The following is a 111,186-nucleotide window of genomic DNA, read 5'->3' on the forward strand; positions in this document are numbered from 1 at the left end:
CTGATTCACTCCCCAAATGGCTGCAACGGCCAGAGCTGGGCTGATCCAAAGCCAGGAGCTTCTTCCGCAAACTTCTTCCTGTTTTCCCAGGCCACAAGGAGAGAGCTGGATTGGAAGAGGAGCAGCTGGGATGCAAACTGGTGCCCATATGGAATGCCGGTGCCACAGGTGGAGGCTTGGCCCCCGTAAAACAAATCTTCAAAAAAAAATCAATAAGTAAAGTCTGTGGGAGTGTGGGTGTAGGTTCTGTACAAATACTATGCTGTTGTATAGAAGGGACATGATCACCGTGGATTCTGGTATCCCCGCGGGTTCCCAGAACAGGACGAAGGGAAGGAGGTTGAGTTCTGGGCAGAGGCCACTGCTTTGTGCTGGCCTGGGGTCGGTTGCTCTGCGCACCCCACAGAGGACCCCTGCCCCCACCGTGGGCAGTGTCCTGTACTGCCTTCCCAGAATTCCCTCCAGAACCCACAACCAGGACACCCCCCCCCCTTCTCCCATCCCGTCACTCATTAACTGGCTGCTAACCTTGACCTGGATGCATCGATCAATCTTCCCTTCCCAGTGACAAGGGCTCCTTCCCTGCACCCACCTCCCGGCCACTCAGGAGGGGCCTGGACCTGGGACAGCCTAGAGGGTTGGATTCCAGCTCTCTCACAGCCCCCCGAGGCCATGCCCCTCATCCAGAGCTCTGCCCCAAAGCAGTACCTGGGAGACCCACACTAGCAGAACTGCTGTTCTCGTTTTGGGTAAAAGTGGGGTGCCAACCAGAGAATGTACACACAGCACGCTAGCGCCCCTGAGCTCATCAGGCCTCCAAGCCAGACTTCTCCCCGCCACCCTCTCTCCCTCCCTCCTCCTTGTTCCCCGGATCCAGCTGCTGGCCCTGCTCCAGCCCAGACCCTCTCTCCAAGCCCACCCTTCTCCTCCGTTGTGGTCCCCACTCTTGCCTAGGACTTGGCTTCCTCCCTCCCTGTCTGGCAGCTAAAGACTTTCTTTTTTTTTTTTTTTTTGGCAGAGTGGACAGTGAGACCTTTTGCCGTTGGTTCACCCTCCAATGGCCGCCGCGGCTGGCGCGCTGCGACCGGCGCACCGCGCTGATCCGATGGCAGGAGCCAGGAGCCAGGTGCTTTTTCCTGGTCTCCCATGGGGTGCAGGGCCCAAGCACCTGGGCCATCCTCCACTGCACTCCCTGGCCACAGCAGAGAGCTGGCCTGGAAGAGGGGCAACCGGGACAGACTCCGGCGCCCCGACCGGGACTAGAACCCGGTGTGCCGGCGCCGCTAGGCGGAGGATTAGCCTAGTGAGCCGCGGCGCCGGCCAGCTAAAGACTTTCTAAAACCCACCTTTGGGAACGTAGTGGTTGAGAGCCAGTTAGGGTGCCCACCTCCCACCCTGCAGGGGCTGGGTTCAATCCCCAGCTCTGGCTCCTGCCTCTGGCTCTCTGCTAATGCAGACCCTGGGAGGCAGCTGTGAAGGCTGAAGTCCTTGGGTCCCTGCCACCCACGTGGAAGACCCGGCTGGAGTTGCCAGCTCATCCTTTGCTATTGCAAACGTTTGGGGAATGAGGCAGCGGAGAGCTCTCCAGGCCTGTGTCTCTGTGTCTTAGATAAGTAAGGAAAATAAAACTCATGCTGGATTGCTTTCACAAAATGATGACATCAGACAGGAATTCCCCACTTAGCTGTGATTCTGCTCGCCTTGGTTTCACTTACCCGTGGAAAACTGAAGTTGGTAGCTATGCAGTGGGAAGTTCCAGAAGTAATTCTGGGAATGTGCGCTGGGCAGTGGGATGTGCAGCCCTCTCCTGCCTGGAGGGGAGGCAGCCCTTTGCCTGGTGCATCTGTGCTGTAAGCGCTCTCCATCCGGTCGGCGCTCAGCAGCTGTCTTGGCAGAGAGAGCCACTGTCACGGTGTTGCAGGCAGTGTCCAAGTAGCTCCCATTTGACTTAATAACAGCTCCGAAGAGTGGAGATGCAGGCTGCTGGGCAATTTCAGCCAGAGAGAAGAGGCAAAGTGCTTCCTCTGAGTGGAAAGGTGAGAGCACTATATATATTGTACAGATTTATTTATTTATTTGAAAGGCAGACTTAGAGAGAGACAGAGAGAGGATAGAGGGAGAGAGGGAGAGAGGGAGAGAAAGATATCTTCTATCTGCTGGTTCACTCCCCAAATGGCCACAACAACTGGAGCTGCGCTGATCCAAAGCCAGGAGCCAGGAGCTTCTTCCTGGTCTCCCACGTGGGTGCAGGGGCCCAAGCACTTGGACCATCTTCTACTGCTTTCCCAGGCCACAGCAGGGAGCTGGATTGGAAATGGAGCACCCAGGACTGGAACCAGCACCCATATGGGATGCCAGTGCTGCAGGTGGTGGCGGCTTTACCCGCTATGCCATAGTGCCAGCCCCGAGCACTATATTTTGAGAAGGAGATCTAAAAATAATTATGTATTAATTTGGAATGCAGAGTTATGAGGGGGAATGAGGGAGAGAGAGAGAGAGAGAGAGAGAGAGAGAGAGAGAGAGATATCTTCTATCTGCTGGTCCACTCCCCAAATGGTCACAATGCCCAGGGCAGGGCCAGGCTGAAGCCAGGAGCCTGGAACTCCATCTGGGTCTCCCATGTGGGTGGCAGGGACCCAAGCACTTGAGCCATCATTGCTGCCTTCCCAGGTGCATTAGCAGGGAGCTGGATGGGAAGTTGAGCAGCCGGGACTTGAACCTGGAGCTCACATAAGATGCCAGTGTCGCAAGTGGTGGCTGACCCCCTGGGCCACAATGCCAGCCTTGCATTTACATAACCATTGTAGTAATTGTTCTATTATTGATCATTGTTGTTTACCTCTCACTGTGCAAAATTAGAAGTTAAACTTTATTACAGGGGCAAGCATTTGGCTTAGGAGTTAACAAATCCGTATCTGGGAGCTGGCGCTGTGGCGTAGAAGGTTAAACCTCTGCTTGCAGTGCCAGCATCCCATATAGGTACCAGTTCAAGTCCCAGCGGCTCCACTTCCAATCCAGTCCCCTGCTAATGCACCTGAGAAAGCAGCCCAAGTGCTCAGGCCCCTGCATGTGGGAGACCCGGATAGAGCTCCTGGCTCCTGGCTTCAGCCTGGGCCAGCCCCAGCTATTGTGGCCACTTGGGGAGTGACCCAGCTGATAGAAGCTCTCTCTTTGTCTCTCTGCCTTTTAGATACATAAATACATCTTTAAAAGAGAGAGAGAGAGAGAGAGAGAGAGAGAGAGAGAGAGAGAGAGAGAGAGAGAGACATCTGTAGCTCACATCAGAGTACTTGACTTTGATTCTCAGCTCTGGTCCCTGACTCTGGCTTCCTGCTAACACAGACCCTGGGAGGCAGCAGCGATGGCTCGTGAGTGAAACTGGGTTCCCACTCCCCTGTGTGGGAGACCCGGATGGAGCTCCTGGCTCCCAGCTTCGGCTCAGGCTCAGCCCCGGCTGTTGCAGGCGTTTGGAAAGTGAACACAGTGGATACGCCCTAGTGACAGCTCAGCGTCACTTTCAGCTTGTTAATACTGTTGGCGGCAGGTGCTATTATTCCCCCATTCTACAGATGAAGGGACAGAGGCTTGGGCCACTTGCCCAAGCCTCTGCAGCTGCTGGGAGCCGGGATCAGAACCCGGGCTCTAGAGTTCATGCTCCTACCCTGAGAGAGTTTCCTGTAGGCACTGTCACAGCTTACACTGCACTTAGGGGTTCGACAGCTGCATTTCTCCTCTCACAGTTTGGGAGGCCTGAAGGTCTGACGCGACGGCTTCGTGGGGCTGTGTCCCCTTCTGGGCGTTCCAAGGCTCCAAGGCAGAAGCGATTTCTGCTTGTTTTTCAGCTTCTAGACGCTGCCTGCATTCCTTGGCTCCTGGCCCCCTCCTCAGATCACTGCCAGCGTCTTTCATCACTGCATTTCCTTCTTTATGAAATTTTATGGATTTTTTTTAATCTGAGAGCCAGAGAGGCCGTTCCCATCCACGGATTCACTCCCCAGATGCCCTCAATGGCTGGGGCTGCATGGGCTGGGCAACTCCATCCGGGTCTCCCTTGTGGGTGTCACGGGTTCAAGAATGCAAGAGCCCACCCCCAGGAGCCAGGGGTGGAGCTGGGTATGGAACCCAGGCACTCGGATGAGGGGTGCTGGAGTCCCAACAGGCATCTTAACCGCCAGGCCCAACACTCACCCCTGCGCTTCCCTCCTGCCCCTTCTCTAAGCACACTGCCCCCAATGCGCTAACCCAGAACGACCTCCCGCCTCCAGATCCTTAACCTGACGCCAGGTCCCCGTGGACTTTCCCAAGCACAGGCCTTGGGGACCCTGGTGCTGCCCTCCATAGCACACACACAGGAGAGACCACCAGCACCATGTGGCCATGTCCCTCCTGGCTGTAAGCTGTCCCCTGGCTCCCGGGGTGGGGGCCCAGCATGTGCACACCCAGCTTTAGGCTCCTGCCCGCAGTCTCCCCACCCCCCCGCCCCCCGCAGTGGGGCTTGCTGGCCTTGCTCCCCTACAATGTCTCACCACTTCCTCCTCTGGCTGCCGGAGCTGTTTATCCATCTGGCCTCGGTTGCCCTGGATTCCACCTACAGAAAGCCCTTGCCCTCTAGTCCTGCCCCGTGTCTGGTCCTCGCCCCGAGAAGCAGTTTTCAGAGCTGTAAAAGGGGTTCTGGGTGCTCCCCTAAAGGGGGTCCCCCAAGACACAGGGCAGGTCCCCGGAGGCCACACTTGGGCCGTGTCCCTGCTGAACATTGGTTATTGAATGTGATGCCTTAACTTAGGAGGCCCCGTTTGACAGGCAAGGAAAGAGGTTAAGTCGGAGTTCCAGGGCCACACAGCCAGTGGCAGCAGCACCAAGGTCTTGTCTGAGCTTAGTGGCCGATGCGTCGGGCTCTGAGCCCTGAGTCTCCACAAACTCTTTGGCTGGTGACCTACTTTGCCTCTCTGCGCCTCACTTTTTTTTTTTTTTATTTTTATTTATTTGAAAGACAGTTACAGAGAGGAGGAGAGAAAGGTCTTCCGCCCATTGGTTCATTCCCCAAATGGCCGCAATGGCCAGAGCTGCGCTGATCCAAAGCCGGGAGCCAGGAGCTTCCTCCAGGTCTCCAATGCAGGTGCAGGGGCCCAAGCATTTGGGCCATCTTCTACTGCTTTCCCAGGCCATAGCAGGGAGCTGGATCGGAAGTGGAGCAGCCAGGACTCGAACCAGTGCCCATATGGGATGCTGGCACTGCAGGTGACGGCTTTACCCGCTACACCATAGTGCCAGCCCCTCATGCACTTTTTAGTAAGGTCCAGGGAAGCGTTGGTGCGGGGTGTGTCATGTTGCAATCACAATGTATTAGCTACCAAGAGGGGCCTCCAGGGTCCGTGGAGGAGCCGGCATTGTGGTGCAGTGGGTTGAGTCCCTGCTTGCAATGATCCGAATCCCAGCACTGGCTCGAGTCCCAGACGCTCAGCTTCTGAGTCAGCTTCCTGCTATGGCACCCTCGGGGCAGCAGCCCAGGTATGCAGGCCCCTGCTCCTCAGATGGGAGACCTGGAGGGAGCGCTTAGCTTCTCCCTGGTCCAGACCCAGCTGTTGTGGCCATCAGGGAGTGAACCAGTGGATGACAGAGCTCTCTCTCTCTCTGTTGGCTCTTTTTGAAAAGTTAGTGGGAAAACTCTGTAGAGATCTGTGGTTTTATTGCACCATGATAATGCATCTTTCCATTCCATTTCCCACTGGTTTTCTGAAGTCTCCTGCAATGACTCCCAGTTTGACTCTGGAGACACTGGTGCCACCTCCTCCCTCACCTGCCCCAAGTCTCTGTCACCCGCCCCGACACCGCTGGCTGGCTCAGGGCCCCGTGTGGCCCCTGTACCAGGTCTGCTGCCCCAGTGATGGAGTTGCTGGGCCACACATCCTGCTCCCTGAGTCCCTTGAGGGCTGGGGCTCTTGGCCACCGCTCTGTCCCCAGCGCCCAGCACGGGACCCGGGACCAGCACTCGCAGCTGCTCCATGAATGTTTATTGAATGTGTAAAGCAGTGGGCGTGGTGCCCCCACCAGCCCCTGGGGAGTACAGGCTTCCGAATGATAAACACAGCCCCCCTGCAACGGGGCGGTCCTCGCTGTCCGTGAACACACGGTGGTCCGCAGCCAGGCCCCGGCTGCCCAATGTCCGCCTTCCCCCAAAGTGGCCCCCTCTGGGGGCCTGGGTCCAGGGAGCCGGGACCTTCCCTGCTGCGCCCCCGCACCTCCGCGCACTCGCTCCGGGGCAGGGGCAGGAGTGGCGAGCGGGAGGCGGAGGAAGCGGAGGGCAGTCTGGTCCGAGACGTGGAGGCTATCACAACAGTTCCCGTCCGCTCGTTGTCTTGTTGACTTTGGAGAGGCCTTCCCGGAACCCAGAGTCCGTCATTCTGGAGCACACAGCGAGGCGGCTGTCCTGAGCCTGAGCGCAGCTGGCCGTGGCCACCCAGCTCCGCCCCACAGACGCTTTGGCCCCGCCCACTCCAGCCCAGGGCCTCCACCCCCCAGCAGCCTGGCCTCCCTCCCTTCCCCAAGGGGGTCTGGCTGAGTCCCCCCCAGAACAGCCTGTCCTCCCCTAGTTGCCCTAATCTGGACTCTCCCACCCCAGTTGCTCAAGACACGCCCACCTTGAGCTGTCAATCACTGTCCCTCTGACGTCACAGCCTACACAAACCTATCCCACAGCTGCCCCTTCCCTCCCCACTTGCCTGCTCAGCTCCACCTCCAACCGGGAGCTATCCGGCCCCGCCCCCAGAGCTGTCCCGCCCCATGCCCCGCCCCTAGGGCGCACATTTGTTCTATCTGCAGGTCCTCCCCACCTGCCTGCTCAGCTCTACCTCCAACCTGAAGCTGTCCGGCCCCACCCAGGTCCCGCCCCCTCTCCAGGCCCCGCCCCCAGGCCCGGGACTCACACTTGCTCCATCTGCATGCCATCCTCCCCCTATGCTTGCTCAGCTCCACCTGCATCCGGAGCTGTCCGGCCCCGCCCCAGGCCCCGCCCCCTCTCCAGGCCCCGCCCCCAGGCCCGGGACTCACACTTGCTCCATCTGCACGCCATCCTCCCCCCCTGCCTGCTCAGCTCCACCTGCATCCGGAGCTGTCCGGCCCCGCCCCAGGCCCCGCCCCCTCTCCAGGCCCCGCCCCCAGGCCTGGGACTCACACTTGCTCCATCTGCACGTCCTCCTCATCCTCCTGGGGCAGCTGCAGGTACGGGTTGTTCCCTGCAGGCTGGAACTTGTAGCCGGTGAGCACAAAGAAGGCCAGTGTGGAGCCCTCCACCAGGAGCTGGGGACAGGGGCGGAGAGAGAGTGGGCGGTGGGCGGTGGGCAGACCGTGACCCACCGCCCTGGGGCTGTGTGGCCCGGCCCGCCGCCCGCGGTCACTACCCCGGCGCTGTGTGGCCCGGCCCGCCGCCCGTGGTCACCACCCCGGCGCTGTGTGGCTCGGCCCGCCACCCGCGGTCACTGCCCCGGCGCTGTGTGGCCCGGCTCGCCGCCCGCGGCCTCCCGCTGGGGCCCACCTGGTACAGCCACTGCCACTGGAAGGGCACGGCCACGCGCAGCAGGATGGCAATGATCCGTGTGAAGTAGATGTAGCAGATGACCTGCGGGGGCACAGGCGGGCGTGGGCGGGTGCTGCGCAGGCTGGGCCCTCCCCCTGCCCACGGCCCCTCCTGGGCGACAGTGGACTCCTACCATGACGTAGTAATGCCGGAACAGCTTAAGCTTGGCCAGGTTCACTGCCACTGCGGGGGAGGGCACGCACAGAGGTCAGGCGTGGCGCTTCAGAAGGGAAGGGGAGGCCAGAGGGAGGCGTCCAGAGGCAGAGGCGCCAGGGGGCGCAAACGGGGGTTCCCCCCAAGAAGGGCCCGGCGGGTCCTCACCTTTCCCGTCCGTGCCGGAAGCGTCCTGGAGGTGCCGGATGGACCTGGGGCCGGGTGGGGGACACAGGGGGCAGGGTCAGCACTGACGCGGCGCACAGGGGTGGGGGCGGGGCTCAGCCCTCGGAGCAGGGGCGGGGTCCTCACCAGACCACCGGGAAGAGGATGGCGCCGCAGCACACCAGGTCCACCAGGAACAGGATCTCCTTCCAGAGCCCGTAGTCGCCGGCGCCTTCCTCCCGCGACTCCACCACGATGTAGGCCACGTTGGCCAGCACCTGCGCGCAACCGGCAGGGTGCATGCGTGGGTGGGCGCCCCTGCCCCGCCCCCCACCTCCGCCCTGGTGGGGGGGGGATGCGCTCCGCGCCGCACCTGCAGGGGAATCACGATCCCGAAGATCTTCTTCTCCTTGTCCGACAGCACGTACTTGACGAAGGCCCAGCCGGAACCAATCAAGGCGATGGTGATGAAGAGCAGCGCGCCCTTCAGCCTGGGAGGCGGTGGGGATGAGGGGAAGCCCGCCTCCCTGCCCCCCCCACCCCGCACGGGAGAGACCCCGCACTCACAGGTGGGTGATGTAGTGCATGACGGCTAGCCCCTCGATGGGGTGGCCCTGGCTGTTGATGAAGTAGTAATTGATCTGCAGGAGGGGAGGGGGACAGGGCGGGGGGCAGGTTAGGGACGGGGGTGTGGCCAGGAGGCAATGGGGTGGCAGGTTAGGGACGGGCGCGGCATCACTGGGGGGTGTGGCCAGGAGGCGAGGGGAACAGGAGGGGGGCAGGTTGGGGTGGGGGTGTGGCCAGGAGGCGAGGGGAACAGGAGGGGGGCAGGTTGGGGTGGGGGTGTGGCCAGGAGGTGAGGGGGGGCAGGTTAGGGGCGGGGGTGTGGCCAGGAGGCGAGGGGGAACAGGAGGGGGGCAGGTTAGGGGCGGGGGTGTGGCCAGGAGGTGAGGGGGAACAGGAGGGGGGCAGGTTAGGGATGGGGGTGTGGCCAGGAGGCGAGGGGGAACAGGAGGGGTGCAGGTTAGGGATGGGGGTGTGGCCATGAGGCAATGAGGGGGGCAGGTTGGGGAAGGGGCCAGCACCGCCGAGGGCGTGGCCAGGAGGCAATGGGGGGGCACGTTGGGGACAGGGCCAGCACTGCTGAGGGTGTGGCCAGGAGGTGATGGGGGGCTGGGGGGTGGCCAGAGAGGTGAATTAACTGCGGGTTCCAGTCAGGCATGGTGGGGGGGTCGCAGAGGGATAGATAGGCCCGGAGGTGGACAGCTCCACCGGCTGGGCCGAACAGTGGAAGGGGACACACAGGTGACACGGATGGACTGCTGGCTGCAAGGATGCAGAGGAGGGACACGGGGACAGGGATAGTGGACTTCCCAAGCTTGGGGTCTGCAGAGGTTTGGGCGTGGCCTGGCTGGGCTCCACCCCCACCCCCGCCTCAGGTGCTTACGCTGTGGAAGAGGAGGGAGACGCTCTTGGTAAACGCCAGGGCCGCCATGAGCCAGTGGATCTTGAAGACGTTGTACCTGGCAGGGCGGCGAGAGGGAGAAGGGGCGGTGGGCATCAGGCCAGGGGCGCGCAGGGGAGGGGTGAGGGGTGAGGGGCACCGGCATTACGTGTTCCTGCAGAGGACGCACACCCAGAAGATGCCTGCGGCCAGGAAGCAGGCGGACATGACCAAGTAGAGCTTGAAGAGGGGGATTTCCGCCGCTGACAGGAAGCCCTCCGGGTTCTTCTCCCGGATCATCACCTGGGGCAGGGGGAGGTGGCAGAGGGTCGCAGGGCCCCAGCTGCAGACAGGGAGGGCCACAGGTCTCCAGCTCCCGCACTGCCCAGCAGGGGAACTCACCCCATCTGAGCCTCAGTGTACCCCACCTCCCACACGGGCTGCTTCCAGGACCCCCGCACACACCGAGGCCACTGATGCCCAAGTCCCTTCTGTAAAGCACGGAGTCTGCACACACCCTCCTGGCTACCCAAGTCACCCCTGGCTGTCTGGGTACCTGCTAAAGTGTCGTGTCAATAGCCCTACACTCTATGCGGCTCAGGGGACGACGACAGGGGAAAAACACCCATGTGTTCAGTACAGATGTAACCCCCACCAAGTATTTTCAATCCACGGTTGGCAGAACCCAGATACGCAGTGGAGCTGGCTGTGACGTCCCAACTCCCGTTTCCTACAAATGCTACCAGGAGGATTTTATGAAGCTAAACTTGGCATGGGGCTTCTGCTCTCAGCCCAGCTGGTCCCCAGCATGCCCCTCCCCCATCCGCCTGCCCCTCCACATGAGCCCACCCCACCCTCCCTCCATGTGTGCACCCCCATCAGCCTGCCCCTACACATCAGCTCACCCTGCCCTCCCCCAGCCTGCCCCGCCCCCATCAGCCCACCCCACCCTTCCCCAGCCTGCCCTGCCCCCATGGGCCCACCCTGCCCTCTCCCAGCCCGCCCCCTCACATGCCCCCATCGGCCTGCCCCACCCCCATCAGCCCACCCCACCCTTCCCCAGCCTGCCCTGCCCCCATGGGCCCACCCTGCCCTCTCCCAGCCCGCCCCCTCACATGCCCCCATCGGCCTGCTCCACCCCCATCAGCCCACCCCACCCTTCCCCAGCCTGCCCCGCCCCCATCAGCTCACCCTGCTCTCCCCCAGCCGGCCCCCTCACACGCCCCCCATCGGCCTGCCCCACCCCCATCAGCCCACCCTGCCCTCTCCTAGCCTGCCCCACCCCCATCAGCCCACCCCACCCTTCCCCAGCCTGCCCCGCCCCCATCAGCCCACCCAACCCTCTCCCAGCCCGCCCCCTCACACGCCCCCCATCGGCCTGCCCCGCCCCCATCAGCCCACCCAACCCTTCCCCAGCCTGCCCTTACACATCAGCTCACCCTGTCCTCCCCCAGCCCGCCCCCTCACGTGCCCCCCATCGGCCTGCCTCAGCCCACCCTACCCTTCCCCAGCCTGCCCCACCCCCGTCAGCCCACCCTGCCCTCCCCCAGCCTGCTGTGCCCCAGCCTGCCCCGCCCCCACCCTGTCCGCCCTCCCCCAGCTGGCCGGGCCCTCCCCTCCGGCTCACTGTGAGGTCGAATGGATGCTCCTGCCCGGGCTTGGAGTTGTGGCAGTTGTGGAAGTTGAGACTGTACTGGCCTTCCTCGTCCCGGGAGCCGATCACCACGTGGAACTGGTGGTGGCAGGGGAGGTGTCAGCTTGGGGGGAGGGGAAGGGCAGGTGGGGTTTGGGGGGCTGCGGACACTCACGCTGAAGTTGTACGTGTTGTTGAGGTGGCCCAGGCCCAGCACCAGCTCCTTGTCTTTCGCACCGGGACCCTGGGGGAGAGAGTCCTCCATGAGCGGGCCTTTCCAGCTGGCCCCTGGGGGCGGGGCAGGCCTGCCTCCCTCCCGCCTGGCTCCCCCGAACCTGAGACACTGCAGGTGTATTGCTGGCAGCTGTGGTCGCTGTGGGAAACAGGTGGATGGTTTTAAGCAGTGGACTGCGCCGGGGACAGTGGGAGAACAGCCAGGACACCCCACCCTGCCTGCATGGCCAGCCTGACTCACCGCTGTCCACCCTGGCGCTGGCCGTGGCCTCTGGCTTTGGGAGCTCCGATCTGGGCGGCACTTCGGGCAGAAGCCCAGGAGAGATGAACAGCTTCTTCTGCTCCCCATACTTCTGTACCTGGACCCTGGGGTAGGGGGGCGAGGGGCGGGGAGACTGAACTCGGCAGGTGCCCAGTGCATCTCCAGAAAGTTCCAGCACCTGCCCACTGCCCATCCAAGCTGGTGGTGCATTCCTCTGCTGCCTGCACCACCTTTTAGTTGTCATTTCTTCTCCTGCTCCTCCTAATTCACTAAGGCATTTGGGAAAAAGTAGTGTCAACAGATAGCAAGAAGCAAGGATTGTATCTGTAGAGAAACAATAGGAAGGCCGCCTTTTGTCTAGGAGGCGGCACCAAGGACACATTGTATCTAAAGAAAGGTGACATATTGTATCTAAAGAAAGGCGACACATTGTATCTAAAGAAAGGCAACACAGTATCTCCAGTCTGCCTGCCCCAGTGTGATCCCAGTCTTTGGATCTGCGCGTGGTTGTAGGACAACAGCAGCCAAGCATCTAGGATGCCACGGGGGTGCCAGGATTCATTTCCTGGCTCCTGGCTCCAGCTTCCTGTCAGTGCCAACCCTGGGAGCCAGCAGGTGCTGGGTGAAGCAGCCGGGTCCCTGCCGCCTTGCCCAGGGGCCAGCTGTCCTGGGCACTGATGGAGCCCCCCAGTGCCAGGGCCTGGGATCTGCCAGGTACCATGCGTTTGAGCTATTTGGCAAGTGTGGGCGCCGCTCACTGATTCTCCCAGCAACCCCCCGTCTTCCCGGTTTCTGTCCCGAGACCCCTCCCTCTCTCCTGACCCCCACACTCCCCCATCAGAAGGCTTGAAGGTGAAGTGGAAACCGACTGGCTTCCTCCCAGTGGGCATCAGTGCCTCTCGTTTGAGCCGGCCAGCTCAGCTCCGCGTGGCTGTCACGGCCGGGAAGCTCCGCCCCTTGCCCCCCCCCCCCCCGACTCACTTCAGGTCCTTGGTGTTGATGAGGAACAGGACCAGGAAGCTGCTACTGCTACTGTTTCGCTGGAGAAGGCAGTCTTGGGAGTCCCGGGCCTGAGGAGTGGGCGACAGGGCGGCCCTGGTTACCCCCACGCTGCTTCCCTCCTCATCCTCCCGCCTCTGGGACAGACCAGGGGAGACAGATGACCCCTCCCCTCTCCCAGTCCCCCACCCTGCACTCACGGAGTAGGAGCGGAGGCTGCCAGACCGGACTCGGCTCAGACTGAAGCCCACCTGGGAGGCAGGAGAAGGGGCAGGATGCAGAGGCCCCCACCATCCCTCAGCGGCAGGGAGAGGGGACCTCACATGTGTTAGCGCCTGCGCGGTCCCCAGATCCCACTTGCCCCAGTTTCCCAAAGCCCAGCCCCCGCAGCCTGGAGGTCGGTCCCTCGGGGAGGTGGCCTCACCCGTCCACCCTCCACGGAGATGACAGAAGCTTGGATCAGAGTCTGGGCCCTCCACTTGCAGGGGGTGTGGCTCTGAGCTCGACCCCTGCCCCTGCCCGCGGCCGGTCCTATCCTCTCGGAACTGGGTGCAGGGGCATCTCACAGCCTCCCTGAGGGGACCTGTGGCGATGGCCTTGCAGTGGGGACCTCTCTCCAGCAGGCATCCATAAATGACGTCAGAAACTGGGGCTGTCTTGTCTGTCAGTGTCACCCTGTTCTTACAGTCTAGCAGCCAGTGCAGTCTCAAAGAGGCCAAGGGACTCGCTCAAGATCGGAACTCTGTGTGTGTGCACATGTGTGTGGCTGTGTTGATGTGTGTGCGTGCATGTGCATATGTGCATTGGACTGTGTATGCTAGCGTGTTTGTTGGTGTGTGCGGGTGTTGGGGTGTGTGTGTTGGTGTTGGGGTGTGTGTGTTGATATATGTATCTCTATGTTGAGTGTGTGTGTTGGTGTGTGTGTGCATGTTGGGCTGTGTATGTGAGCTGGGGGGGTGCTGGTATTGTGTGCTGGTTTTGTGTGTGCATATGTATGTTGAGTGTGTGTTGGCATGTGTGAGTTGGAGGGCTGTGTTGTGTGTGCGTGTTGGCATGTGTACATGAATTAGGGGTGTGTGTTGGTGTGTGTGCATGGTGGGCTGTGTATGTGAGTTGGGTGTGTGTGTGTTGGCGTGTGTGCGTGTTGGTCTGGGGGGTGTGCATGTTGGCATGTGTGTATGTATTGGGCTGTATATGTGACTTGGGGACTGTGTTGGCGTGTGTTGGCATGTGTGTGTGTTAGCGTGTGTATTGGCATGTATATGTGAGTTGGGTGTGTGTGTGCTGGTGTGTATGTGGTTAGGCAGGCTATGTGTTGGTGTGTGTGCGCATGGTAGGCTATGTGAGCTGGGTGTGTGTGCATGTTGGTGTGTGTGTGCGTGTTGGCATGTATATGTGACTTGAGGGCTGTGTTGGTGTGTGTGTTGGCATGTGTGTGCGTGTTGGCATGTGTATATGACTTGGAGGCTGTGTTGGCGTATATGTGTGTGTTGGCGTATGTACATGACTTGGGGCTGTTAGCGTGTGTGTGCATGTTGGTGTGTGTATGTGACTTGGGCTGTGCTGGTGTGTGTTGGCATGTGTGCGTGACTTGGGGGCTGTGTTTGTGTATATGTGTGTGTTGGCGTGTGTATATGACTTGGGGGCTGTGTTGGTGAGTGTGTGTGTTGGCGTGTGTGCGTGACTTGGGGGCTGTGTTAGCGTGTGTGTGCATATTGGTGTGTGTATGTGGCTTGGTGGTCTGTGCTGGTGCGTGTTGGCATGTGTGCATGACTTGGGGGCTGTGTTGGCGTGTGTGTGCATATTGGCGTGTGTATGTGACTTGGGGGCTGTGCTGGTGTGCGTGTGTGTTGGCGTGTGTGTGTGTGACTTGGGGGCTGTGTTGGCGTATATGTGTGTGTTGGCGTGTGTGCGTGACTTGGGGGCTGTGTTGGCGTATATGTGTGTGTTGGCGTGTGTGCATGCCTTGGGGGCTGTGTTGGCGTATATGTGCATATTGGCGTGTGTATGTGGCTTGGTGGGCTGTGCTGGTGCGTGTTGGTGTGTGTGCGTGTCTTGGGGGCTGTATTGGCGTGTGTGTGCATGTTGGTGTGTGTATGTGGCTTGGTGGGCTGTGCTGGTGCGTGTTGGCGTGTGTGCGTGACTTGGGGGCTGTGTTGGCGTGTGTGTGCATGTTGGTGTGTGTATGTGGCTTGGTGGGCTGTGCTGGTGCGTGTTGGCGTGTGTGCGTGCCTTGGGGGCTGTGTTGGCGTGTGTGCGTGCCTTGGGGGCTGTGTTGGCGTGTGTGCATGCCTTGGGGGCTGGTTGGCGTGTGTGTGCGTGTTGGCGTGTGTGCGTGACTTGGGGGCTGTGTTGGCGTGTGTATGTGGCTTGGTGGGCTGTGCTGGTGCGTGTTGGCGTGTGTGCATGCCTTGGGGGCTGTGTTGGCGTGTGTGCGTGCCTTGGGGGCTGTGTTGGCGTGTGTGCATGCCTTGGGGGCTGTGTTGGCGTGTGTGTGCGTGTTGGTGTGTGTGCGTGACTTGGGGGCTGTGTTGGCGTGTGTATGTGGCTTGGTGGGCTGTGCTGGTGCGTGTTGGCGTGTGTGCATGCCTTGGGGGCTGTGTTGGCGTGTGTGCGTGCCTTGGGGGCTGTGTTGGCGTGTGTGTGCGTGTTGGTGTGTGTGCGTGACTTGGGGGCTGTGTTGGCGTGTGTATGTGGCTTGGTGGGCTGTGCTGGTGCGTGTTGGCGTGTGTGCGTGTCTTGGGGGCTGTGTTGGCGTGTGTGCGTGCCTTGGGGGCTGTGTTGGCGTGTGTGCATGCCTTGGGGGCTGTGTTGGCATGTGTGTGCGTGTTGGCGTGTGTGCGTGACTTGGGGGCTGTGTTGGTGTGTGTATGTGGCTTGGTGGGCTGTGCTGGTGCGTGTTGGCATGTGTGCGTGTCTTGGGGGCTGTGTTGGCGTGTGTGCATGACTTGGGGGCTGTGTTGGCGTGTGTGCGTGACTTGGGGGCTGTGTTGGCGTATGTGCATGACTTGGGGGCTGTGTTGGCGTGTGTGCGTGCCTTGGGGGCTGTGTTGGCGTGTGTGTGTGTGTGTTGGCGTGTGTGCGTGACTTGGGGGCTGTGTTGGCGTGTGTATGTGGCTTGGTGGGCTGTGCTGGTGTGTTGGCGTGTGTATGTGACTTGGGGGCTGTGTTGGCGTATATGTGCGTGTTGGTGTGTGTATGTGGCTTGGTGTGCTGTGCTGGTGCGTGTTGGCGTGTGTGCGTGACCTGGGGGCTGTGTTGGCGTATATGTGCGTGTTGGCGTGTGTATGGGCTTGGTGGGCTGTGCTGGTGCGTGTTGGCGTGTGTGCATGACTTGGGGGCTGTGTTGGCGTGTGTGTGCATATTGGCGTGTGTGCGTGACTTGGTGGGCTGTGCTGGTGCGTGTTGGCGTGTGTGCGTGTCTTGGGGGCTGTGTTGGCGTGTGTGTGCGTGTTGGCGTGTGTATGTGGCTTGGTGGGCTGTGCTGGTGCGTGTTGGCGTGTGTGCGTGCCTTGGGGGCTGTGTTGGCGTGTGTGTGCGTGTTGGCGTGTGTATGTGGCTTGGTGGGCTGTGTTGGCGTGTGTGTGCGTGTTGGCGTGTGTGCGTGCCTTGGGGGCTGTGTTGGCGTGTGTGCATGCCAGGCGTGCTCTGGAGCGTGGCACCTGCTTCCTCCTCGGGCAAGCTCCTCACCAGCGGGGACCTCTCTCCCGTCTCCTCCAGGCCCAGCCGCAGCAGGCTCAGCTCCACCTCCAGGGAGCCGTTGGTGTAGAAGCCGAAGCTGTTCAGCTGGATGTCCGCTCGCTTCTCCCCCTGCCGGAGACCAGGGAGGCAGCTCAGACTTCCGCTTCCCGCCTGCCACGGGGCTCGGGGCCCCAGTGCTTAGACAGCCCGGGAGCGAGTCAGGAGTGGCCGTGCCGGGGGACCGAGGACAGCGTGGCCCTGGATGCCCTGAGCGCGGACCTGAGCGTCCAGGAGGACAATCGGGGGGCGCCTGGACGCCCCCCGCTGCGGAACGAGCCCGGGACCCCTGGCAGCGTCCAGGGACCCCCACCCCCTCGGTCCTCCAGCGGCGGCAGGGCTCCCCAGCGTCTCCAAAGCGGCCACAGGAATTTAAAGGGCTAAGAGCCGGGGGAGGGGGGGGTCCCAGGAGATGGCGCCCCCCGCCCCCCACCATCCCGGCGGGGCCGGCCAGGCAGCTCCATCCGCAGGGAGAGAGGGGGATCTCGGGACGGGACCACTCGCCCGGCAGTGGGGGGCGCCGGGCCGCTCCATCCCGCGGAAGGTGCGGGGGAGGTCGGACGAGACCACTTAAGCCGGGGGCTTCTCTGGGACAGCCTCGCGCCCCCCGCCCCCGACCGTCCCGCGGCGGGCCTCACCGTCAGCGCCAGCCGGTGGATGCGCCCGGAGCAGCTGCCCCACAGCAGCAGCAGCAGGAGCCCCTGCCCCCACTCCGCGGGGCTCCCGCGGCCGAGCCCCCTCCTCTCGCTCCCTGCCATCTCTGGAGCTGCCGCCTCCCCTGACACCGCCTCTGACGCCCCCAGGCCCGCCTCCGGGGGAGCCAATCGCCGCACGGTGGGGCCAGGCTCTCCGGACTTTCCAGCCCGTTGAACCAATCATCGATGGCCTCTTCTCAAACCCGCGCCTACGTGACACCAGACGGACAGCACCAGTTCCGAATGGAAGACGTGATACCACGTAGCCCCGCCCCCACGCTCACCAATCACCAGAAAGATCGTCCCGGATATAGCATGATAAGCAGTCCGCCTAACCAATTAGAGCGCAGCTGGCATCCTGCTCTTGAAGCGGAATTCCTCCACCTAACTCTTAACGGTCTAGGACTACACTACCCAGAATGCAGCCAGGAACAGACGAGGGCCACCGAGCACCCAGAAACTACATTTCCCAGCACGCCCCAAGGTCGGACTTCCGCTTCTCACCCTGTGGGACGTGGCTCCCGGCCAGAGCTCTGGCTCTTGGTAAACACACGCAGTCTGTTGAGGCCTGTCCCGTTCTCCTGATCTTCCTGGTCCACGGAGGTTACATCGCGACCCGAGGATGACCTGTGACCTATGACCTCCGCCTCCGCCTCAGCACGAGAACACTGGAGGCTCACTCCGGATCCCCGACGGTTTCCCCTAGCTGCAGCCGGACCCCGAGTTCAGCCTAAAACCTTGGCTCTTCCCCCGCCCCGCCCCGCCCCGCCCAGCCTTTGGGGCTGAGACCCCTGCCCCAACCGTGGTGCTGACCTGGGCTGGGTGTCCCACCAGAGCCGAGCCCCGGTCTCACACGGAGCCGCGAAACCAACCCACCGGGCGCAGCCGCCGGCAGGTGTCCCTGCGCCCTCCGGTCCCTCGGGGGCCCAGACCCCACCCCTGCAGCTCCAGAGAAGGCAGGAGCTGGGGGCCGGGGGCCCGCAGGGCCGCTCCCTTTTATCCTGGCGCCTCGAGGGGACTTACGAGATGCGGACCCTTCTAGGGGGGGGAGGGCGCGGGCGTCCGGGACTCTCGGGGGCTTCAGTGGGCGAAGCTGGACAGTGGGCAGGTGCAGGCAGACTCGGGCAGGAGGGAAAAGCCTGGGCCCCGCGTCCCAAGGACAGCCCGTCCTCGGGTTCCCCTGGGGAGGGAAGGCAGGATGCGGTGGGGGCGCTAATGGACCTGGCAGGATCGAAGTCCTCCATCCGCCCTGCGGCCGGAGGGACCTGACCATTAGTGGGACGAACGTCCACGCCTGGAGCCGGGCCGGGGTGACCTCGGGTTCTGCCTGCAGCACCGTGCAGGGACGACTTCTCGGGCTTGGGGCTTTTCCTGTCCGGGTCCTTTAAGGAACGATCGAAAGGAAAGGCCCGTCTGGGGCGGGGGAGGGGCGTGGTGGGTGAAGAGGGGCCCTCGGGGATTTGAAAATGGGCGGGGGTCCTTTTAAGAGGGGGCGTGGCGCCCCTTTGGGCCCCGCCTCCCCGGGCCCCGCCCGCGGTCTCCTCGCAGGGCAGGGGGCGGGGCAAAGCGCGCGGGGGCGTGTCCCGGCCGGGTGGGCGTGTCCGGGGCGGGCGGGGCGGGGTCGGCGCGCCGCCCCGGGCCGAGTCTCGGGGCGGAGGGTGGCGGGCGGCGGCGCCGGCGGCGGCGGGAGCAGCATGGATTGGGGCACCGAGTTGTGGGTGAGTCCGATCGGCGCCTCTCCAAGTTCCGTCTGCTCGGGTTCGGACTCCCCCTCCCCTTTTGTCCCCAGCGGACCCCAGCGGGGGCTGCGGGGGGGCCTCCGCGCTTCCCCTCGCACCGAGCCGAGGGTCTCTGGGCGCCACCGACGCAACGAGTTTCTGGGGGGCTTCCCGGAACCCCCGCGGCGGGGGGCGAAAACCCACCTCGCAGGGCGGCCCGGGGAAACTGAGGCACGGGGCCGCGAGCGCGACGGGCCGGAGTCCCCAGGCCAGGCCGGGGCGGCCGGGCGAGGTCACCTATTTTGGGCGTCCCGGCGCGGCCCGCGGCTTATCTTACGGCCCCTGGGTCCCTGCCCGCCGCCCGCCTGTCCGGCTGGCCGTCCCGTGTCCCACGTGGGCCCCGCCAGGGCCGCCCACCTCCCAGGAGCGCCCGGGAGGCTGGGGGCGCCCTCGGAGGGGGAGGGGGCTGCGAGCCCGGGCCCCAGTGATCTTCCAACCCTGCCCTCCCCGGGCCCGGGAAGCCCCAGGGTCGCTCCAGGTCCGGGCCGGACCTAAGACCCCTCCCCTCTCCGGGAGCGGCGAGTGCCTGCGTCTCCGCCCGCACCCTGGTCCCGCACCGTCGGCTCTTCTCCGGGAGCCCGGGGGAGATGGAGGCGCGCGTGGGGTGCGGCGGGGGGCGCTCGGGGCCTGCCCCCGGGCCCTGCGGGCCCCCAGCTAGCGGCCAGGGATCCCTGCCCTGACTCACGCCTGGCAGGCCGGATTTTCCGGAATCTGGGGGGGATTAGGGGAGCCGGGCGCGCGCGGGGCGGGGGGGTGGACGGTTGTGCAGGGGAGTGGCCTCGCCCCGCTCCACGCCCCTCTCGGCCGCTCGGAGACGGAGACCCCGTCGTCCGGCTGGGGCCCTTTCCCGGGAAGGGGAGGGGGTTCCCGCCAGTTTCCTGCCGGCCCCCGCGCCACTCCGGGGCGGTGCCTGGAAGCCCCTCCTCCGCAGAGCGCGGGGGCCCTGGAGCCGGGCGCGCCGCGAAGTCCCTAGGTCGCGACCCGGGCCCTGCGGTCCCCTCCCCCCCGCCAGGATCAGTTCGAGGTCCTGGAACGCCACACGCAGTGGGGGCTGGACTTGCTGGACCGATACGTAAAGTTCGTCAAGGAGCGCGCCGAGGTGGAGCAGGCGTACGCCAAGCAGCTGCGGTGAGACCCGGAGGGCTGGAGACCCCGTGGCCCGGCCGGGCCGGGTAGGGGGCGGCCGCGGCTCAGGGCGCTCAGTCATCCCGCCTCTGTCTCCCCTTAGGAACCTGGTGAAAAAGTACCTGCCCAAGAGGCTTCCCAAGGATGACCCCGAATCCAAGTGAGGCTGGGGCCGGGGCACGGGGCTAGGCTGCCGGTGGGGGGGCCGCGCGGGGTTCCCTGGCTCGGCTTCTGTCTTTCCTACCTGTTACACGGGGAGGCCCGAGCACTTGTAGAGTGAGTGACCTTGGGCCTGCGGCTTTGGGGCCTCAGTTTTCCTCATCTGAGAAGTGGGCGTGGGAACGGAGCCACTTGTCCTGTTCTGCTCAGGTGAGGCTGAGGGGAGTTTGCCCAGGACTCAGGACCGCGGTCCCCTGCCTGTCCTAACTGTCCCGGGAGCGCTTGACTTTATTCTGAGTTCCTCACTGCAAAATCCAAAAAGTTCTGGGCATCAGCAGTGTGTTTGGTGAGCTGCTAGCCACCTCCAACGTAGGTGAGGCGAGATTATGGTGGCTTTATCTCGCTGGGTGTAAATGCAGCCTTCCCTGGGCACTGTGTCTCAAAATACTTGAATTTTCAAAATCACCTGTGCACTGAACATGCGCAGTCCCACCCCTGTGCTGCTAGTCCCTAAATGATACAGTGTAGCACTCACCTTGTCTAGGAGGCTATGTCAGCTACAGGTGATTTAAGGTGTACAGGAGGGGGCGAGGTAGCCGAGAACACTATGCAGCTTACTTTTTAGAATGCATGGGAGACCAGGAGGAAGCACCTGGCTCCTGGCTTTGGATCGGTGCAGTGCCAGCCGTAGTGGCCACTTGAGGGGGTGAACCAACAGTAGGAAGACCTTTCTCTCTGTCTCTCTCTCTCACTTTCTAACTCTGCCTGTCAAAAAAAAAAAAAAAAATACATTGATTATTTACAGGAAAGCAAGCATGAGATCTCTATCTGCTGGGTTTATACTGCACATGTCTACAACAGCCAGGACTTTGGAGGGGGGCAGCTAGAGAGAGAGATCTCTTCCATCTGCTGGGGACAGCCAGGCTGGGTCTCCCACGTGGCCGGCAGGGCCATCACTGCTGTCTCCCAGGGTGCGCATTCCCAGGAAGCTGGAATCAAAAGTGGACCTGGGATTTGAGCTCATGCACTCTGATGTGGAATGCCAGCGGCCCAAGGAGCGCCTTAGCCTGTTGCTAGTGAGGATTTTGGATCCTCCCGGGGTCCTGGAGGCATTGCCCTCCCCTCTACCCCGGGGATTCTGATACTGTCACCATTAATACCTCCACAAAGGGCGATTAGTCAGGGTGCAGCCCCAGCCCCACTGGGGCAATGCACACAAGTTCCAAAACCTGTGCCTCTCCTTTCGAAGACTCGAAAATCTCCCAGTTCCGCAGTGCACCTCACTCCCCGGTAGCGCGTGAGGGATGTGGACCAGAACTTGCCACTGCTTCGGGATGGGTGTCTTGGGGGCTTTATCCCACCTGGAGGTGGTGGTGGGGAGTCCGGGGGTGGGGCTCTGACTCCCTGTCCCCGCCTCCCCCACGTCTCCCAGGTTCAGCCAGCAACAGTCCTTTGTGCAGATTCTGCAGGAGGTGAATGACTTTGCGGGCCAGCGGGAGCTGGTGGCCGAGAACCTCGGGTTGCGCGTGTGTCTCGAACTGGCCAAGTACTCGCAGGAGATGAGGCAGGAGAGGAAGATGGTGAGGGCTCCGCGCCCTGGGTCTGGCCGGGGCCGGGGGCCGGGGGGCCGGGGTGGGGCTTCGGGAGGACCCTGGTAAAAGTTTCTCGCGGCTCCTCTCCCCCTAGCACTTCCAGGAGGGCCGGCGGGCCCAGCAGCAGCTGGAAACCGGCTTCAAGCAGCTGGAGAATGTGAGTGTGCCGGCTGGCGGGGGCCGCGGCTCCCCGAGGCAGTGGCCCGAGCTGCCCTCCCTGCCTGGCCGCGACTGCCTGTCTCCCCCGCCCCCCGCCCCAGGCGTGTCCCCCACTGTGCTCAGTGACCCCCATCTTGGGGACAGGCAGCTCCTTCACTCCGCTTCCGTCCCTTGTGCAGAGCAAGCGCAAATTCGAGCGAGACTGCCGCGAGGCGGAGAAGGCGGCTCAGACCGCGGAGCGCCTGGACCAAGACATCAACGCTACCAAGGCGGACGTGGAGAAGGTGCGTGCGCATGCGCGGAGCCCGGCCCCGGACTCCGGGCATCTGGATGGGGCGGAGGCCCCTGACGCCTGCCCGCCCCGCCCTTCAGGCCAAGCAGCAAGCGCACCTGCGCAGTCACATGGCCGAGGAGAGCAAGAACGAGTACGCGGCCCAGCTGCAGCGGTTCAACCGCGACCAGGCCCACTTCTATTTCTCACAGATGCCCCAGATATTCGACGTGAGTGCCCCAGGCTCCCACGCCTTCCTTAAAAAAAAAAAAACGAACAAAACAACAAAAATCCCAACTCTTACTCGTACGTCAAAACCCCAGCTGCCCGGTTCCCCAACCCCGGGATTGCAAGGGAGCCAGACATGCAGGAAGGACCGGTGTGCTTTCTGCTCCAGTGACTCCTGTGTGCCACAGATGTTTCTCTGTCCTTTGGGAACTCCTGCTCATCCTTTCGAAGCCCCAGCTCTTCCGATCCCTCCGAGAAGGCTCGAGTTTAACCCTGTCTTCTCGAAGGCTACTCCTGGCCCTGGGAGGGTCTTTGCTGGGTCTAGCTCTGCTCCGTTTCCCACTGCCACTCCTTGCCTGGCTGGGGTGGAGAGGCTTTCCCGGCTCCCTAGGCAAGGGGCATCCTCTGAGATGCCCCCCCTCCCCACCCTGTGCCCCCAACGGCCTTGTGTCTCTCCCTGAACTGCGTCGGGCGGGAATCTGGTTGCATCTGGGTCTTTTCCACCAGACCGGGCTTGGGGCTGGGGCCAGTGCGAGGAGCATCCCCGTGTTTGCTGAGTGAGTCACCCAGGCCACCTCTGCCCCTTCTAGAAGCTGCAGGACATGGATGAACGCCGCGCCTCCCGCCTGGGCGCCGGGTACGGGCTCCTGTCTGAGGCTGAGCTGCAGGTGGTACCCATCATTGCCAAGTGCTTGGAAGGCATGAAGGTGGCTGCCGAAGCCGTGGACGCCAAGAATGTGGGTGCCTCATCCGGGTCCCATGGGCCGAGAGCCGGGCACAGGGGAGGAGAAGAGGCGCGTCCTCCGGCCCCTCCCCTGACTGCCTCCCCCCCCCCCCCCGTCCCTTCCCCCAGGACTCACAGGTCCTCATAGAGCTGCACAAGTCTGGCTTCGCCCGCCCTGGTGATGTAGAATTCGAAGACTTCAGCCAGCCCATGAACCGCGCGCCCTCGGACAGCAGCCTGGGCACCCCCGCGGACGGGCGGCCGGAGCTCCGCGGCCCCGGCCGCAGCCGGGCCAAGCGCTGGCCCTTCGGCAAGAAGAGCAAGGTGGGGGCCGGGGCCCGTGAGTGGGGACAACGGGGGCCCCCACTGACTCAGCCCCAGCTGCCTGAACGCCGAGTCCCGGGCAGGAATTTTCCTCTTGGCTGCTGGCCCGGGCTGGAGGGAAGGAAGGCGAGCGGGCGGGCCCATCAGCCTGGGAGTCCCCAGAGGCTGGGGGGACCAGTGTGTGTGTGTGTGTGTGTGTGTGTGTGTGTGTGTGTAGCAGGGGGAGCCTGTGGCGTCTGCCTGCTGTTCTCAGAATGGGAGGAGAAGACCTGCTTGTGGAGTTCAGGGCTGGCCCGAGGGCTTGAGACACCACCTCCTAGAAGCCCCCCAGGGTTTCCTCCAATGCCCTGGTGGCTCCCTGGGCCACCACATCTGATGCTCTTTTTCCCCCTTGGGTGTTTTGGTTTTCGGTGTTGGGCATACACCCGGACACTCCTAGTCGGTGCCTTTGACAATGCTTCCTCTCGGCCGACCTGGGGTCCGTTCATCCGATACTGCTTTTGATTTCTCCTTGGGGACCACCCCCACTCCACGGACACCTGCGGGCCCCTGGCTGCCCGCCCCCCTCCACCCCCCATGATGCCTCCACCTTGGAGCCCTCTCTCAGCTCGCCCGCCCTCTGGCTTCTGTGTCTGAGACCTCATTGGCCGCCTGCATGTTGCTCCCGCCCTCTAGACTGTGAGCCCAGAAAGCCTGGTGGAGACCAGCTGCAGCCCCAGGGGGCCTCCTTCCAGGAGAGGTGGGGGCAGGGTCTGGCCTTTGGGCTCACAGCCTCACACCCTCCCCACCACCCCTGGCATTTCTGTGTTCACTCTTGCACGCATTTTCTGTGTGTGATCATACATCTTAAGTTGTGTTTTCCTTACCGTGTTTTTTCTTCTTTTTTTTTTTATCTTTCTCCATTTTTTCTTTCTGGCCTCTTTCCATCCTCTTCTACCTCCTCCCATGTCCCGGACCCACCTCTCCCCCTGGCCCCCGCCGGTAGCTGCGTTCCCCTCCCCTCTCCCCACTGGGGGGTTCCCTGCCCCCGGCATTGCCTAACGGGCCCCCATCCCCCCGCTCCGGCCTCGACCCCCTGGCCCTATTGAGCGAGATCAGTAAGTCAGTCAAACCGCGGCTAGCGTCCCTCCGCAGCCTCCGAGGTGGCCGTGCGGTAAGTGAGGCCTCGTGGGGGAGGCCGTCCCAGCCTGCCCGGTGGCCGGGTGGGGGGACCCTGGGCTCGCTTCCTGCGGCCGGCTGGGCCCCCCTTTCCTGCTTGGCTCCGTGCATGGCCGTGCCCCGCCCCCCGCAGAACCTCAGCCGGGGCGGGGGGAGTGGACTCAAGAGTGTGCAGATTGGCCTGGACGCTGAGAGTCCAGGGTCCCAGCCATTGTCCTCTCCCCCCTCCCCCACACTCCGCAGACTGTGGTGACTGAGGATTTCAGCCACCTGCCCCCAGAGCAGCAGAGAAAGCGGCTCCAACAGCAGCTGGAAGAACGCAGCCGAGAGCTACAGAAGGAGGTGGACCAGAGGTAGGGTGGGAGGCTGGCTGGCAGGAAAGCCCAGCAGCCAATGGCGCTGCTCAGGGGGTCTTCAGACACCTCCCCCGCACTGGGACCAGAGTTCCTTCCCGTTCTGTATGCATTTATTTGAAAGGCAGAGTTACAGAGAGAGGGAGAGGAGAGAGAGAGAGAGAGAATCTCCCATCTGTTGGGTCACTCCCCGAATGGCTGCTATGATCGGGGCTGGACCAGGCTGAAGCCAGGAGCTCCATCCTGGTCTCCCACGTGCCTGCAGGGGCACAGGGACCTGGGCCGTCCTCTGCTGCCTTCCTAGGTGCATTAGCAGGGAGCTGGGCTGGAAGCCAAGCAGTGGGGACTTAGTGGGTCTTAGACCCCAAATCCTAGCTGGGCGAATCTCCTGGCACATTAGAAAAGTTTCCCACGATGCATAGCCATGTGAATGCTTAAAAATGGCCACAACAAATGTCATGGGATAACCATGTAGCCATCATTAAAAAAAAAAAATCAACGTTTTTTTTTTAAGGGGAGAAAACACGCATGCATACCCTCAGTCCTGTTGTTCCAACAATGCAAAGATGGTTCAATACCGCAAAAATCGATCCATCTAATCACCACATTCATTGGCTAAAAGAAAAAAAAATGAAGCAAATGGGTATCCATCAGATGGCTCAGACACTTAAAATATTAACAATAAAAACCTCGGCCAGTGTGGAAAAGAAGAAAAACTTTACTCACTGTTTCCAAGCAAGAAGACTCTCTTCCCAGTCTTGTTATGTAACAGGAAGCAGGCAGCCAAATTATATTTTGCCGTTTGCTTATGACCTCTTGGACAAAACAATTCGTGCTGCTGTCGGGTTTCGCTGGAGCCCTGGGGCTCCTGGTGTTCGGCGTGGAGAGGCCGAAGAGGCCGTGGCCGGGCAGCTTTTAAGTTCCAGCTCTGTCCCCATCAGCTGCCACCCACCCACCTCGGATGCCTCAGTTTCTTCTGTACCATGGTCGGATCAGGGAGGCCGCTGAGCCCGGAGCTGCCTGTTCCTGTACGCACTTCAAAAACTGGTGGAAAAATGGGATTGACAGCCACGTTTGTTTTTGGTGCATGATCATTTTTTTTTAAATCCAGTTTTTTCAAAATACACACTTTCCGTAAGCATTTTGGAGACGGCTAAACATGTGTTTCACCAAAGTTGATGTATCTTTTAATTCCATCTTCCACGAAGCTTTTTTTTTCTTTTTAAAGATTTATTTATTTGAAAGGCAGACAGACAGAGAGCGGGCAAGCCTCTGTTCTCTGGCTCACTCCCCAAATGGCTGCAACAGCCAGGGCTAGCCCAGGTGGAAGCCAGGAGCTGGGAGCTCCATTAGGGTCTCCCACGTGGGTGCAGGGCCCAGGCACTTGAGCCATGGCTGCTGCCTCCCAGGGTCTGCACTAGCAGGGAGCTGGAGTCAGGAGCTGGAAGCAGGTGTCAAACCCCAGGCCCTCTGATGTGGGATGTGGGTGTCTTGACCGCCCAAGCTTGTCTTTTCGTTCCTCTTTTCTCGAACTTTTTGGACATATTCCCTATCTCCATTTTCAGGATGAGCACACTGAGGCCAGGGTTTGATAACATAACCCGAGATCACTGCTCCCGGAACCTGGGCAGACGAACCTTAACATTTGAGTTCTTGAATCTGTCCTAGCTTGACAACAACAAAACCCTGAATTTTTGCCCTTTAAGTTTGCAGAAAAGATTTTATCAATTTGAAAGGCCGAGTGATAGAGAGCTCTTCTAATCTGAGATTTACTCCCTAAATAGCCACAAAGACCAGGGCTGGTCCAGGCTGAAGCCAGGAACCAGGAGCTCCATCCAGGTCTCCCATGAGGGCGGCAGGAACTTCTCCACTGCCTTCCCAGGTGCATTATTCCAGAGGTGGACCAGAAGCAGAGCAGCTAGGGCTCGAACCCATGCTCATATGGGATGCTGGCATTACGGGTGGCGGCTTCACCCACTGTGCCACAGCGCCGGCCCCCGATTCTTTCTTTTTCTCGCGGAATAATTGTACGGAACACAGCGTATTGTACAGAACAGCATCCGTGCTTTGCCTGTGCAGTCACCGGGGACCCCGCTCTCTCACCTGTCCATCTTGTCCTAGGGAAGCCCTAAAGAAGATGAAGGACGTGTACGAGAAGACCCCCCAGATGGGGGATCCCGCCAGCTTGGAGCCCCAGATCGCAGAAACCCTGAGCAATATTGAAAGACTGAAGCTGGAAGTGCAGAAGTATGAGGTAAGCCGAGATCTGGGGAGAGGCCCAGCTGAGTCACCGCCTGGGGGACCGGGGAGGGGGGTAGGCCCCAGCTGTTTCTCATCACCGGCTTGGGTGTGCAAGGGTGAGCTCAGGGCTGACCCCGGAGCCCTGCCCTGGGCCTGACGGATGCTGGGACCCCCTCCTTCCAGGCCTGGCTGGCGGAAGCTGAAAGCAGAGTTATAAGCAACCGAGGGGACAGCCTGGGCCGGCACACGCAGCCCCCGGATCCCCCCAGCAGTGCCCCACCGGCGGACAGCGACAGTAACAAGAGCGGATCCCAGGAAAACAAGGGGAGGTGAGTGAAGCGGCGGTGGCGGGGTGGGGGTGGGGGATGGGAGTGGCCCCGGGGAGGGCGGGCTCCCCTTGACCTGCCGCACCCCTCCCCAAGCAGTGTGCCAGAGGCGCCCTCGGAAGAGGCTCAGGACGGCCCCATCTACACGGAGTTCGATGAGGATTTTGAAGAGGAGCCCGCGTCCCCCATAGGCCACTGCGTAGCCATCTACCACTTCGAAGGTGGGGCTGGCCTGTGCGGGCTAGGGATGGGAGCATCCCTGGCCGCGTCCTGACCCCCCCCCCCCACCTGCTCCATAGGGTCCAGCGAGGGCACCATCTCCATGGCCGAGGGGGAGGACCTCAGCCTCATAGAAGAAGACAAAGGAGACGGCTGGACGCGAGTCAGAAGGAAACAGGGGGGCGAGGGCTACGTGCCCACTTCTTATCTCCGGGTCACACTCAACTGAACCTTGCCAGAGGCGGGAAGAAGTGGGGGGTGGCAGCTGCTGCTTCTGGGCCACAGAGGGGGGCCCCAGGACCTATGCACTTTATTTTTCTGCCCCTGTGGCTTCAGCTGAGACCTGTGTAACCCGCGCCCCCCCACACCCCAACCTCCCCAGTGCCACCTGTCACCCAGACAGACCCGCTGTGCCTTCTACCGTCGGATGTACATACTCATGTTCCAAGTCTTCCTGCCTCTCGGCGTGGGCCGTTGTTTTATATTATATAAAAAATATTATATAAAATTCTGGGCATCCGCCTTATTTTAGGGGATATAGGTCCTGGGGCTGGGGGCCTCAAAATCCCCCTTCTTCTGCAAGCCACACAGCGGGGAGGAAGAGGGGGAGGTGAGCTCGGAGGCCACCTTGGGCAGGCCCCACCCTTTCCAGGGCTGTGGCTTGATCCCTGGGTGCTGGGATGGAGAGAGAAACACCACACCCCACACAGCTAACAGTTGGTACTAATTATGGAGTGCCTACTGTGTACCAGGCATGTCCACTCATCAGGATCTCCTTGAAACCTTGAGACTTTAATCCCCTACAAGCCCTGAAAAGCACACTGTGTTGGAGGCACAGAGAGGTTAGCTGATCTGCTAGAAGTCACACAGCTTTTTTTTTTTTTTTTTTTTTTAGTTTATTTGAAAGGCAGAGTTAGAGAGAGGTAAAGGCAGAAAAAGAGTGTTCTTCCATCTGTTGGTTCACTCCCCAAATGGCCGCAATGGCTGATCAGATCAGATCTGAAGCCAGGAGCCAGGAGCTTCCTCTGGGTCTCCCATGCGGATGCAAGTGCCTAAGCACTTGGGCCATCCTCCACTGCGTTCCCACGCCATAGCAGAGAGCTGGATCAGAAGTGGAGCAGCTGGGACTCAAACCAGTGCCCATACGAGATGCTGGCACTGCGGGTGGCAGCTTTACGTGCTAGGCCACAGCGCCCGCCCCAGTCACACAGCTTTTAAAGGGCAGAGTAGAATCTGAATGCTGGTGTCTGAAGCCAGACCTGCGAGGCCTCGTGCCGGTGAGAATCCGCAAGTGCACGCGGCCGGGCCCCAAGGGTTTGTGGGCTCGGCCAACCTGGGAGGCAGAAGGCGGGTCCCCGGTGCGAGGGAGGGGCCTGCGCCCTCAGCGGTCCGGTTCCAGGCGCTGCGACAGGACGGTGAGGACCCGCTGGAATTTCTCCAGGCGCTCGGCTCTCGGCGCCTCTGCGCCCCGGCTCCCCCACAGCAGCCGCCGCACGAAGCCGGTGGTCAAGGCCTCCCTGAGCGCCGGGTGTGGCCGGAATCCTGGCAGACAGGGTCAGGTGGGCTGGGGGCGGGGCTGCAGCACCTGCCGAGGCTCTGGGGACTTTGATCCGACCGGGGCCGAGAGGAACTCTGCCCCAGCACCTGGGATAGCCGGGCGGGGACAGCGCGAAGGGGCTCCTGGGTCCTTGCAGCGAGGGCGCGGCGCTCCGGTGGCCCAGGGGGCACGGCGGGGGGTTGGGGGTGGGGAGGAGCGGCTATTCCAGGGCGGGATCTGGGGCCGGGCAAGGAGGGTGGGGCTTCGGGTCCGGGCAGCCCCGCAAGCCTCCTAGGGGAGAGGTCGCCAGGGACCGCAGGAACGGCCCAGGGGAGGGGGCCTGGGGGCCAGGCTGCCCCGGGAGAGGAAGCAGGGTGGCTCTAAGCGCCCGGGGGCGCTGGGCGCTCTTGGGGACGAAGACCCGCTGCAGGCGGGGCGGGGGGGAGTCTCTGTGGCTGCGGCCGGGGGCCGCCACCCAGGACTGGGGGCGCAGGGGCGTCGCGGCAGGGCTGGTCCCGCGCACAGGGCGAGCTCACCTCGCAGGCGCCGGGCCGCTGCCTGGCGGAACCTGGGCGCGTCCCGTGCGGCCCGCCGCGCTCCGTGCAAGGTGCGGAGCAGCCGCTCGCAGCTCTCCTCCAGCGGCCCCGCGGGCTCCTCGCCTTCCAGCGCGCGCACCGCGGGCGCCACGTGCGGCAGCGCCACGTCGCCGGGGTCGCAGGGGCCTGCGGAGGGGGAGCCGAGGGTGGGAAACGAGTCGGAGGCGGGATTTGAGGCGGACGCAAGGGGGCGCCGCGGGGAGGGACCGGGGCGGGACCTAGGGAAGGGGCGTGGTTTAGAGGGCGGGGCTAAGGGAAGGTCCCGGTGCGACCCCAGTGAAGACGGATCCAGCAAAGGAGGCGGGGCTAGGGTGAACCGGGTGCCTGAGACTGGAGCAAGAGTCGGTGCATGGGGATGGGCGGAGACTCAGGGAAGGGGCGGAGCCCAGGATGTAGATAGGAAGAGAGGAGGCGTGGCCTATGGAAGAGGGCAGGTCTAAGGGCCCAAGGCAGGGGCGTGGCCTAGGTCGGGCACAGGGCTTAGGGACTGGGTAAGGACGAAGCCTAGAGCGGGGGGGTGGAGCCTAGCTCTAGATGCGATTCGCGTCAAAACTGGGACCCTCGCTCACCCGCGCCCTCATCCAGAGCCCGCATTAGTGGCTTCAGCTCCTGCTCGAAGGCCAGCGCGGCGTCCGTGTGGCTCCGTCGGAGCTGGCGCCACGTGCGCTCCAACCGTGACACCTGGGGGCGGAGAGCCGAGCGTGCGTCCTCTCCCTTTTCCCAGTCTCTCGCCCTCCGGTTTCCTCCCCATCCCTGCTCCCCGCGCACCTGGGGCATGAGCAGGGCGCCCATGACCGCCGCCAGCCCGGGCAGGTCTCCCGCCGCCCCCGGCCGCAGCGCCAGCGCCAGCTCCACCAGGCCCCGCAGGGCGGCCGCGCGCTCCTCCAGCGGCCCCGCGCAGCCCAGCACGGCCAGCGCCCCGGCTAGGGCCAGCACCTCGTGCCTGCAGGGGCGAAGCGCAAGGATGCGGGGCTAGGACGGGCGTGAAGGGGCATTGCTCACCCCCCACCCCTGCCTCGGAGGCTGTGAATATCTGGAGACCCTGGGGGAGGCGATCAGCCCCCGAAGCAGGGGTCCGAGGCTCACCTCTCCAGCAGTTCCAGTCTCAGGCGATGCCCATGGGGAAGTGTGAGCAGCTCCAGGCCAGAGGCCACCCCCATGGCGCTCCGCTGATCTTTGGTAACTCCCAGGAGGCCTGTGGCCTGCGGGCGGGGATGCGGCTGGTCAGGTGTGGCTGTGCTTTGCCTGGTAGCGACCTACCTGGCAGGCGACCTACCTGGCAGTCCACCAAGAGCAGGTGGAGGGCAGTACTCCCAGAATGATGCTCCAGGAACAGGCCACGTAGAGTGTGCAAGGCTTTGGGCTCCAGGGGCCGATTCTGGGGGCCCAGCAGGCAGGAGGGGTGGGCAGGGGGGCAGAAAGAGACCTCTGCTTGTGGTCTTATAAAACATCCATCCTCTTCCTCCTCCTCCTCCGCCTCCCACCATGGGGACTCTGGCTCTGGGCACCTTTGGCTGGGGGGCGATTTGTGGGCACTGGGCACTCGGGGCACCAGCTCGCAGTAGGTTGGGGTGCACGCCAGGGCTTCAGGCAGGGCCAGGGATGGGGTCCGGAGGGGCTTGGTCGGTGCCTTGGTGTGGAGCTGCCCGTCAGAGGCCCTGAGACTGTCGGCAACGGTCCCCAGGGGAGTCGGGCCCTTCAGCAGCGTGGGGTCACTGCCCATCCTGGGCAGGGTGCACACTGGCATCGCTGCGGCTCCTGGGTATCATCGGGGTAGGGGGCAGTGGGAGGAGACAGAGAAGAGAGGTGGCGCTGGGGAGGTTTCTGGCCTCCCTCCGCCCCCATCCTGATTGATCTGCTCATTCAACCAAGGAGCAGATGTCGCAGCCCACCTTGGCACAGGTGGGAGCGCCAGCAGCTTCATCATGCGTGCCGTGCGCTGACAGAGGAAGGCTCCCTTCTCTGTGCCTGTGTAGCTTGTGAATTCTGAATCCACATTTTAACTCTAAATTCTTTCCTCTTGTCCCTTAGATGGACGGTGGCAAGGACAGATTGAAAGTCAATCTCTCTCTTCTCTCTCTCTCTCTCAAAGGTGGTAAGCACAGACCAAAAATCAATGCGACTCTCATCTGTCATCTGTATCTCTCCATCGTGCGTCTCCATCATCTATCAATCATTTCTGTCATCTGTCTTTTTCTATCATCTATCTTTAGCTACCTAACATGGATATCTGTCATTTAGCGACCCTCTACCTAAATCTGTGGACCTGTCATCTGTCTTTGTCATGCAGCGTTAATCATCTTTTTCCGTCACCTGTCACTCATCTGCCTTTATCTGTCCATCTACACGTTATGCACTCAAGTTGCAGAAGTGTGAAGGAAACAGAGCGTACTAAACCCACAGATGACATCGTTTCTGGGTGTGGCGCATTTAGCTCCGGATTTATTAGAACTTACACCTGTACCAAGGCTTTGGGGACACTCTACATGCATTTAATGGGGTCTGTTTAAAGCATTTAAATCGGGGCTGTTGTAGGAACTCAAAAGCTCCCCAAGTAGTCCTCACTGTAGACAAAAGTGCCCCACTGAGCCCCAGGGCTCCCTCTGCTGTTCTCACTTCTGCTCCTGGTCCATACACCTCCTTTTGCCTGAATGTAGCAGTGTGGGCTCTCAACCCAACCCCAGGGCCTTTGCATGGGCCACTCTCGCTGCCTGAGTCACTCTCCACCTCCCTCATCTGCATTCCCTCTCCCTCGTCTTCTTCAAACCTTTCCCCACAAGATCCCAAGTCTCCCTGACTTGGTTCTCCCATAAATTTTTACCTCAAAGCACAGACAATTCACTAATTGTTTTTCTGTTCGTGGTACATTGGTTTCTAAGAAATGGGACAGTGGCACCCCTCGGACGGGGCTTTTCATCTGTCATGTTCATGGCTGTGTCCTAGGACTTAGTCCAGTGCCCACCATGAGGTGAGGCCTCGTGTTGAGTGGGTGGGGGGCCAGGGAAACCGGGCCTGCCAGTGAGTCTTCCTCCCAGGTGGGACCACCACGGTCGCCCACTTTGAAGAACTCACATTGGATGAGGAGGAGCCAATCAGAAAACACTTGTGGGAATGGGAATGTTTCCATCAGTGGTGGAAACCTCAGGTGCAAAGGTCCTGGGGCAGGAACCCACGGGAAGGAGTGAAGAGGGCACAGGGCAGGAGTTGCTACACAGGTCAGCCGTGGCCAGAGCAAGTAGGGCTTCCGGGAATAATTGCAGCCATGCATTTTCTGGGGTGTTTTTTTAAACCACTCTGACAACTCTGAGGACATTCTTGTCCCAACTTTCCACAGCAGGAAATTGAGGCTTCGAGAGGGTGAGTGACCGTGTGCTGTCCAGGTGGGCCCTCACCTGCTCCAGGGTCATCTTGTCCTGTTTGACCTGTGTGTTCCAGATCTGCAGGCTGACTGCTGCTCCACTTCCTGGCCCTGGGAGGGGGGCAGAGGTGGGACAGACCAGTAGTCCCAGCCAAGGCAGGGCAGGCCCCACGCCACGGTGCCTGGGAAATCCTGCATCTAGGCAGGTGTTCTGAGCTCTCCCAGACCAGGGGATCTACCCCCAGGGGACCCATGGCAACGAGTGTGTGGGGGGCACATGTCTCCTGGCATCAACATCTATAGTGCACAGTTCAGCCTCCCACCCCCAAGAATGATGGGGCTTCAATTCTCAACAGGAAACCCAGGGGGAGAGTGTGGGGTGCAGCCAAAGAGGCCCAGAGATGGTGGGTACCTGAGCGGCTCCTCCTGAGCAGGGCTGTCCATCAGGGCGTCCTCGCTGAAGCTGCGTCGTAGAGGCCCCTGCCGCACCACAGGCCTGGAAGCCACAGCCCCCGTGGCCTGCGACAGTGGGCGCCGGCCGGCCACGTAGCTATGCACCAGGGCGGGCATGCTGGGGAATTGTTCGTCCTCCAGCTGAAAGAGGGCTGCGGGCCGGCCCGGGCGGGGGCGCAGGGCCACGCGGAACACCTGGAAGTGCAGGGCGAGGCCCCGCCAGCGGCACGAGATCACAGGGGGGCCCCCGCGGGACCCAGGGGCCCGGACCAGGAAGTCGCCATCTTGCAAGAGAAGAGCTTCAGCCTTCTGAGGATGGAAGAGGGCATGAGCCTGGACCTGCAGGTAAGGAGGCCTCCTTCCCCAATGCACCCCACCCCAGGGAAACCTCTGTGGCTTGCAGGCATAGTTTTGTATCAGACTACACAGCTGGACTACATTTCCCAGAATCCCTTGCAGTTAGGTTGTCATGTGATAAGATCTGACCAATGGGAGAGGAGCAGAAGTGCTGTGGGAAATGTGTCCAGAGCTGGCTCATAAAACCTTCTGGTACATTCCTGCCGGTTCTTTCCTCCGTCAGCTGCACACCCCCAAAGCCTCGTGGGATGACACAGATGCAGAACAGACTCGGGCCTCGGCTGGATTGTGGATCTCTGACGGGCACATGGCCAAGTCCATAGATGCTGATTATTTCACTGGCGATGGCTTGGGAAGGCTTGTTGCAGCCGCTGCCCGTGGTTGACCAATGCAACTTCCGGCATAAGAAAAGGGCCCTGGGCATCCATCAGACTGGGGTACCGTCAACCTTTCCTTTATAAAAATCTTCAAGCAGCCTTAGGCCAGCAGCTCTGGGAGGGCCGGGACCCCTGGGAGAGGCAGTGTGGAGCTGGGGCTGGGGGCTGGGTAGTGACCCTAACCTCAGTGGACACAGGTGCGGCCTCTCCTGCCCCCAAGACACTGCTCGCGATGCAAAGGGGATTAACTCATTCAGTGCTGGCAACAAGGGGAGAGGGTAGATGTTAGTCCCATTTCACAGGTGTGACAAACTGAGGCCTGAAGGCCTGGAATGTGTGCTGTAGGGCAGGGATTGGAGCCCAGGAGGGCTGGCCCCAGACTGTGGGGTCTAAACCACCCTGCCGTACTGTCCAAACTGACTTCATTGCAGGTTCAGGGCCTCGGGTCTCCTGAGTGGGAGGTATGCGTGGTGGGGGTTGGGGGAGGGGTCTTTGGATTGAGAAGGAGAAGGGGCCCTGCAGGTGGGATGGGAAGGGCTGGGAGGGGGGTGGTTCTGAGAGCATCTGGATCCTTTATAATCTCCACAACCATTCTCAACACCATCACAGCACAATATACGTGACTCCTGGTCAGTCCCCAGTCCCCTCTCCCAACAGCCCTCTGCCCCAAGCACCTCATCCACAACACAGGGGTCCCAGGCAGGTCCAAGGTGGGAAGCACCCCCTACCCCAACGATGCTGAGGCCATGCAGGGGCCGTACCTGGCGGGACAGGGGGCCGTGGTACCAGGGTTGGCCGGCGAGGTCCTCTCCATCCTGAGGCACCTGCATGGAGCTATTGCAGTAGGGGGTGCCAGGGTGGAGCTCGGCACTTTCAACAGACCTCAGTCTGCCACATCTGTAAAATGGGAACAATTAGCCCTGCTTCCTGAGGGCCAGGGATAGCTTCTTCCACATCTGGGGAGACAGCAGCTACACTCCACCAAACCTTAACATGCAACTAGCTGATGATATATATACATAATGTAAAGATGTTACATATTACATAAATATGTATCTAATCATTTCGCATAGCCAGAGTCTCTGTATTTTTACATACAGATGAGCAGTATAGATTTGTTTGTAAATAACTATATTTTATACAATTTCATGTAGGGCTAGGACAGGACGGAGCTGGGGCGTCAGGGAGCAGGAGAACATTCTGGAAGTGGCCCCGGGCTGGGGAGGGGGGTTGGTTGCCCTGCTGACAGCTGGAAGGGTCCAGGAGACAGCCGGTGGCCCTGGGTGAGGACACCTTGTAGGCAGAGGGACATAACTCCCTGGCTCCAGCTCCTGAGAGCCATCCCTGTGCCAGTGCCCAGAAGGGGAGAAAAGTGGAGCCCTCCACTCTGGCGAATGGCGGAGAAAATGACCCTGGAGGCAAAGGAAGAAGGGCGCCTGCCCCTCACTCCTCCCACCTGGCAGGCCCACCTGCCTGCCAGGGTTCCCCCCAGGGCCTGGGGAGGGCTGGGGTTCTGCAGAGGACCGGCAGGAGGAGTCCTGCTGTCTCCGGAGGCGGCCAGCTGTGGGCCTGGAAGGGCCAGGAAGTTCTCAGAGCAGCCCGGGCTTTATGGGCGTGGAGCTGGCTCCCGGCGCTGCATACCTGGGACCAGGTGTGTCTTCGGAATACCTGTGCACTTCCTGTTCGCCAGCTGTGCCAGGCCCTGCGGCCTCAGAATTCCGGTCTCCCAATGCCAAGTTCAAGGGCTTCCCCCCACCCCCTTAGTGAGAGAGGATGAGGGTCAGCCCGAGGCCAACTAAGTCATCCCCCTGCCTCTGAGTCCTCCGGGATAAAATTTACTTGGGAAGGGGGAGGGGACAGTCCTGTTCCTGCTGGACGTGCCATGAGCATGCATGCGCAGGGACAGTGACCAGCACACGGAGTCTTCCGCGATGAGGAGAGAGGTGCACACCCAGGGGCGCCCAGGGGCGCGGCCACGCGGGACGCCGCCCGGCGTCTCCCTCCCTCGGGGACCTCGTCCGCGGATGGACGCTGGCCTCACCTGGCACCCCAATAATCCCTCCAGGGGAGACCCCCGCGCTCACCTGGGGTACACCTGCGGGGCTCTCCCGAGGCAGAAACCGAGGATCTGCGGCTCCCGGCCCCTCCCTGCCTGCCCCGCCAGGCCCCGCCCACGCCCTCCGATGACCACGCCTCCAACCCCGCCTCCCAGGCTCTGGCCCCACCCCGTCTCTTGTCGGTCACAGCTTTCCCCATAGTCCCCGCCCCATCGGGGAACGCCAGGCACCTCTCTCCCGCGGCCCCGCCCCCGGCTCGCTGCCCCGCCCACCAGCTGGGCGAACCTCAGGGTGGCCGCTCGGCGCCGGGGTGGGGTGGGCGAGGTTTCCCTCCGCGCCCTTCGTGGTTCCGGTGGGGGAGGGGCGGCCCACGGAGCCAGAGGTGGCCGCAGCTGTGTCGTGACGGAGGGGCGCTTCCTCCAGACCGCCCGCCTGGGTTTCGCTTTTGGGCTGCGGGTTTCGCGGTGTGGGGCTGCAGCTCTCGTCGGCAGAGCGCCCGTTGTCCAGGTCGCGTCGGGGTATCACGTTGGCGCACACACTGAAGCCCGAGCCGGGATTCGAACCCGGGGCCCTGGAGCGCCCTCCCTGCCTCCGAACCCCACGCGGGAGTTCTGTGCGCGGCGGAACGCGGGTTGCTGCCCATTTCACAGGCAGGACACTGAGGGCGGCAAAGCTGTTGATGCCTGGAGGGCCGCAAAGCCGAGGAATCCCGGGCTGGGGCCCGCTGCTGCGCCCCCTGCCGGTGCGGGAGCCTCCCCCGCACCCAGGCTGGGGCAGCCGGTGCAGGGTGGGCATCTTGCGCCCCCTAGCGGTCGCCAGCGTCAGAGCAGAAACTCCAAGGGCCCAGGCTAGTCTGATGGCGGCGGAGGGGGCCCTCCCAGCCTAGCAGGGGAGATGTAGGAAGTGAGGGCAGCAGGCGCCTGTTAGCAAACTGGCAGTCCAAGGAGCTGGACCGTGGGGCCCTTGACCGTGGATTTGGGATAAACATTTATTTAATCATTGGCCAGCTGTGTGCAGAGTGCCCCTGTGTGCCCGTGCTGGGTGGAGGAGGGGTCTTCAGCAAAGGAGACACAAGCTCCCGGGTGGACAGTAAGAAAACGAGTATACAGAAGTTCAGGTCTGTCGAGACAGTGCCCAGAGCTCAAGCCGCCATGGAGGTGGATGGGTGGTGAGGGGGGGAGGTTTGGAGAGATGGCATGAGAAGGCGACAGTTGAGCAGAGAACCGTAGGAAGTGAGGGCCTAATATGGTGGGCTTGGCACGTGCAAAGGCCCTGGGGCACACGGTGGGGGGGCCTGATGTGTGTGTGTGGGAGGAACAGTGAGGAGTCGCCTGAGCGAGGGGGGACAGAGCGGGGCAGGTGCGCAGGTCTGGGCTTCTACCTTGAAGCAGGGCTGTGGGCAGTGGAGGGGCAGGTGGGGGGGGGGGGCTCAGGTGCTCACAGGCCCTCCCTGGTCGCTGCAGCAGGGACAGACCAGAGAGGAGGGCGGGAGCTGAGGTCAGGAGGCCGGGCAGGGCTGACCTCACTGGTCCAGCCCAGCGAGGATGGGGCTGGACTTCAGGGGGAGGCTGGCAGATGGGCGGGTTCTGAGGATATCCCTGAGGTGTCCCCTAAACTGCACGTGGAGGAAGTGCCTCCCAACCTAGCTCCCCCGGCCCCCCAGGACCCAGGCCTGCATCCCCGGGGTGGGGCAGGGGTAGCAGGTGCTCCTCCACCCCACAGCTCCTCCTCCTCCACCCCCTCCCTCCCAGGCCGACAGTTACAGGCCCAGAAGAGGAAGTGGTAGCGTGAGCCGTGGAGCCGTCGCTCTTCAGGCCGCTGGGTTGGGTGGGCGGCGGAGGCCTCGAGCGAGGGTGCGCAGGCCGCGCCGGGCCTGGCGGAGGAGCCGCCAGCGGCCATGGAGCTGTGGCGCCAATGCACGCACTGGCTGATCCAGTGCCGGGTGCTGCCGCCCAGCCATCGCGTGACCTGGGACGGGGCACAGGTGTGCGAGCTGGCGCAGGCCCTGCGGGATGGCGTCCTCCTCTGTCAGCTGCTTAACAACCTCCTGCCCCACGCCATCAACCTCCGCGACGTCAACCTGCGTCCCCAGATGTCCCAGGTGAGCCCGCGGTGGCAGGCGGGGGCGCCGGGGGAGGGCTGCGGGGCGGCGAAACAGGGGCGGGAATGTGCTTCCGGGTTGGGGGGAACGAGGTGACACTGTGAGATTTGGGGGTGGCCCCCCCAGACATAACAGGCTCCACGGATGGGCGCGTGGGTCGTGGGTGGGCTGTCTGGGAGCTGTGCTGATATTCCTGGGGTTCGAGCCCCCCCCAGACGGGGCCATCTAGGGGCAGGGTCGTGGGTACCTGAGATTTTGACTCCTTCGGCACCTCCCCGTCCCGACACCCCCACATTCCGGCTGTGGGGGAGGGGCCGCCACCAAGCTCCTTCCCCTACATGTCTCCTCCTGGGCCCTTGGGCCCCTTCCTTCCCCCCACATCTTCCTTCCCTTCGGCTTCCTGCCCCGGGGCCTGGGGCACTGTGGGGTGCAGGGGGCGGTGTGGGGTGGGCTGCAGCCCAGGGGCTCTGGGTCTTGGAGAGGGCTCAGGTGCTGGGATTTCAGCTGCATTCTTTCGGCAGGGAGGGATATGGGGGTCGGGCTGCAGGGAGAGGTAAGATTTGACTGCCCCCAAAGTGCAGAAATGTATTCAAATCCCTATTTGAATGCGGTTGGGGCGGGCAGGTAACGTGACTGGCTCCCGTCCCTCTGTGCTGCTGGGGGCTGGAGGGGGAGGGGGGCCAGGGCTGGGCTGATGGTGCAGGGCCTACCCTGGGGTCTTAGGAGATGGGACCCTCCTGCAGGGTCTCCTGGGTCCCTGTCTCCCCCTCCCGGAAGACGGCTTTACCCCAGGAGCCACGAACTGGGGCCCCTCTCTGGGGATGGAGGGCAGGGCCAGCTGGACACAGTGTGACCTCCTCCTGGGCCGGAGGGGCCCCCTGTGGCTGGGAGAAGAGGAAGTAACAGCTCCAGGAGTGGGGGGTCTCTGGGAGGGGAGTTTCCTGGGGGCGAGGCCGTGGGGGGAGAAGTGAGCGCTTCTGTCTTCCTCTTCTGTTTCCTTCGGTTCCAGGGGCTCCCCCCCCCACCGCCTTTTGCTGACAGCCCATCCGGAATTTGCCTACATTTGTGTGATACCCTGGCTTCCAGGGCAGGGGGAAGTAGCTGAGGGATCTGTCAGATCTGGCAGGGAGTGGCAGTGCCTTGTGATGCTACCGCAGCAGCTGGCGCGAAAGCGGATAGACTTGAGGATGAACTTTCCTTCCTGTGTGTGTCTTAGCTGAAACTGGTCAGGGAGAGAGAGTGCTCGGTGCTAATCCCCAGGGGAGCAGCTGTGCTCTGAGACAGCTCTAATCCTGGGTACCAGGCAGTGCTGAGAACTGAGCCTGGGCCCCACGGGGTAGACAGAAGAAGAATGCTCCGCCCCCAGCCCTGTGTGCTCGTGCCTGGAGGCCCTGGGGTGAGGGCAGGACACTGCCTGGTACAGCAACAGGGGACATTTGCACTGGGTTTTGAAGACTCAGTAGGAGTTTTCTCATTGTTCTGTGCCCAGTTATGTCAGGCCCCTGGCTGGGCAGGGGTGCACGCTCCCCACGTGGGAGCCCCGTGACTTCCTTCCTCTGCCTGTCTTGTCTCCCTTTGAAACACCACCCGTGCTTGGTATGTGGCTGGGATGTGTGTGGGAGGCTAGAGGGTACTCACCATAAATGAGAGTGAGGTGCCCCAGGAGCAGCCCTGGGTGCCTGCGGAGTATGGGATGTGGAGGGGCGGGGAGAGGCAAGGCAGAGGTGACTGCTGGAGGGGGATGACTAAATAAAGGCATGGAGGTTGGAATTAGAACACTTCCCAGGCTCTCTCATTTTCTCTTCATAGCATCTCTCCTTTTGTGTGATGTTTGCAGAGAACAGGAGGAATAACATACTCATCCATCCACCCAACTACTCACTGTCTGTTCATCCTTCTGTCCAACCAGCCGTCAGCCAGCTATCCATGTATCCATGCATCCATCCAGTCTGTCTGCCCATCCATCCATCCATCTGTCCATCCATCCCTCCAGTCTGCCCATGCATCCGTCCATCTGTCCATCCATCCATCTAGTAACGTGACTGTCTGCCCATCCACCCAGCCATCCATCATCCATCCATCCATCCACCCATTCAGTCATCCATCCAAGTATTCATCCATCCATCCATCCATCCATCCATTCAACTATTCACCATCTGTTCATTCTATCCAGCCAGTCATCAGCCAACTATTCATCCATCAGTCCATCCATCCAGTCTGTCTGCCCATCCATCCATCCATCCACCCATTCAGTCATCCATCCAACTACCCATCCATCCACCCATTCACTCATCCATCCAACTATCCATCCATCCACCCATTCAGTCATCCATCCATCCATCCATCCACCCACCCATTCAGTCATCCATCCAACTATCCCTCCATCCACCCATTCACTCATCCATCCAACTATCCATCCATCCACCCATTCATCCATCCACCAACTACTGTGCATGCCAAGCCCTGTTCTTGGCTGGGGCAGTGAGGGTAGCACACACACACAAAGCCCTGTTGGTGAGGAGCGGGGACTGCAGTGGGGGAAGCTGGCAGAGGGCAAATAAGGAGATGTGTGCATTTCAGGGGTGGTAAGTGGTGCTCTGAAGAAAACAGCATGACAGGAGGCTTGGGAGTGTCTGTGGAACTATTTTTTCTACTTTAACTGCTACATCAAAATGGTTCATATGTATGGGGCAGCGTGTGCTGTCTTGATGTAGGTATACATGTGTGATGTCTAAATAGGGTGAGCATATCTGTCTTCTCAAACATATGGTGCAAACACTCGAAACCCTCTCTTAGCTTAAAAAAATTAAAGACACACACACACACACGCACACACACACACCAGTAACCATTCTGTGCAGTACAGCATTGGAACTTCTAACCCCTCCCTGACTATCTTAGTCGGCAATCACCAACCCTCCCTTCCCACTCTGTGCCCTGCTCTCCCCAGCTTCTGGTAACCGCCACTCTCCTACAAACTCAGCTGTTTGGATTCCACACGTGAGATAGATCATGCAGTATTTGCCTGGCTTATTTTCCTTAACATAATGACCTCCAGTCCCATGCATATTGCCACATATGGTGGGATGACATCCTTTTTAGTGGCAGAGTAGTGTGACATGATGCATGTACTATCACTCATTGTACTACTATATGACATCACACATGGTACTATATGACATCACACATGGCCCTGCATGACATCATACACACTACTAGCACATAACATCACACATGATATTATATGATGTCACACATGGCATGGTTATAGAACATGTATGGTACTATATGACATCACACATGGCACTGCTGCATGACATACACACTACTAGTATCTTTTTTTTTTTTTTTTTGACAGGCAGAGTGGACAGTGAGAGAGAGAGAGACAGAGAGAAAGGTCTTCCTTTGCCGTTGGTTCACCCTCCAATGGCCGCCGTGGCCGGCGTGCTGCGGCCGGCGCACCGCGCTGATCCGATGGCAGGAGCCAGGAGCCAGGTGCTTTTCCTGGTCTCCCATGGGGTGCAGGGCCCAAGCACCTGGGCCATCCTCCACTGCACTCCCTGGCCACAGCAGAGGGCTGGCCTGGAAGAGGGGCAACCGGGACAGAATCCGGCGCCCCGACCGGGACTAGAACCCGGTGTGCCGGCGCCGCTAGGCGGAGGATTAGCCTATTGAGCCGCGGCGCCGGCCAACATACACACTACTAGTATCTAACATCACACGTGATATATGATGTTATGCGTGACATGATTATATAACATGCATGATACTACATGACATCACACATGACATTTCATGACATCACACACTACTAGTATATAATAGCACACGTGATATTATATGATGTCATACATGGCATGAGCATATAACATGTATTGCACTATATGACATCACACATGGCACTGCTGTATGATATCACATGTGGCACTATTATATGACATCATGTATAGCACTATATATGACATCACATGTGTCACTTATATGATGTCATACATGGTACTGATGTAACATCACACATGGTACTGCTGTGTGACATCATGCATGACACTGATATGACACCACAATGCTACTGCTGTATGACATCACACATAGTACTGATAAGACATCACACATGGTACTATCATATGACATCCCATGCATTATTATATGACATCACACATGGTGCTGTCATATGACATCACATGTGACACTATTCTATGATGTCATGCATGATGCTTTTGAATAGGGTAATCTGGGCGGCCTCACTGATATAGCGACATTGGAGGAGAGAGTCGGGGAGAGTGGAGGGTAAGGATCTGTGTGGGTCCCGGGAAGCGGTGTTCTGGGTGGGGTGTCCTACCCGTGCACAGGCCCTCAGGTCAGATGGTTCGGAGCTGGGGGTGGGCGTGGCTTGGAGGAGCCCCCACTCCCCGACGTCACCTCTCTGAGCCTTGGCTCCCCATGTGGGGGTGTGGTTAAGGATGACACCTATTTTGGGGGGACTGTCATGATGATGAAGACTACTTAGCACCCACAGAACTCTCACTGGGAGGTCTTTCGGGGGAGGCTGTGGGGTGGGAGAAGCTGCCCGGCATGGTGCAGCAGTCTGCAGTCGGAGTTCGGGGAGCTATCCCCAGCTGGGCAGATTTTGCTCTCTCCACACCCCTACAGATTCTGGTAGACATTTAGACCATTTGTTTTCCAGTTCCTCAAGATGTTTTTTCTTACTTTTTTTTTTTTAATTTATTGGAAAGGCAGATAGACAAAGAGAGAGGTCTTCCACCTGCTGGTCCACTCTGCAAGCAGCCACAGAGCCAAGGTCGCACCAGGTGAAATCTGGGAGCCGGGAGTTCAGTCTGAGTCTCCCACGTGGGCGGCAGGGACCCAAGTACCTGAGTCATGGCTGCTGCCGCCCAGGGTGCACATTGGCAGGAAGCTGGAGTTAGAAGCAGAGCCAGGATTTGAACCCAGGCCCTCGGATATGGGATGCAAGAGAGAGGCAGAGGGAGATGTTTCACCTGCTGGTTCACTCCCCAAGTGGTTGCAGTGGCCAGAACTGGACCAGGCTGAACCCCGGAACCTAGATCCAGGTCTCCCACATGGGTGCAGGGCCCCAAACACTTGGGCCATCATGGCTGCTTTCCCAGGTGCATTAGGTGGGAGCAGAGCAGGGCAGCCGGGACTTGAACTAGCAATCATGTGGGATGCTGGTGTTGCAGATGGCAGCTTAGCCCACTGCACCACCTTCAGCTTAACCTGAAGACACTTTCCCCAAGGGGCAGTTGCCCACCGCAGTCACCCCTGGTGCTGAGGCGTCCTCTCCAGCTGTGTTTCGGCACCTGTTATCCCGCCAACCTTTGGCCTCCACTCCTTCCCTGCCTGTGGTCATCGCCGGTCTGTGCTTGCCTTTTGCTCAGCCTGAATTAGGATAACTTACTGCTTGGCTTCACAAGGTTTCTTTCTTTTTTAAAAGATTTTTTTATTTATTTATTTGAAAGTTGGAGTTACACAGAGAGAGCAGGAGAGGCAGAGAGAGAGAGAGAGAGAGAGAGAGGTCTTCCATCCATTGGTTCACTGCTGTAATGGCAGCAATGGCAGGGGCTGGGGTCTGGAGCCAGGAGCTCTATCCGGGTCTCCCATGTGTGTGCAGGGACTCAAGCACTTGGGGTCCTCACTGCTGCCCCTCAGGTGCATTAGGAGGGAGCTGGATCGGAAGTGGAACAGCCGGGACTTGAACCGGCACCCGTACGGGATGTCATCAGCACAAACAGTGGCTTCACCCACTGCACCCAGGCAGGATCTTATCCTAAAGCCTTGTGATGAGGGAGGAAGCATTATGGTGACTATGATATTGGCTACCACTCCACCCGTGGGCACTGCCCCAGACGTGGGGTGGCCCCGTGGCAGCGCATGGGCCTCTGTGAGACAGACAGAGGCTGCGTCATGGCTCCGTGTCCACGCCGACGAGTGGGTGGTGGGTGAGCGGCGCTGGCTCCGGCTCCCTTTCTACCGTCCTGGGTTTCAGAGCCGTTACATTTTCTTTCTGTGAAATGTAACTCTCTGCTCCTCTCTTTTGCCCACTATTTTCTTTTTTTCTTTGCAGGATGGCTGGTTGGTTGTTTCTGTTATTGATTTTTTTTTCTTGGCAGTTTATATAGATGGCCGGCTTGCATTTCAAGTCAGGAACCTAACGCTTTGCTGCCCGAGCCAGTCTGAGTCCCTCTGAGTTTGTGGGGATGACGGAGGTGCTGACTGCTGAGTCCTGGGAGTCCTGTGCGAGTTGCTGTCCATCCCTCCCCTGCCTCAGACTCTTGAGAGTTTAAACCCCAAAGTCATATGCTAATGGAGTTAAGGGGTGGGATCTTTTTTTGTTATTTATTTATTTGAAAGGCAGAACAAGAGAGAGAGAGAGAGAGAGATTTTTTTAAAAGATTTATTTATTTTACTTGAACGTCAGAGTTACACAGAGAGAGGAGAGGCAGAGAGAGAGAGAGAGAGAGGGAGAGAGAGAGAGAGAGAGAGAGGTCTTCCATCCGCTGGTTCACTTCCCAGTTGGCTGCAACGGCCAGAGCTGCACTGACCCGAAGCCAGGAGCCAGGAGCTTCTTCCGGGTCTCCCACTCGGGTGCAGGGGCCTGAGGACTTGGACCATCTTCTACTGCTTTCCCAGGCCATAGCAGAGAGCTGGATCGGAAGTGGAGCATCTGGGACTTGAACCTGCGCCAAGATGGGATGCCGCCATTGCAGGCAGGGGCTTAACCTACTGGGAAACCCCACTGAAATTAGCTGAGTCAAAAAGTATTGAGGTGGCTGTCATGGCGCACCCAGCTGAGCTACCACTTGGGGCACCTGCGGGCAGTAGCAGCACAGTGCCTGGGATTGAGTCCCGGCTGCTGCACTCCCACTACAGCTCCCTGCTAACGCATCCGGAAGGCGGCAGGTGACGGCTCAAGTTGGCTGGGCCCCTGCACCCCCGTGGGGGACCCAGGTGGAGCTCCTGGCTCCTGGCTTCAGCCTGCCCCAGTCCCAACTGTTGCGGGCATTTGAAGAGTGAACCAGTGGATGGAAGATCTCTCTCCCTCTGTCACTCTGCTTTCCAAATAAATATTTAAAACTTTGATTCATTGTGTCATGTAACTGAAGGGTTTGGGCCAAAATGCCCTCAGCTGTGGCTGGATCCAGGCGCTCAGGCGATCTCTCAGGCTCTCCCGTGCCTCTGCTCTCTCCATTCTCCAGTATCAGCCATTCTTTCTCCTCGTAGAGGCAGACAAGGGGGACTCGCTGCTCCAAACTTGTATTCCCACAGCTCCAAGCTCAGCAGAAAATGGGACACTTGGTTCTCGTGCCACTCAGACTGGAGTCCTGGGATGGCCGTTCACCTGGTCTGATTTTTGTGGGGGTGGCAGTCACATGTCCATTCCTGAGCCAGTGGCTGTGGCCAGGGGAAAATGTGGATCCCACTGACCAGGCCAGGGTCAAGCCCAGGGCAAGTGGCACAGACTGATAATGATGGGTGGGTGGTTCCAAGGGGGAACCTGAGGGATGGTCACCAGGAGGGGTGTAAGCTTTCAAGAGGCGGGGCTGGCACTGTGGCGTAGCGGATAAAGCCAACTGCAGTGACAGCATCCCATATGGGCGCTGGTTCGAGTCCTCGCTGCTCCACTTCCAATCCAGCTCTCTGCTGTGGCCTGGGAAAGCAGTAGAAGATGGCCCAAGTTCTTGGGCCCCTGCACCCACCTGGGAGACCTGGAGGAAGCTCCTGGCTCCTGGCTTCAGATTGGTACAGTTCTGGCCATTGCGGCCAGTTGGGGAGTGAACCAGCAGATGGAAGACCTCTCTCTCTCTCTCTCTCTCGGTCTCTCTTTCTCTAACTCTGACTTTCAAATAAAATAATTCTTTAAAAAAAGATTTCAAGAGGCAAGTAGTGTGCATATTGCCAACAGATGCTACGTGTGGAGCAGTTTTTAAGCCTCAGTTCTCTTTGTTTAAGGTGTATTTTTTATTTATTTGAGAGGCAGAATTGAGAGACAGGGCTGGGCCAGTCCAAAGCCTGGAGTCTGGAGCTCCATCTGGGTCTCCCACGTGGGTGGCAGAGGCTGAGTAGCTGGGCCTTCATCTACTGCGTTCCCAGGTGCATCAGCAGGGAGCTGGGTTTGAGGGAAGCGGCCGGGACTTGAACTTGACCTGCTGTATTCACAGCTGGACCCGATCCTGGGAACCGCCCTGTGCCTTGTGGTGCTGAGCAGCACCCTTGGGCTCCTCTCCCCGGACCTGTGACCACAACGTGTCCCCAGGCACCGCCAAATGTCCGCTGGGTTAGAACCACTGATGTGCAGGGAGTGAGCTTCCCATCCCAGGGAGGAACCAAAGAGAACCGAACGGTTACCGGACGAGGATGGGGGAGAAGAGAGTAAGAGCGTCTTCAGTGAAACGATTCATTGATTTTAGGGTTGTTGGTGACAGCCGCCATGCTGACTGCTGGGGGCCGTGAGGCACACAAGTCTGTCCTCCACCGAGTCCGTGGCCTCGTGGGGGACAGGGCTGGCGTGTTTGCTTCCTGCGGCTTCTGTAAGAACGTTCTACAAATGCAAACCCCGGACACTGCTTCTGACACAGGGCCGGGGTCCCGGGGTTCATAGTCAAGTTGTTGCCTCTGGGGCTGGGCGGGTTGATGTCTAAGCTGTTGGTTTTGAGCCCTGTGTGCCGGGGGCATGGTGGTGGCACTTGTGGTGATGGGAAGACTGGGGGAGGAATAGGTCTTGGGAAATTCTGCTGAGGCCGCATCAAGCTGGAGATGGGAGGCAGGCTGGGGCAGGGCTAGGAGGAGTGACTGTGTCTTTTAGAGGGGACGTTTGGCTGTGCCCGGAGACGTGTTTGGCTGTCACTGCTGGGGGTAGGGGTGTGCGACTGGCATCCAGCGGGCAGAGGCCCAGGTAGCTGCTGAGAGCGCCTCGATGCCCAGGCAGCCCCGTCGCCCTCCTGATGTGCCGAGCCCCCGGCACTGCCAGGGTGGGCGTGGACACCCCTGTCTGGGAGTCTGGGTTCAGTGCCACCTCAGATGAGTTTTTCAATGTCTCCATGAATCAGTTTCCTCATAGTTCAAGTGGGGAAAAGGATCGTCTCTGCCTTGTAAGGTTTGTTGTAAGAATGAAAAATGAGGCCGGCGCCGCGGCTCACTAGGCTAATCCTCCGCCTAGCGGCGCCGGCACACCGGGTTCTAGTCCCGGTCGGGGCGCCGGATTCTGTCCCGGTTGCCCCTCTTCCAGGCCAGCCCTCTGCTGTGGCCAGGGAGTGCAGTGGAGGATGGCCCAGGTGCTTGGGCCCTGCACCCCATGGGAGACCAGGAAAAGCACCTGGCTCCTGGCTCCTGCCATCGGATCAGCGCGGTGCGCCGGCCGCAGCGCGCCGGTCGCGGCGGCCATTGGAGGGTGAACCAACGGCAAAGGAAGACCTTTCTCTCTGTCTCTCTCTCACTGTCCACTCTGCCTGTCAAAAAAAAAAAAAAAAAAAAAGAGGTGATGGGGGCAGACATTTAGTGGATGTCCCACTCCTGAGCGCTTGGGATCGAGTCCCAGCTCAGGCTCCTGACCCCAGCTCCCTGCTCACGAGCACCCTGGGAGGGCAGCAGTGAGGGCTCAAGGACTTGGGTCCCTGCTGCCCACGTAGGAGCCCCGGATGGAGCTCCAGGGACCTGGCTTCAGCCCTGGCTGTTGTGGGCATCTGGGGATGGGAGCTTTCTGTCTGTGTCTCTCTGCTTCTTAAATCACTATTTTGAAAACGAAGTCGTTTTAGTTGTATAGCTGGCAAGTGCTTCAAGTGTTTCCCTGTGATGAGTCGATGAGTCCCCAAAACCGGGTGAGATCCTTTGGGAGACAGCAGAGAAAGGGACTAGACGTGGTCTGAGGGTTGAATCTCAGATAGAACAGCACAGGGAGGCTGGGGAGAGGGTGAAGAAGTAGTAGCCAAGAAGTCAGAGTGGCTTGGCAGGAATCCCAGAGGCCAAAGAGCACAGTGTGTGAGCCGTGGGTCTCGGTCCTCGTGAAAGGAATCCTTTCCAGGAGGCACCGGGGAGCCTGAGTACAGGCTTCCCCTCGCATTCGCTCCACGATGACTCCAGCTTTTGCCCCATCGCCCAGTTGCAAGTCTGCGTCCACATTTTGGGGCAACATTATAGCCACACCCCATTTCTCCGTGACAGTTCTCCATCGCGGTCAGCTTTCTGGAGGTGCTGTCACACGATACCCCAAGCCTGTGGAATGTGAAGACATCGTTTTGGCCCATAGTGCTGGGAGCTGCATCTGGTGAGGGCCTCATGACGCTTCAACTCATGGCAGAGAGCAGAAAGGCTCGCGGATGCACGTGGAAGGGAAGAGCAGGGCTGGACTCCCGCCAGAGTTAACCCAGTCCCACGAGAAGGGAATTCATCCACGGCTGAGGACTCTACACATTCTTCTAGAGCCCACCCCCATCATCACCACCATGGCAATCAAATTCCAGAGCGAGGGAAAAACCATAGGCAAACCTCAATGGCAGCCAATTCAGAAAGCGGGGCTGGTGCCGTGGCACACTAGGTTAATTCTCCGCCTGCGGCGCCAGCATCCCATATGGGTGCCATTTTTTTTTTTGACAGGCAGAGTGGACAGTGAGAGAGAGAGACAGAGAGAAAGGTCTTCCTTTGCCGTTGGTTCACCCTCCAATGGCCACCACGGCCGGCGCACTGCGGCCAGCGCACTGCACTGATCCGATGGCAGGAGCCAGGTGCTTCTCCTGGTCTCCCATGGGGTGCAGGGCCCAAGCACTTGGGCCATCCTCCACTGCACTCCCGGGCTATAGAAGAGAGCTGGCCTGGAAGAGGGGCAACCAGGACAGAATCCGGCACCCTGACCGGGACTAGAACCCGGTGTGCCGGCGCCACAAGGCGGAGGATTAGCCTATTGAGCCACGGCGCTGGCCGGGTGCCAGTTTAAGTCCAGGTTGCTCCTCTTCCGATCCAGCTCTCTGCTGTGGCCTGGGATATCAGTAGAAGATGGCCCAAGTCCTTGGGCCCCTGTACCCACATGGGAGACCCGAAGGAAGCTCCTGGCTCCTGGCTTTGGATCAGCGCAGCTCCAGCCATTGCGGCCATTTGGAGAGTGAACCAATGGAAGGAAGACCTTTCTCTCTGTCTCTCTCTCACACTGTCTGTAACGCTACCTGTCAAATAAATAAATAAAATATTTTAAAAAATACAGCAGCAAGAACCGTGCAGACATGGTTCTCAGCACCTCACGCTTACTCATTCTGGGTTTTCACAGCAAGCCTGTGGTGTAGGGTGACCACTGCCGTGATACAAACCACCCTGAACTGAGTGCCAACAACAACCGTGTAACTCTCACCCATTCTGTGACTCAGGAAATCAGACAGGACACAGGTGATGATGGCTTCTTGGCTCCATGGTGAGAAACTTTGAATGTCAGAGGGGAGTTGTCTGGAAGGTTCTCCACTCACCTGTTGGGTGCCAGGGCTGTGTTTAGCTTGACCTGTTGACTGCAGTCTCCCATGTGGCTTGGGCTTCCCTACAACATGGCAGCCGCATTTCAAGGAGAAGACGTGGAGATCCAGAGAGCCCCTTCTGTCCTATTTAGAAATGGTGTGTTGTCACTTTGCTCCCTTCTTAGTGACAAGCAAGTCAGTGAGACCAGCTAGGATCAAGGGGAGGGGACAAGACTTCACACTACAGAAGAGCTGGGAGATGTGTGGCATATTTTGTGGCCATCTTTATTTTTTTTAAAGATTTATTTATTTATTTGAAAGACAGAGTTGCAGAGAGAGAGGAGTGGCAGAGAGAGAGAGAGAGAGAGAGAGAGAGAGAGAGGTCTTCCATCCAATGGTTCACTCTCCAATTGGCTGCAATGGCTGGAGCTGTGCTAATCCGAAGCCAGGAGCCAGGAGCTTCTTCCGGATCTCCCAAGTGGGTGCAGGAGCCCAAGGACTTGGGCCATCATCCACTGCTTCCCCAGGCCACAGCAGAGAGCTGGAACAGAAGTAGAGCAGCTGGGACTAGAACCGGTGCCCATATGGGATGCTGGCGCTTCAGGCCAGAGTGCTAACCTGCTGCGCCACAATGCCAGCCCTGATTATTTTTTTTTTTTAAGAATTATTTTATTTATTTTGAAAGACAGAACAGTTACAGAGAGAAGTAGAGCCAGAGAGAGAGAGAGAGAGAGAGAGAGAGGTCTTCCATTTCGCTGGTTCCTCCCCAGGTAGCTGCAACAGCCAGAGCTGAGCTGATTCATAGCCAGGAGCCAGGAGCTTCTTCCAGGTCTCCCACGTAGGTGCAGGGGCCCAAGGACTTGGGCCATCGTCCACTGCTTTCCCAGGCCACAGCAGAGAGCTGGATCGGAAGAGGAGCAGCCAGGACTCGAACCGGTACCCATATGGGATGTCTGCGCTGCAGGCTGGGGCTTTAACTCGCTGTGCCACAGCACCGGCCCTGTGGCCATCTTTGGAAAGTACCACCTGCCAGCCATTATTTTCCTCTCTCACGAACGAGAAATGGAAACGAAAGTGTAGGTAACTTGTCCAAGGTTCTGTAATGAACAAGTAGCAACGCTTGGACTTGAACCTCAGCCTTGGGGTCGCCAAGCCTACGACCATAACTACTCTGGTCACGTGGCCAGCAGCGGCCCCTCTCAGTCCATGGTGTTTGCGGCACAGTCACAGTGACGACACATTTCTAAGAAAGCGCCCCGTTGCGAAGTGGTGCCTGCCTGTCCCTAAACACCACTTCCCGGGGGCGGTGCAAATGGACCTATCAAGGTTTTGGTTATGGAGAGGATGGTGGCGTCAGGGTTCTGGTTCTCCCACCCAGCGTTCAGCTGGGAAGCCAGAAATCATCTTAGGTCTTTCGAGCAGAGCGGATTTAACTCAGGGGACTGCCCAACACAATGAGGGAGCTCACACTGATGGGACAGTGGAGCAACCCCGGGAAGCGGCCACCACTCCCAGGCTGAAGGACCAATTGGAAGAAGAGGCGGGGAGGAAGGAGGACCCGGGTTTCCTCTTCTCCTCCCGCCCCCCCTGTCCCCTGCCTGGCCTCCCATTGGCTGAGTCCACCGTGATGTCAGGGCGCAAAGGGTTCTGGGAAATGTAGTTCCCTGTAATACAGCGTGAAGCTTGCCAAGCAGGTTAACAACTCCAAAATACGCATTTTCTTGAGATATTTGAAGCCTCTGGGGTGCATGAATTTCGAAGTTTTTTGCAACAAGATAAACATCTTTTATTAAAAATCTGCTTGTTGGAGAGACAGACGCATAGAGAGAGGAAGTGTGTGTTAAGTTAGTTCCCATCCACCGATTACTCCCCAAATGTCGGCAAGGCTCGGACTGGGCCTAGGCTGAAGCCAGGAGCCTGGAATGCCACCCAGTAGGGGGACAGGAGCCCAGTCACCTGAGCCGGGGTCCGCACGGGCAGGAAGCTGGCGTCAGGAGCTGGGGGTTAAACCCCAGGTGCTCCGGGGTGGGCCACACACCTGCCCCAGTTAAGGTCGTAATATGCGAGGGTACATACACTTATGGAGCACGGAATTAAAAAATAAGCGTACTTTTGCTGCAAAAAAAAGGAGTTGGGACCCTCCCATCGTTTCCCGAAACATCCGTTCTCGTGGACTTTTTGGAGATCCCCCCATAGGCATGAATTTTGAAACGGTTTGCCTCCAAATACACTTCTCTTTCACTCCATTTCCCCACGCATCGTTCGCAGGGCCCTTTGCATCTCCACTTTGCAGAGGATGCAAGGTTTGTGGGCCCCCCACTCCCACCCCGCCCCGGGCAGCCTGAGCCTGGGACGGTCGCCACCCGGGCTCCAGGTCCCCAAGCCGGCTCGGCGCGGCCATGACGGCTTCCGGGCCGACGTCGGCTTCGCCTCGGGCCGGGCTACAGCCGCCGGGGCGCTCGCGGGCCACCCGGCCAGAAGGCGCCCGTGCGGGGGTTACCGCGGGACACCCGCGCCCGCGGCTCTGAGAAACCCGGGGGAGGGGCGCGTCTCGGGGACTTCCGGTCTCTCGCCGCCACCCGGAAGTGCTTCCGGTGGCCGCGCCGCTGGCTCGGGGAGGCCGTTTCTGTGGCGGCCCTCACCCCGGCCAGGAAGGGGTGACGACACGTTCTCCCCTCAGCCCCTTCCCGCTCTGGGCCGTCACATGACTGGGGGGAAGCAGTCTCGGGGCTCAGCTGATCTGAGGTCAGGAAGGGACTTCCTTCTGTGGGGCCCGTGATGACCCCGCCGGCTCGCAGAGGCTGCTGGGTACCTGCGGTTCCTGTGGTTGTGTCACGTGCCGCCCCTGCCCCCCAACACCTCCTGTAAGGGGGGGGGGCTCTGTCACGTGCCGCCCCTGCCCCCCAACGCCTGTAAGGAGGGGGGGCTCTGTCACGTGCCACCCCTGTCCCCCAACACCTGTAAGGAGGGGGGGCTCTGTCACGTGCCGCCCCTGCCCCCCAACACCTGTAAGGGGGGGCTCTGTCACGTGCCACCCCCCCCGTCCCCCAACACCTCCTGTAAGGAGGGGGGGGCTCTGTCACGTGCCGCCCCCGTCCCCCAACACCTGTAAGGAGGGGGGCTCTGTCACGTGCCACCCCTGCCCCCCAACACCTCCTGTAAGGAGGGGGGGGCTCTGTCACGTGCCGCCCCCGTCCCCCAACACCTGTAAGGAGGGGGGCTCTGTCACGTGCCACCCCTCCCCCCAACACCTGTAAGGAGGGGGGCTCTGTCACGTGCTGCCCCTGCCCCCCAACACCTCCTGTGGGGGGGCTCTGTCACGTGCCGCCCCTGCCCCCCAACACCTCCTGTAAGGAGGGGGGCTCTGTCAGGTGCCACCCCCCCGTCCCCCAACACCTGTAAGGAGGGGGGCTCTGTCACGTGCCGCCCCTGCCCCCCAACACCTGTAAGGAAGGGGGCTCTATCACGTGCCGCCCCTGTCCCCCAACACCTGTAAGGAAGGGGGCTCTATCACGTGCTGTCCCCTGCCCCCAACACCTGTAAGGAGGGGGGCTCTGTCACGTGCTGCCCCTCCCCCCAACACCTGTAAGGAGGGGGGGCTCTGTCACGTGCCACCCCTGCCCCCCCATACCTGTAAGGGGGGAGCTCTGTCACATGCCACCCCCTGTCCCCCAACACCTGTAAGGAGGGGGGCTCTGTCACGTGCCGCCCCTGCCCCCCAGCGCCACCTGGGAGAGGCCCCCCGGGAGCTTAGGCTCGGAGCTCGGGGTGGCCGCCCAGGAAGCGGCCCTGGTCTGGGGCACTGGGCTCTGTGTGCAGCCCCCGCCCCAGGCAGGTGACACCTGCTCCCAGGGTGGGAGGGGATTCCTTCCTTCAACACCTCCGATTACCTAGTATGCCCCGTCCGGGGCTCCTTCAAAGCGTTTGTGGAGAGAGGAATGAAAAGATAATTGTGGTGCAGTTTTGAAACCCGTGTTACTGAGGGGCCTTCAAAAATCAACGGGGAAAGTGGAAGATGAAAAAACTACGCATGGATTAAAAAATAATTCCTTTGCACCCAAGTAAACTTAGTTTCATTCCACTTTTCTACACACTTTTTTGGGGGTTTTTAAACGTTCACGTGAAAGGCAGATGACACAGGGAGGGAGAGAGCTTCCATCTGCTGGTTCACTCCCCGGATGGGCTTGGACCCGGAGCCAGGAACTCCACCTGGGCCTCCCACGTGGGTGGCAGGGGCCTAGGAACCTGAGTGAGGAGCCGGATTGGAAGTGGAGCAGCCAAGACTCGAACCCGTGCCAGCGTCGCAAGGTGGTGGCTCAGCCCACGGGGCCACCAGCCTGGCCCCTTTCCACGAACTTTTTGACACGCAGGATTTGCTGATGAAGTTGGAAGTGGAGTGAGAGAGAAGTAGACAAGGTGACGCCTACATTGTAAATTTGTTATTACAAATATTATTTTATTATGCTGTTTAATGAAGTCCTGCATCTCTGAAAGGTGGTGTTGGGAGAATTAAACAAACGATGGGTGTCAAATTCTTGGTACAGAGCGAGGCCTGGCCAAGGGTAGGTCTTTAAGTACCAAGAATGGCTGGCTCACAGGGTTGTTGATTGACAGAGTGACCTAAATTTATTTATTTATTTGAGAGAAAGACAGAGATCTTCCATTTCAGCGGTTCACTTCCCAAATGCCCACAACAGGCTGGCACCGTGGCTCACTAGGCTAATCCTCCGCCTAGCGGCGCCGGCACACCGGGTTCTAGTCCCGGTTGCCCCTCTTCCAGGCCAGCTCTCTGCTGTGGCCAGGGAGTGCAGTGGAGGATGGCCCAAGTGCTTGGGCCCTGCACCCCATGGGAGACCAGGAGAAGCACCTGGCTCCTGCCATCGGATCAGCGCGGTGCGCCGGCCGCAGCGTGCCAGCCGAGGCAGCCATTGGAGGGTGATCCAACGGCAAAGGAAGACCTTTCTCTCTGTCTCTCTCTCTCACTGTCCACTCTGCCTGTCAAAAAAAATATATATATATATTATATATGCCAAATGCCCACAACAGCTGGGGCTGGGCCAGGCAAAAGCCAGGAGTCTGGAACTCCATCCCAGTGTTTGCACGTGGGCGGCCGTCACTGCTGCCTCTTGGGTCCCACGTTAGCAGGAAGCCGGGGTCAAGAGCCAGAGCAAGGACTGGCTGTGGGGTGGAGGCGTCCCCATCAGTGTCTTAACCCCAGTGATGGACGGTTTGATGGGCACAGCTGCTTTGGGAAAACATGGCTGCTGTGAGGCAGGGAAGTGAGACGTGGGGATGAAGGAGAGCACACACATGTGGATCGTGGATGGCTAACACGCATGTGCAGTGAGAGAGTGAAACCTGCAGGTGGGATAGCGTGCGCCCATCTGTGGGGCGGGGGAGGGCCTGAGATGGGAGAAGGCTGGGCGAGCGCTTCCAGTGTAAGGCTCAGGTTTAATGAACGAGAAAACACCCCCCCCCCCAAAGGAGCTGGGCCTTTGTGTCCACACGGGGACCCGCACAGCCACTGATGGCATTTTTTTTTTTTGACAGGCAGAGTGGACAGTGAGAGAGAGAGACAGAGAGAAAGGTCTTCCTTTTGCCGTTGGTTCACCCTCCAATGGCTGCCGTGGCCGGCACGCTGCGGCCGGCGCACCGCGCTGATCCGATGGCAGGAGCCAGGTACTTATCCTGGTCTCCCATGGGGTGCAGGGCCCAAGCACTTGGGCCATCCTCCACTGCACTCCCTGGCCACAGCAGAGAGCTGGCCTGGAAGAGGGGCAACCAGGACAGAATCCGGCGCCCCGACCGGGACTAGAACCCGGTGTGCCGGCGCCACAAGGTGGAGGATTAGCCTAGTGAGCCACGGCGCCGGCTGATGGCATCTTAATTTAAAGTTGCCTACACTTAGGAGTCGGTCAGCTGTCCTTGAGTTCGTGAATGGATTAACATAAGCTATGGTGCATCTGGACAATGGAGCAGTGGCCGTGCCTGCACAGAATGAACCGTCAGGTCACAGACAGACAGAGGGGCCATAGAGGCACCTAAGTGAGAGGAGCCAGTGTGTGATCCAATTCTAGAACATTCCGGACATGGCAGAATCATGCTAACAGTAAGAGATCAGCGGTCTTCAGGGGTGGGGGGTGGGGGAGGGATCCCCTGGTGGGGCACAGAGGATGTGGGGAGCAGTGAAACTATTCTGGGGGTACTGCGGGGATGGACACATATCACTGGGCATGAGTAGAACCCTGCAGAGCAGGGGTGGGGAACGTCCCGCCCAGGGGTCGTACAAGGACCTCAGAACCTCTTGGTCTGCCCTCCCCCTGCCCCCCGCAAGGCAGCTGCAGTTGGGACTCAAAGTTCAGGAGATGTACAGCAGGCTGGTTTTAGGCTGATCATTTTGTGTGGCCTGCAGATGATGCTATCTGTATCCAAGTGGCCTTTGGCAGAGAGAAGTTTCCCCACCTCTGCAGCCCAGCACCAGGGGGACCCTGCTCTGAAGCCTGGACTTTGGGGGTGACGGTGCGTCGCCATCCTGGGGGACGTCCATCCGACGAGACTCATGGCACCACTCTGGGACCAGATGGGGGCCGCAGGAGAGGCCGCGTGTCCCAGGCGTGCGGGAAGTCTCTGTGCCTGCTGCTCAGTCTTGTGGTGAACCCTGAAATACTCTAAAGGGGGTAAAGTCTGAAAAGGAGGGGGAAGAAAAAAGAGGCAGAGAAGACTGGAGCCCCCGGGCTGCAGTGATGGAGACGCCATGACTGCTGAGGGGGCTCATGGGGGTCTCCTGTCTCCCTCCAGCCCGGCAGACTCTGGTGTTTCATGGAAGCGCTGGATCCACCCCCAAGGAGGTTGCAAATGGCCAAAAACCTAACTCAGAGGTCACCCAACAAACTGTGGCCCGTGGGCTGACTCTGGCCACTCAGCTGTCTTTTATAATTAGAGGAATATTTGCTTGAGGGGTGAAAACACAGACAGGGAGAGTGAGCTCCCTTTCGCTGGTTCACTCCCCAAAAGCCTGCAGCGGCTGGAGCTGGGCCAGGCTGAAGCCAGGAGCCTGGAGGAGCTCCATCCAGGGCTCCCATGTGGGTGGCAGGGGACCAACCACTGGAGCCCACACTGCTGCCTCCCAGGGTCTGCGTCAGCAGGGAGGTTGGACTCAGGAGCCGAGGCTGGGACTCGAACCCAGGCACTCGGATGCGAGATGTGGGTGTCTCAGCTGCTAGGCCAAGTGCCCTTATGTGTGTCTACCTATGTGGGTAAAAAAAGTCGTCTTGGAGCCGAGTCAGGGCTGTCCATGTCGGTGTCTCTGGTTGTTTTTGTTCTACAGTGGCAGAACTGAGAAGTTGCAGTAGAACCTGCCTGTCCTTTGTTCTTTGACCCTTTTCAGCACAAGGGTGGTAGGAGGCTGGCGTTGTGGCACACAGCAGGTAAAGCTGCCACTTGCGATGCCGACTTCTCATATGAGTCCCAGCTGTTCTGCTTCTGATCCAGCTCCCTGCTGATGTACCTGGGAAAGCAGCAGAAGGTGGCCCTGGCTGTTGTGGCCATTTGGGGAATGAACCAGTGGATGGAAGCTCTCTCTCTCTTTCTGTGTCTCTCTCTTGTGTCTGTCTCTTTGAGACAGAGATATATCTTAAAATAAAAAAAAAAAAAACCCAGCTACCACACAGGACATTCAGGCAGAGGGAATCTCAAATACAAGGCTTGGAGACAAGTGAAAATAAAATGCATTGCATTGAGGGAGGGACAATTCTTTCTACTGCAGCAGAGGAGAGCAGAGGTAGGAGATGGAGCGAGGAGGAGTCTTGGGGGCAGTCAGTAGGGGGCGCCGTCTTGCAGGCCACAGTGAGGAAGGCCATTGTGGTGAGGAGGGGGATGCAAACGCCACCAAGTTTCAAGCGGTGAGTGACACCGTCAGATTTCCCCCACGGTAGCGGGGACCTGGGAGGAGGAAGAGAATCCGGGAAACCCCCGAGGCTGTGGGCCACCACGAAACGTGGTGCTGGGGATGGTGAGCAGGGCTTGGCTTTGGGGGGATGTGTGGATGTGGAATGTGAAGGACCTGTGGGTTGGCTGCCAGCAGAGGAGGAAGTGAGTACCTCAGACTTGGCCTCCCAGCTGGACACAGGCGTCCTTGAGTACTGTGGGGGAGGGGGCTGGCTCTCCGACGCTGCCCGTCCCCCTGGCGTCCCTCGAGTCCCTTCTGTAGAATGGCTTAGCATCTTCTGTAGACGTCGGTCATCTCCAGAAGGCTGGTGGCACCTGGTACGCTGAGAATGTCATGCACGTTGCTTAGCAAAGAGTGACAAGAAAATAAAGTCGGCACAGACACACGTCTCCCCCGAGTGTCTCCCACACGTGGTGGGTTGGTTCCGTGGACGTGGCGTTCACGGATACTCACACTTGTGAAGGATGGGGAGTGTGGTGTGTGGCGGTGACGGAGGCTGGCTGAGAACCTGCGGCGCGGTCAACCTTGCACCTCTCTGTTGGGTTCCAAGTCCCCAATACTGGATGAATGAGCTTCGCAGCTGTGAATGAGGACGGTGATGACCGTGCCAGGATCCCTCATGGCTGTGGCTCTGAGAACTTGGCCCTGGGCTGGAAACGTGGACCTGACCACTTTCACGTCACCCTCGTGTCGTTCGTGCAGATTTATGAGAAGTCTTGGTGTCGGGTGGCACTGGCCCCCTCACTTCCATTGGTTCATTTCACATCTTTTAGGCTATGGTAAAAAGTCTGCTTTTCCTCTAGCGATGTGTTCAGCTCCTTGGTTTACTGTTCGGTCAGTGCTGGCAAGCGCACGCCCGTAAGGCACGGAGCGTTTCCTGTCAGTCTCTACTTTTCCCCCGCCCCCGAAATTACCACTGATCTGATTTCTGTCGCCACAGGTGAGTTTTGCTGACTGTGGGATTTCACAGACGTTATCTCCTGAAAGCAACACTGTTTCCTATTGATAGCTGCAGAACCTCTCACACACAGAGGAGTTGGCGTATTTGTGTTGGGCGCGCGTTCGGCACCATGGCAAGCGCTACCATGAACTCCGTTGGTTTCTCCGTGTGTCTCCAGGGTGTCCTTGTTGACAACGGGGTCTTCTGTAAAGATTCCCGTGGCGTTTGCCTCTGTCCTCTCTTTGTCAGGCTGAGGTCTGAAGCAAATGGTGGAAGGAGCTGTCTCTGCCCTGGTTTACATTTCTTGAGGAGCCCTCCCAGCATTCCTCATCCGACTTTGCCAAATTTTTTTCCTCCTTTTTTTTTTTTTTAAATCACAGATGGATGTTGAATTGTTTCTGTGTCTTTCTTGCATCTTGAGCTGCACGCGTTTCTGTGTCTGACAGAGAGAGCCCCAGCAGGCCACTGGACTCCACAGCGTGTGGTCGCACTGTTTCACATCCTGGATGTTTCACAAGCGTGTCTGCTTCTCACTCACCTTTCTGGTTTTCCTTCTAGGTGTCAGGTTGTCTCTCAGATAAGTGTGAAGCAGCCCACGTAGTAGAGGTAGTGGATTAGGTAGCTGGTGGACGTGGCAGCAATGGAGAGGCATGGATGCGGTTGGCTTCTTGTATCCATGGGTGCTGACAAGTGCAGCCAGTCACACATGGAAAACATCTGGGGGAGAACAGGCGTTTGTACTGAACACATGCAGACTTCTTTCGCTTGTCATTCCCTGAAGAACTATCTTGCAGCATTCATGGTGTGTTAGGTGCCGAGCCATCCACAGGTGCTGAAACAGCACGGGAGGCTGTGCACAGGTGCCATGCAAACCTTCCATCATGTGATGGGAGGCACTGGAGCACCCACGACTTCCACACCCACAGGGGGCCCTGGGACCCCTCCTCTTAGGTCACCCAGGGACGAGGGCACCATCAGTACCCTGTATTGCGCTGGTCCACAGCGGTGGCATCATCAAACGTCAGCCTTGACGTCACACTGCCTGACTTTGCGTGTTGGCTGCGTGGCCCTACCTCGGTTTCCTTTTCTGTAAAGTGGGGGCGATAGTAGTTTTGCCTAGCGGCGGCGTTGCGAGATGTGAGGCTCCCCTCCGCATCAGCTGTGTGGCGGGCTGGGGAGTGAACTCGCACCAGGTGCTTCTGTGGCCCCCACCGTGCACAAGCAGAGAGATGATGTTGTGGTCAAGGTCGAGGGTTCTGGATCCACCCCATCTTGGGGTTCCAATGGCAACCCCTCCTGGACTTACTCTTGCTGTTAATAATCGTGGGCCACTTTCCCTCCCATTCTGAGCCCGCTTCCTTATAGGAAAAATGGGTATAAAAATCGCAGTGTGGAGCCCAGGTGGCCTCACAGGAGTTGGGGTGTAGGCTCACACACAGGGAGGAGCAGGAGCAGACTCAAGAAGACACGGGGTCTCAAGCCAACAAGAGGACATCAGACAGAATGAATGTGAGCGTGGACTTCAGTCCCCAGAACTTTTCTGAACATGTCACGTCGATGGAACGATATAATCAGAGTTCTGTTGTGTCTGGCTTCTCGCTCTGGGGATTTTCCAAGGTTCGTCCATGTGGGAGCGTGAAACAGGACTTTGCTCCCCCTTTTCGTGGCAGGGTAATATTCCATTGTGTGGATCGACCTATTCTGGACATTTTGTGTGAAGATAGTCATAAGCTATGTGGCTTTGCAAGGTGGATTCTAGTTTTTATTTATTTATTCATTTTTATTTTATTTTATTTTTTGACAGGCAGAGTGGACAGTGAGAGAGAGAGACAGAGAGAAAGGTCTTCCTTTGCCGTTGGTTCACCCTCCAATGGCCGCCACGGCCAGCGCGCTGTGGCCGGCGCACTGCGCCTATCCGAAGGCAGGAGCCAGGTGCTTCTCCTGGTCTCCCATGGGGTGCAGGGCCCAAGCACCTGGGCCATCCTCCACTGCACTCCCTGGCCACAGCAGAGAGCTAGCCTGGAAGAGGGGCAACCGGGACAGAATCCGGCGCCCCGACCGGGACTAGAACCCGGTGTGCCGGCGCCGCAAGGCAGAGGATTAGCCTAATGAGCCGCGGCGCCGGCCAAGGTGGATTCTAATTGTTCTCCTAGGGAAGCTGTGTTGGACTCTTGGCCTCCAGTGACTCACAGAGTGTGAGGCCCATGGAAGACATGAAGTGCACGTGCTGGGGGTGGGAGTGCTGGCGTGTGGGAAGTTGACAGAAATTCTGTAGAATCTGAGGGGCCTCAGAGAAACCTGGGCCCGCTGGGATACTGGATGAACCAAATACAGGGCTGATTCATGGGCACAAGAATTTGTTTTGATCAGAGCCATCTGTCCAAATTTTTTAAAAAATATTTATTTATTTTTATTTGAAAGGCAGAGTTACAGAAGGGCAGAGGCCGAGAAAGAGAGAGAGAGAGAGAGAGAGAGAGAGAGGGAGTCAGTCTTCCATCCACTGGTTCACTCCCCAGATAGCCCCAATAGCCAGAGCTGGGCCAATCTGAAGCCAGGAGCCAGGAGCTTCTTCTAGGTCTCCCACGTGGGTGCAGGGGCCCAAGCACTTGGGCTATCCTCTACTGCTTTCTCAGGCCATAGCAGAGAGCTGGATCAGAAGTGGAGCAGCCGGGACTCGAGCTGGTGCCCATATGGGATGCCGGCACTGCAGGCAGTGGCTTTACCTGCTATGCCACAGCGCTGGCCTGGGAGCTGTTTTGAGGACGGGAGCCCGCACCTCCGTCTGTGTGGGCCCCTAGGGAGGCCGCCCTGCGGTCAGCGTGTCCTCTGGTCTTCACCTCCCACCTCTCTGGTCACCCCCTCCCCCCACAGTTCTTGTGTCTCAAGAATATCCGCACCTTTCTCTCCACCTGCTGCGAGAAGTTCGGCCTCAAGCGGAGTGACCTCTTCGAGGCCTTTGACCTCTTCGATGTGCAGGATTTTGGGAAGGTGAGCTGGGCTCCTTGAGCCCAACAACTGGCTTTCAATGCGTTTCCATTAACATCCACACTGGGTAAGCAGAGACCCACCAGAGGCTCTGCAGAGGAGCCAGACAAGTGCTGACAGCACTGGCGTGGGGCCCGGCTGGGCCTGGGTTCAAGCCCCGGCTTCACCGCTCGCTGAGGGACCCCAGATAGGAGTCAGTGCCTCTCTGAGCCCGGGGTTCCTTATATGCAACTGAGAACCACATCATCCTGCCCTGTGCCAGTATCTGTGAGCATTAAAGATGGAAGCAAGTGGTGGGAGTGGTGACATGGGATAGAAAATTCCAGAGCCATGGGGTCTGACCTGAAGGTCTAGCCTCCGGTACTTGGGATCCAAGGCCATGCTGGGGGTGGGGGTGGGGGTGGGCAAGGGGCTCCTTGAACAGCCAGGGTCCTTGCTGCAGGTCATCTACACCCTGTCTGCTCTGTCCTGGACGGAGATTGCCCAGAACAAGGGGATTATGTGAGTAACCGCCTGGGCCACGGGACCCCGTCTTCCCCCTCCGTGGAGCCCCCTCCCACCTGGCCCCACCCTCCTGCCTCACACCTTCTGGGTCCCCCAGGCCCTTCCCAATCGACGAAGACAGCATGGGCGATGAAGACATCTACAGTGGCCTGTCCGACCAGATCGAGTGAGTGTGGGGCTGGTGGGTGTGGGGCCCGCGGGCTCCCGCGGCCCCAGCTGACTCTGTGTCCCGCAGCGACACCGTGGAGGAGGACGAGGACCTGTACGACTGCGTGGAGAACGAGGAGGCAGAGGGCGACGAGATCTATGAGGACCTCATGCGCACGGATCCGGTGCCCACGCCGGTGCGCAGCGCAGCTCCAGGCCCGGGTGGGCGGTGGGCGGTGGGCGGGTGGGCGGCAGCCGCAGGCCCTCTCAGCATTGGCCTCCCCTCTTCACCCGCAGCACAAGATGACGGAGTATGACAAGCGGTGCTGCTGCCTGCGAGAGATCCAGCAGACGGAGGAGAAGTACACGGACACGCTGGCCTCCATCCAGCAGGTGCGCGCGCCCGCGGGAGCCGGCGGCAGGGCACGCCCCAGCCTGGCGCTCCCGGGGCCTTGCGCGGGCCCTGCCGGGTCTCCTTTGCTCTACGTTTCTTAGTTCTCTTTGGCTCCGGGTGTCTCTGTCTTTCCCTTGTCTCTCTCGCCTCTGTGTCTCTCTCCATCCGATTCTCCCCGTCCCTGTGTGCCTCCCTGGTCCTGTCTCTGTCTTTTCCTGTATTCTCATCTCTATCTCTATTCTCTGTATTTATTTTTATTATTTATTTGCGACACACACACACACACACACACGCACGTGGAGAGGAGGAGAGAGGTCTTCCATCTGCTGATTCATTCCCCAAATACTTGCGACAGCCAGGCTGGGCCAGACCAAAGCCAGGAGCAGGAGCTCCAGTCGGGTCTCCCACGTGGGAGCAGGGGCCCCAGCACTTGAGCCCTCCCAGAATCTGCACTGGCAGGAAGCTGGAGTCAGGAGTCACGGCCGGGAATGAAACCCAGGCATTCCAGTGTGGTACTTGGGCGTCTTAACCACAGTCATATTTTTTTTAAAGATTTATTTTTTATTTATTTGAAGGACAGAGTGACAGAGAGAGGGAGAGAAAGAGACAGACAGACTTCCATTTGAAGCCAGGGTCCTGGCACCCCGTCCCTGTCTTGCACATGGATAGCAGGGCCCACGTCCTTGGCGGTCTGCCCAGGCGCGTCAGGGGGGAGCTGGCTTGGGAGCAGAGTAGCCAGCGGCTCCAGTGCGGGAGGCACCCAGCTGCCACGCCTCTCTCCTTCCAGCTTTCCATTGTCTCTTCCCTTCATCTCCTTTAACAAAAGCTTTATTGAGATTCAGTTAATGTACTGTATGGCTCATCTGTAAGGTGGTGCAGCCCTCGCCACTGTCTAATTTTTCATCCACCTCTAAAAAATCCCCGTACCAGGCCTCCCTGCTCCCCTGGCCCCGGGAAACCACAGTGGTCCATGCCCTGTCTCTGTTTATTTGCCAGTTCTGGGTGTTTCCTGTTGATGAAGCCACACACGATGTGGCCCTTTGTGCCTGGCTTCTTTTCATGGAGTGTGTTTCCACGGTTCATCCATGTTGCAGCGAATGTCAGTGTTCCTTTTCATGGCTGAGTAATATTCCATTGTATGGATATACCAGAATTGTTTCTCCATTAATCCATTGATGCTTCCACTTTGGGGCTATAATGAACAATCATGCACAAGATTATTATTTATTTGAAAGGCAGAGTGACAGAGACAGAGAGACAGAGAGCGAGCTGTCAGTCTTCCATCCACTGGTTCATTCTCCAAATCCCCACAATGGCGGGAGCTGGGCCAGGCTGAAGCCAGGAGCCTGGAACTCCATCCGGGTCTCCCGTATAGGGGCAGGAGTGCAAGCACTTGGGCCATCTTTTGCTTTCCCAGGTGCATTAGCAGGGAGCCGGGTCAGAAGCAGAGCAGCCAGGACTTGAACTGGTGCCCCGGTATGGGATGCCGGCCATGTCCCAAGCAGCAGATGAACCTGCTGCACCACAACACCAGTCCCCATGTGCGAGTCTTGGAGTGAGCCTCTCTTTTTGTGTTTCTGTCTGTCTCCCTGCCTCAGCTTCTTTTTCCCCGACTCCTCCCCCTCCTCTGTTTCTTTTTTTCTTTTTTCTTTTTTGACAGGCAGAGTGGTCAGTGAGAGAGAGAGAGAGAGAGAGAGAGGTCTTCCTTTTGCCATTGGTTCACCCTCCAATGGCTGCCGCCGCCGGCGCACCGCGCTGATCCGAAGCCAGGAGCCAGGTGCTTCTGGTCTCCCGTGGGGTGCAGGGCCCAAGTACTTGGGCCATCCTCCACTGCACTCCCTGGCCACAGCAGAGAGCTGGCCTGGAAGAGGGGCAGCTGGGACAGAGTCCGGCGCCCCGACCGGCACTAGAACCCGGTGTGCCGGTGCAGCAAGGCGGAGGATTAGCCAAGTGAGCTGCGGTGCCGGCCTGTCTCCTCTGTTTCTGTCGGACTCTTCCCACCTCTGTTTCCCTGCCCCTGTCTCTCTGGCCCTGGGCTGGAGGGCAGGGTCTCACGGCATCCCTCTCCCCCCTGCCCCCCAGCACTTCATGAAGCCCCTGCAGAGGTTCCTCAAACCTCAGGACATCGAGATCATCTTTGTCAACATCGAGGTGAGCCAGCCGGAACCCGGCCCTTGGCCTCTGTCCCCTCGGCTGGCCCTGGGACGGGGCTGGGAGTCACAGACACAGGGCAGGCTGCCGACCCCTCAGCCCCAGACTCTGGTCCCAGCCCACCCCTCCCCCTGCCCCCAGGACTTGCTTCGGGTGCACACCCACTTTCTGAAGGAGATGAAGGAAGCTTTGTCTACACCCGCAGCCTCCACCCTGTACCAGGTCTTCATCAAATACAAGGAGAGGTGAGAGCCCTGCCTGGGCATTCAGGAGCCCCCTCCCCCCCCAACCCCAGCCCCCAGAGGCCACTGGATGGGGAGGCTCAGCATCACCCAGCTGGCAAGCTGGGAGGCCAAGACTGACCCCAGTGCCTGCCACCCTCCCCTGCCGACCTGTCCTCTTCCTGTAGGTTCCTTGTCTACGGCCGCTACTGCAGTCAGGTGGAGTCCGCCAGCAAGCACCTGGACCAGGTGGCTACAGCGCGGGAGGACGTGCAGATGAAGCTGGAGGTGGGGGATGGGCCCTCCGAGGCCCCCGGGGCCCCGTGGGGAACGGCTCAGCCAGTGCCTGCAAGGGAGGCAGCCAAGGGGAGGACAAGGCAGAGCTCAGAGCGGGCTGGAGCACTGAGCCCTGGTCCTGGGGCTGACCCCACATTATCAGGTCAACCCTGACCCCCAACGATGCACCAGCCCTGGGCTACACCCCAGCATTGACTGTGCCCCAAGTCTGGGCTGAAGTCTCTGACTTTGTGCTGAGCCCCAGTCCCCGCCTGGGCTGGAGCCTGGACTGAACCCCAACTGGGTCTGTGTGTAGTGGAGACACAGCAGGGATGGGGCCCCTGGGCCTGCCCCTCCGCCCCCAGGCCAGCAGCACTGGCCCTGGGTGTCCTTCTTTATGTCCTCGGGGTGGGGGTGGGGAGGGAAACGACGCCTGTGCACCTGCGCCGTCTGGCCTCGACACCCCGCTGTCCTCCGACTCCCGCAGGAATGTTCTCAGCGAGCAAACAACGGCAGGTTCACCTTGCGGGACCTGCTCATGGTGCCCATGCAGCGGGTGCTCAAGTACCATCTGCTGCTCCAGGTGCGCCTGAGGGTGGGCGGGGCTGCAGCGCACACTGGGATGGGCCCTGGGGCCCAGCTGAGCAGGATGCACCTGAGGGTGGGCGGGGCTGCAGCACCCACTGGGATGGGCCCTGGTGCCCAGCTGAGCAGGATGCACCTGAGGGTGGGCGGGGCTGCAGCACCCACTGGGATGGGCCCTGGGACCCAGCTGAGCAGGATGCACTACGAGGGTGGGCGGGGCTGCAGCACCCACTGGGATGGCCCCTGGTGCCCAGCTGAGCAGGATGTGCCTGAGGGTGGGTGGGGCTGCAGCACCCACTGGGATGGGCCCTGGGGCCCAGCTGAGCAGGATGCACCTGGGGGTGGGCGGGCTGCAGCACCCACTGGGATGGGCCCTGGGGCCCAGCTGAGCAGGATGTGCCTGAGGGTGGGTGGGGCTGCAGCACCCACTGGGATGGGCCCTGGGGCCCAGCTGAGCAGGATGCCCCTGAGGGTGGGCGGGGCTGCAGCGCACACTGGGATGGCCCCTGGGGCCCAGCTGAGCAGGATGCACCTGGGGGTGGGCGGGCTGCAGCACCCATTGGGATGGGCCCTGGGGCCCAGCTGAGCAGGATGAGGGAGGAGCGGCTGGGCTGGTGTGCGGGGACGCTGTTGGGGGTCCGGGGGGGCTGGCCCGGGTGACGGCCCTTCCGTGTCCACGCAGGAGCTGGTGAAGCACACGCAGGACGCGATGGAGAAGGAGAACTTGCGGCTGGCCCTGGACGCCATGAGGGTGAGGGGGACCCTGGTGTCTCGGGTCTTGGGCCTCCCAGCCAGGGCAGGGGCTGGGCCGGACGTGGGGGCGGGGCTCACCCCTGCTCTGCCCCCAGGACTTGGCACAGTGTGTGAATGAGGTCAAGCGCGACAACGAGACCCTACGGCAGATCACCAACTTCCAGCTGTCCATCGAGAACCTGGTGAGGAGCGGGGCTGGCGGGCGGGGGGGTGTGGCCGCTGGGGATGGCAGCCCTGCTGCTCCTGGGTGGGCCTTGGCAGACCCCCTGCTTGCTGCGCAGGACCAGTCTCTGGCCCACTATGGCCGGCCCAAGATGGATGGGGAGCTGAAGATCACCTCAGTGGAACGGCGCTCCAAGATGGACAGGTGGGCGGAGCCAAAATGGCCCTGGGGTGGAGCCTGGGCGGGGAAAGAACCAGGTTCCTAATAGGTGAGCAGAGCCATTCAGGGTCTGGGAAGGAGGCACGGCAGGGGTGGGGCCAGGCATAGATAGGCTGTGGGCGGAGCCAACAGGATTGAGGGAGGAGCCTGAGTGGGGATGGAAATGGAGTCAGATTTCTAGACAGGTGGTTAGGGTCCCAGGAAGCAAACAGTGGAGCCTAGACTGACAGGTGTTGGGGCCACACAGACCAGCTGCATGAGGTCAGGATGGGCGGGGGGCGTGGCCAAGAGGACCAAAGAGAGGGCTGAAGGGAGAGTGGGGCCAGGCAAGTGGAGGGAGTGGGGCAGAGAGGCCGAGGGGCCAGCTGGAGGACGCAGACCTGCTGTTCCAGGTACGCCTTCCTGCTGGACAAGGCCCTGCTCATCTGTAAGCGCCGTGGGGACTCCTACGACCTCAAGGACTTTGTGAACCTGCACAGCTTCCAGGTTCGCGATGACTCCTCCGGAGACAGAGACAACAAGAAGGTGGGGCAAGGCGGCGGCACTGGGGGTCCTGGGGCAGGGCAGGCTCGGCCTCTAAACTTCCCGTGTGTGCATGTGTGTGTTTGTGCGCATGCATGTATGTGTGTGTACGTATGCATGTTGTGTACTTGTGTGTGTTTATATATGTGTGCATGTGCATGCACATGTGTGCGAATGTGTGCACATGTATCTGCGTGCAGTGCACGTATGTGTGCATATCTATATGTTGTGTATGTGTGTGTATGTGCGCATGCATATAAGTGCACATGTGTGAATATATGTGCACACGTACATGTGTATATGGCATGCATGTGCAGGCATGTGTGCATATATGTGCACATGCATGTACGTGCCTGGTGTGAATGCGTGCGTGCATGCACACATGCATGCACGTGCAGCGCACACATGAGCATACATGTTCTGTATGCGCACATACATATATCATATATGTGAATAAATGTATATGTAAATGTGTGCACATGTGTGCATATATGTTGTGTATGTGAATGTGCATACATGCATGTACATACATGTGCATATATGTGTCTCTGTGTATGTATGCATATGTATATGTGTGTGCATGTGCATGAGTACATGTCGTCTATATATCATACTTGTATGTGCATGTGTGCATGTATGTGTTCATGTATATATGCATGTCTATGCATGTGCATATGTACACGTATGTGTTTTGTGTGTACATGTATATATCATGTGCACATGCATGTAAATGTATGTGCATATATGTGGTCATGTGTGCGTGTGCATGTGTGTGCATGTGTGTATTTATGTGTGTGTATTTGTGTGTGTGTTACTGAGAGGACGTGGAAGTGTGTGTTCACTAGTCCACTCAGCCATTTTCTTAGTTAAGCGTCTGTCACGTGAGGAACCTGCACAAAATCCATGGAAAAGGTGCATTCTCTTTTCATCTCGTTTTTGGTGGGGCTTGGTGAAGTCCCTCCTCCATCCGGGGCCTAGCACCAGGACTAAAATGTCCCAGGGCGTTGGCATTCTTGGAGGAACGTGTTCTACGAAGATAGTGACCGGGCGGGTGGGCGGGGGCGGGAGCTGTTGTGGGAGACTGCAGTGGCCGAGGTGGTGCTCTGTGCTCTGTGAGGTGACCTCTCCCTGTTGGCTTTTCCTGGCTGCCCTCTGCTTTTTCTCCCCTCCCTCTTCCTCCCCGTTCAGACCTCGGAGAACCCCTGTTCCCTCGGCTCCTGCTTCTCCGGGTCCTCAGTCCCCGTCCAGGCACTGATCCCTGCCTTGTCGTTGCCCCTCAGTGGTCTGTCTGTCCTCCAGGATGGAGGCCTGGGGCCAGCACCCTGCTCACCGCTCGGTCCTCAGCTGCTGACGTCGGGTCTGTCACCCGGCAGGCGCTCGGCAGATGCTTGTGGGATACACGGATGAACGGATGGGTGGATGGTGAATGACAGGCTGTGTCTGGTGCGGGTCCCTGCAGAGGGTGTGTGTGCGCGTGGGTTGTGGGTTAGTGGCCCTGTGCTGCCTGCTCCCTCCTGGGGGGGGGCGACCCCCTGCAGGGAGGGGCCTCAGGCTGGACTCTGCCTCCCCGCAGTGGAGCCACATGTTTCTCCTGATCGAGGACCAAGGCGCCCAGGGCTACGAGCTGTTCTTCAAGACCCGGGAGATGAAGAAGAAGTGGATGGAGCAGTTTGAGATGGCCATGTGAGTGCCTGCCCACGGGGGACTTGGTGTCCTGGCCCCCTCCCCTCCACCCTACACTGAACCTCAGTTTCCAAGTCTGGAAAATGGGCAGGGCAGGCTCAAGGCTGTCTCAGGACACAGAGGTTCTGCGGACTTCACACGCCTGCCTGCCACTGACTGATTTTTTCTCCTCCTTCCTCCTCCTCTTCTCCTGCTCCTCCCCCCAACCCCTCCGCTTGTTCTTTTCTTGTCATTCCCCACTGTCCCTCTCTCCTCTTCACTTCCCTCCTCTTCCTCTCCTCCTCCTCCCGAGGAGGTGCAGGACCACTCCAGAATGCACAATCCCGTGTCGTTCCATGGTGCAGCCATCACCCCAATTTCTTACAACCATGTCCTCGCCCCCAGGGGAGACCCTGCACCCAGGAAGCGACCACTCCCTGTTGCCTGATTCCCCAGCCCCTGGCCAGTGTGCACCCGATTTCTGCATCCACCCTCAGTCCCAGCAGCTGGCCATTGGTGGATGGACAGACGTTCATGCCGGGAACAGTGCCCAGCCGTAATGAGCATGAAATACCACTCCTTGTCCATTCTCCCCTGCAGTTCCAACATCTACCCTGAGAACGCCACGGCCAACGGCCACGACTTCCAGATGTTCTCCTTCGAGGAGACCACTTCCTGCAAGGCTTGTCAGATGCTGCTGAGGTGGGCGCCTGGGTCGGGGGCTTGGCGGGCCCTTCCTCGCTAGAGGGGCTGGCTTGGGGGTGGGAGGCGCCGCTCAGCTTCTCCAGGGACCTCCTCCCGCGGCTGGTGGGGTGGCCGGCTGTGCCGATAGACGACGGAGCTGCTTCCATTTCCCCGTGCATTGCAGGGGCACCTTTTACCAGGGCTACCGCTGTCACCGCTGCCGGGCGCCCGCACACAAGGAGTGCCTGGGCAGAGTCCCTCCCTGTGGCCGGCACGGACAAGGTACAGGGGTGGGGTGGGGGAGGAGGGCGTGGCTCCTCCTGGGGAATTCCCTGTCCTAACCAGTTCCTTGTTCCTTCCGTAGATTTTTCAGGAACTTTGAAGAAGGTGAGACCTGGCGTGTTCCTGTGTGTGCAGGAAAGCCCAGGGCACGGCTTACCCTGGGGAGGGAGTGCATTGACAGAGATGGGGCTGAGGGGCCCCCGGGCTGGGCGCAGATGGCCCTGGTGACACTCTTGGTCTCTCCTTCCAGGACAAGCTGCACCGCAGGGCGCAGGACAAAAAGAGGAGTGAGCTAGGTGAGTCAGCAGGGGGCGCCGTGTGGGGCAGGAGGCCTGCAGGCCTGTGCTGCAGCCGTCCTGAACCAGGGACGGATGCGGGTCATAGTGCTGGCTTCAGGAGGCCCCGCTTGTTCCAGCCCCAGGAGCTCCAAGCTGAGAAAGCCCTAGCTCAAGTCCTCGCCTGGCCCAGAGCGTGGCCACGTGGCCCAGCTCTGTCCGTCTGCAGTCCCCGCCGGCTTGGCACATCCGTAGCCACTCCCCTTAGCCCCTCCCAGCCTTCAGGACATGGATTCCAAGGGGAAGGGGAGGGTGCAGAGTGGGAGCCCAGTGCCAGAGGGAAGAGGCTGCACGCCTTCAGCTGCTGGTTTCTGTGTGGCATCCATAGCAATGATTTTGCCTTCCCTCAAACTTCCCATAAATGAAGTCGGCCCTTGTTTCTGGGTGTCTGGCTCCTGTGGTCCAACACAGCGTTGGTGAGGTACACTGATGTAGCAGGACTCGTCCTTTGTCATTGCTGCATAGTATTTCACAGTGTGACTGTGTCACAATCTGTCCTGTTGAAGACATTTTGTTTCTTGCCAGTTTTTAGCTATTGTGAATAAGAATGCTATTTTAAAATGTTAGTTCATTGCAGAGAGAAAGAGAGAGAGAGAGAGAGAGAGAGAGAGAGAGAGAGAGAGGTCCCTTCTGTTGGTTCACTCCCCAAATGCCTCAGTGGCTGGAGCCTTGGCTAGGCCAAAGCTGAGAGCCAGGAACTCATTCTGGGTCTCCCATGTGGCAGGCAGGAATCCAGCTACCTGGGCCATCTCCTGCTGCCTCCTAGGGCGCACATTTGCAAGAGGCAGGGGCAGGGCTGGAACTTAAGTGTAGGCACTCTGACATGGGACACAGGGACCCCACATGGCACCTTCACCCAGTGCCGAAGACCTGCCCCGGTGTGGCCGTACCTCTTCACTTCTCTTGGGCATGTGCACTGGGCAGCGTTGCTGGGTCTGTGCTCTGCTCTCGTGGCTGCTGCCCGGTGCTTTTCCTAAGTGGGCCCCACCAGCAGTGCAGAGGAGCCCTTGTTCCTCCACACCCTTGCCACCACTTGGTATTGTCAGTCTTCCTCCTCTTGCCCACCCTGCTGGTGGCCATGAGACTCCGGCTGGAGAGCTCCCGGCCATCACCACCCAGCCTGCCCCACCTTGTCCCTGCCCTGGCCAGCACCCCCCAGCCTGCCCCACCTCATCCCTGCCCTGGCTAGCACCCCCCAGCCTGCCCCACCTCGTCCCTGCCTCAGCCAGCACCCAGCCTGCCCCACCTCATCCCTGCCCCGGCCAGCACCCCCCAGCCTGCCCCTCCTCATCCCTGCCCCAGCCAGCACCCCCAGCCTGCCCCTCCTCATCCCTGCACCAGCCAGCACCCCCAGCCAGCCCCCCTCATCCCTGCCCCAGCCAGCACCCCCAGCCTGCCCCACCTCGTCCCTGCCCCAGCCCCACCCCCCAGCCTGTCCCTCGTCCCTGCCCCAGCCAGCACCCAGCCTGCCCCTCCTCATCCCTGCCCCAGCCAGCACCCAGCCTGCCCCTCCTCGTCCCTGCCCTCCAGGCCTGCCCAAGATGGAGGTGTTCCAGGAGTACTACGGGCTCCCCCCGCCCCCTGGAGCCTTCGGACCCTTTCTGCAGCTCAGCCTTGGGGACATTGTGGAGCTCACCAAGGCAGAGGCCGAGCAGAACTGGTGGGAGGTAAAGGCTGCTGGGGCCATGGGGTGGTGGGCAGGACCCAGAGGTGGGGATCCTGGGTGCAGGTGACCTTGGGAAAGGGGGTCCCAGCCCCACTTGGCTCAGAGGTGGTGCCTGGGGAGAGGTGAAGCGGACGGGGATTTCTAGACTTGACCCGTCTGAGCTGTCCGTCTCACCAGGAAGTTGATACTGGACACTTCCTGGGAAATCCAAGCCTGGACAAGCAGAGTGGTTATTGGGCGGACGGATGGATACACGCAGAGACAGACACATACACAGACACAGATACACATAGACACAGACACGCAAGCATACACAAATACACACAGGCATACACGCAGATACACAACAGGCACACACAGACACACGCAGACACAGGAACATATGTACACATACATTCAGACATACAGAGACACACACAGGCACACAGACACACAAGCACACAGATACGTACCCAGATACAGAGGCACAAACATGCATCCACAGACACAGATATCCACAGACACACACACATGCACACACACATACACACAGACATGCACAGACATACACAGACATATACACACACACCCCCACACATGCACAGACACACACAGAGACACAGAGGCATATAAAGATACACACAGACACAGGCACACACACACATACATAGATATGCACACACATACATACATATATGCACACACATACACACACCCACACACAGATGCACACACAGACACAGAGGCATATACAGATACACACAGACACAGGCACACAGATGCACAGGCACACACAGACACACACACATACATACACACAGATATGCACACACATCCACACACACATGCACATGCACAGACACACACATGCACATGCACAGACACACACAGAGACACAGAGGCATATAAAGATACACACAGACACAGGCACACACACATACACAGATATGCACACACATACACACAGATATGCACACACATACACACACCCACACACAGATGCACACACACACAGACACAGAGGCATATACAGATACACACAGACACAGGCACACAGATGCATAGGCACACACAGACACACACACACATACATACACACAGATATGCACAGACATACACACACCCACACACAGATGCACACACAGAGACACAGGCATATACAGATACACACAGACACAGGCACACACAGACACACACACATACAGATATGCACACACATGCACACACCCCCACACACAGGCACACACATATACCCACAGACACCCACACACATGCAGACACAGATACACATACACAGGCACAGACACACAGGCACACACATATACCCACAGACACATGCAGACACACCCATAGACATGCACCCACAGAACATACATACACCCACAGACACACATATACACAGAAACACACACATACACTCACACACACATATAGTCACACAGACACACACATACAAACACACACAGAGACACACACATGTACACACATACACACAGACACACATATACACACAGACATGCAGACACACACAGACATGCACACACATACACTCACACAGACACATGCAAACACACACAGATACACACATGTACACACATACATACACATATAGACACACGCAAGACACACCTATATACACACATGAACACACAGACACTCACACACACATAAACACACACCCACAGACACACACAGATACACACACTGACATGCACACATAGACACAGACACACACACATATATACACAGACACATGGATGCCTGTAACCCCTCTCTGCTTTTGTCTCCTGCGTTTAGGGCAGGAATACGGCGACCAATGAAGTTGGCTGGTTTCCCTGTAACAGGGTCAAGCCCTACGTCCACGTGAGTGCCTCAGGTGTGGGCGGGGCCGGGGCCAGGGGTCCAGAGAGGCTCCTGGGAGGTGGAGAGACCTGAGAGGATGCCCCGGGGGCGGGAGGAGCTGCTACCCCGGTGGGTCCTCCCTCACCTCGCCGTTTCGCCTCTCTGGCCGAGGGGGCCCAGCATGAGGCTACTGTGGAGGAAGGGCCTGTCTTCCTTTAAGGTCGCTTCATGGAAAACACATGAGTGCAGACGGGGGGCCGTCCCTGGACTGGGCCCCTCAGGGTGTCTGATGGACACACATGTCCATGTCACACTGCATGGACCCCGCACTCTGTGCTGACCTCAGATCTCCCCAGACGTGGCGCCCCTTCCCTCTGCACCCAGATTGCCCACTCTGCCTACTGATTGGCCCAGCTCTGTGGGGGCTGTGTGTCACTCTAGCCTCCCGTCAGCCCGCACTCTGAGCCGTGGGCACAGAGCCACCTCCCCAGGTTTATCGGCTGTCCACGTACTGGCCTGTCTGCTCTGTGGCTCGGCCTTTCTCTCTGCTGATGGATAAGTGAGCCTGCAGAGGATGCAGCCTTCTTGCATGTCACCACAGCACGGCTTTCAGAGCCTTGAGAATCGGCCTCGACACGCGCTCTTACGTAACCTGTAGCCTGCATTCAGATTCTCACACACAGTGTCCTTTGCTGGCTTTTAACTTTTTTTTTTAATTTTATTTATTTGAGAAGCAGAGTTACAGAGAGAGAGAGGGAGAGACACAGAGAGAGATCTTCCATCTGCTAGTTCACTCCCCCAGATGGCCACAAAGGTTGGAGCTGGGCCAATCTGAGGCCAGGAACCAGGAGCTTCTTCTCGGTCTCCCACATGGGTTCAGGAACCCAAGGACTTGGGCCATCCTCTGCTGCTTTCCTAGGTGCATTAGTAGGGAGCTGGATTGGAAGAGGAGCAGCCGAGACTCAAACCAGCACCCATATGGGATGCCAGCACTGCAGGCCAGGGCTTTAACCCTCTATGCCACAGCGCCGGCCCCATCATGTATATCTCTAATCTCTAATCTGTTATCTCCCTTCTATTTCTGTGTATGTATGTAAGTATGTATGTATGTATCTATCGCTCCATCCATGCATCCATCCTGTGTCACTTGTCTACCCATCTATCCATCTGTCCATCTGTCCGTCCATCCATGCATCCGTCCTGTGTCTCTTGTCTGTCCATCTATCCATCCATCTGTCCATCTATCCATCCATCCATGAATCCATCCTGTGTCTCTTGTCTGTCCATCTGTCCGTCCATGCATCCATGCCTCCACCCTGTGTCACTTGTCTATCCATCTGTCATCTTCCCGGGAGGACATCTATCTCACTGGTCTATCTGTCTGTCATCTACCTGGGAGGACATCTATCTCACTGGTCTATCTGTCTGTCATCTACTTGGGAGGATATCTGTCTCACTTGTGTATCCGTCTGTCATCTGCCCGGGAGGACATCTATCTCACTGGTCTATCCGTCTGTCATCTACCCGGGAGGACATCTATCTGACCAGGAGGGAGCGCTGTAAACCGGCTCCTGTGTCCTCCCGACAGGGCCTCACAGTTCCCAAGGGCATCCGTGTTTTCTGGCACAAAACCAGATCCATGTTGTACCTTCCCTGCCTCGGCCTGGCATCAGCCTCTTCTCCGGGGGACTCGGTCCTGCCAGCGGCAGTGCCATTTGCACACCGTCCTTGGTCGTGCTCCCATCTCTGCCTTCAGGCATAGCTTCTCCTCTTCCTCAGTTACAGTGAGGAGACTAGGAGAAGACCCGGGAAAGAGCAGCCCTCCAGTCCCCTCGGGGTCCCCATCCTCCCCATACCTGCAGGGTGACCCCAGTGCTGCTGCTGGGTGTTCAGTATGTCCACCTGCTGTTTCCTTACTGTGAAGACAGACAGACAAGTCTCCCCCTGGCTTACCCTGTAGCCCGTTCTCCTCCATTTAGTCCCCGGGGGTCTTGGGACCTGTCCACATTACCGTACACAGAATGTCTCATTCGGGTTTCAAAGACTGAGGTGAAGAACAGTTGGGTGGTATCTTTGCGTTATTTGGTGTATCCCATCTGCTGGGACGTCTGGAGCGGGTACGGAGAGTGGAAGGGTGGTTGTCGGGGGCTGGAGTTGGAGGCAGAACAGGGACTTGCCACTTCGTGGGTGATGTGTGTGGGGTCTTCTGGGGAGATATAAATGTTTTGGAATTAGGGGTGGTGGGCCCTCATATGTTCTGTTCTTTTTCTTAATCATGGTAAAACTGGCATATGGGCACAGGTCAGGGTCATTACCACACACATGCTGTTGTGTAGCCATTGCCAAAACCTTCTCACCTTTTCAAGATCCATCTCAGTCCCCATTAAACACAGACTCCCCGTCCCCACCCCGTGACACCTCTCTCCGCCTCCCCCACCATCCGCTTTCTGTCTCTGTGGATTTGACGACCCTAGGGACCTCGTGTGAGTGACATCATGATATCTGTGTCCTTTTGAGTTGGACTTATTTCTGTGAACTCATTGTCCTTGAGGTCCCTCTGTGCTGTAGCAGGTGTCACGATTCCCTTCCGTTTAAGGCTGGCTGTTACTCCATTGTAATGGTATCTGTTCATCCCTCATGGGTGTAAGGTAGTGGACGTGAGCAGATTCACACTCCTGTCTCTCTGGGGTTGGCAAACGTTTTCTGTCAAGGGCTGGAGATGAAATATTCTCAGCCCGGTGGGCCACGTGCTCACATCTGAGACTCCTCAACCCTGCTACGGCCAAGCAAAAGAAGGCACAGCTGGCTTGTACCCCAGTAGGCACAGCTGTATTTTCATAAAACTTAAAGTATAGGTGCTGACACGTAGATTTTATGTAATCTGCACACACCAGGAAACATTCTTCTTTCGATTTTCAACAATTATTTAACAAAGTAAAAACCACTTTTAGCTGGAGGGCCGTACAACACAGGTGGGAGGATGACTCACTCCTAGGCTGTGGGAGCAGTCTCTCCCACTAGGTGCTAGGGCTGTGTTCCCCAGGAGTGGCACAGTGTCTGGGACATTCTAGGCACTCGGTAGTGCTCATGGAGTGGATGGCTAGATGGATGGTTGGATGAAGTGCCCTGCAATCTGTTGTCCAGTGGTGGCCTCTGCCCTCACCTGGGTTCTCTGTCTGTGTTCCAGGGCCCTCCCCAGGACCTGTCTGTCCATCTCTGGTGAGTAGGACCACACCCTGCTGTTGTGTTTTTGACTCGGGGCTTGTAGGGTGGGAACCCAGGCTGGGCGTGGAGGGGCTTCCAGCTCAGTCACTTATTCTCAGAGCCCAGGGCATTGGCTTCTGCACCTGTCCCTGGGCTGGGGACCTGCTGAGGGGACAGGAAGGCAAAGAAAGGTCCCTGGGCTTGGGAGATTGTGGTCTTTCTGAAGGGAAATGGTCACAACAACGAAGTTGATGATAGTGAAAATGATGATGGTGGTGGTGTTGGTGATGGTGATGGTGGTGGTGGTGATGGTGGTGGTGTTGGTGATGGTGATGGTGGTGGTGGTGACAGGGATGTTGATGTTGGTGATGGTGATGACGGTGGTGTCGGTGATGGTGATGGTGGTGGTGGTGACAGTGATGTTGATGTTGGTGATGGTGATGGTGGTGGTGTCGGTGATGGTGATGGTGGTGGTGGTGACAGGGATGCTGATGTTGGTGATGGTGATGGTGGTGGTGTCGGTGATGGTGATGGTGGTGGTGGTGACAGTGATGTTGATGTTGGTGATGGTGATGGTGGTGGTGGTGACAGTGATGTTGATGTTGGTGATGGTGATGGTGGTGGTGTCGGTGATGGTGGTGGTGGTGGTGGTGACAGGGATGTTGATGTTGGTGATGGTGGTGGTGGTGGTGGTGACAGTGATGTTGATGTTGGTGGTGGTGATGACGGTGGTGTCGGTAATGGTGGTGGTGGTGGTGGTGACAGTGATGTTGATGTTGGTGATGGTGATGATGGTGGTGGTGACAGGGATGTTGATGTTGGTGGTGGTGATGATGGTGGTGTTGGTGATGGTGATGGTGGTGGTGGTGACGGGGATGATAATGGTGGTGATGGTGTTGGTGTTGGTGATGGTGGTGGTGGTGGTGGTGACAGGGATGTTGATGTTGGTGGTGGTGATGATGGTGGTGTTGGTGATGGTGATGGTGGTGGTGGTGACAGGGATGATAATGGTGGTGATGGTGATGGTGTTGGTGTTGGTGATGTTGATGGTGGTGGTGGTGACAGTGATAATGATGGTGTTGTTGAAGGTGATGGTGGTGATGACAGTGATAGTGATGGTGGTGTTGAAGGTGATGATGGTGATGTCGGTGATGACAGTGATAGTGATGAAAGTGTTAGGATGCGGTGATGGTGGTGATGATGGAGATGATGGTGGTGGTGGTAGTGGTGATGACAGTGATGGCGGTGGTGATGTCGGTGATGATGATGGTGGTGGTTATGACAGTGATGATGATGGTGGTGTTGAAGGTGATGGTAATGATGATGGTGATGGTGGTGATGACGGTGATGACAGTGATGACAGTGATAGTGATGAAAGTGATAGAGGTGATGGTGATGGTGATGGTGGTGATGGTGCTGGTGATGTTAGTAATGATGATGGTGATGATGATGATGGTGGTGATGACAGTTATGGTGATGGTGATAGTGATGAAGGTGATGGTGATGATAGTGATGTTGATGGTGATGAAGGTGAAGGTGATGGTGATGATGGTGGTGATGATGGTGACGAAGGTATTGGTGATGGTGGTGATAACAGTGATTGTGATGGAGATGATGATGGTGATGTTGATGACGGTGGTGATGATGGTGACGAAGGTGGTGGTGATGGTGGTGATGACAGTGATTGTGATGGAGATGATGGTGATAATAGTGATGTTGATGACAGTGGTGATGATGGTGGTGGTGATGACAGTGATGTTGATGGTGACGAAGGTGGTGGTGATGGTGGTGATAACAGTGATAGTGATGGAGATGATGGTGGTGATGACGGTGGTGATGATGGTGATGAAGGTGATGGTGATGGTGATGATAACAGTGATAGTGATGGAGGTGATGGTGGTGATGGTGATGACGGTGGTGATGATGGTGATGAAGGTGATGGTGATGGTGATGACAGTGATGTTGATGGTGATGAAGGTGGTGGTGATGGTGGTGATGACAGTGATAGTGATGGAGATGATGGTGGTGATGATGGTGATGTCGGTGATGATGATGGTGTTGATGACAGTGATTGTGATGGAGATGATGGTGGTGATGATGGTGGTGGTGGTGATGACGGTGATGTTGATGGTGATGAAGGTGGTGGTGATGGTGTTGATGACAGTGATAGTGATGGAGATGATGGTGGTGATGACGGTGGTGATGATGGTGGTGAAGGTGGTGGTGATGGTGATGATAACAGTGATAGTGATGGAGATGATGGTGGTGATGATGGTGGTGATGGTGATGATAACAGTGATAGTGATGGAGATGATGGTGATGATGGTGGTGATGGTGATGATAACAGTGATAGTGATGGAGATGATGGTGGTGATGATGGTGGTGGTGGTGATGATGGTGGTGATGATGGTGATGTCGGTGATGATGATGGTGTTGATGACAGTGATTGTGATGGAGATGATGATGGTGATGACGGTGGTGATGATGGTGGTGAAGGTGGTGGTGATGGTGATGATAACAGTGATAGTGATGGAGATGATGGTGATGATGATGGTGATGGTGATGATAACAGTGATAGTGATGGAGATGATGGTGGTGATGATGGTGGTGGTGGTGATGACAGTGATGTTGATGGTGAGGAAGGTGATGATGATGGTGGTGATGACAGTGATGGTGGTGATGATGATGGTGATGGTTGTGATGATGGTGACCATGGTGATGATAACAGCAGTTCCTCCACTCCCCCTTTTTACCCATTGCATGTTGAGCATCTGAGGGCATGGGATTACAATGTGACTTTTGGGGCTTGCTAACTTGGGTTCAAATCTTGATCTGACCATTACACAGCTGTGTGGCTTTGGGCCAATAACTTAATCCCACTGGAAAGTAGGTTAATTGTGGCATCTACTATATGGTGTAGTCACTGCACAGTGTTGCTACTGCATGGTGTTGTTGCTGCATAGTGTTGTTACTGCACAATGGTGTTGCATGGTGTTGTCACTGCGTGGTGTTACTGTGTGGCAGTGTCGCTGTGTGGTGGTGTTGCTGCACAGTGGTGTCACCTTACAGTAGTGTCACTGCACACTGGTGTCACTGCACAGTGGTGTCCTTGCACAGTGGTGTCGCTGCATGGTGTTGTCACTGCACAGTGTTCTGAGGCTTACATGAGCCTGTGAAGTGCGTAGCCCTGGACCCAGTACCCAGTGAAACTTCATATAGCGTTAGCTGTTGTCATTGTCTTGTCCATTCTAAGATCTGCAGTTTGTTTTCTGCATCTTAACATCTCTGGCGTTGGTGTGTTAGTACCGTATTTTAAAAAAACAAAAACAAAGCCAAAATATCTGCCCTGAGCGGAACAGTGGGATAGTAAATCCTGCAGGGCCATCACCACTGCCTCCGAGGGTGCGTGTCAGCAGGAAGCCAGGGTCAGGAGCAGTAAACCCTAGGCTTTACTCACAAGGCCAAATCCTGCCCTTGCATTCATTTCTTTAAAAATTGAGGTGGGCCGGCGCCGTGGCTCAATAGGTTAATCCTCCGCTTTGTGGCGCCGGCACACCGGGTTCTAGTCCCAGTTGGGGCACTAGATTCTGTCCCGGTTGCCTCTCTTCCAGGCCAGCTCTCTGCTGTGGCCAGGGAGTGCAGTGGAGGATGGCCCAGGTGCTTGGGCCCTGCACCCCATGGGAGACCAGGAGAAGCACCTGGCTCCTGCCTTTGGATCAGCGCAGTGCGCCGGCCTCAGCGCGCCGGCCACGGCGGCCATTGGAGGGTGAACCAACGGCAAAGGAAGACCTTTCTCTCTGTCTCTCTCTCTCTACTGTCCACTCTGCCTGTCAAAAATAAAAAAAAAATAAAATTGAGGTGAAAGAAAACATGAAATTAACCATTTAATCATTAGCAGTAGTTCTTATATTCATATAATGGCGTATGTCATATACTTATATAAAATTAATATTTGTACAGTACAGTTACACTTATATAATGCTATTTCATACATTTCACATCTACATATACCTTATGTATTATATAATTTTTATTATACCTGTATATTTGTCATTTTATATATTTACTTTATAATACATGTTTGCTTTATGTTATATTACGTATAATCAAATCTGTAGGTTTTCATTTATGTCCTATTACTCATCATATAGTATAGACATCCATTTATATTATGTTATATATAGTTACACATTACATGTCATGACCAGTTATTTATGTTGTACATTAACATTTACATTAATGTGTCTTATGTCATAGGTCACGTGCTCATGTTTGTGCCTCAAGTTTGCATCAATGTCGCACACACCTCCATTTACATACACATCCGTACATGTACTCAACTCACTGGGCTATAGCACGCTCACAGCAGTGTGTGCCTGTCACCCTGTCTTGTTTCTTTTTTTTTTTTTTAAAGATTTATTTATTTATTTGAAAGAGTTACAGAGAGGCAGTGGCAGAGAGAGAGAGAGAGAGAGAGAGAAATAAAGAAAGAAAGAAAGAAAGAAAGAAAGAAGAAAGAAAGAAAGAAAGAGGTCTTCCATCTGCTGGTTCACTCCTCAGATGGCCACACTGGCCGGAGCAGTGCTGATCCAAAGCCAGGAGCTTTATCCAGGTCTCCCACGTGGGTGCAGGAGCCCAAGCACTTGGGTCATCTTCTGCTGCTTTCCCAGGATATAGCAGAGAGCTGGATCGGAAGTGGAGCAGCCGGGACTGAAACTGGTGTTCCAGTGTAGGGTGCTGGTGTCGCAAGCTGCAGTTTAACTTGCTCTACCCTAATGCTGCATTTATGTTGATTTAGAAGAATACTGCTTTAAGACACTATGCTGTTTGTTTTATTTGTTTTGGTGCCTGGGTTTTTGGCCCCCGTTTAAATTTTGTGCAGAAGCTAGTGCGTCGCCCTCCTTCCCCTAGCTCCATCCCGGTGACCACAGAGCTGGGCATATAGTAGGCACTCAGTAAAACGCCCATTGATATTGTGGCCAAACTCCAGAGACCCATTGAGCCCCAGAAGGCTGAGCTGCCCCCGCAGCTCCTGCGTCAAAGTGTGGGTGTGACTTGGAGAACCTGGCAGTCACCGCCTGGCTCTGGGCTCCGCTTGCCACCTGCCTGGGGCCTGTGTCAGTGTCAGGACCAGGCCGGCGGGACACAGCACCTCCATGTGGCCATGAAGGGTCCTGGGTGTGGGAGCCGTGCCGCCTCTCACCTTGGTGTCTCTTTGCAGGTATGCCGGCCCCATGGAGCGTGCTGGGGCAGAGAACATCCTCACCAACCGCTCGGACGGGACGTTCCTGGTGCGCCAGAGGGTGAAGGACTCGGCAGAGTTTGCCATCAGCATTAAGTAACTCCTCCCCCAAGCCCTGTCCCCCGTGGGCACCTGGGGAGAAGGGCATGCCGGGTGCAGAGTTCCCGCTCCCCTGGGGGGCTCTGCCTGTCCTCTCTCTCTCCTCTTTCCTTTCTTAAATGTTCATTTGTTTATTTTGGATGTCAGAGAGTTACCGAGAGAGAGAGAGAGAGAGAGAGAGAGAGAGAGCGAGCGCTTCCATCCGCTGGGTCACTCCCAGCCAGCACTGGGCCAGGTGGAAGCCAGGGGCTTCACCCAGGTCTCTTGCGTGGGTGCAGGGGCCCAGTGAGGAGCCATCACCGCTGCCTCCCAGGGTGCTCGCCAGCAGGGAGCTGGAACCGGGAGCAGAGCCGAGACGTGGCCCCGGGCACTCCACCGTGGGGTGTGGGTGTGGCCAAGCTCTGCTCTCACAGTTTTGTCATTTCGGGGCGGCTTCGCCTGTGGGAATTTCGTGGTGTCCCAGTCTCCCGAGAGCTTTTGCACCTGTTTCTGTTGGGATCTCCGATATGTTAATTGTAACGTCTAGGTGAATTTCCCAAGGGTAATTTCTTAGCGTTCAGCCTGCAGAAGCCACTGAAGGTCGGTCTCCAGGCTGACCCGAGGGTGCGGCCAAGGCAACGTGCTTTTTGCCCCCACTCCGGCTTTTTTTTTTTTTTAAGATTTATTTATTTATTTGAGAGCCAGAGTTACTGAGAGAGGGGGAAAGGGAGGGAGAGAGAGAGAAAGTGAGAGAGAGAGCTTTTCCATCCTCTGATTCACTCCCCAAATGGCCACAACAGCCAGAGTTGTGCCAATCTGAAGCTGGGAACCAGGAGCTTCTTCTGGCTCTCCCACGTGGGTGCAGGGGCCTAAGGACTTGGGCCATCACTGCTGCTTTCCCAGGCCATAGCAGAGAGCTGGATGGGAAGCGGAGCAGCTGGGACTTGAACCAGTGCTCACATGGGAAGCTGGCACCGCCAGCCCCTGTTGGCAGCAGTGGGTCTCTCCTCCTGTGTTCTCTGTCCTGGGTGCTCTGTGCTGGGGTGCGGGAAGCCCCACCTGTCCCTATGGTCCCTGTAATCACCTTGTTTACAAGATCTTGTTCTCAGCGACTCTTGAGGGGAGGATGTGAAGGCGCCAGGGGCGTGGTCCTGTGGTCAGCTGTAGGCTTTGACCCCAGCGGACGCCATGACCCCTGCCTCCGTGGCTGAGGGGTGGCTTGGGGTGGAGGACTGGACTGGTCCCCAAGCTGAGCCCCTCTCTCTCTGTGTGATTCCAGGTGCAGCGTCGAGGTCAAGCACATTAAGATCATGACGGCAGAAGGGCTGTACCGCATCACGGAGAAGAAGGCTTTCCGAGGGCTCACGGTAGGGCCCTCTGCCCCCTGGCTCAGCCCCCAGGCCCGGTGGGACCCTCCCTGCAGCTTAAGTCTTCCTGGAGCAGCACAGAATAACAGGACGATGCTCATTTTAAACACATTTTTGTTTAAAAGACATAGAATTGCCAACTTTATTTTAAAGCTGAGAGAGAGAGAGAGAGAGAGAGAGAGAGAGAGAGAGAGACACTTCCATATACTGGTTCACTCCCTAAATGCCTGCAAGAGGTGAGGTGCGCTTGGGGTCAGGAAGAAGCCAGGGGTCTGGAGCTCCCTGGGTCTCCTCTGTGACAGGTGGCAGGGAGCCCACTACCCAGGCCTTGACCTGTGCATTGGCAGGGAGCTGGGGTCAGCAGCAGAACTGAGACTCGAACCCAGGGACTGAGTGAGGGGGTGCAGGCGCCTTAGCCGCTGTGCCAGGCGGCTGCCCTGCGGGGCCTTGTTCTGTTGGACTTCCGCGCTTAGCTCCTTTGAATCTTCTGAGTGACCACTTTGCAGAGAACCGAGTCCTTCTGAGTGGTTTTGCACTGATTACTGCCCTGTAATTTTGACTGTGTTTTGGACATTTTAAGCCTGTGGGTCGAAGGCACAGGAGTCCTGACTGCACGGGAAGAGAGTGAGCTCCCCATCGTAGGGAGCATTCAAGGAGTCACTTGCCAGGGAGGCCAGTAGGGGGCCTACTGCAAGGACGGTGTTGGGCTTCTCCCCTGCCGGCTCGGCCTCTGTGACAGCGTCTGTTGTGCCGTCTCCCTCCCAGGAGCTGGTGGAGTTTTACCAGAAGAACTCCCTAAAGGATTGTTTCAAGTCGCTGGACACCACCTTACAGTTTCCCTTCAAGGAGCCCGAGAGGAGGGCCATCAGCAAGCCACCAGGTAGGTGGTCCCAGCTGTGGTGTGCGGCTCCAGCCCTTCCCTCCTGGTGGGGGGAGACCCTGGGGTGCCACGGGCTTCTCTTAAAGTGGGTGTGTGGGGTCCTCACTGCAGAGCCAAAAGTGCTTCCCACTGTGCCTGTCCCAGCACCTCTGAGAGGGGTACTGAGTACAGGGTGCTGTGTGCTGGGTGTGGTGTCACAGGTAGGTGTAGTGAGTACAGGGTGCTGTGTGCTAAGTGATGGTGTACAGGTAGCTGTGGTTAGTACAGGGTGCTGTGTGCTGAGTGTGGTGTCACAGGTAGGTGTAGTGAGTACAGGGTGCTGTGTGCTGGGTGTGGTGTCACAGGTAGGTGTAGTGAGTACAGGGTACTGTGTGCTGAGTGGTGGCATCACAGGTAGGTGTAGTGAGTACAGGGTGCTGTGTGCTGAGTGTAGTGTCACAGGTAGGTGTAGTGAGTACAGGGTACTGTGTGCTGAGTGTGGTGTCACAGGTAGGTGTAGTGAGTACAGGGTGCTGTGTGCTGAGTGATGGTGTCACAGGTAGGTGTAGTGAGTACTCAGGGTGCTGTGTGCTGGGTGTAGTGTCACAGGTAGGTGTAGTGAGTACAGGGTGCTGTGTGCTGGGTGTAGTGTCACAGGTAGGTGTAGTGAGTACAGGGTGCTGTGTGCTGGGTGTGGTGTCACAGGTAGGTGTAGTGAGTACAGGGTACTGTGTGCTGGGTGTGGTGTCACAGGTAGGTGTAGTGAGTACAGGGTGCTGTGTGCTGAGTGTGGTGTCACAGGTAGGTGTAGTGAGTACAGGGTGCTGTGTGCTGAGTGATGGTGTACAGGTAGGTGTAGTGAGTACACAGGGTACTGTGTGCTGAGTGGTGGCATCACAGGTAGGTGTAGTGAGTACAGGGTGCTGTGTGCTGAGTGTGGTGTCACAGGTAGGTGTAGTTAGTACAGGGTGCGGTGTACTGGGTGAATGTGTCACAGGTAGGTGTAGTGAGTACAGGGTGCTGTGTGCTGAGTGGTGGCATCACAGGTAGGTGTAGTGAGTACACAGGGTGCTGTGTGCTGAGTGTGGTGTCACAGGTAGGTGTAGTTAGTACAGGGTGCTGTGTGCTGAGTGTGGTGTCACAGGTAGGTGTAGTGAGTACAGGGTGCTGTGTGCTGAGTGTGGTGTCACAGGTAGGTGTAGTTAGTACAGGGTGCGGTGTACTGGGTGAATGTGTCACAGGTATGTGTAGTGAGTACTCAGGGTGCTGTGTGCTGAGTGATGGTGTCACAGGTAGGTGTAGTTAGTACAGGGTGTGGTGTACTGGGTGATGGTGTCACAGGTAGGTGCAGTGATGCAGAGGGTACTGTGTGCTGTATGATGGTTCACAGGTAGGTGTAGTGAGTACAGGGTGCTGTGTACTGGGTGAATGTGTCACAGGTATGTGTAGTGAGTACTCAGGGTGCTGTGTGCTGGGTGATGGTGTACAGGTCGGTTAGTCTCGCTTGTTGACCTAGCGTATTCTGTTGTGCTGGGTTGCCGGGATGTGTCCTGCAGCAGGGGGAGTAGTGTCTGGGCTGTTCCCTGGGGACGGTGAGGATCCAGGAAACAGGGGACTTGTCTGCAGAGAGAAGTGCTTATTCTGGATCCACATCCAGGAGTAGTCAGCAGATCACCCCTTCCACCATAGGGAGGAGCTTTAGTGTGCTCCTTTCTATTTTATTTTATTTTAATGATTTATTTACTTAGTTGAAGGGAGAGAGCAAGAGTGAGAGAGAGAGCGAGCAAGCGAGAGACAGACTATGAAACTTCCATTCACCTGTTCACTCCCCAAATGGCCGCAACTGCCAGGGCTGGGCCAGGCCAAAACCAGGAGCCAGGAGCCTCATCTGGGTCTCCTACAGGGGTGAGGAGCCCAAGCATTTAGGCCATCTTCTTTTGTTTTCCCTCGGCCATTAGCGGGGAGCTGGACCAGAACTGGAACAGCCAGGATGTGAGCTGGTGCCCAGATGGGATGCTGGCGTCACAGGTGGTGGGGCTCAGGCTGGTCATAGGTAGGGGCCAGGAGCTCCATGTCAGTCTCCCGTGTGGGTGGCAGGGACCCAACTACCTGGGCCATCCCCACACGAGCAGAAAGCTGGAGTGGAACCCAAGCCCTCGCCCAGGCCTCGCCCAGTGTGGGTTGTGGGCATTCAGTTGGCATCCTAACTGCCCAGCCAAATGCCTGTCCCAATCCTGCCCCAATCCTGCCCCGATCCTGCCCCGTTCCTGCTCCTCTCCTGAGAGAGAGAGTTAGTTTCCATCCTCTAGTTCACTCCACAAATGGCTGTAGTGGGCCAGGGCCTAGACAAGCTGAAGCCAGGAGCCAGGAGCTTCCTCAGGGTCTCTGTCGTGGGTGCAGGGGCCCAAATACCTGGGCTGTCTTCCACCACTTTCCCAAGTGCACTAGCAAGGAGCTGGATCAGAAGTGGGGCAGCCAGGACTTGAGCCAGTGCCATGTGCCACTGCCGCTGCAGATGATGGCTTAACTGTGTTGCGGTACTGGCCCCAAGTGTTGGATTCTTAGAAAGATACCAACGCAATGTTTGGACGCTACTCCCTGGCCCTCATTAAGATCATTAACACTGACAGCCTAGGATGATTCCCCCCGGTTTTCTTCTTGTTCCTTTTTCTCTAAACGTGTACAAACCACTACAAAGGTAAAAGTGGTCTTATTGTCTGAGTTTGGGTGATGCCTGGACTGGAAGGATGGTGGTGGGATGTGCTTCGGTGCCGCCAGCCTCGAGGACACCTGGTACCTGGCGGCAAGGAGCCGTGAGCGAGCTGGCACAGAGCACCCCCCTCTGAGGGCACTCAGCACCTAGCCCTTCCCTCACTTCCCCTCTCTCCCCACAGCAGGAAGCACCAAGTACTTCGGCACGGCCAAAGCCCGTTACGACTTCTGTGCCCGGGACCGATCGGAGCTGTCCCTCAAGGAAGGCGACATCGTCAAGATCCTCAACAAGAAAGGCCAGCAAGGCTGGTGGCGAGGAGAGATCTATGGCCGGGTGAGCCGGAGGGTGGGCTGCCGGGCAGGGCATGGGAGGTGGCCTGGCCGCGCTGGAGTTGTCGGAAGGAGGTGGCGTGCTGCTTACTTGGTAGGAAGGGAAGAAGCGGCCCCGAGATTTTGTTCATGAATGCACTCCACCTTTACTTATTGAGGACCTACTGTGTGGGGGGCATTCTGGTGGATGCTAATGAGATTCTGGTGGATGCTAATGAGGCAGAGCCGTGAACGTGGCAGGATCGTTGTCCCCACGGCACTCGTAATCTAGCGAGGAGAACACTTCTCTAAGCAACATGCCACAGCTCTGAGTGCGGCAGCTGGGGTGGGGAGTCCCCGGGTGGGGAGAAGCCCAGAGGAAGCTCAGGACCCACCCCAGGTGCATCCGGATGAATCCAAGAGGTCAGAGTGAGAGCCGAGGGACAGGTAACGTTAGCCGAGTACAGAGGTCACAGATGGGGAGAGGGAGCATGTGTTCCAGCAGCAGAACTAGCAGTAAAAGGCCGTGGGGTGACAGCGATCGGCATGTTGGGGCACACAGCGGCAGAGACGCGTGTCTGTGTTGTTCATGGCAGTGCATGCCACACAGCAGGTGCTCAATAGATACTGCAATATCACCAGTGCATGGAACACAGTAGGTGCTCAATAGATACTGCAGTGTCAGCCGTGCAGGGCACACAGTAGGTGCTCAGTGGACGCTGCAGTGTCAGCCGTGCAGGCACACAGTAGGTGCTCAGTGGATGCTGCAGTGTCAGTGCAGGCACACAGTAGGTGCTCAGTGGACGCTGTGGTGTCAGCCATGCAGGCACACAGTAGGTGCTCAGTGGATGCTGCAGTGTCAGCCGTGCAGGCACACAGTAGGTGCTCAGTGGACGCTGCAGTGTCAGCAGTGCAGGCACACAGTAGGTGCTCAGTGGATGCTGCAGTGTCAGCCGTGCAGGCACACAGTAGGTGCTCAGTGGACGCTGTGGTGTCAGCAGTGCAGGCACACAGTAGGTGCTCAGTGGACGCTGTGGTGTCAGCAGTGCAGGCACACAGTAGGTGCTCAGTGGATGCTGCAGTGTCAGTGCAGGGCACACAGTAGGTGCTCAGTGGACGCTGCAGTGTCCGCCGTGCAGGGCACACAGTAGGTGCTCAGTGGATGCTGCAGTGTCAGTGCAGGCACACAGTAGGTGCTCAGTGGATGCTGCAGTGTCAGCAGTGCAGGCACACAGTAGGTGCTCAGTGGATGCTGCAGTGTCAGCAGTGCAGGCACACAGTAGGTGCTCAGTGGACGCTGCAGTGTCAGCTGTGCAGGGCACACAGTAGGTGCTCAGTGGACGCTGCAGTGTCAGTGCAGGCACACAGTAGGTGCTCAGTGGATGCTGCAGCATCAGCTGTGCACAGCACACAGTAGGTGCTCAGTGGACGCTGTGGTGTCAGCAGTGCAGGCACACAGTAGGTGCTCAGTGGACGCTGTGGTGTCAGCAGTGCAGGCACACAGTAGGTGCTCAGTGGATGCTGCAGTGTCAGTGCAGGGCACACAGTAGGTGCTCAGTGGACGCTGCAGTGTCCGCCGTGCAGGGCACACAGTAGGTGCTCAGTGGATGCTGCAGTGTCAGCAGTGCAGGCACACAGTAGGTGCTCAGTGGATGCTGCAGTGTCAGCAGTGCAGGCACACAGTAGGTGCTCAGTGGACGCTGCAGTGTCAGCTGTGCAGGGCACACAGTAGGTGCTCAGTGGATGCTGCAGTGTCAGCAGTGCAGGCACACAGTAGGTGCTCAGTGGACGCTGCAGTGTCAGCTGTGCAGGGCACACAGTAGGTGCTCAGTGGACGCTGCAGTGTCAGTGCAGGCACACAGTAGGTGCTCAGTGGATGCTGCGGCGTCAGCTGTGCACAGCACACAGTAGGTGCTCAGTGGAAGCTGCAGTGTCAGCAGTGCACAGCACACAGTAGGTGCTCAGTGGACGCTGCAGTGTCCGCCGTGCAGGCACACAGTAGGTGCTCAGTGGACGCTGCGGTGTCAGTGCAGGCACACAGCAGGTGCTCAACAGACACTGCAATATCACCAGTGCATGGAACATAGTAGGTGCTCAGTGGACGCTGCAGTGTCAGTGCAGGGCACACAGTAGGTGCTCAGTGGACGCTGCAGTGTCCGCCGTGCAGGCACACAGTAGGTGCTCAGTGGACGCTGCAGTGTCAGTGCAGGCACACAGTAGGTGCTCAGTGGATGCTGCAGTGTCAGCCGTGCAGGCACACAGTAGGTGCTCAGTGGATGCTGCAGTGTCAGCCGTGCAGGCACACAGTAGGTGCTCAGTGGACGCTGCGGTGTCAGTGCAGGCACACAGTAGGTGCTCAGTGGACACTGCAGTGTCAGCCGTGCAGGCACACAGTAGGTGCTCAGTGGATGCTGCAGTGTCAGCCGTGCAGGCACACAGCAGGTGCTCAGTGGACGCTGCGGTGTCAGTGCAGGCACACAGTAGGTGCTCAGTGGACACTGCAGTGTCAGCCGTGCAGGCACACAGTAGGTGCTCAGTGGATGCTGCAGTGTCAGCCGTGCAGGCACACAGTAGGTGCTCAGTGGACACTGCAGTGTCAGCCGTGCAGGCACACAGCAGGTGCTCAGTGGACGCTGTGGTGTCAGTGCAGGCACACAGCAGGTGCTCAGTGGACGCTGCAGTGTCAGCCTGCAGGCACACAGTAGGTGCTCAGTGGATGCTGCAGTGTCAGCCGTGCAGGCACACAGTAGGTGTTCAGTGGACGCCGCGGTGTCAGCCGTGCAGGGCACACAGCAGGTGCTCAGTGGACGCTGCGGTGTCAGCCGTGCAGGCACACAGCAGGTGCTCAGTGGACGCTGCAGTGTCAGCCGTGCAGGCACACAGCAGGTGCTCAGTGGACGCTGCAGTGTCAGCCGTGCAGGGCACACAGCAGGTGCTCAGTGGACGCTGCAGTGTCAGCCGTGCAGGCACACAGCAGGTGCTCAGTGGACGCTGCGGTGTCAGTGCAGGCACACAGTAGGTGCTCAGTGGACACTGCAGTGTCAGCCGTGCAGGCACACAGTAGGTGCTCAGTGGATGCTGCAGTGTCAGCCGTGCAGGCACACAGTAGGTGCTCAGTGGACACTGCAGTGTCAGCCGTGCAGGCACACAGCAGGTGCTCAGTGGACGCTGCGGTGTCAGTGCAGGCACACAGTAGGTGCTCAGTGGACGCTGCAGTGTCAGCCTGCAGGCACACAGTAGGTGCTCAGTGGATGCTGCAGTGTCAGCCGTGCAGGCACACAGTAGGTGCTCAGTGGACGCTGCGGTGTCAGCCATGCAGGGCACACAGCAGGTGCTCAGTGGACGCTGCGGTGTCAGCCGTGCAGGCACACAGCAGGTGCTCAGTGGACGCTGCGGTGTCAGCCGTGCAGGCACACAGCAGGTGCTCAGTGGACGCTGCAGTGTCAGCCGTGCAGGGCACACAGCAGGTGCTCAGTGGACGCTGCAGTGTCAGCCGTGCAGGCACACAGCAGGTGCTCAGTGGACGCTGCAGTGTCAGCCGTGCAGGCACACAGCAGGTGCTCAGTGGACGCCGCAGTGTCAGCCGTGCAGGCACACAGTAGGTGCTCAGTGGACGCTGCAGTGTCAGCCGTGCAGGCACACAGCAGGTGCTCAGTGGACGCCGCGGTGTCAGCCGTGCAGGCACACAGCAGGTGCTCAGTGGACGCTGCAGTGTCAGCCGTGCAGGCACACAGCAGGTGCTCAGTGGACGCTGCAGTGTCAGCCGTGCAGGCACACAGCAGGTGCTCAGTGGACGCTGCATGCGGCAGAGGCAGGGCTGAGACTGAGCGTGAGCCGGTGCCCGTGTGATCTGTCAGAGCGGATTGGCCGTCAGGGCTCCACATCAGCTCTTTCTGCCAGGACTCACCTGTGGTCCATGAAGGCAGAGAATCCTCCATTTTGTCCTCTGATGACTTCCCACCTCCTAGTTGTTTCTGAGACCTGGTGGAGGAAGGCAAGAGCACTGGTTAGAGCACTGCTCTCTGGGGAGGGTGTGTGAGAAATGGTCTGGCTAAGTGCCTGGGGAGCAGTGCCCAGAAGAGTCGAGTCTGGGGGAGCAGTGCCCGGGGGAGCCATGCCCAGGGGAGTAGTGCCCAGGAGAGTGCTGTCTGGGGGAGCAGTGTCTGGGGGAGCAGTGTCTGGGGGAGTAGAGTCTGGGGGAGTAGAGTCTGGGGAGTGGTGTCTGGGGGAGCGGTGCCCCGGGGAGCAGTGCCATTCATCAGCCCACCATCTGTCCAGTATCAATGTCCATGCATCCAGAAATGTTAGCTAAGTATCCCCTGTGTGCTAAGATTTGGTCTATGTTCTTGGGATTCAGCGGTGAATAAGACAGAATTCTCCACCCGTGTAGACTGACAATGGGATGGCAGGAAGGGAAAGAGACAGGAAGCCTGTAAACAGATCAATACATACCGAGGCACACGGAGACAAGTGCTCTGAAGAGAAGTGAAGTGGGAGGAGGCTAACAGGAGTGTGGGGGTGCAGCAGGTGCACAGCCCGTGGGCTGCGAGGGAGCCTGCCTGGGTGTGGAAGCGCCAGGCGGTCCTGTGGAAGCTGCCCTGATGGAATGCTCATGTCTTTACAGATCGGCTGGTTTCCTTCCAACTACGTGGAGGAGGATTACTCTGAGTACTGCTGAGCCTGGGGCGCTGGCAGAGGACCGAGGAACCACAGGCTCAGAGCCCAGGATGAGCGGGCCGCGGGGCCAGCGACTGTGGCCGTCCCGGTGGGCCGAGAGGCCGAGCTGGCAGGGGTCCCAGCGTGATGGCCTGCCGGGGTTAATTTATAACACACCGATTCCCCTTGGGGCCCCTCAAGGAAGGGGGACTCAAGGTAACTGCTTTTAATAAAATGATGGATGGATGGACTGGTGTCGTTCAGGAGGAGCTGGGAGGGGAGAGACGGGGCGGGGGGGAGGTAGCTGACACCAGCAAAGGCTCACTCAGCAGTCCACACCTGCCAAGTGGCCACCGCTCTCCAGTGCCACACTGTGGCTTGGCGGTGGAGCCGGGGTTTCCAAGCAGCGCAAGTGTCCTACTCACGGGTGGAGGGGAGCAGGTGTACACTCATGCTGTTTCTGTCTCAGAGGTTAGTCGCTGCTTGGAGGCCTCCTCCCCTAGTTATTCTGTGTGGTGAAACCTCTTATATCTGTGACACCATCCACCCCTCCACCCACCCACCCATCTACCCACTCATCCACCCATCCACCTGCCCATCCACCCACACACCCACCCATCCACCCACTCATCCACCCACCCCTCCACCCACCCACCCATCTACCCGCTCATCCACCCATCCACCTGCCCATCCATCCACCCACACACCCATCCACCCACCCACCCACCCATCCACCCCTCCACCCACCCACCCCTCCACCCATCCACCCATCCATCCATCCACCCGTCCACCTGCCCATCCATCCACCCATCCACCTGCCCATCCATCCACCCATCCACCCCTCCACTCCTCCACCCACCCACCCCTCCACCCATCCACCCGTCCACCTGCCCATCCATCCACCCATCCACCCATCTACCCACCCACCCCTCCACCCACCCACTCATCCACCCACCCACCCACCATCTACCCACCTACCCATCCATCCACCCACCCATCCACCCATCCACCCACCCACCCATTTACCCACCCACTCATCCATCTGTTCATATATTCACCCACTTATCCATCATCTGCCCACCTACCTAACAATCAATCCACCCATCCACCCGTCCATCCATCCACCTACATATGCATTCACCTATCCACCCATCTTGTACTCATGTGTCCCTAAGTGTATCTCTGTCTCTCTCTGTGTCTCTGTCTCCATCATCTCCATCATCTCCAACCTCTCCATCATCTCCAACCTCTCCATCATCTCCATCCCATCCCCATCATCTCCCTCATCTCCATCATCTCCATCATCTCCATCATCTCCATCTCCATCCCCATCTCCATCTCCATCACCTCCATCTCCATCATCTCCATCTCCATCATCTCCAACCTCTCCATCATCTCCATCCCATCCCCATCTCCATCATCTCCATCATCTCCATCTCCATCATCTCCATCCCATCCCCATCTCCATCATCTCCATCATCTCCATCTCCATCATCTCCATCTCCATCATCTCCATCCCATCCCCATCTCCATCATCTCCATCATCTCCATCATCTCCATCATCTCCATCCCATCCCCATCATCTCCATCATCTCCATCTCCATCATCTCCATCATCTCCATCTCCATCATCTCCATCCCATCCCCATCTCCATCATCTCCATCATCTCCATTCCCATCCCCATCATCTCCATCATCTCCATCATCTCCATCTCCAACCTCTCCATCATCTCTAACCTCTCCATCTCCATCATCTCCATCTCCATCATCTCCATCATCTCCATCATCTCCATCTCCATCATCTCCATCTCCATCATCTCCAACCTCTCCATCATCTCCATCCCATCCCCATCTCCATCATCTCCATCTCCATCATCTCCATCTCCATCATCTCCAACCTCTCCATCATCTCCATCCCATCCCCATCTCCATCATCTCCATCTCCATCATCTCCATCTCCATCACCTCCATCTCCATCACCTCCATCATCTCCATCTCCATCACCTCCATCATCTCCATCTCCATCACCTCCATCATCTCCATCTCCATCATCTCCATCTCCATCATCTCCATCATCTCCATCATCTCCATCATCTCCATCATCCCCATCTCCATCATCTCCATCTCCATCATCTCCATCATCTCCATCATCTCCATCATCTCCATCATCTCCATCATCTCCATCACCTCCATCTCCATCTCCATCACCTCCATCTCCATCACCTCCATCTCCATCACCTCCATCATCTCCATCATCTCCATCTCCCTCACCTCCATCTCCATCACCTCCATCATCTCCATCTCCATCATCTCCATCTCCATCACCTCCATCATCTCCATCATCCCCATCTCCATCATCTCCATCTCCATCTCCAGTCTCCACGTAGGTTCCTTAGCTCCTGTGTAAATTCCAAGGCTTTGGGGAGACAGAAGGTCCTGGGGGTTATCTCCTGTCGCAGTGCCACTTGTGAGGAGTTGGTCCCACTTACCTCTTGGTTCCCTGCCGTCTTCTGTGTCTGTCCCTTCACACGCTGAGAGGCGCGACAGCACAGCCTGGTCTGCCTGGCGCCTTCCCTGCACTTGTCCTAGTGCAGTCATCGGGCACAATCCTTTTCACTCTCTGACGTGTTCTGGTTCCCTCCATGCCCGAGATGGACCCCAAGATAAGGATTTAGGGGTGCAGCCACTTGGCAGGTGGTCCCAGGAACGAGCTGAAAGGAAGTGGGGGAGGAAGATGAGGAAGACTGGCAGCACTGAAGAGTGGGTGCCCTCACCCCTGCTGGGAGTCAGCTAGAACAGGAGCTGCAGGGGAGGGGGCTGGGGTGTGAGTGGGTGCCCTCACCCCTGCTGGGAGTCAGCTAGAACATGGAGCTGAGGGGAGGGGGCTGGGGTGTGAGTGGGTGCCCTCACCCCTGCTGAGAGTCAGTGTAGAACATGGAGCAGGGGAAGGGGCTGGGTGTGAGTGGTGCCCTCACCCCTGCTGGGAGTCAGCTAGAACAGGAGCTGCAGGGGAGGGGGCTGGGGTGTGAGTGGGTGCCCTCACCCCTGCTGGGAGTCAGTGTAGAACATGCAGCTGAGGGGAGGGGGCTGGGGTGTGAGTGGGTGCCCTCACCCCTGCTGGGAGTCAGCTAGAACATGGAGCAGGGGAAGGGGCTGGGTGTGAGTGGGTGCCCTCACCCCTGCTGAGAGTCAGTGTAGAACAGGAGCTGCAGGGAGGGGGCTGGGGTGTGAGTGGGTGCCCTCACCCTTGCTGGGAGTCAGTGTAGAACATGGAGCAGGGGAGGGGGCTGGGGTGTGAGTGGGTGCCCTCACCCCTGCTGGAAGTCAGCTAGAACAGGAGCTGCAGGGGAGGGGGCTGGGATGTGAGCATGCCCTCACCCCTGCTGGGAGTCAGCTAGAACAGGAGCTGCAGGGAGGGGGCTGGGGTGTGAGTGGGTGCCCTCACCCCTGCTGGGAGTCAGCTAGAACAGGAGCTGCAGGGAGGGGGCTGGGGTGTGAGTGGGTGCCCTCACCCCTGCTGGGAGTCAGTGTAGAACATGCAGCTGAGGGGAGGGGGCTGGGGTGTGAGTGGGTGCCCTCACCCCTGCTGGGAGTCACTAGAACATGGGGCTGCAGGGGAGGGGGCTGGGGTGTGAGTGGGTGCCCTCACCCCTGCTGGGAGTCAGCTAGAACAGCAGCTGCAGGGGAGGGGGCTGGGATGTGAGCATGCCCTCACCCCTGCTGGGAGTCAGCTAGAACAGGAGCTGCAGGGGAGGGGACTGGGATGTGAGCATGCCCTCACCCCTGCTGGGAGTCAGCTAGAACAGGAGCTGCAGGGAGGGGGCTGGGGTGTGAGCATGCCCTCACCCCTGCTGGGAGTCAGCTAGAACAGGAGCTGCAGGGAGGGGGCTGGGGTGTGAGTGGGTGCCCTCACCCCTGCTGGGAGTCAGTGTAGAACAGGAGCTGCAGGGAGGGGGCTGGGGTGTGAGTGGGTGCCCTCACACCTGCTGGGAGTCACTAGAACATGGAGCTGAGGGGAGGGGGCTGGGGTGTGAGTGGGTGCCCTCACCCCTGCTGGGAGTCACTAGAACATGGAGCTGAGGGGAGGGGGCTGGGGTGTGAGTGGGTGCCCTCACCCCTGCTGGGAGTCACTAGAACATGGAGCTGAGGGGAGGGGGCTGGGGTGTGAGTGGGTGCCCTCACCCCTGCTGAGAGTCACTAGAACATGGAGCAGGGGAAGGGGCTGGGTGTGAGTGGGTGCCCTCACCCCTGCTGGGAGTCAGCTAGAACAGGAGCTGCAGGGAGGGGACTGGGGTGTGAGTGGGTGCCCTCACCCCTGCTGAGAATCACTAGAACATGGAGCAGGGGAGGGGGCTGGGGTACGTGTTCACTGCCTCTCGCCGGCGTTGCTTGAGGGATGCTCACGTGTGGGCGGAGCACGCCCTGGTGGACTGAGAGTCCCAGGGGTTTGGGAAGCCGCTGGTCTGTGTGGGTGGCTGCGTGCTGGGCTGGTGGTGAGGCTGTGCCATCCCGCTGCCTGCTGCGTCCCCTTTCATACAGGGAAGCTGCACGCACGCCGTTTGCAGTGTGGGGAGCTCTGTGGACAGCAGGCTCTGAACCTCTGGCTCACTCTCCAAACGCCCGGCGCCAGGAGCTCCGTCCGGGACTCCCCCGTGGGTGGCAGGAACCCAAGTCCTTGAGCCGTCACCTGCTGCATCCCAGGGTGGGTGTTAGCAGGGAGCTGGAGCTGGGAGGCTAAACCAGGTGCTGTTGTGGGGACGCCAGGGCCCAGCCGGCCTTGCAGCCGCTGGGCTAAACGCCCACTGGTCCTCCTGTGCCTGATCACCTGGAGGCTGTCTGGGCTGGGGGGAGACGGCAGGGCACAGGCGTCCTCGTCTGGAGTCTGGCTCCACCCGGAGTGCCCCTCCGCACCTGCGGGAAGCTGACGCAGGCCTCGAGTATCCTTTCCCATTTATTATTTATGGCCAGACCTCATCTTTATGTAACAGACTCTGCTTTTTAAGTTGTGGTGAAATACACCCGGCAGCTACCATTCTGAGCGATTTTGCAGGCAGCGGCTCGGCAGGGGTCAAGCAGAGCCACAGAGCTGTGCAATCGCCACCTCCGGCCATCTCCAGAACTTTTTCATCTTGCAAAACCGAAGCCTTCTTCCCCAATTACGTGCTGGCTCCCCTCCCCCTCTTCCTAGATCTTTTTACGCTCACAAGCCAAGACTTGGAATCTTGAAATAGGCCTCTGAGGCCGGGGAGCAGGGAGGCTGGGGGATGGGCGGAGGGAGCGTCAGGGCCGGGGCCGACTTGGGCTGTGAGCCATCACCACTGACCTGGGGAGCAGGCTGGGTGCCTCCGGATCGATCGTGCCCTTCCTGCTTCTCCCGCGCTGGGCACCCCGTCCCTGACCGTCTAATAGGGGCTCACGCGTGGTCATGTGAGCAGGAGAGTGTGGGGGTGGGGGACCGGGCTCCAGCACGATGCTGGGCTCTTGGGTCATGTCTGTCTGCAGGATCAGGCGTGGAGGTTTGGGAGTCACTTTACCTCTTTGAACCAGAGAAAGAGAAAATTGTCTAAGGGAGTAAAATCAGCATGTGTCAAGTGCAAAACCACTGTCTTTGTACAGGCAGAGAGAGGGAGGGAGAGGGAGGGGGAGGGGGAAGGGATGGGAGAGCGAGGGGGGAGGAAGGAGAGAGGGAGGGAGAGGGGGAGGGGGACAGAGAGGGAGATGGAGAGGGAGGGGGGAGGGAGAGGGAGAAGGAGAGGGAGGGGATGGGAGAGTGAGGGGGGAGGAGGGAGAGAGGGAGGGAGAGGGGGAGGAGGACAGAGAGGGAAAGGGGGAGGGGGAGGGAGAGATGGATGGAGGAGAAGGGGAGGGAGAGGGAGAGAAAGACAGGGAGGGAGGGGGAGGGAGAGAGGGAGTCTCCCACCTGCTGCTTCACTCCCCAGATGCCTGCAGCCTGGCTGGTGCAGTCAGAGCTCCATCCGGGGCTCCCACATGGATCCCAGTGCCTCCCAGGGTCAGCGTGTTGGCAGGGAGCTGGGATTGAGAGGGGACCTGGGATGCAAACCCAGGCTCTCTGGTGTGGGGTGCAGGCACCCCAGGCAGCGTCATAACCACTGGAGAGCAAAGCTGCCCTCTTCACCCTGTCTGCCGGCCGGCGGGGACCTTGTCGCGTCCTGGTTCTCCTCTCAACTGCGAGTAAATTAGTGCCCACTCGCACCTGTCTGCACCTGCCCAGGTGCAGGCTGTGGGCCCCGACGTCTGGTGGGACGGGTTCTCTGTGTCTGAGGAGCCATGGAGCTGGGAGGGGGATGTGGAGGAGGGCACCGGGGCCACCAGGGATCAAGGACCACGCTGAGGGCTTCCGGCTGGCCCCGCCTCTTCCCCACGCGTCAGGCCACCTGGCCGTCTAGCCCTTGTCTCCCCTGGATCTGGGGCTGGCCTGGTACTGCAGATGCTGGGACCCATTAAGCTTTGCTGCAGTCGTGGGAGCACCTTCTTCCCAGGCCGGCTGCGGCTGTGCTGTGTCCGGGCTACTTCCGGAAGCAGCAGCATGGCCCGAGACGCGCTAGGCTCAGGATACGGCAGGCTCGCGGCAGGATGGAGCCCTCCGGCCGCCCCAGCGCGTCGACTCCTCTCGGTGGCATTGGCCAAAGCCAAGCTAAGAGTTAACACAACGGGGATGGGTGCTTTGTTTTCACATGGGAAGGGGCAGTGAGTCGTTGCATCAATGGAAGAATCTTCCAGAAAGTCACTGATATCACTCATGCGCTGGCTTGTTGGCTTGTGCTGGTGACCGGGAGTAACCGGTGGGTGTTGGGTGCCCCAGTCAAGCCACTTGGGGCGCTTGCATCTCACACTGGGGCACCCCCACTTCTGACCCAGCCCCCTGGGAAGGCAGCAGTGATGGCCCGAGTGCTGGGGTCCCTGCACCCACGTGGGAGACCCGGATGAAGCTTTGGGCTCCGGGCTCCTGGCTCCTGGCTCCAGCCTGGCCCAGCCCTGGCTGTTGTGGGCATGGAGGGAGGGAACCAGCAGGTGGAAGATCTCTGTGTCTTTCAAATACAATTAAAACAAATAAAAAATTAAAAAAATATGGAGCAGCCCCCAAAGGTTCGAACAGGGAGATGCAACAATAGAGGCTCCCAGATGTAAAGTGTGCGTTTCCCCCCTCCCCCCCGCACACGGACACAAGCGGGGAAAATACCTGGGCAAGTGCAACAGGCGAGCACCACACACAGCTGTGGAGACAGATACGAGGGTACTGTCCCCATAGCAACAGCCCTCATCACTCCCCTCCCTAGGAAAGCTCTGGAAGCTGAAAATCAGATCGCCTACACCCAGATACAGTGGCACCCTCGTACAACGGACACACCCGTACACAGACACGTGTCGACTCAGCCAGACACATACATGCATGCAACACTGCTGGGTGCCGTGGTGAGTGTGGGCTCCCTGACAGCGTGCACCCTGGTGGCCGCGGCGACGGCTCAAGTACTCGAGACTTTGCCACCCACGTGGGAGACCTGGAGGGAGCTCTTGGCTCCCGGCTTCTGCCTGGCCCAGCCCTGGCTGTTGCGGCATCTGGGGAGTGAACCCATGGATGCAAGCCGTCTCCATCTGCGTGTCATTGTCTGTCTGCTTTTCAAATAAATCAATACCCAGATAAAACCCACTAGCGAATGCGTGTGAAATAGATGAGGCTCCAAACGCTGGCAGGCAGACGTCCATCGGTCAGACACAGATGTGGGAAAGCATCAGAGAGTCAGGGACAGGCCTGCTGCTGACGGCCCCAAATTAAAGCCAGGCCCGCCCCCTGCTGGACGGTAGTGGCATAACATCCTCGGATTCTGGGAAGGATTGGGGAGCGGGGAAATGACTGTGGCTCTATGTATACGTGTGTGTATGAATGTATGTACGTGTATACACGTGCATGTATATGCATGTGAACGTGCGTGTGTGTATATGTGTACATGAATGTACATGTATGTGTATAAATGTGCAAGCACATGCATCTGTACATGTGTATGTGTGTGCAGGTGTATGTATGTGTGCATGTGTGTATATGTGTACATGCATGTACATGTATGTGTATAAATGTGTAAGCAATGCATCTGTACATGTGTATGTGTGTGCAGGTGTATGTATGTGTGCGTGCATGTGTGTATATGTATACATGCATGTACATGTATGTGTATAAATGTGTAAGCACATGCATCTGTACATGTGTATGTGTGTGCAGGTATATGTATGTGTGTATGTGTGTATATGTATACATGCATGTACATGTATGTGCATAAATGTGTAAGCACATGCATCTGTACATGTGTATGTGTGTGCAGGTATATGTATGTGTGCATGTGTGTATATGTGTACATTCATGTACATGTATGTGTATAAATGTGTGAGCACATGCATCTGTACATGTGTATGTGTGTGCATGTGTATGTATGTGTGTGTACACGTGTGTATGTGTGTACATGCATGTACATGTATGTGTATAAATGTGCAAGCACATGCATCTGTACATGTGTATGTGTGTGCAGGTATATGTATGTGTGTATGTGCGTATGTGTACATGCATGTACATGTATGTGTATAAATGTGTAAGCACATGCATCTGTACATGTGTATGTGTGTGCAGGTGTATGTATGTGCGTATGCATGCATGTGTGCATATGCGTACATTTGCATGTAGGTGTGTGTATAAGTGTGTATGCATATTTATGTGTGCATGTATATACATGTTCTCATGCATGTATGCACGTGCACACATTTGCACATCAGGTGTATGTATCACACACATGCACATGTATGTGTATATGCATGTGTATAAATGTGTATATATGTGCACACGCACGTGTGTATGTATGTTCATGTGTGTATGCGTATGCACGTGTGTATGTATGTTCATGTGTACAACGTGCTGCATATGTATGTGTGTGTGTGTACACACACCTGCTTGTACATGGCCTATCTTTGAGCCCTGATTTGGCCAGCAGCTCCCGTGACTTCCGGCATCCCGGCAGATGAGCACCATCGCGCTGCCCCACGAAATGTAGACTCACCCTACCAGCAAACAGAGGCCAGGATTCTCCCAGGGTTCCCACCCGTCGTCCTGTGACCAAGACAGGGGACGAGGGAGGAGCCGGGGGCTGGAGGAGGCTTGGGGACTGAGCATTTTCCTGGGGGTGGGGGGTTGGACCTGCCTTGTGAGGAGACACACACGCTCTTCTTGTCGAGAAAGCCGAGAGATCCGTGGGCGGGGCTCTACCCAGAGCCCCTTCCCGCGGCCTAAAGCTTCCTCTGCTGCTTTCTAAGGGTCTCAGCTGGAGCGGGTGAATGAGTACCCTCTGCGCATGCGACGCAGGAATTTTAGCTGAAGGAATGACTACGTAATTGTGGAATTCCAGCCACGGAGCAGACTTTCCTGGACAGCCTGTCACTCTGGCCGGGACTGTCCAGTTGAGTGCGGCTGGTCCAGGGGATCCGGCAGGCCGTGTTAGCACCTGGGGCTCAGGTCCTGTGAGATCGTCCCCATCTGTCCCCTGTTCCCACTTGTCCCCCTCTGTCCTCTCTGTCCCCACCTGTCCCCACCTGTCCCCATCTGTCCCCTCTATCCCCACCTGTCCCCATCTGTCCCCTCTGACCCCTCTGTCCCCCTCTATCCCCACATGTCCCCTCTGTCCCCACCTGCCCCCACCTGTTCCCTCTGTCCCCTCTATTCCTGCCTGTCTCCTCTTTCCCCACATGTCCCCATCTGTCCCCTCTGACCCCTCTGTCCCTCTGTCCCCACCTGTCCCCATCTGTCCCTTTTGTCCCCCCCTGTCCCCACCTGTCCCCTCTGTCCCCCTCAGTCCCCTCTGTCCCCACCTGTCCCCATCTGTCCCTTTTGTCCCCCTCTGTCCCCACCTGTCCCCTCTTTCCCCATCTGTCCCCTCTGTCCTTCTTTGTCCCCACCTGCCCCCACCTGTCCCCTATGTCCCCCTCTGTCCCCTCTGTCTGCATCCTGTACCCATGGCACCAGTGTTTGCTGCCCTCTGGTGGCCTTTGTAGATCTGGCTTCAGCACTCAACACTTTCGTTTTATTTGCTTTTTAAATTTGATTTTATTTGAAAGAGAGAATGAGGAGGGGGGGAGAGAGAGGGAAGGCAGGGGGACCCCACCCCCTTATTCACTCTCCAAATGCCAGGGTCTGGGCCATGTTGTTCGCTCCCCAAATGCCAGGGGCTGGGCCGGGCTGAAGCCGGGAGCCAGGAACTCCATCCAGGTCTCCCATACAGGTGGTGGGGGCCCAGCTCTCTGAGCCCTCAGCTGCTCTCAATGCAGGAAACGGGAATCAGGAGCGGAGCTGGGACTCGAACCCATGCTAGGAGCTGGAAACTCGCTAATCCGGGTCTTCCAGGTGGGCAGGGGGCTCAGCGACCTCAGCCAGCCCTGCTGCCTCCCTGGGACGCTGGGATGGGGAGCACGGGAGGTCGGGGCTCGGCTGTGCCCCCCCAACACACCCCTGGTGCATTGGAAGCCACCGTCGTCTCTTCCCTTTGTCGGGGGTCTGGCCAGGGCCAGTGGCCGGGGCTGTGGATCCCCTGTGCTGATGACAACGCTGGTAGCTGGCTGGAAGGAGATGGCTGGGAGGCCCAGCAGGGAGCCCTGGCCAGCTGAGCCCTGTTAGCATGGGGCCTCCCCCGCCCCCACACTGCCATCATGCAAACCGGAACACCTGCTGGAGGACCCATGGTGGCCTGCTCGGTCTGTCCAAGTTCCACCTGCAGCTGCACCTGCCCCTCATAAACCCCTTTATAAGTTCCTTTCTGGGGGTTTTGTGTTCTGCGTCCAGGGCCGCTCTTTCTCCGCTCTCACCCAGTGAGCCGGTGACCAGAGGCTGGCGGCCAGCGGTCAGGGCCAGGGCCTGGTACTCCTGCCTGTGGAGGCCGTGATTTGCACACATGTGTGTGTACACAGGGATGAGTTATGATGGGGTGACCTGGTGTCGCGAGGAGCGATTTGGATGCACACACGTGCACACAGAGGCCCACCCCGGGAGCAGCGGGCCCAGCAGGCCAGCTTGTGGCCTGTGGAACAATGAGATGCCGGCCCGGGGCGTTTTGTTAGGGTGAGGAAATCCCGCGCTCTAAGCTCAGGGCTTCAGAAAGCCGGCGGGAAAATGGAATTCAAAGATGCGTGGACTTTGGTGCAAAGATGCTGAAGTCCATGCACGCAAGGGGTCTTCAAAACACTCCCAGAGGGACTGGCACTGCGGGGGAGAGTGTAAAGCCACCTCCTGCAGTACCGGCATCCCATATGGGCGACAGTTCAAGACCCGGCTGCTCCACTTCCGATCCAGCTCTCTGCTATGCCCTGGGAAAGCAGTAGAAGATGGCCCAAGTCCTTGGGCCCCTGCACCCACATGGGAGACCTGGAAGAAACTCCTGGCTCCTGACTGCTGGCTACGGATCGGCGCAGCTCCAGCCGTTGTGGCCAATTGGGGAGTGAACCAATGGATGGAAGACCTCTTTCTCTGTCTCTCTGGAGAGAGAGAGACGTCTTGCATGTGCTGGTTCACTCCCCAAATGGCCGCAATGGCTGGAGCTGGGCCAGGCCGAAGTCAGGAGCTGGGAGCTCCATCCGGTTCTCCCACGTGGGGTGGTAGGGAGCCAGGTGGTTTTCCTGGTGCATTAGCTGGGAGCGGGATTGGAAGTGGAGCAGCTGTGGACTCAAACTGGTGCCTGATACGGGATGCCGGCGTCTCCTCAGCCATGGCTTAACCCACTGTGGCACCTCACTGGCCCCAAGGCTACATATATATATATATATATATATATATATATATATATATTGACAGGCAGAGTGGACAGTGAGAGAGAGAGAGGTCTTCCTTTTGCCGTTGGTTCACCCTCCAATGGCCGCTGCGGCTGGCGCGCTGCGGCCGGCGCACTGCGCTGATCCAAAGGCAGGAGCCAGGTGCTTCTCCTGGTCTCCCATGGGGTGCAGGGCCCAAGCACGTGGGCCATCCTCCACTGCACTCCCGGGCCAAAGCAGAGAGCTGGCCTGGAAGAGGGGCAACCGGGACAGAATCCTGTCCCCTGACCGGGACTAGAACCCAGTGTGCCGGCGCCACAAGGCGGAGGATTAGCCTATTGAGCCGCGGCACCGGCCCCTACGTATTTTTTTTTTTTTAAATTTCATTTATTAGATAGATGGAGAGATGGCACTCCTGCTCACTGAGTCACTCCCTAAGTGACTGCGACAGCTGAGCTTGGGCCAGGTCAAGCCAGGACCCGGGAACTCCATCCAGGTCTCCCATGCGGGTGTCAAGTGAACAAGCACTTGAAGCCCCCTGCTGCTTGAGGGGGTGGGGGTTCACTGGCAGGAGCCCGAAACCAGACTTGAACCCAGGCCCTCCGCTGTGGGATCCCGTGTGGTAGCCACTACCCCCGCCCCCCCGCTGTGAACATCTTGAAACTTCCTGGTTTGCTCCTTGGGCTCCCTCCTCCTGGGGGTCCCCTCTGCCTGCTCAGGCCTGGAGGCCCCCTTTGCTGGCTGCTTTAGCCTGGGGTGAGGGCCGACTCCCCCCCTGCCAGCCCCTGCTCCCCGGGCCGGGGGTGGGGGTGATGACTTGTGAGGATCTTTCTTTTTCACCCTTGCACTTCCACATCCTCTTCTGGGGTCTGTGAGGGGTGGTGTCCGGAGGCAGGGGCGGGGAGAGCAGTTCCTCTCCGCGGCTCTTCTGCCTCCCCAGAAACTGGGCCTGGGCCAGGAGCCCCTGCAAAACGTGCGTGGCTGCGGGGGGAGGGGACAAAGGCGCTGCCACGTCCACGCCGTGGCACGCGGGGGCCGACCCTCAGAGCCGTGGGAAAACGGCAGGCACAAGGGCGCCTGTTTGGCTGCAAAGCATTCTGAAGTCCGTGCGTGATTTTTGGTCACTTCTGGACGCCCTCACGTCTGCGTGGGTTTTGGAGTTGTCTCGTGCCCGGTCAGGCTTAGCTTTTCCGTGAAGCCTGGGAAGTGCCCTTGTGTGTCAGCTCCGCAGGAAGTGACCACGCTCTAGTCTCACGGGTGCAGCTCTTAGCACCCAGGCGGTGGCTCTGGGAGCTGAGCTGCGCGGAGAAGTTTAGCTTGCGGCTAAGGAAGTGCAGGGTTCGCGGGTTTCTTATCTTTCCAAGGTTGAATGCATTTATCATTCACGGTGAGATCAGCTCTGTATGACTTTTTTCTTTAAATACTTATTTGAAAGGGAGAGAGGTTGAGAGAGACAGAGAGCTCCCGCGCGCGGAGTTATCCCCACGTGCCGGCAATGGCTGGCTGGGGCGGGGCCAGGGCAAAGCCAGAAGCTCCACCCAGGGCTCTCACGTGGGAGGCAGTTGGCCAAGAGTTGAGTCTCAGGGTGCCCGTGAGCAGGGAGCTGGAATTAAGGGGGGGGGGGCGGTGCCTGTAGTGCCAGCATCCCATATGGGCACCAGTTTGAGTCTGGTTGCTCTACTTCCAATCCAGCTCTCTGATATGGCCTGGGAAAGCAGTAGAAGATGGCCCAAGTCCTTGGACCCCTGCACCCATGTGGGAGACCTGGAGGAAGCTCCTGGCTCCTGGCTTCAGATTGGCATAGCTCTGGCCGCTGTGGCCAATTGCGGAGTGAACCAGCAGATGGAATCTCTCTCTCTCTCTCTCTCTCTCTCTCTCTCTCTCTCTCTCTCTTTCTCTCTCTCTCTGCCTCTCCTCCTCTGTGCAACTCTGACTTTCAAATAAATAAATCTTTGTGGGGGGTTGGGTGGGAAGAGTGAAGGGGACCCAAACCCAGGCATCCAGTGCGGGATGTGAAAGTCCCAGGTGGTCTTCACCACGGCACCAATCAGCCCCCACCCCAGCCATCCAAAGCTACATCTCATTGGAGGACTTAGAACATGGACCTGGCTGCCTCCAACAAGCCTGAGGGGCCACAGGTCAGCTAGAAACCCCGTGTGGGAAGATGATGGGCTTGTCTCTCAGCCACCACCTCCCATCCAGGACCCTGTCCGTCTGTCCAGCCGTTCACCTCCCACCCCTTCAGTGTCCTGGTTCTCTGGGGGTAGGAGTGGGCTCAGGAGCTCAGGAAACTCATCTGTTTCTCTTCTTCATTTTCTCCTTTTTTTTTTTTTGACAGGCAGAGTGGACAGTGAGAGAGAGAGACAGAGAGAAAGGTTTTCCTTTGCCGTTGGTTCACCCTCCAATAGCTGCCGCGGCCAGCGTGCTGCGGCCGGCGCACCGCGCTGATCCGAAGGCAGGAGCCAGGTGCTTCTCCTGGTCTCCCATGGGGTGCAGGGCCCAAGCACTTGGGCCATCCTCCACTGCACTCCCGGGCCATAGCAGAGAGCTGGCCTGGAAGAGGGGCAACCGGGACAGAATCTGGTGCCCCGACCGGGACTAGAACCCGGTGTGCCGGCACTGCTAGGCAGAGGATTAGCCTATTGAGCTGTGGCGCCAGCCTTGCTCCTTCATTTTTAAAGGATATAACAGCAAATGGAGTTCCTTCCCAGGGCAGGTGTTGGGTTTAGTGGTGAGGAGACACCTGTGTCCCCCATGGGAGCGCCTGGGTTTGAGCTCCTGACCCCGGCTGCCTGCTGGTGCATGCCTGGCAGGCAGCAGCGACGGCAAAGTATTTGGGTCCCTGCTGCTCATGTCCGAGACCTCGACTGGGTTCCTGGCTCCCAGCTTTGGCCTGGCCGTTATGGGTCTCTGGGGGCAGTAAACCAGTGGGCAGGGGCTCTCTCCATCTCTGAGATGATAAAGAGAGGTTTTCATAGAGAAACTCCTCTCCTGCTTGGAGGAACTGGCCCCATGAGCACAGATGAGATCAAGGAGAGGAGACTTTTCACCTTGACCTGGCTATCAAGGCAGGCTTCCTGGAGGAGGTGACACTTCTTATATCAGAAGGATGCATAGGATGTGGTGGTGAGGGTGCGCTTCAGACGTGGGCCTGAGATGGAGCTTGGAGCCTGCTGGGGTTAATGAGGGAGGGAAGCAGGGAGGCACAGAAGGAGCTAATCCAGGGACTCCGGCCTCCACTGGACCCCCTGGGGCGCTCGGAGCCCCAGTGGCACCTGCAGGCTGATGTCACCTTGGGGTCACTGGGGGTGTCTTCTGTGTCTCCGTGACCCTCGGCGGCCTGGGTCTTGGGGGCTCTGCAGCTGTTGGGCTGTGGCTGGTTCCGTGGAGGGCAGGGGCGGCTGTGAGCTGTCAGCCAGAGGACGGGGACCTCAGCTGGTGCCTGGGGTCAGCCGGGCGTCCCCTCCAGGGGGCTTCATTTGCTTGAAGTTGGCCGAGGTTTTGGGGAAGGGGTCGACGAAGCGAGACAAAGAAACCAGAGTAGGATGAGGGAGGGTCATGTGCATCCTGGTAATGACCCCAGGCTCCATGTGCAAGGCAGCAGGAAGCTCGGGTGGGGTGTGCAGGGTAGGGGGGATGTGGCTGAGGCCCTAAGCTGCCCCCACCTTCGAGGGGGTGGGTTTCAGGTTCCCAGCTTGGTTCCACGCTCTGTGTGATGGTGAGTGACCTCCCTGGCTGCCTCCTGGCTGATTCGGCTCTGACAGCCCTGTGTTTTCCCCTTTGCTGGGAGGGTCACGAGGGCTCCAGCCTCTGCAAGCTGCTCTCTGGATTTGGCCACTTCCTCCGCGTCCCCTTCCTGCTGTCCTTGTCCCCGGGGTGGGGGTGGGCGGGGCTGCAGCCCAGAGCCCTCAGCCCTGCTGGCCCTTCTGGGTGGGCATGGCTCTGGGGGACCCCGGCTGTGGTGGGGAGGATAATGAGCTCCTCCCAGTGGCCGGAGCTGCACCAATCAGGAGCCAGGAACTTCTTCTGGGTCTCCCATGTGGGTACAGGGGTCCAAGGACTTGGGCCATCTTCTACTGCTTTCTCAGGAGCATTAGCAGGGAGCTGGATTGGAAGTGGAGCAGCCAGGAACTGGCACCCTTATGGGATGCCGACCCTGCAGGTGGCGATTTTACCTGCTACATCACAGCGCTGGGCCCCAGACTGAGTTTTTTTTTAAGCTCCCACAGATGAGGGGGAACATCTGGCCTCTGTCTTCCTGCGTGTGGCTTAATTCACTTCCCATGGCATCCTCAAGCTCCATCCGTCTTCCTACACAATGGGATTCCACACTGCGTCTCCTTTGTCCATTCATCCTCTGGTGGATGCCTCGGCTGGCTCCACGCCTTGGCTCTTGGGAGCGGTGCTGGGATACACATGGTGCAGCAGGTGTCACTTTGATGCCCCGAGTCCGTATCTGTTGATGAGCTGCCCAGGAATGGGCTGGCCGGGTCCCAAGGCAGTTCCATCTGGTCTACAGAAATCTCCAGTGTTTTCCACAGTGACCGTCCCAAGGTGCATTCCCCGCGTGGTGTCTAAGAGCCTCTCTCTCTCCACATCCTCACTGGTGTTTGCTGCTGTCTCACGTAGGGAGCTGGGGATGGGAGACGATCCTAGGTGGCCCGAGGTCACCACGGGCTCCTTACAAGGGTTGGAGAGATGGACAGGTGACAGGTGCACGGGGGGATGCTGGATATAGTCGAGCGAGAGAGAGAGCAGGCAGGTGTTGAGTTTACTTGTGCAGAAATGCGATAAAAATGGACAAGATCTGGGAAAGGTAGGAGAGAGGAGATTGCTAACGGGACTGCATTGCTTAGGAGAAAGGGGAGGGAGGGAGACTGAGGGAGGGAGAGGCAGGGCGGGATGGGGTCGAAGATGCTACACCGCTGGCTTTGCTGATCAAAGCCGAGGAATGCAGTGGCCCCGGAGGCTGTGAAAGCCCAGGGGCAGATGCTGGCCCCAGGGTGCCCAGGTGCCCCACTCAGCATCTAGCTACCAGGAGCATCTTAAGAGGACCTGAAGGGGCCGGCGCCGCGGCTCACTAGGCTAATCCTCCGCCTAGCGGCGCCGGCACACCGGGTTCTAGTCCCGGTCGGGGCGCCGGATTCTGTCCCGGTTGCCCCTCTTCCAGGCCAGCTCTCTGCTGTGGCCAGGGAGTGCAGTGGAGGATGGCCCAAGTGCTTGGGCCCTGCACCCCATGGGAGACCAGGAGAAGTACCTGGCTCCTGCCATCGGATCAGCGCGGCGGCCATTGGAGGGTGAACCAACGGCAAAGGAAGACCTTTCTCTCTGTCTCTCTCTCTCACTGTCCACTTTGCCTGTCAAAAAAAAAAAATTAAAAAAAAAAAAAAAAAGAGGACCTGAAGGGCGGGGGCAGGGAATCTCAGCCAGACAGATGGGCGACGTCCAAGGGATCCGGCCACAGTTAACCGCGTGTGGCCAGCACACAGGGCACTAGCTGTGCCCCAGCCCGCCATGCCCGCACTTCTGACATGCACCTCAGCCCCTGGGGGGAGAGATTTGGATGCAACTTGGGGTATGCCCATTTTTACAGATGAGAATGTTGAGGCAAGTGGTGGGGACAGGGTCTGGGCTGCCAAAAATGAGTTCCCTCCAGTGCTGCTGGACACCACGGCGCAGCCCCCTGCACCCCCTCCCTGCTGCTGGGCCTTGCAGGCTGACTCTCGGTGGTGGTGGGGATTCCTAAGTGCAGTCTTTCTTGTGACAGCCCCAAGTGGGAGCTTCATCTTAGTGAGTTGAGCGGGGTTCTTCTCGAGGACTCGGGCTGGGTCTTTGCTCGGCTCCTGTGGCCTGTGGGTGAAGCCACTGCTGCTTCTGGGTCCGTGAGCCTGACGTTGCCAGCCACTGTGGCATTTCTCATTTGTGGGGTTACGTGGACCTGCTGGAGGGCCAGGCCTGAAGCATCATGGGAGCGAGGCTCAGGGGACGACGGGTGGTAGCTGAGAGCATGAGCCCCCACTCCCTTGCCCCTGGTGGGGCAGCTCTGATGAGTGCAGTCCGTGCTGCCCCGAGTTCCTGGTGAGGATGTGGTTTTCTGAGAACCCGCCTGCTACTGGCGCTCTGCCTTCCCCGCCCCAGCTGCTGTTCCCTGGGGTCAACTTCCTGAGGACACGGAGTTCACGAGAGTGCTTGTCCCAGGCTCTGCGTGTGGGGGACTGTAAGATAACACTAGACCTCTGTGCGTGTGCGCACACACGTGTGTGCATGTATATGTGTGCATGCGTATGCATGTGTGCAGTTCATGTGCGTGCCTGTGAACGCGAATGTGTGCATGCATGTGCATATGTGTGCATGTGCAATGCTGTGTGCATGTGCACATGCGTGTGCACATGTGTAGACACATGTGTGAATGTGTGCATGCTGTATGTGCACACGTGCGTGTGTACAAGCACACGTGTGCACATATGCATGCGTGCATATGTGTGCATATGTGTGAATTCACATGCTTGTGTACTTGTGTGTGCTTGTGCACGTGTGTACATTTGTGCATATACACGTGTGCATGTATGTATGCCCGTGGTTGTGGGGCAGGGTCTGGGAACCGGAAGGGGGTGTTTCTAGGCAGGGGTTACACAGAGTCCGGGGCAGAGGGAACACGTAGCGGATGACTGTATGGATCCTGATTTCGGCGGCCTCTGGCTTAACTGTGTCCAAGTTCAAGCCTGGTGCCCAGGTGACCATGGACGAGTGACCTCTCTCCGAGCCTCCTTGCCTTTCTTGGGGCGTGGACACCCCTGCTGGCTGAGGTTCATGATATGGTAAATCTTGGGATCGGGGTGCATGGTGGTGGGCTTTGTGGGGCGGGCC

General features: G+C 58.5%; 4 protein-coding genes across 25 annotated transcripts; 2 read left to right on the forward strand and 2 right to left on the reverse strand.

Annotated features, from left to right (window-relative positions):
* Positions 1-5,996: 5,996 nt before the first annotated feature.
* Positions 5,997-18,289, reverse strand: GPR108 (G protein-coupled receptor 108). 7 transcript variants are annotated; one of them, XM_070058776.2, is made up of 19 exons: positions 18,118-18,289; positions 17,401-17,602; positions 16,154-16,273; positions 12,664-12,714; positions 12,446-12,534; positions 11,444-11,568; positions 11,304-11,341; positions 11,144-11,212; positions 10,963-11,067; positions 9,505-9,638; positions 9,339-9,414; positions 8,459-8,532; positions 8,265-8,382; positions 8,039-8,169; positions 7,895-7,938; positions 7,707-7,756; positions 7,532-7,615; positions 7,172-7,296; positions 5,997-6,401 (listed from the first exon to the last, which is right to left on the reverse strand). In XM_070058776.2, exons 10-19 carry the CDS (start codon positions 9,633-9,635, stop codon positions 6,329-6,331), a joined length of 906 nt encoding a protein of 301 aa, XP_069914877.1. In that variant the 5' UTR covers positions 9,636-9,638; positions 10,963-11,067; positions 11,144-11,212; positions 11,304-11,341; positions 11,444-11,568; positions 12,446-12,534; positions 12,664-12,714; positions 16,154-16,273; positions 17,401-17,602; positions 18,118-18,289; the 3' UTR covers positions 5,997-6,328. The 7 variants fall into 7 exon arrangements, with proteins under 7 accessions (XP_069914877.1, XP_069914876.1, XP_051685263.1 ...); XM_070058775.2 differs by having other exon boundaries at positions 17,920-18,289; XM_051829303.3 differs by having other exon boundaries at positions 17,710-18,289.
* Positions 18,290-18,472: 183 nt separating this feature from the next.
* Positions 18,473-28,061, forward strand: TRIP10 (thyroid hormone receptor interactor 10). 6 transcript variants are annotated; one of them, XR_016223201.1, is made up of 15 exons: positions 18,473-18,614; positions 19,687-19,802; positions 19,903-19,959; positions 21,391-21,538; positions 21,645-21,707; positions 21,889-21,993; positions 22,082-22,210; positions 22,799-22,945; positions 23,062-23,256; positions 24,391-24,409; positions 24,658-24,767; positions 26,889-27,021; positions 27,192-27,337; positions 27,431-27,555; positions 27,634-28,061. XR_016223201.1 is itself a non-coding variant. In XM_051829293.3 (15 exons), exons 1-15 carry the CDS (start codon positions 18,591-18,593, stop codon positions 27,780-27,782), a joined length of 1,815 nt encoding a protein of 604 aa, XP_051685253.2. In that variant the 5' UTR covers positions 18,473-18,590; the 3' UTR covers positions 27,783-28,061. The 6 variants fall into 6 exon arrangements, 4 of the variants coding, with proteins under 4 accessions (XP_051685253.2, XP_051685254.2, XP_051685255.2 ...); XR_016223200.1 differs by having other exon boundaries at positions 27,434-27,555; XM_051829293.3 differs by having other exon boundaries at positions 24,242-24,409.
* A 363-nt stretch (positions 28,062-28,424) lies between these two features.
* SH2D3A (SH2 domain containing 3A) lies at positions 28,425-36,398 on the reverse strand. Of its 10 annotated transcripts, none has more exons than XM_051829298.3 (10): positions 36,316-36,398; positions 34,993-35,128; positions 33,457-33,806; positions 33,079-33,155; positions 30,963-31,444; positions 30,773-30,888; positions 30,455-30,629; positions 30,256-30,367; positions 29,627-29,812; positions 28,425-29,095 (listed from the first exon to the last, which is right to left on the reverse strand). In XM_051829298.3, the coding sequence occupies exons 2-10, from the start codon at positions 35,059-35,061 to the stop codon at positions 28,935-28,937; spliced, it is 1,728 nt and encodes a 575-aa protein (XP_051685258.2). In that variant the 5' UTR covers positions 35,062-35,128; positions 36,316-36,398; the 3' UTR covers positions 28,425-28,934. The 10 variants fall into 10 exon arrangements, with proteins under 10 accessions (XP_051685258.2, XP_089172346.1, XP_089172345.1 ...); XM_089316222.1 differs by lacking the exon at positions 28,425-29,095 and having other exon boundaries at positions 29,672-29,812; positions 30,963-31,114; positions 31,195-31,444; XM_089316220.1 differs by having other exon boundaries at positions 30,256-30,629; positions 33,457-33,692.
* Positions 36,399-38,042: 1,644 nt separating this feature from the next.
* On the forward strand, positions 38,043-92,770 carry VAV1 (vav guanine nucleotide exchange factor 1). Of its 2 annotated transcripts, none has more exons than XM_070058768.2 (27): positions 38,043-38,389; positions 61,599-61,715; positions 62,155-62,213; positions 62,314-62,382; positions 62,452-62,560; positions 62,661-62,756; positions 64,840-64,908; positions 65,050-65,153; positions 65,318-65,417; positions 65,893-65,988; positions 66,673-66,741; positions 66,839-66,925; positions 67,025-67,110; positions 67,518-67,650; positions 69,221-69,330; positions 69,910-70,011; positions 70,178-70,275; positions 70,358-70,380; positions 70,526-70,571; positions 72,141-72,277; positions 74,053-74,118; positions 77,285-77,316; positions 82,523-82,639; positions 83,901-83,988; positions 84,754-84,868; positions 87,742-87,893; positions 92,493-92,770. In XM_070058768.2, the coding sequence occupies exons 1-27, from the start codon at positions 38,186-38,188 to the stop codon at positions 92,544-92,546; spliced, it is 2,538 nt and encodes an 845-aa protein (XP_069914869.1). In that variant the 5' UTR covers positions 38,043-38,185; the 3' UTR covers positions 92,547-92,770. The 2 variants fall into 2 exon arrangements, with proteins under 2 accessions (XP_069914869.1, XP_069914870.1); XM_070058769.2 differs by having other exon boundaries at positions 38,061-38,389; positions 87,745-87,893.
* Positions 92,771-111,186: the final 18,416 nt, after the last annotated feature.

Source organism: Oryctolagus cuniculus, chromosome 16, assembly GCF_051225735.1.
Source record: "Oryctolagus cuniculus isolate XC-2025 breed Fujian yellow rabbit chromosome 16, ASM5122573v1, whole genome shotgun sequence".
In the NCBI taxonomy this organism is placed as follows: Eukaryota; Metazoa; Chordata; class Mammalia; order Lagomorpha; family Leporidae; genus Oryctolagus; species Oryctolagus cuniculus.

Excerpts from the sequence above, each read along its gene's own strand:
- TRIP10 (XM_051829293.3), top strand. The coding sequence starts at position 18,591 with ATGGATTGGGGCACCGAGTTGTGG. Across the intron at positions 22,211-22,798 it reads AGATGCCCCAGATATTCGAC|AAGCTGCAGGACATGGATGA; the intron begins GTGAGTGCCCCA and ends TGCCCCTTCTAG. Across the intron at positions 22,946-23,061 it reads AAGCCGTGGACGCCAAGAAT|GACTCACAGGTCCTCATAGA; the intron begins GTGGGTGCCTCA and ends CCCTTCCCCCAG.
- SH2D3A (XM_089316219.1), bottom strand. The coding sequence starts at position 35,061 with ATGCAGGTGCCTCAGGATGGAGAGGACCTCGCCGGCCAACCCTGGTAC. Across the intron at positions 30,630-30,772 it reads AGACTGGAACTGCTGGAGAG|GCACGAGGTGCTGGCCCTAG; the intron begins GTGAGCCTCGGA and ends TCGCCCCTGCAG. Across the intron at positions 29,096-29,626 it reads AGCGGCCCGGCGCCTGCGAG|GATTCCGGCCACACCCGGCG; the intron begins GTGAGCTCGCCC and ends CCTGTCTGCCAG.
- VAV1 (XM_070058768.2), top strand. The coding sequence starts at position 38,186 with ATGGAGCTGTGGCGCCAATGCACGCACTGGCTGATCCAGTGCCGGGTG. Across the intron at positions 62,383-62,451 it reads GGCCTGTCCGACCAGATCGA|CGACACCGTGGAGGAGGACG; the intron begins GTGAGTGTGGGG and ends TGTGTCCCGCAG. Across the intron at positions 87,894-92,492 it reads GAGGAGAGATCTATGGCCGG|ATCGGCTGGTTTCCTTCCAA; the intron begins GTGAGCCGGAGG and ends ATGTCTTTACAG.
- GPR108 (XM_051829302.3), bottom strand. The coding sequence starts at position 16,959 with ATGGCAGGGAGCGAGAGGAGGGGGCTCGGCCGCGGGAGCCCCGCGGAG. Across the intron at positions 12,715-16,153 it reads CGGGAGAGAGGTCCCCGCTG|GTGGGCTTCAGTCTGAGCCG; the intron begins GTGAGGAGCTTG and ends CCTGCCTCCCAG. Across the intron at positions 8,170-8,264 it reads GGATCGTGATTCCCCTGCAG|GTGCTGGCCAACGTGGCCTA; the intron begins GTGCGGCGCGGA and ends GGTTGCGCGCAG.